At 39.5% G+C, this 137175-nt stretch overlaps 8 protein-coding genes across 18 annotated transcripts; 7 read left to right on the top strand and 1 right to left on the bottom strand.

The window, feature by feature from the left end:
- The first annotated feature begins 15418 nt into the window (after window positions 1–15418).
- Window positions 15419–23745, top strand: ube2d4 (ubiquitin-conjugating enzyme E2D 4 (putative)). Its single transcript, XM_047381894.1, has 7 exons — window positions 15419–15712; window positions 18413–18476; window positions 18664–18695; window positions 18787–18864; window positions 18955–19060; window positions 20750–20843; window positions 21270–23745. The coding sequence occupies exons 1-7, from the start codon at window positions 15689–15691 to the stop codon at window positions 21313–21315; spliced, it is 444 nt and encodes a 147-aa protein (XP_047237850.1). The 5' UTR covers window positions 15419–15688; the 3' UTR covers window positions 21316–23745.
- Window positions 23746–25051: 1306 nt separating this feature from the next.
- dbnlb (drebrin-like b) lies at window positions 25052–45288 on the top strand. 4 transcript variants are annotated; one of them, XM_047381930.1, is made up of 15 exons: window positions 25052–25234; window positions 29533–29588; window positions 29796–29908; window positions 29995–30069; window positions 34080–34229; window positions 35313–35390; window positions 35701–35852; window positions 35933–35987; window positions 36882–36953; window positions 37174–37297; window positions 37564–37686; window positions 39104–39178; window positions 39354–39412; window positions 39500–39587; window positions 44097–45288. In XM_047381930.1, the coding sequence occupies exons 1-15, from the start codon at window positions 25152–25154 to the stop codon at window positions 44231–44233; spliced, it is 1440 nt and encodes a 479-aa protein (XP_047237886.1). In that variant the 5' UTR covers window positions 25052–25151; the 3' UTR covers window positions 44234–45288. The 4 variants fall into 4 exon arrangements, with proteins under 4 accessions (XP_047237886.1, XP_047237887.1, XP_047237889.1 ...); XM_047381931.1 differs by lacking the exon at window positions 39104–39178; XM_047381932.1 differs by lacking the exon at window positions 37564–37686 and having other exon boundaries at window positions 25053–25234.
- Window positions 45289–48056: 2768 nt separating this feature from the next.
- On the top strand, window positions 48057–57077 carry arid5a (AT rich interactive domain 5A (MRF1-like)). Its single transcript, XM_047380375.1, has 7 exons — window positions 48057–48140; window positions 49379–49449; window positions 53211–53379; window positions 53452–53504; window positions 54895–54992; window positions 55079–55238; window positions 55336–57077. Exons 1-7 carry the CDS (start codon window positions 48137–48139, stop codon window positions 56548–56550), a joined length of 1770 nt encoding a protein of 589 aa, XP_047236331.1. The 5' UTR covers window positions 48057–48136; the 3' UTR covers window positions 56551–57077.
- Window positions 57078–67630: 10553 nt separating this feature from the next.
- Window positions 67631–72081, top strand: gins4 (GINS complex subunit 4 (Sld5 homolog)). The gene is made up of 8 exons (XM_047381777.1): window positions 67631–67916; window positions 68054–68140; window positions 69215–69328; window positions 69398–69495; window positions 69570–69658; window positions 69799–69889; window positions 69994–70100; window positions 71226–72081. Exons 1-7 carry the CDS (start codon window positions 67818–67820, stop codon window positions 70088–70090), a joined length of 675 nt encoding a protein of 224 aa, XP_047237733.1. The 5' UTR covers window positions 67631–67817; the 3' UTR covers window positions 70091–70100; window positions 71226–72081.
- A 2093-nt stretch (window positions 72082–74174) lies between these two features.
- On the top strand, window positions 74175–76972 carry ppp1r3c2b (protein phosphatase 1 regulatory subunit 3C2, duplicate b). Of its 5 annotated transcripts, none has more exons than XM_047380547.1 (3): window positions 74175–75595; window positions 75735–75799; window positions 75917–76972. In XM_047380547.1, exon 3 carries the CDS (start codon window positions 76003–76005, stop codon window positions 76849–76851), a length of 849 nt encoding a protein of 282 aa, XP_047236503.1. In that variant the 5' UTR covers window positions 74175–75595; window positions 75735–75799; window positions 75917–76002; the 3' UTR covers window positions 76852–76972. The 5 variants fall into 5 exon arrangements, with proteins under 5 accessions (XP_047236503.1, XP_047236502.1, XP_047236501.1 ...); XM_047380546.1 differs by having other exon boundaries at window positions 74180–75595; window positions 75735–75753; window positions 75993–76972; XM_047380545.1 differs by having other exon boundaries at window positions 74181–75645; window positions 75735–75753; window positions 75993–76972.
- Window positions 76973–82401: 5429 nt separating this feature from the next.
- LOC124877298 (phytanoyl-CoA hydroxylase-interacting protein) lies at window positions 82402–95963 on the bottom strand. 2 transcript variants are annotated; one of them, XM_047380396.1, is made up of 6 exons: window positions 95807–95963; window positions 95420–95545; window positions 85976–86152; window positions 83926–84100; window positions 83250–83367; window positions 82402–83165 (listed from the first exon to the last, which is right to left on the bottom strand). In XM_047380396.1, the coding sequence occupies exons 3-6, from the start codon at window positions 86150–86152 to the stop codon at window positions 82619–82621; spliced, it is 1017 nt and encodes a 338-aa protein (XP_047236352.1). In that variant the 5' UTR covers window positions 95420–95545; window positions 95807–95963; the 3' UTR covers window positions 82402–82618. The 2 variants fall into 2 exon arrangements, with proteins under 2 accessions (XP_047236352.1, XP_047236351.1); XM_047380395.1 differs by lacking the exons at window positions 95420–95545; window positions 95807–95963 and adding an exon at window positions 89752–89973.
- A 9385-nt stretch (window positions 95964–105348) lies between these two features.
- Window positions 105349–114271, top strand: polr3d (polymerase (RNA) III (DNA directed) polypeptide D). 2 transcript variants are annotated; one of them, XM_047381901.1, is made up of 9 exons: window positions 105349–105529; window positions 110494–110649; window positions 112019–112062; window positions 112163–112317; window positions 112403–112527; window positions 112605–112761; window positions 113476–113723; window positions 113804–113956; window positions 114057–114271. In XM_047381901.1, exons 2-9 carry the CDS (start codon window positions 110500–110502, stop codon window positions 114171–114173), a joined length of 1149 nt encoding a protein of 382 aa, XP_047237857.1. In that variant the 5' UTR covers window positions 105349–105529; window positions 110494–110499; the 3' UTR covers window positions 114174–114271. The 2 variants fall into 2 exon arrangements, with proteins under 2 accessions (XP_047237857.1, XP_047237856.1); XM_047381900.1 differs by having other exon boundaries at window positions 105351–105525.
- Window positions 114272–115236: 965 nt separating this feature from the next.
- LOC124878119 (glycerol-3-phosphate acyltransferase 4) lies at window positions 115237–134012 on the top strand. 2 transcript variants are annotated; one of them, XM_047381935.1, is made up of 14 exons: window positions 115237–115449; window positions 116107–116484; window positions 116595–116698; window positions 121829–121898; window positions 122011–122311; window positions 124622–124696; window positions 124777–124866; window positions 128840–128933; window positions 129066–129181; window positions 129329–129384; window positions 129472–129557; window positions 129666–129794; window positions 130289–130368; window positions 132680–134012. In XM_047381935.1, coding segments are annotated over exons 2-14 (1311 nt in total). In that variant the 5' UTR covers window positions 115237–115449; window positions 116107–116483; the 3' UTR covers window positions 132789–134012. The 2 variants fall into 2 exon arrangements, with proteins under 2 accessions (XP_047237891.1, XP_047237890.1); XM_047381934.1 differs by having other exon boundaries at window positions 115238–115449; window positions 116107–116698.
- The last annotated feature ends 3163 nt before the right edge of the window (window positions 134013–137175 follow it).

Below are 137175 nucleotides of genomic sequence, written 5' to 3'. Positions count from 1 at the left end.
GGTTAAATTCACAGTAACACTTTTATTGCCATGAGGCGCATAAGCATTGCAGCCACGGGCCAACTTATGCATGTCTTTCATCCAGTCCTCCAGCGTGCTCTGAAAACAAACCATCCAGAGATTCTCAAACCATTTCCAGCTGTCACATCCCTGCACCGTTCTTATGCCAAACCCGATCCGACAGGGCCAGGCAAGGTGAGGGTCGGGCCTCGAGGAAGATTCATAACATGTAACCTAAACTTGGAGCATTATTTTCATAATTGCCTCTGGTTGAAAAATGAAGATCTCCATGTGCTGCGCCTTTTGTCTCTCATATTACCTTTGACACTTTCTCATCGTACAAAAAACTCTATAAGTATTTATTCCAACAATAATAGGGCTATGAATACTGAAATACCACAATTCTATAAAGATAGACTACAGCTACTAATTGCATAACTTGAATTATCTGCTCTAGTATTTCCGAGTATTTCTGTTTCACACTTGCTTAACATTTTTAGATTTAGCTTTTTAAAAATTGTACACTAATTAACTGAACAATTAGCTTAACAAGTAGTCCTAATGCAGGTTTACTAATTTTACTGCTCTCCATTATAGACATAAACCCATAAAAAGTAACAGGTATATTCATTTTTGGTTTTCTCTAGTAAAGGAACACAAAGTCGCAGAGGTTTTTCACTGTTTTGCTAATTTAACCTCCAGGAAGAGTTTAGTGAGTCAGGATATTTAGTCACACAGTCTGCTTGACAAACAGCCTGCAGTTGTTGATCATCAAGATGATATACATCAGTGACATTTTAGCTTACTATCTTGATTTTGTTCTACTGTAAACCCTTTTTGGTCTTAACTGACTTAATAGTTTGATTTATTGTCATCGCTAGTAGTTTTATCTCAGAGCTTGCTTAAATTTAGGCAATAAAATTACTTGTGTTTTTTGGACAAAACCTTTAGTTAAAACAGGCACTTTAAAATGCTGGAAAAACTTCCTGGCAGAAAGCCCTAAAGCCAAACCTCTCTAATGTGCAACACGTCCACTCAGAGTCCTCCTATTCTGTCAAAGGATAATGCCAAAAATACAAATTCTGTGGGTGAATATGTACAGTCTGACAAGGTTTTTGACACTGAAAGCTCCCTGGTTTGTGTTTGCAGGTGAAGTTGTTGAAGGGAGACAAACGTGTAGACTGCATTAATAACAAACGGAAACTTTCTTTATGGATTTCTTTAAAAATGACCTTTTAACTTTATGACTTTATTATTTATGTATTTTCTTGCTTACTAACTAAACTACTTACTAAGTTACTAAACTGCTGACTTGTCTACTTTTCTTACTTACAGTCATACTTACAAACTTACTTTATGCTAAAACATAAAACATAACATAAACATAAAAACAAACTAACGTGAACTTCTTTCCCTTCTTTCATTTTACTTATAGACCAATTTATTGTTCTATGTGTATATTTTATTAACTTTCTAACTTACTTACTCATTCATTCATTCACTCACTCACATATTTGTGTTTTAATGGTCATTCTTTCTTGCTAGCTTATTAACATACCAACAAGCCAACTTGTGACTAGCTCTCTTTGGTGCTCTCTTTCATTTTATAGATTTGAAAACTGACTCAGAGTTCATCTGTTCAGCCGTGTTTCTCTTCCAGATGAAGCCACGAAAGGAGCAACTACTAGCATTAACTTTTTACTTTTCTTCAACATAGTTGTACCTATTGATCAGTCTTCTGTGTATTTTGTTTTGTTTTTGTTTTTATCTATCTTTTCAAACTCCCAGTCGGTAATGGCTGATGGCGCACAGAGCCTGGTTCTGCTGGTGTTGGGTTTTCCTTTCCATTGTTGCTATATGCATGCTTAGTAAGAGGGATTGCTGCAAAGTCAACGACACGATGCAAGCAATGTTCACTGTCACTACTTGCGACTCCAGGAGCGGTGATTGCTGCAAGTCCGGGACTCAACCCAATGTGCTGGGTTTCCTTAGAAAGAAAACTCTTTACCCATTTTGAATTATAAACTGAACGTGACTGCATTGTTGCATAATGTTACATAAACGAGAATGTATGTACTTGACGTGGAATCTGTATGACTTGACTTTTTTTGTGCCTTGAGACAACATGTTGTGAATTGGCGGTATATAAATAAACTGAATTGAATTCAATACTTTTTATTTTATTACTTTCTTTGTTACTTGCTTTCTTGCTAACCAACTAAAATACTAACTAAATACCAAAACTGCTAACTTACACGCTTTTTTTCTTACAAGCTAAGTAACTCCATACATAACTAACTTGCTTTCTTATTTACTAACTAACAAAATAATTAGTTCACCTACTAACTACTTTCTGAGCCTCCTACTAAATTAATTTGCTTGCTTATTTACTAACTACCTCAGTTTCTTACTAATTTATTCACTTAATTACTAAACTTATGACTAAGGTACTCTTAAATAAATTACCACGATAAATGGTAAATGGTAGAGCACTTGTATAACGCTTTATCAAGTCTGTGGACCCCAAAGCGCTTTACACTACAATCAGTAATCCACTCATTCATACACTGACAGTGGTAGGCTGCATTGCAGCTGGGCTGCCATACAATTGGCACCACTGGGCCCTCTGACTACCATCAGCAGACAAGGCGGGTGAAGTGTCTTGCCTAAGGACACAACGACTGAGACGAATGGAGTAGCAACCCACCGGTTACAAGGTGAACCGAGACGAACCCACACCACCCGAGCCACCATCGCCCCTTACCACCTAGCCATAATTAATTTGTACTTTCTTTAGTTTTTGCTAACTAACTAACCAACTACTTTCTAAATTAACTTATTTTCAAACTTACTTCTTGCCAACACACTTGGATGATTACTTACTAACTACATTACTGTCTTACTAACATGCAGACGAATCTGCAACACAATATTTAAATGGCTAACATACTTTCTTACTTACTAAAATATTTACAAATAATTTTTTTAGTCTATAAATAACTAACTACAGGTATTTTTTTTAAACTTTTTTTATGTGTCACTAACTAACTACTTACTTATTTCTTACTTGATTACTTAAGTTTTTCTTTATTTCTTCCTTATTGATGTACTGCTATTTTTTTTTTCTTGCTTATGTACTTATTTTGAAAAAGTTTTTATAAATAAAAAAGGCTGACAGTCTAATTGTCTTTCTTGCTTTCCAAAATCCAAGCTGGGTGATGTGTCGAAGAGCCACACCACAATCTGGGAAGGCTGCTGCAGGGCGTATGGCTGGTAATCAATCTCGTATGTGCTGATCCTCAGATAGAAGAAGAAATTGTAACGAATTCAAAAGAAAATTAATGAAATGCTTTAAAATGCCTCCAGAAGCTGATTTTTTTACTTCGAAAGTACACAGGGTTGCTTAATGAATTAAAATCAATATTACTGACCAATAAAACAGTGTCTGATTCTTAGTCTGGTTTGGTGCAAACAAGTGTTTCATTCTTTTTGCAAACATAAGTAATAGATTTATATCACTTTTTACTGAAGGGGTTTAAGGGCCTTTTAACTTTGCTTTGCTGTAAATAGCAAAGGTAAGTTTCACTTCTGCATCTTCAGGAGTTGTGATTATCATTGATACCTAAGAGAATGTGTTATAAAAAAAATATTTTATCTGTGATTTTATACAATAAATATGTCAAAAAGTACAAACATGACCAAGATGGGCCTTGTTGTTGTGAGATGCTTTATTTTGCAAGACATGGCAAGGGTTTAAAAAATAATCAACAGAAGTGCAAAGCAATATGGAGGACCGATCCTGACAAAATTAAAAAGGAAAAGCAGAAATATGTATATTTTGTTTTTCCTTTTCCTTAGACATGCGTTTTCATCAAGAAATGTATATATTTTCTTTTTCCTTTTCTTTAGATATGCGTATTCATCAAGAAATGTGTATATTTTCCTTTTCCTTACACATGCCTTTGTTCTTTTTACATTTCCTCGTCTCTCTTTTTCCTTTAACGTATGCATTTCTCCTTCATTATGCAAATGAGGAGGGCTGCCTTCTTCTCTCCAGCTCCTCTACTATTGATCAATAAACAGGAAAGCGAGGATCCATGTGCAGGCCGAGGTTGTGTCCCAATTCAGGGGCTGGATCCTTCCAAGTCCGTAATTGTGGGCCGATTACGTCACAGCGCGGCGCGGAAGGTCTGTCAAATGCAGCAGACAAATGTGTGCTTCTTTTGCCTGATTTGAAGGATGGGTTGTTGTGAGTATCCTTCGCGGCCCATCTTTTCCCATGATTCATTGCGGCTCGAAGTGGTTTGGTCAAGCAGGGGCAGCCATGGCGGACCACAGTGGCTGTGAGTAAACTGGAGTTTCAAAAACTCCTATCTTTCTAACTTTCATAAATATCCATCCAGTGATTAACATACTTCTTTCGGTTTAGGACAATTCTGGAAAAGATGGTCCAACAGGGGACGGTCACCCCCTTGCAGGCCAAAAAAAAGTGGGACAATATGAAAAAGAAATAGAAAGTATGTTCAGAAGTTCTCATGTCACACACAAATAAAAAATATTTCTAAAACTCTTATTGGTTTCTCTAGTTAGTCAACTCTTTTTTTCTTCCTCCTAACTTTAGGATTGCAAGTATCCAGGGTCAGGAGAGGGAGTCAGTGAAAAGCCCACTGCTGCTACTTGGCCCTGGTTTGTCCTTATGGATGAGGTGTTGGGACAGAGGTCTTCCACAACACCTCCTGTCCTGATTGCCTCCATCCCTGAGGACACTCCAGGGCCAAGCGGAGCGGTGGGCAACCAGATGGAGAAGGAAGACAGAGAGCCAGCAGGAAGGGGTCAGAAAAGAAAGAGGGACAGATATGATGGAGTTAATCAGGGAGGACATGAGGGCACAGAGAATGGACAGACTGTTTTCCAAAGAATGGAACCAAAATAAGGTGCTAGACAATAAATAAATAAATAAATATGTTTTGTTCAGATAGTTTCTTAAAGTTTTAAGCTGTTCTAATAAATTTCAAAATAGTTTTTGTCACTAATGTATTTTATTTCCATTTGACCTAACAATAAAACTTAATTTAAATTTGTAAACACAAAGTTTATTTTGAAAATTACAAATAGCATTTTAAACAGAATGTGGGGAAAAAAGGACATTCAAACAGATCAAGATTACAAGACACAAAAGGCTTAAAATAAAACTATGTACAAGTATTTACAATGGTGACAGCAGGATCAACCCGAGTGACCGGTTCCTGGAACACCTCTTCAACAGAACAAAAAGGCAGATGTCTTTCTGAACAGAAAGTCTCTGGCGGTGTGGCTAAACCTCTCGCAAGGTCAGAGACTTGGATGGGATGCTGCAACTGAGACCTGTGGTTTGTCTTTCTGGATGGTGAGCGAAGCATCACACAGGTGGTCACAGATGCCTCTCTCCACTGTCCACGTAATCATCCATTAAGTGGGTTTAAAGGGCTGGCTGGACCACATCACGAAGATGTAATCAGAAATAAGCAGAATTAGAAGATGGTGCACACAAAATATTACAATTAGTTATACCCCTCAAAAATTTATCACATCTGTAATATTATACTTGCCTGCATACAGTAGTCATGTTCTGGTGGTGTATATATATATATATATATATATATATATATATAAATAAATAAAGGGAACACTTAAACAACACAATATATCTCCAAGTGAATCAAACTTCTGTGAAATCAAACTGTCCACTTAGGAAGCAACACTGATTGACAATCAATTTCACAGCTGTTGTCCAAATGGAATAGACAACAGGGGGGAATCTTTGGCGATTAGCAAGACACACTCAATAAAGGAGTGGTTCTACAGGTGGGGACCACAGACCATTTCTCTGTATCTATGCTTTCTGGATGAAGTTTTGGTCACTTTTGAATGTTGGTGGTGCTTTCACACTCATGGTAGCATGAGACGGACTCTACAACCCACACAAGTGGCTCAGGTAGTGCAGCTCATCCAGGATGGCACATCAATGCGAGCTGTGGCAAGAAGGTTTGCTGTGTCTGTCAGCGTAGTGTCTAGAACCTGGAAGCGCTACCAGGAGACAGACCAGTACACCAAGAGACGTGGAGGAGGCCGTAGGAGGGCAACAACCCAGCAGCAGGACCGCTACCTCTGCCTTTGTGGAAGGAGGAACAGGAGGAGCACTGCCTGAGCCCTGCAAAATGACCTCCAGCAGGCCACAGATGTGCATGTGTCTGCACAAACGATTAGAAACCGACTCCATGAGGCTGGTATGAGGGCCCGACGTCCACAAATGGGGGTTGTGCTCACAGCCCAACACCGTGCAGGACGCTTGGCATTTGCCAGAGAACACCATGGCAAATTCATCACTGGCACCCTGTGCTCTTCACAGATGAAAGCAGGTTCACACTGAGCACATGTGACAGACGTGTGGAGACACAGTGGAGAGCGATCTGCTGCCTGCAACATCCTTCAGCATGACCGGTTTGGCAGTGGGTCAGTAATGGTGTGGAGTGGCATTTCTTTGGAGGGCCGCACGGCCCTCCATGTGCTCGCCAGAGGTAGCCTGACTGCCATTAGGTACCGAGATGAGATCCTCAGACCCCTTGTGAGACCATAAGCTGGTGCGGTTGACCCTGGGTTCCTCCTAATGCAGGACAATGCTAGACCTCATGTGGCTGGAGTGTGTCAGCAGTTCCTTCAAGATGAAGACATTGAAGCTATGGACTGGCCCGCCCGTTCCCCAGACCTGAATCCGATTGAGAACATCTGGGACATCATGTCTCGCTTCATCCACCAACGTCACGTTGCACCACAGACTGTCCAGGAGTTGGTGGATGCTTTAGTCCAGGTCTGGGAGGAGATCCCTCAGGAGACCATCCACCGTCTCATCAGGAGCATGCCCAGGCGTTGTAGGGAGGTCATACAGACACGTGGAGGCCACACAAAATACTGAGCCTCATTTTGACTTGTTTTAATGACATTACATTAAAGTTGGATCAGCCTGTAGTGTGTTTTTCCTCTTTAATTTTGTGTGTGACTCCAAATCCAGGCCTCCATTGGTTAATAAATTTGATTTCCATTGATGATTTTTGTGTGATTTTGTTGTCAGCACATTCAACTTTGTACAGAACAAAGTATTCAATGAGAATATTTCATTCATTCAGATCTAGGATGTGTTATTTGAGTATTCCCTTTATTTTTTAGAGAACACCTGCCAATCAGCAAAAATTCTGGCCCTCAAAGACCTGTTAGACCACCTCTAAAAAGTCCACCTCCACTCCACTTATTATTCTAAATTAGAAGCACATGTTTGAGGTCGTTAGCTGCATAAAGACACCTGTTGGCCCATCTTCTCCAGAATTGTCCTAAACAAGCAAAAGGAAAGATGGAAAACCAAAAGAAGTATGTTAATCACTGGATGGATATTTATGAAAGTTAGAAAGATAGGAGTTTTTTAAACTGGACAGAAACTGACTGCAAAGAATGTTGTTATTGTACCTCCAAGCCACAGTTGCTGAGTTTCTAGCTCCAGTAAAAAGGTGGTCATTCTCACCCCTGAGCTTAATAAACTGGCCCGTCTGCTCCTTTGTACCTAAACAAAAAAAACAATAATCTTCCTTAATATCAGTGTAAAAAAAGCCTTTTTTAATTTTACATTTGTCTTAATTTGCAGAACATAATATATTTCTATGCAAATGCCTAAAACAAGCTCTTTCAAACTTTTCACTTCTTTACTGAGATTTGCTTGCGTTTGAAAGTGTATTTCTCTTCAGCTGTACCTGGAATCACAAATTATAATGCTAGCTGAATTATAAATACACTTTTTAAAACACATAGCACATTTTTTCATCAAAAATGAATATTTAAAAGCTTATTTATTCTCAATCACACTCTCCAGCGATACGGTAAGATTACATAAAATTGTCCATTTATTCAGGTTAACTTTAATATCACCTGTAATGTCAAATCAACTTACATGAACAAATGACAATACATTAAAATAATACTAACATAAACTGTTAGAAATCACTTGGGTTTAACATTCACTGTGATGACTGCCAGCGGGAGCTCAGTGCCGACAGTCCGGCGAGGCAAGCCGGCAGTTACTATCGGATCGGAAAACTCCGAACACGTCGGAGCACGTTTGAAATTAAGCGATGTCTTAATAAATCAAGCCGATTTTTCACGTCTACACAGTTATATTCCCACACTAAAAACATTGTAAAAGTTCATTTGTGACACAGAAAGTGTAATTTTTCACAGTTTATTCACATTTTGCCACTGTGGTCCGCCATGGCTGCCCCTGCTTGACCAAACCGCTTCGACCCGCAATGAATCATGGGAAAAGATGGACCGCGAAGGATACTCACAACAACCCATCCTTCAAATCGGGCAAAAGAAGGACACATTTGTCTGCCGCATTTGACAGACCTTACGCCGTGACGTAATCGGCCCACAAGTACGGACTTGGAAGGATGCAGCCCCTGAATTGGGACACACCCTCGGCCTGCACATGCATCCTCCTCCTTCCTGTTTATTGACCAATAGTAGAGGAGCTGGAGAGAAGAAGGCAGCCCTCCTCATTTGCATAATGAAGGAGAAATGCATACGTTAAAGAAAAAAGAGAGACGAGGAAATGTAAAAAGAACAAAGGCATGTCTAAAAAGAAAAGGAAAATATATATATTTCTGCTTTTATTTTTAATTTTGTCAGGATCAGTCCTCCATAAAGCAAGAGTCTGGAACGTCATCTGGAATTGCTGTATGTTCAAAACTCCAGTTAGCTCTGTTAAACAGATAAATTTCTTTGATTTTCCAGGGAGTACAGGAATCTACTCATCCTGTTCTTTCAGGTCAACGAGGCACAGGACAAGTTGGACGTCCCTTAACCTGCTACTCAAACGTCTCAAAAATCTTAGAAAACAAAGCCCGCATTACATGGCATATGAATAAGACATTTTCAGGTCCATCTGTGGCTAAAGCATATCACGGTGTAAACTGTATATACAGTACAACCTTCTCTTTCCAGATCACTTTAATTCCATGAGTTTGGCTCGTAGATTAGATTTGATTGCTTTCTGCAGGAAAGCATGCAGACCATCCTTCGAGGATATTCAGAGAATAAATAAGGAACAGAGCTCTAAACATGAACTGAGGAAGGTCAGGATGTTTAGTATGACACAGTCAGTCAAAGCTTTGGTCTGATTTCTTTTCCTGAAACTCTTGATAATGACTTGGATGAAAGACGATGTGACAAGATGCAGTTTCAGCGTTTTGATTTTTTTTATTGGGAGCTTGTGTGTGTGTGTGTGTGTGTGTGTCAGTCATTCTTTATCAGCCCTCACTATCCAACCTCTTACCTCCCCTTTTGGGCCTTTAGGAGCATCCTGTGACCTCTGATCTCTTGGACAATAGAGGCCAGGACGTTTCCCAGTGAGCGCTGATGGAGCCAACAACAGGAACATGAGGGGTGCTCCTGGGAAACAAACTGTTTATTGTGCAGCAGGATGGACAGCCCCCCACCGCCCATGCCCCAGTCACTTACTTTCTCACACAATCACAGACACTAACCACGCACCTCTGCATAATAAAATCCTGTCATACAACAGGTGGCAGCTTTAAAACCTGAACCATGCTGCAGCAGATGTGCTCAAATGTCTCATATTTTCTGAAGGAAGTAAGCGCATGTGTGAGGGCTTGTTTCTGGCTGTAACACAAGTACTAGCAGAAAAATAACAAGGATATTCTGCTTTCACCTAACACCCACACTAATACTTTTTGCATCATTTATCATTGAGTTATGCTCCTTCTATCCCTGCGTACACGTTGTCCCAGCTACCTCTGTCTTCTTTTTCTGCAGTAAATCATGAACTGAAATTTAGTAAAAACTTTAATTTTACAAAAATCTACCTAGCCCTTTGTTGCTGCTACCAGTGCCTGTCTGTGTCAGAGGAAATCCTTCCTTTGTCTCTTAAGGAAGCTCAGCAAACTGGAAAAACCTGAATTTATCATCAGAGCACAAACAGCTGGAAAACATTTGATTAGGGAGAATCAACGCAAAATGTATTAGTCAACATTTCACACTAGTTATTACCTACGCTCTGGAGACTACTCAGTGCAAGAACAGAGCAGTAAAACAGTTTCCAGAGCTGTCAATCACCTCACCAGAAGTGTGTTGCAACCCAGAGACACCAAGTGCCCCAGGGATTTCTCTGTAAGTGCTTAACCCCAGAAGGATTACCGCTGCTTTCTGACTCTATGTGTGGTTTGGCCTGTGCTCCACATGATGTGCATCTGATGAGGGTGGATCTGATGGGATTGGAGCAGGGGACTGGATCTGATTTCAGACTTCTTTTTGGCTTTCATTAAATAATGATAATCAATTGTCAATGAAAGAGAATGCAATTTGGAGACAGACTCCCTAACTGAGACTTACTGGCTCTCAAGTGAGCGACAGGAAAAATATATTCTTAGAGTGAAAAGCAAGTGTTTACATTAATTAAACTCAACATATTTATTGAAAATGCACATGGTTATGCAAGTTATACCACAACTTTCCACATTCAGTTTCATTTTCCTATTTCTGACTCAAGATTTTACTCAAATATGTTTTCCGTGGGCAAAAACATTGGTATATTAAAAAAAAATTATTATTGAAAGATGCTCCTAACAATCCCTATTCAACCAATTTCAACAAACATCTTGTAATTTTTGTCTTACCTTTTTAAGATGAGAACATTATGAAACATAGTAAACCATGGCTCCCTTCTACTCTGGGATTTAAATATGAAGTGGCACAGGGCCCATTTCTCTCAACCACTCTTGATAATGGGAAAGGCAAGAAAACATATCATCCCAGTAAGGTAGATTTGTCAGTAAACACCTACAAAGAAAATAGTTTCTCACCAAACTTGCTCATATCTTCAGTCAGAGCAATAATTTAAAAGTTTAAATCAACTAGGGCTGCAAGAAACTAGGCTGGACAAGAACCTATTCACAGCAAGGAGGTGTAGGATGGTAATGAGATAAAACTAAAGCCATCCAAAGCTCTCAGTTAGTGAATTACAGCAAATTTTTCAGTATAAGATTATGCTACATTAAAAGATTTATTTTTTTTTTACACACAAGCTCAGTCAGATTGGATAGAGAGCATCTGTAAAAGGTATTTGTTCAAGTCTAGACAAAAACTCCAAACCAAGTTTATGTCTGAACTTTGACCCAGCCATTTTAACTTCATTGTGGTTAGATTCAAATGGTAGCTCTTGCTGTATGCTTAACTCCCTCCTAACTGAAATTATATAAGTGTCATAATTTCAATTTGGTGGTGGACCAGAGGTGCAGGACGAGCAGAGAGAGCTGGTGAGATGATCACTCTTTAATGAGGTGAGCCAACTTACAAGTGCCGGTGCAGGCTTAACAGGAGATCCAGGTAACAAAGTTCATGAAAAAAGTGCTGGTTTCTGGATCGCAGCACAAACTTCAACGAAGCTAAGCAAGACAGGCTAAATAAGACGTAACAACACCGCATGGAACAAAGGACAAAGACGAACTTAAATACAGATGAAGGTGGACATGAAACAATAGGGCAGGTAATCAGGGAAAACAGACACAGGTGTGGATCAGGCATGCAGGAAGACAGAGGGGCAGGTGAACCGTATTAGGCAGGGACGAGAACATGAGGAGCCAGACAAGGCAAACTGTAAACAATCCCAAGGAAAACAAAACACAGATCTGAGAATAAAACTAATAAAACAGAACCTAGAACAACTAACAAATAAGGTACCAAAAACAAGGACTGAAGAAATAAGTCACACTAGAAACAGAAAACACCTTACTAAACGTAAACAAATACCTAACCAAAACCACACACTGTGACAATAAGATTATCTAAAAAGTATAATTTTATGCCTTCAAACAATTTCCCAATTATATAGTTTTCATGCTTGTATATGTGCTTGTTGCACTGTTTTTAAAGTGCTTATAAATAAAGTTGGTTTGGCTCAATTACTTAAAGATTGTTCATTTGAGAATAGCATTGAGTACAGCAATACAACAGATCGAGATGTATTTGTTTAGTGTCTAAATTAGCTAAATTAGGCATAAATGGGCATAACTTTTAACAACATCTGTGAGAACCTCTTGTAATTAAAACTGAATCCCTTGCATGCTTGTAAAAGCCATTTAATAAGCACATCTTTGAATCTATAAATGTTTATACGGTTACATCACACTAACCCTGTAAGCAAACAAAAACACTTACAAAAATAAAAGCTTTCAGACATGTAGTGGTTCGTTTGATGTCATAGAGAAAGCGACCCAAAAACTGTTAGTATTTACTTTTAATATCTGATTACACTTTTAAATGTACCTATAATAAAAGATACAAGAGCAAAGATAAACACTTAAGGAAAAATTCAGAAACTTTCTAGGTCAGAGGCCACCTTAACACTGACAAGCAAAATCAAATCACAGCTAAGGAAATGAGCCATGAACTTCTGATTGCTCCATACATAATGACCCTTTTTTCCAGTTGCACAGCTCAAGAATTATTTGATTGTGCAGAGTGCTGACTTCACTGCAAACATGTGCATTGCTTGCACATATTGCCTGTGTGTATAATCAAATCAAGACCACTGATACAAGGAGTGAACAAATATCTCTTAGTACGCAGGAACAATGGATCTTTGTTCTGTAAGAGAGCCTTCAGAAAGCTAATAGACTGACCGAAGGTAGGACACCTCTAGAGACTGTGAGCTCAAGCTTGTGCTCCCCATTAATTGGTTGTGCTTTTATTGGATAATTTAGACATAAGCAGGAGCAATTTAAGTTAATTTTGAAAATGACAGCAAGCATATGTGCTTTGTCATGGCAACCATGGGAAAAAAGTGCTATTGAAGGGGAATGTGCAGGGGCACAGACACAGCTTTAGCATGATTTCCACAGTGAGTAGAATGTTTACAGTTTAACTTTCATGTAACCAAAAAGAAAGATCGCAGGAATCTGCTGAGTCTAAGAAAACATATAACCTCATAAAGTCCCTCCTCTGACACATTCACACTATGGGTAAGTAAAACCTAAGCATCTGGGCACTGATAGGAAATCCCCCTTCATTTCAGTGATGTTTTGTCTTAAGGAAACAAACAATATTAAATATTTTCTGGAAATGTTACACGGCAGCATGCTAAACTCTGCTGCAGAAATCCCTGCTGTTTCTGGCAGCTACAAGCCCTGTTGGTTTAAAACAAGCAATAGAAAGGAAAGAGTTACAATTTAGGATTTCAGGAGGAACTACAGTAGGGCGACCCTGGGAGGCTTTGTGAACTGAGGCTTAAAGACAACAAAGCGTGGGCTTGACTTTGTCCGAAAACCGCATGCTGATAAATGGCCTCTCCAAGTAGACAAACTGAGAACACAAGGCCCCTGCTGCACAAGACCCAAACTGCTACCTCTGCTGCTCACTGAATCTGATTACTGGCAGGCCCCGAGGACAGGCAGGTCATTGAGAGCACGGAGATGAGCAAACAATAAGATATTATCTGAAGGAATCTTCAGTTTTCTAAAGGAAAACGGTCCCTCTCAGTGTCACATTGACGATAGGATCATCAACCCGACACTGAATCAGCCATTTAAGAAGAATGAACACTACGTCCCATTCATGCACACTCTCTAAAATAATGAGAGGTCCTTTTTCACCCTTGTTTAAGACATATAAAGAGGAACTCATGCAGCTCTGCGGGACAAGGCCGTGCAGAAACCGGAGCATGCAGCTGACTCAGATGAATATGCCTTTACAGTGATTGGGTGTTAAATGAATAAGTTTTTTTTCTTTATACGCATGAAAATAATACACCCGTTTGACTTCATTGTTTCTGATCCATTGTCATGCACATCTCCACTTTAAAAAAAAATAATCTGAAAACAAGCATTCTCCAAAAATGAGGCAAGCAGTTCTAGGTTTATGAATAAATATAATTTTATAAGTTTATAAGTTTGCAAAAGCACTTTTTAATTTAAAGATGAACTTAGTGATACATCAAGCTGGTTGTCATTTCTGTAATTTTGGTCTTTTCAGACAGTGACATCTTGTGGACACCTGGCTTCGATGAATGCTGTACGTCTCAGCACATGCAAACAAGAAACCTCTCCAAGATGATTTCAGGTGACAAGAATCACCTGAAATCATCTGAAAGAAGGTTAAAAGAGTTTTAAAATGATACCATCATCATGCATGTAGATTAAACATTATGACTGCTACGGCTAATGAAATTCTGTGCTTGTTTATATTCCACTATATAACACTGAAACCGGTTGTGACAAATCAATTAATCATTTCTAGAAAATAGAATGGACCTGAAAAAAGTTCAGCTGTCCCACCAAAGTTTTCTTGACATTTTCCTCCTTACAGATTTCTTTTGTTTTTGCTTTTTTGTCACACTTAAATTTTTCAGATCACCAAACAAATTTTTATATTTGACAAATATTGACAACCTGAGTAAATACAGACAAGTCGTTATTTCATTAAGATTGGGTAACACAAGGTATTAGGGCGTGCAGTGAAGACAGTCGATAATAATTCGAGGAAATGTGAGAACTTAGTGACAAAAACTGGACATTTAAAAAAAAAAAATGTTTTCTGAAAACACAACACTGGCTTCTAAGAGGCCGACAGAAACACTGAATGAATTACAGTAATTCCAAACAAGCACTGGCTGTGTTTTACATGTCACGACAATCTGCTGTACCTTTGATATATTTTTCCTGGTCTAGCGTTTCAAGACAGATGTCTTTTCTATCAAACAAAAATCTCACCCCTTGCTAGAATCTTCTAAAACCTTGAGATAGATCATGTTACAGTTTAAAAGAACCAAACTGGAACTTTTGGCCCATGATTACAAAGTATTGTTTTTGCATGGAAACAGCATTGCATTTCACCAAAAGAATACAATCCACAGTGAAACATGGTCTGGGGTCACTTTTCTTCTGATGAAACTGGGGGTTTTGTCAAGGTGGATGAACTTATGAACCGTTCCAAATACCTGTCACTTTTAGCCCGAGAATGGCTTTAGTAGTGAAAAGTAATGTTTTTTAAGTGGCTTAGCCAGGACTCTAAACTAAATCTTACAGAACATTACATTTGGTATCACCTAAGGCTGGTTTTGGAGAAGAGAGGTACCTTACAATGAAAGAGTAGAGTGGGCAAACATTACCAAGTTAAGGTTGGCAGAAAGACTGAATGTCGAAATTCAGTCAAAAGGTGGTTCAACAATGTTATGGTTTAAGGGTGTGCAAACTTATGCAATATATTAGCAGTACTGTGTGTACAAAGTACAAAGCAGTAATGTGTGTGTGTGTGTGTGTGTGTGTGTATATAGATAGATAGATAAGACACACATTGCTGCTTTGTACTCTAATGACATAGGTCTCGCGATACTAACTTAGCACGAAGAGGAGTGAGAGACAGCTAAAATATCTGGGTTGTTTTGTTGCTGTCTGAAGTAAGAGCGACAAAAAAAGAGACACGGTTTATCGCACTGGTTGTGCTACATCCCAAACCTGCCGTATCTCAGACCTGTTTTGTTTACTGCATGCAGAGTTGAATTCATCAGTACGCAGCCACAGAATCCTAATTGTATGTCTGAGGTGCTAACTGTTAGCTGACAGGCTACCTAGCATAGCCAGCCGCTGAAGCAATGGCGTTGAAAAGAATTCAGAAGGTGAGTGTATATTTGCTTTTAGTACCACCCAAATGTTGTTGTGGGTGTTTTTTTATTTTATGGTCGCTAGCTGTTTAAAGATAGTGTCTTGCTGTAACATTTCTAACGGTGAAATTTGTCCTCACTGTTGGGTTTTTGGTGCTCTTTTTCAAAAATAATTCAAAGACAAAGGCGAGTTGACCACCGCTGGCCCAGTTGGTGCATTGCTACAGTGATGTTGGCTCACAGTTACCCATCAAAGCGCTCCTTCAACACTGCTGCTTATTTGGGTGAAATGTCTGTCATATTTTTTTTAAACTTGAAGTACCCTGTCCTTCTGTTAGGGTAAAAGTAGTTAACACGTCGGTTCGCTTTTATCGGTACCGTAATGAAGTGGGGACGGAGGGTTGACTGCTTGCCGTGGCAAAAATTTCCTAATAATTTCCTGTGTTTTCAGTCGACAGAATCCTTTTAGTTTGTCTCTAACAGTTAGTGGCTGATGTATTTACTCGCTGAATGACAGCTGCACGGCGGTTGCCAAATTTGAACTCAACAGTCAGTGTTGCCATATATGGAGTGGCAAATGGGCCACTGGAGCAGGCTATGGTGTGTATTTATATAATGGGCCTCCTTTCAAATGACGTTAAATAACAGGATTGATTTCTATTTAGGAGTCTAGTGTTTTGATGTCTGTTGATTGCCATTATATGTTTGATCTTTATGTTTGCTTGTTAGTTTGGATTTGCGGAAATAAACATGAGTTAAAGAGGTTTATTTATTATTATTATTTTTATGATTAGATCAGATTTCTTTAATTTTCTCTCTGTATAACTTATTTGTTCCTATTTATTTTGTATTCCTTATATTTGAGATACAATGGATAATTTGAACTAATTTGACACCTTTTGCCATATTTCATAAAGAAGATGTTTAAGTTAGACATGTATATCAAAACAAAACAAAAAACTTTCTGGAAAGAGCAATAAACTACCATTTTAAATGATACCAAGATCATGTGTGTAGGTTAAAAATAAAAAAAAAGTTACACTTTTTTTAAAAACCCAAATCGTTGTGGTAATTTATGTCTCAATTTACATGGAAACCTGTGACCAGTTCAGACAAAAATGACCAAAACATTGCTTAATAAATCAAAACACATAATGTCAATAAACATTCAGTAGTCTTTAATTAATGTTTAGCTTTGTTAGTGATTTAAAAGTTCAGCTAATTGACTTGTAAAAATCTTAAAGCTAAAATGTCACATTTGTGAGAAATATTTGGTTACTTTCTAAGTTGTAACACTAAGAAACCAAACCTTGCACAGGGTAATTAGCCACACGTTTACATAACACAAGCTGTTGATTTTTTTTTGTGTAAATGTACTTCAAAGTATTAACTATCAGATTATTAACTTGATTTAAATAGATTTTACTCATCTTCAGGTTTTGTTGGACCAAAATATCAACAATAAGCGAGTGGTATGTTGCTATCAGGAATAGAAAAAATAAGTAAGCAATGATATTCTGGGTGTGTTGACTTTACGTTATTTCTGTGAATTCTTCATTCCAATGGGAAACTCCACTCTACAATAATAAATAAAACACTGTAGTGTATAATTTAAAAAGTCCAACAATTGGAGCCAAAAAACGTTATAATGCCACAGACTCACTGATAGTTAGTTAGGTAGGACTATAACATACAAACATTACTATAATAATAAAAACACTGTTGCCTAAATCTGAACGCTAACCAACCTAAATAAATTCTAAATTTAATTAAAATTTCCTGTAGCTAAGAAATAATTTTAAATAATCAAATTATTTCATAATTTTTAATATTATTGTCACGAGTTAGATGCATATCCAAACACCATTGCGCCACTGTGAGAACATTGTTTAACCCAAATTAAAAATTATTGGCACCTATAGCCAATCACTTGGTGAAACAGAGTCTGTCTGATACTTGAATTTTCCTACAGCACGTTATTGCAGTTCACACCTAATATGTGCACAGATTTTCTTTTTCCTATTGCATTCAGATGCGACCCATAATTTAAACCAAACAATGCTTTAGTCGTCAAGACACGGCACACATTTATGCGTGTTTAACAATATATTTTGTGCATATTAACAAAAAGTTCCTTCAAATTTTGCAGATAAGATTGAAAACAAATGGCAGTTTCATGATGCATATATAAAACAACCTTTGAACAAGCTTAAAATCCGTTTGGTCTTTTTTAGTATATTTTCTCAAATGTAGTAAATTGTAGGCCTGTAATCCGGTATTGGTGTTGAATCAGGCTTTGTAACAACTACCTTGCAAAATGTTAAAATTTTATACATTTTTACAAATATTTCCACGCAGCACGGATATTGAGATGGTCCAGCTGCGATAATTATTTTCTGCATGTATACTACATTGTGGTTTGACTGATGCTGTAAAAAATACTTCAGTTGTGACCTTGACCCATGGAGATCGGTTGGAAATATCTGCAACTTTGCATTCACAGTAAAAGCTGCTCCTATGTCGTATGAACTAGATTTGATTTAAAGCAAACAGGAAAATATTATTTTATTATTTATTTCTGTTATGGCGATAGCAGTTAAATCCTGAGCTGCAAAAGGTTGTTTAATAGACTCCAAGTTTGGTTGTGAAGCCTAATGAAAATGTATTTGAATGGTTCTGAACATTGAAGGCTAAATATCTGTGTCTTTCCTTCAGGAACTGTCCGACCTGCAGAGAGACCCTCCTGCTCAGTGTTCTGCTGGACCAGTCGGAGATGACTGTAAGTATCTTGTTATGGACGTTTGCCTAAACATATTATTAATACCAGGACCAGCTGGCTGGATCTCAATTAGACATTCCTTGTTGGACAAAATAAATATTTTCAGTTGTGTGTTTTAAAGTTTATATCAACACCCTCAGAAAACTTGTTAAATCAAGAGAATTTCTTTTTTTTTCTTCTGTAACAGTGTTTCATTGGCAGGCAACAATAATGGGTCCAGTAAGTACATCTTTGTCCAACTTTCAGCTGAAATAGGAAACAATATATAATTTAAAAGTATTTTAACTTGTTTGTATTTTTATGCCACCAGAGTGACAGTCCATACCAGAGTGGAGTGTTTTTCCTCACCATTCACTTCCCAACAGATTATCCCTTCAAACCACCAAAGGTAAGAGTTGTTTTATACGTCATATCCTTCCAGTTGCTGGTAGAGCATTCATGGTTATGGACTGCTGTTTTATTCCATATTTTGACACAGGTGGCGTTCACTACAAAAATATACCACCCTAACATCAACAGCAATGGAAGTATTTGTCTGGACATCCTGAGGTCACAATGGTCTCCTGCACTCACAGTGTCAAAAGGTAAATACTGTAGTCCGTTTGAAATAAAATTACCATTAAAACCACATTTAGCAATGCTGGTTTTTAAAACGTTCCTTTATTTATCTTCCATCAAACGGATCATTTCAGATGTGTTTGCAGCAGACACAAGCTAAAAGAAGCAAAAGTAAGGCAGGGATATTTAAAGCAACAAAAAGCACCAAGTCTTACACGTGGCTGGATAAATAATCGTGATATTATGTTTTTATTATTTTACCCACCCCTAAAGAAAACATTTGACTTTTGATTGTCCCTGAATGCAAGGTGCCTTGTTTTTCGGCCATTTACAAGTTATTTTAGCCTGGTGTGTTGATGTAGAAGTCTACAAAGTCACTCATTTGACATTACACCTATTTGTTATTGCTTTAAATGTAGTATTCAAAATGCATTGACCAAGTAGATATTTTTTGACATATTCATCTTGCAAAAGAAAACACAGTTAAATTTGGAATTGTGGTCTTTGCGTTTCTTTTTAGTTACTGTATTTTGTGAGGATATTTGTGTGTGTGTGAGAGAATATTTCAACCATTTCCTAAATTGCATAATATGACATTGTCTTTAAAAAAGACTTAAAAAAACAGAGACAGATTAGTTATTGCCAAACCCTCTACATATGAAGTTGTTTTTTTTTACCTGGCACCTGGGCCCCATACTACTATTAAGCCGGTTCAAAACATGAGTTTTCTTTCAGAGGCATCTCTATTGGAGGATTCACTGTGAAACAATCTGATGTTATTGATGCATTGTTCCGATTTTGGTATTTCTAACCATATTCTGCTTTCTGCTGTTTTGTGGGCAACGATCTGTGCCCTCAGATCACAGAAGCTAAGGCAGCTACAGTCCTAGTGAAGGAGGACCCTTTTGATGTCATTGAATGTAATTATGTAAAAGTCTCGGTTTTGGACTAAAATGCACACAGCTGACTGACAGGGTAAAATAGAAGAATATAGGAATGTGATTCCAGGAGAATAACGTTCCAGATTGGAATGACCTTAGCCGTAACATGACCTTAGCACTAAAATTGAAGATTGTGCTTAAGTTGTACTCGGAAGCAGGTTATCAACTCAGAAAATCAACCTAGGGGTAGTAACTCTGGATATGTTTACACTTATGTAAAACAGACAGAATTCAGAATTTGAATCTGAGGACAAATCACAATGGAGAGGAAGGAAGGACATCACAAAGCAGGATAGGTTTTCAGCATTACTTACCATAATGACAGACCCTGGTGAGAAATGAATCAATCTTGTGAACTTGGAAATTCCAAACTGAACCTGAATAATTAGAATACCTTTATTGGGTCCCCTTAGGGAAATTTTTCTTGCAGCCCAGTGGAAAACATAGAAAACATAACAGACACAGTCACTCTACAACATTACAAGTAACGATACAACTTGGAATGACACAACCAATTACCTCAATAAACCACAAGTCATACGTCACAGTACATGTCCCTGTTTAGAAACCATTCTAGTTTCCCCAGAAATCCTAAGCTTTAGCTGCATTTGTCAGGTTTCATTTTATATCTGGATCATTATCAGTAATAAAATAACATTTTCTTATATGTGGTAATTTTTGGTAAAGATCTGGTTTAAATACCCTTTTCTTTCTCTTGTTGACAGTCATTGAATTTATTCTCTAATTTTAATCTTTTGATTTATTTCTCAACAGTATTATTGTCTATCTGCTCCCTTCTTTGTGATCCAAATCCGGATGACCCCCTGGTTCCAGAGATTGCTCATACATACAAAGCTGACAGGGAAAAGTGAGTGCTAACACCACCACACACCAGCACAGGCGCCTGTCTGATACAGTTGGACACTTAAAACAAAATCAGATAATATTGCTACACCAAGTGTTTTCAAAGAAAGAGCGACCCGGTTCCCATTGTTGTTGCTGAGAACAGTCTACAAACAAATTCTAGAGAAAAATATAAAACAAACCCAGTTTATGTTTTTCATTCACAATTGCTTCCAGATCCTTTTTCTTCTACTACGATGTAACTTTTAACAAAATATTGCATGTTTAGTTTCCGTTGAAAATTTCACAATAAAATATTTTTTGCATTTTGAATAAAAATCAATAAACTATAAATTTTTTTTGGCCTCTTCAGCAAAAGGTTTGATCACCACTGGTTCAAAATATATCCAGCATACAACTTAAAACTCATCTAAGCTGTTTGTTTTTACAGGTACAACAAACTAGCAAGAGAATGGACACAGAAGTATGCAATGTGAGAACACCAGGAAGATTAATAATTCAAATGAGAACAAAAGAACCCACAAAGGATTTGTTATTTGATACAAATGAACAATGGAGATGAGGGAAACGAAGAGTTAAAAACAAAACAGCCCACATTTTGAGAAGGAAGTGATCCAATGCGGTACAGCGACACTTGGCTTTCAGTGTGCTGAGTTGCTACAATGTTCTGTCCTTCATTACTGGTATAGATCGGCAGAGCAGGACCTGGCGGCCTACTTAAAGCACTCCCATATGGAATACTGGAATTTCTTCACAGTCCCTGATGCCACACTCAGACTGTAAACTGGTAGTGGTATGTTGTGATTATAATTGTTGCTGTTCATACACTTCATTTTGATTGTCATATTATTGTTCAGCAGAGATGCAAACTGTTCGATCTAGGATCATTTCAGAGGTACTTAATGCACCCGACTGGATTTCTTCGAATTTCTGTACTTTCATGTATTTTGGTGGCCTTTCTGTGTTAAACTGTTGAGTGTGTGTGTGCAATTGAGACAGAATGTTTCTTGAAGAACACAAAATGGCACAGCAGATAATCTGTTGGCAATAACTGTCTCTACCCCCCAAAACAATGTGAAATGCATGAAAAATGATTCGTCTCAATTGCCCTCTGTAACTGAAAAGCAGAAAGTGTTTTACAGTTTTTAAGACACTGGAGAGCTACAGTTTTAGAGCCAGCAGACTTAGAGTCTGTGCTCTGGGATCCCATGGGCTGGATTTTCATTCCCCTATTCTTTCACATGTTGTTAGTACACTTCTATACTATAAAAAATAACCACCAATCACTGATATATTCATCGTGCAAAACAGTACTACTGTCATTTTGTGTTATGTAGCTACAAACATGGCTAGCCCTTCACATAAAGCTTCGCTGTGCTCCACCTTGTCGGTACAGTTACTCAGGTATCTAACCAAGTTATCAGACTTGACAAGCATTGACCCATTGTATTAGCTGCCCTCGATGTACAGTGCTCATCTCTATTCACCTTACATAAAAAGAAGCCAATTCTTTCTGAGGAGGCATTGTGTTGCGCACAAATAAATGGTGTGGAAGAAGTACTGTCATCCTTGCTTTCCCTCTGCAGGACTTTTGATATTGTTCATTGAACAACACCAGGATTTCAAGAGTCTTCAGATGTCATAATGAGACCTAGACACTACTGTTTTACTGTAATAAAAGGGCCCTACTCTTTCAGGCGGCATCCCTTGTATTGGAGAGAGGTTTGTGCAAAACTTTGCCATTTTAAATTGTGAGCATTTAGTTATTTGAGATGTTAATTATGATGACACTATAATTTGCGTTAACAGGTGATTTGAAACTTTGTTTTTTCTTTTTCATGTTCATGTGGGGGTCTGCAAAATGTTTTGGAATTAACTGACAGTAAAGCATTTTGTCTGGGTAATACATTTGTGACTATTTTTGAAAGCTTTTAGCTTTAGGCTTATTTTTATCTTTGTGTCACAGAAACTGAACGTGGTTGTGATATGTCACAATGTCTATTTTTATTATATATATATATATATATATATATATATATATATATACTCCATTGCGACTGCCTGGAAAGGCAGACGGGAAAAGTTGTGATTGTGTGTCAGTATGCTGGTGCTGCCAATATTAGGGGAAATGTTTTTTCTGCTATTGAGGCATTATTGAATTTGTTTAACAAGGAAGGGGCTTATTTAGACATAACTGATTGTAGAAGCTTTGTAGAATTAACACTGAATTAGGCATGTAACATAGATTTTATTAGCTGCTGTTATAGAAACCAGTTAAAACAAATCCTAAAAAATACTTCCTAAAGTGTTAAAAATGTATTCTCTATTTGCAGTGAAAGGCTTAGCTGCACAATCCAGTTACGCTATAAATTCAGTTGTTCAAGCGCAGTCATCTATTTCCATGCTCCAGCTGTACTGCTGAATTCACCCTCGATTATAAAAATGACTGATGCTACATTTCATTTATTTGTCCGATGTGCTCCGTAGAATTTTTATAGGGAGCTTGGCATGCTTTGCACTCTGGAGAACCTTCTCTCAGCCATTTGCCAGATATCAGGGATTTTGTTACATTTTATCTGCCTAACACCTCAAACTAAAACATTTTTAGCCTTAACCCTCATTTTTATAAATTTGGAGGATGTGTCAGTAACTGTAAATTAGCTGTCAGGACTTTAAACTCCAAATTGGGTTGTTCATCTTGGTAAAAGACACGAGAACCCGCTTGAACAGTACTAATGTTGTGGCTGTGTCGGAACGCAGAACCTGTCCTCACGCATCTGAAAATTTTTAGTAAAATATACTTCAACTGCCACCACGAACCTACATGTCTACATAGTAAAAAAAAAAAGATAACTAATGACATTGTTATAACATGAAAATAAAGCTGTCTTGGATTACTACTGTCAGTTGTGGTTTGTGTATTTATATGATGCTGGAAAAATAAGCTATAGCAGGAGGTATAAATAAATAAATGTAACATGTCACATAAAAACATCCTGTGTGTAGTGTGTTACAAGCCACAGAAGAAAGTTCAAACATGTGGAAGAAGGTCTTCAGATGGGAGAATTATTTATTTTTTTACCTACGTGCAGGACTGGGTGGCAGAACACCAAGACCTTCTGTATAGTGAAACATTGTGGTGGCAGCATCATGCTGTGTGGAGGTTTTTCTTCAGCAGTCCCTGCTGGATGGAGCAATCCATGAAGAAAAGATGTTAGAGGGTGCAAAATACTTAAGGTATGTGCAGAGTTTCACCTTCCAGGCAGACAATGACACTAAACATGCAACCAGTTAAATTGGAACTGTTTAGATGAAAGACCCATGGCTCCTAGGGGTCTCCACAGAGGTGCCTAATAACTTTGGCTAATAATGACGTAGAACTGAAAAGAGTTCTTAAACTTTACCATAAACCTTTTTTATTGGAGGTATTTATGTATTTTTCCCCAGTGTGTAGGTTTTGCTATTCTTGACCAATATTATGTAGGAGCAAGGACAAAAAAGACAATTTGAACAGTAAAGGTTGTCGACCTCTGATTAGATCACAGTGTATTCATATGTTAGAACGGCCCAATCAAAGTCAACACCGAAAACCAGTTGAGAACTGGAAACTGCCAGTTAACCTGACTGAGCTTGATCTATTGTGCAGGGAACAATGGGAAAATTATGAAATTTCTAAAGGTCTGAAATTTGTAGAGACTAACTACAGCAGAGTGATTTTACAGTATTGACTCAAAGGGCTGTATATAAATACTTTCCACATTTGTTTTGTATGCTTGTGTTTGTGTTACTTTCTGTTGGTTTACCACACAAAAGCCAGTGAAGTTTGTAGTTAAAAAATTAAATATTGAAATAAAAATATAAGGGTGTGAATACTTTTGCAAGACACTGTAGGTCCTCCATGACACTTTTCAAGAAATTGCCTTAAATATTTTGTCCGTATTTAGAGGACCATTGATCACCTTTTAGTGACGCACATTGGGGGGTACGTTTGATAAATACGTTCCTACACGAAGTTTTTAACGGTGCAGACCTGCAAATAATTAAAGATAGAAATATTCGTGCACAAATCAGTCCCCTTGGTAAACAAACTGGTGCTTCTTACAAAGATTAGAACATAGCATTACAATCTTACACTGTCGTGTGTAAATGTATGGTAGAGCCCCGCCATCCGGGTGTCGCGGAGCCTTATATGGAGGACACTCTGGGCGAATGTAGCTTCCTCGCAGATGAATGTAAGCATCGTTGCCACTCCTCCTGTAGGAAGGGTGAAGCCCGCAGAGATCAAGCCGGCTAGCTGAACTCGGCTAAAACTATGGCTGTAAACCTCAGTAAAAATGGACCTGCATTAACAGCTGCCTATAAAGAAGTGGTAGATGAAAAATCCGACACGAACTGGTAAGGGGCACCATCTTTAAAGCGGCGTTAGCTGTGCAGAAGAGGGCTGGTTAGCATCCAATGTTGCTAGCTTTGACTCAGTCGTCAAATAAGTTGCCTTATATTGGATAAACTTACACGGCATCTTAAAATCAGTTAGGATAAAACTGTTGGACATTATGATAATAATAACCTCAAAATATGTCAGAGTTCTTCTCATGGGAGAATAATAATTTATTGCTAGTAAATGTTTAGAGGTTGGAATATGCTAACATAAAAATAGCTGTTAATTAGCTAAAAAATTGAGTGAGCGATGTTCCTTCATGTGTATTTGTAACGTGTTAAATGATCTCATGAAGTAAATGAGCTAAAACTCGCGCATATTTGAGCCACTTCCTGGGGAGATGGATGTTAAACATGACCGAGAGGCAAATTCAGGGACTTCCTCTTTCAGATAATAAACCTTACAGCAATGCCTCTTAATAGAGACCTGTTGGTGACAGCTGCGGTGTTTAACTGTGACCTCAATTAATTAATCCAAAGAAGAAATTGCTCTGGGATCTCTCGTTGGCTCGGTCCTCACTCTAAATATATGTTCTGAATGTTTCCGTGTGTTCATTTTTGACTTTTTACAGCCCTCTTTCACTTATTCAGGAACTTAGTTTTGTTCCCCTGACGTTGCGCTGACAGGGTAAAGCAACAAGAGAATAAAGACCTGACTTTGTATCGGCTCATTTCAGAGAGATAGACAATTGGAAACAACTGTAAGAGTAAGTAGAGTGCCCTTTACAAATAGGAAGCAAGTTTATTTCAGTTAAAACTAGAAACGCACTGATCAGGCTTTCCCCTGGTTTTATTTGACCTGCTGGCTACCACTCACAGCCGATCCGTTTCTGTCTTTTTGGTGCATCTCCAGTTAAAACCTGACAGATACGTGATCACAGAGCTCCCATTGCATCTGTGTTACAGGTTAATCTGCAAAATGTAAAACATGTGAACAAAAGATTAAGAAGCCTTTTTACTGTGTCATAAGACATCCAAGGCTTAACATTCCTTGCAATATTGCACTTAAAATTAATTACTATCATTTATCTACGTCTGTAGTCATGGAGATAGTATTTATATTTACTGCCTCTATGTTTTTTCTTATGAAATCTCCTCCTCAACTTCATGTGGGGTTTCACTCTTTGATAGTTAAAAAGCAAGTTTTTGCATAAATATAGTAAATTAACAAAAAAACTGTTTTGATCCACCAATTTTAGCATGATATAGTGTTTTAAAAGCAAATTAAATTACAGTGGCTTTCAAAAGTATTCATCTCTTTTGGCTTTTTATCTATTTTGTTATTTTCCAACTTGTAATTTAAATGTTTATCTTATATTATGTGATGGATCTGCACAAAATTGTCAAAGTTGGTGAAGTGGAATGAGAAAAATATATACAATACAAGAACTGCAAAAAACTTTACCTAAAAGGCATGTGGGCAAATCCCCAAATGTATGGATGAAGATGCTTTGGTCAGATGAGACTAAAACTGAACTTTTTGGCCACCAAGGAAACGCTATGTCGTGCACAAATACAATACATCCCGTCACCCCAAGAACACCATCCACACAGGGAAACATAGTGGTGGCAGCATCATGCTGTGGGGATGTGTTCCAGCAGCAGGGACAGGGAAACTGGACCGAGTCGAGGTAAAGATGGATGGTGCTTAATACAGTAATATTCTTGAGCAAGACAGTTAGCCTGTGTTTTGAGAATAGGGTGGAAGTTCACCTTCCAGCCGGACGATGACCGGAACCCTCCTGCAAAAGCAACACCTTAAGGGGGTTTAAGAGGTTTAAGGGGAAACATTTAAATTTGTTGGGGTGACCTAGTCAAAGTCAGCGACAACAATCCAACAGGAAGGAGCTGGAGCAGTTTTGTCTTGAGGAAACAGCAAAAATCCCAGCGGCAAGATGTGGCAAGCTCATAGAGACTTATTCAAAGCGACCTGCAGCTATAATTGCCACAAATGGTGACTCTACAAAGTACTGACTATAGGGGGATGAACAGTTATGCATGTTGAAGCTTTCTGTTTTTTTGACGTATTTATAAACAAATAATACACCTTCAAAATTGCTGGCATGTTCAGTAAATTAATGGTACAAACTTTCAAACAGTCATTTTCTACCGCTTATTCCATAGTGGGTCACGGGGGAGCTGGTGCCTATCTCCAGCAGTCTATGGGCGAGAGGCAGGGTACACCCTGGACAGATCGCCAGTCCATCGCAAGGCAACAAACAAACAACCACACACACACTCATTCACCTAAGGGCAATTTTAGAGTTAACAATTAACCTAACAGGCATGTTTTTGGACTGTGGGAGGAAGCCAGAGTACCCGGTGAGAACCCACGCATGCATGGGGAGAACATGCAAACTCCATGCAGAAAAACCCCCGGCTGGGAATCGAACCCAGGACCTTCTTGCTGCAAGGCAACAGTGCTACCAACTGCACCACCGAGCAGCCACTTTAAAACAATCCATTTTAATTCCTGGTTGTGAGGCAACAAAACCCGAAAAATGCCAAAGGCGGGGAGGGATGAATACTTTTGCATCCATGACAGATCTTAAGTGTCATGGATGATTAAATAGGTTTAGGAAACATTGTTGAGTGAGAGAAATGCTATACAGGTCCTTCTCAAAATATTAGCATATTGTGATAAAGTTCATTATTTTCCATAATGTCATGATGAAAATTTAACATTTATATATTTTAGATTCATTGCACACTAACTGAAATATTTCAGGTCTTTTATTGTCTTAATACAGATGATTTTGGCATACAGCTCATGAAAACCCAAAATTCCTATCTCACAAAATTAGCATATTTCATCCGACCAATAAAAGAAAAGCGTTTTTAATACAAAAAACGTCAACCTTCAAATAATCATGTACAGTTATGCACTCAATACTTGGTCGGGAATCCTTTTGCAGAAATGACTGCTTCAATGCGGCGTGGCATGGAGGCAATCAGTCTGTGGCACTGCTGAGGTCTTATGGAGGCCCAGGATGCTTCGATAGCGGCCTTTAGCTCATCCAGAGTGTTGGGTCTTGAGTCTCTCAATGTTCTCTTCACAATATCCCACAGATTCTCTATGGGGTTCAGGTCAGGAGAGTTGGCAGGCCAATTGAGCACAGTGATACCATGGTCAGTAAACCATTTACCAGTGGTTTTGGCACTGTGAGCAGGTGCCAGGTCGTGCTGAAAAATGAAATCTTCATCTCCATAAAGCTTTTCAGCAGATGGAAGCATGAAGTGCTCCAAAATCTCCTGATAGCTAGCTGCATTGACCCTGCCCTTGATAAAACACAGTGGACCAACACCAGCAGCTGACACGGCACCCCAGACCATCACTGACTGTGGGTACTTGACACTGGACTTCTGGCATTTTGGCATTTCCTTCTCCCCAGTCTTCCTCCAGACTCTGGCACCTTGATTTCCGAATGACATGCAGAATTTGCTTTCATCCGAAAAAAGTACTTTGGACCACTGAGCAACAGTCCATTGCTGCTTCTCTGTAGCCCAGGTCAGGCACTTCTGCCGCTGTTTCTGGTTCAAAAGTGGCTTGACCTGGGGAATGCGGCACCTGTAGCCCATTTCCTGCACACGCCTGTGCACGGTGGCTCTGGATGTTTCTACTCCAGACTCAGTCCACTGCTTCCGCAGGTCCCCCAAGGTCTGGAATCGGCCCTTCTCCACAATCTTCCTCAGGGTCCGGTCACCTCTTCTCGTTGTGCAGCGTTTTCTGCCACACTTTTTCCTTCCCACAGACTTCCCACTGAGGTGCCTTGATACAGCACTCTGGGAACAGCCTATTCGTTCAGAAATTTCTTTCTGTGTCTTACCCTCTTGCTTGAGGGTGTCAATAGTGGCCTTCTGGACAGCAGTCAGGTCGGCAGTCTTACCCATGATTGGGGTTTTGAGTGATGAACCAGGCTGGGAGTTTTAAAGGCCTCAGGAATCTTTTGCAGGTGTTTAGAGTTAACTTGTTGATTCAGATGTTTAGGTTCATAGCTCGTTTAGAGACCCTTTTAATGATATGCTAATTTTGTGAGATAGGAATTTTGGGTTTTCATGAGCTGTATGCCAAAATCATCCGTATTAAGACAATAAAAGACCTGAAATATTTCAGTTAGTGTGCAATGAATCTGAAATATATGAATGTTAAATTTTCATCATGACATTATGGAAAATAATGAACTTTATCACAATATGCTAATATTTTGAGAAGAACCTGTATGTCAACAACGACTTTAACTTGGTGTTTTCTGCAGGACCCTGTTCACCTACGAGGGAAACAGTAATGACATCCGCCTGGCAGAAAAAGGAGGTAAATAACCCAGTTGTTTTTATAATATTATCAAATGTGTGTAGGAATGTCACCATCAGTATACAGTTGTAGTGCTTAAATATGAACACAGAAGAACCGCTAGCCTTTGCTTTTTAAAGCCAGATGTTTGCAGCAGGGAAAATATGCCCGGAGTTACTCAACAGACCACAGAAACCATTGAATTCTTCCACAATGTTTGTGTATCAGATGGAGGATTGGAGGAGCTGGTTGAGGAGCTTAACAGTGGAAAAGTGATGTACGCCTTCTGCCGCGTCCAGGATCCCAATTCTGGCCTGCCTAAATATGTTCTAATCAACTGGGTCAGTGCTGCAGTGTGCGTTTGAGCATTTAATCATGCTTTAAGTAGTCACAGCGGGTTAACTTTCTATAATGCTTTATGTTACAGACTGGAGAGGGTGTAAAAGACGCCAGGAAGGGATTATGTGCAAATCATGTCAGCGCCATAGCCAATTTCCTTAAGGTAACATTGAATGTTTAAGGCAGCTTGAAATATGCATTTTGATGGCGTTTTTAAAGTGAAAAGCAATGTATAACAGTATGGTGGATTGTGTATGGAGGAAAAGAAGACCATTTATTTTTGCTCATGCAAAATGTCGGCAGAGTTACAAAGCCAGGAGTCTTCCCAGGTTGTCATTCTGTCTGGGTTAAGGCACAGGCCCTGCGCTGTCGAAGCATCTAGTTTACAGGCAGCTGCTTCGACCTTTCAGGGTTCCTATGGAGACTGGAAAAGTCTGAGATCTGATTCAAATATTTCATAAGTTTAGATATTTTTGAAAAAGAAAAAAGGTAGATGGAAAAATATTTGTTTATTCCCTGTTGTATTGTCTGTATGATAAATATATGAAGTGTTCAGTTTTAATAATTGTTCTAAAAAATGAATCAAGGATCTAAAGACCCACAAAGAAGTCATTCTGAGATGGAAATATGCTAATGGACTTTAATGAAAAAACTTTTTTTGCTACTCATCAATGCATTAAAACCAGTAACTCCCACATTAACCAGCAGTATGTACTATAATGCACTGTTTTCATTTTAAAAAATATCGATCAACTTTAATAAAAATCACCAGCTCAGACATGCCAGGAAACAACTTCTTAGTGCTTGTTGGTATAATTGCTATGTTATAGTTGCACATAGTTATCAGGATGTTAGCCATCTGCCCTCCTAGCCTTTTTACGCCTTTAAAAATAGAAGGGTTAAAAAACTGATTCATATGCTGGTTGTTTGTACCTAAACAGGAAGGAGTTTTTTTACTGTAAGAATCAGAATCAGGCCAAGATAGTGTGCATAAACGAAGAATCTGACTTTGGTTTCAAGCGCTCACAGCATACAGTTATTAAGTATAAATATATAAACCTTAGAGTAAATAAAAATAAGGATCAGTGGAGCAGTATGTATGTGTGTATACAGCCATTTGTTTTAGCTTAATGACTGTGGCTCATATTTTCATCATGGCCTGCATAGTTTTGCTGGAAGTGAAACACGGAAGCAATAGCTTCTTTGTGCTTTCTATCTTTAACCAAACACAACACACAGGGCTGTCGTCAAGACAGAATGAACTATAATAATTTTGTTGTGTGTGTATGTGGTGCAAAAGTGGTATAGAGCATATGATTGATCAGAATAGCAAAGAGCATTTAGGTTTAGCCTATTTGTTTCTCAATACAGATGTACACTGCCTGTCCAAAAAAAAAGTCACAACTTGGATTTAACTAGGCAAATAGGTATGACCCTTCTATTGGATAATTACTGCATGGGGGATTATGTTTGAGCTGGCAACAGGTTATTTAACCCCAACTGGTACAATGAGTTGCTTCTAATTTCTTAAATAACCATGTCGAAAACCATGTCCTGTGGTCGTGGAAAATATGTCAGTCTGTTTCAGAAGGGTCAAATCATTGGCATGCATCAAGAAGAGAAAACATCTAAGGAGATTGCAGAAACTACTAAAATTGGGTTAAAAACTGTCCAACACATTATTAAAAACTGGAAGGATAGTGGGGAGCCATCGTTTTCGAAGAAGAAACGTGGCCAGAAAAAAATCCTGAATGATCGGCGATCACTTAAACGTTGGTGAAATTAAATCGAAGAAAAACAATATTAGAACTCCGGGCTATGTTTAATAGTGACAGTAAGAGCATTTCCACACGCACAATTTGAAGGGAATTCAAGGGATTGGGACTAAACAGCTGTGTAGCCTTAAGAAAACCACTAATCAGGGAGGCTAACCGGGAAAAAAATGCTTCAGTTTGCTAGGGAGCATATAGATTAGACTCTGGACCTATGGTCTGATGAGTCCAGATTTACCCTGTTCCAGAGTGATGGGCGCATCAGGGTAAGAAGAGAGGTAGGTGAAGTGATGCACCCATCATGCCTAGTGCCTACTGTTCAAGCCTGTGGGGGCAGGGCTATGATCTGGGGTTGCTGCAGTTGGTCAGGTCTGGGTTCAGCAACAGTATGTGTTCAAAGAATGAGGTCAGCTGACTACCTGAATATACTGAATGACCAGGATATTTCATCAATGGATTTTTTCTTCCCTGATGACACGGGCATATTCCAAGATGACCATGCCAGGGTTCATCGGACTCAAATTGTGAAAGAGTAGTTCAGGGAGCATATGACATCATTCTCACACATGGATTGGCCACCATAGAGTCCAGACCTTAACCCCATTGAGAATCTTTGGGATGTGCTGGAGAAGGTTTTGCACAGCTGTCAGACTTTACCATCATCAATGCAAGATCTTGGTGAAAAATGAATGCAACACTGGGTGGAAATAAATCTTGTGACATTGCAGAAGCTTATTGAATGCGTGCCGTAATCAAAGCTAAAGGCGGTCCAATGAAATATTAGCCACAGTGGGTTGCGTTCAGGCAGAAGCTCTTCTGCTTCATCTCAGAGAGTTGATGAAGAAGTTTCTTTCACAAGATCAGTGAAACCTTTTTGGGTCTTGGCTGTTGAATGAAACTTTGTGCTTTTTAACATATGGGTATTTCGAGCTGTCGGTAATCGCATGTTGTTGTTTTTTTTAGCTGTGTGACTCTGTAGTTGATCTCAATTGTTTACAAATTTATTATTTCATAACCTTTTTAAAATTTGATTAAACAAATTCAACCATGCTCCTGACAAATCATCAGGATTGACTATTTTCATTAAGGTTTGTATAAAAACAAAAAGTATGACCAAATTTTCCAAATGACGATAAACAAGAAGGACCATTACATCACTGCATCTGGTTCTAATGGTGAAAGCAGCTTAGCTGCAATGCTATGCACTGCTTGCTTTATTTAACATGCACTTCTGATGCTAGAAGTTGCAGTGTCTAAAAAGTATATGGTTTTAATGATTCAGCACTTCGGAAAAGTATTCACACCCCTTGAAGTTTTTCACAGTACATCCATGAACCTTAATGTCTTATGTGATAGACCTACACAAAGCACCACTTACTTTGTAAAGATACAAGGTTTTCAAAAATATTTTTACAAAAAAAAATCTAAAAAGGGCAGCATGCACTATTTGGCCTTCCTGAGTCAACACTTTATGAAATATAGTTTCATTTCAGTTACATCTGCAAATCCTTTGGGGATTGTCTTCGCCTCCATTACACATCTAGAGACTGAAAGGTTTGCCCGTTCTTCGCAAAATCCCTCAGTCTCAGTCGGATTGGATAGAGAGTGTCTGTAAACTTTTAACTTTTCCTGTCTTGCCACAGATTCTCAATTGGATTTACCTTGGACTGGGGTATTTTAACACATGATTATTCTTTGATATAATCCATACCATTGTAGTTCTGGCTGTATGCTTGGAGTCCTCCTGCTGGAAGGTGAACCTCGATCCCAGTCTCAAGTCTTTTATAGCTTCTAACAGGTTTTCTTCTAGAATGTCCCTGTGTTTAGCTCCAACCATGTTTCCATTAGCCGTTACTAGTTTCCTTGTTTCTTTCCTTGTCCCACAACATGATGCTTCCACTATCATGGGTATGTTGTTTTTAGAGTTCTCCTTTGTGTAAATTAATAAACTGTTTACCAATTAGGGGACTTCAGAAGGCATTTGATTTAGTGGTCTCAGAGTTGAGGAAGCTGAATACGAATGTATGCCACAGGTTTGAGAGCTATATGTCTTTTTCCTTCTATTTCAAAATTATGCACTACTATGTTGGTCTTTCACATAAAATCCAAATAAAACACATTGAATTTTGGTGTTTTATGAGTAATTTTACAAGGCCATCAGCCATCACCTCATTGTGAATAATGCTGCCGTTGGATGCGTGCTTTTCCATCTAATACTGTTGTCTGAATTGATAGTGGTGATAATTAAACAATCGAAAGAGTGTAGTTCTTATTTTCATGGTGGCTGACAGATTGATCTGATTGCTGTTAACAGCAGCATTTTTACTGGGTGGTGCATTCAAGGACTAACTTTAAAATGCGGTTGTGTGCTGAAGGAAAGTTTTCTCTCCTGTTCCTTCAGGGAGCCCATGTCACCATCAATGCCAGAGCAGATGAGGATGTGGAACCTGAGGCGATCATGCAGAAGGTGGCCAAAGCTTCAGGAGCTAACTACAGCTTCCACAAAGAAGCCTCCAGTCGTTTTCAGGACAGCGGTCCTCAGGGGCCTGTGGTATGCTCTATCTTTAACAAACTGATAAGTGGTTGAAAGATCCAGGGATGGACCGATATGAAGATTTGGGCTGATATCAAAACCTGATATTAATACTGTTACCTGGAACCGTTACTATTTTTAGTATCTGCTTGCTGCGGTTCCAGCCCAGCGGACCCGTGCTGAAAACGTGACATTAGAAGACTGATTAGGTCGGGGGGCGGCGTCACTAGTCACAGCATATTATATATTAACTAAGATCTTCAACTGTTAAATTGTTGTACGCTGGGCTTATTGTGTATATGACCACTACAGCAAGCGAGCTTTAGGTAGCGTCGGTCTACCCTCACATCTTCTAGTTCGTACTCCTTAATTTGATACCCCTCCATGGTTTCCCTCTCTCTCCTGTACTTATCCAGAGTGTTTCATTTTGTTGCCTGCATCCATCCTCTGGCTCTTCTTTCATACTGAGTGTGAGAAAAGCTAGAGACCAAGCAGCAGGTCCTCCATTGTTGTTGTTTGTGTCACTGCAAATGACATCGCCTTAACTTTTCGGACTGTGGGGCCGCCTTGCTGTTGACGATCCTGTCCACATTAAGATGGTGCTCAATTGTAATGGAAAACGAACCAAACCAGGTAGACCCAACTCAACCCGAGTAGAGTTGGTACTAATGGAAAACTTCCCACAATCCTTCATCACTGTCGGTCACATGCCCACTAACCCTAACCCAACCCCCTCCCAGAACAAATACACACCAACAAGATGGAAACAAACGATTAATATCAGCCCAGTTTTACTTATGGAACCATTACCGATATGTTAAAAAATTATGATGTATATCGTGTATCCCTAAAAAGATCTTTACTCAGTTCTTTAATACTTGGAGGGCTCTATGAATACACACAGTCAGCAATAAAAAAATATTTGTTAAATGGTTTTGCATACCTAAATTTTGCCAGTTTGAACTGGCAGTCTGAACTGGTCCATAAAACAAAATATTCTAAATTTTTTTTAATGAAACTTGGTGTCTGGCTTAACTGACTCTTTACATCATTATAGATTTTCTATTTGTCCTAGTAGTATATGTTCTTGTCTTTCCACAGGGTTCAGTTTACCAGAAAACCAACGCTATGTCAGAAATCAGGAAGACCAATAAAGACACCTTCTGGGCACAGGCAGAGGTACATCAGTTGTTATAAAAAACATTTCATTGGAGGGCTGTGGAGGTTCACTCTGACCTCAGATGGTTGGTTTCTCTGACCTCAACAGAGGAACATCAGTCTGAATCTGCTTGGTTCGCACAACGCAAACATATTGCTTGGGGAAAAAAAATAGTGCCATGATAAATTTCCATTTGTGTCTAAAAGGAAGTGATAAATATGTTAAACTCTGTTGGAACTGCTGTAGGTTTTTATAGGACACTTTTCTCCTGTTTCTAATCATGTGGAATTTCAGATCGATTCTGATCTTGCTGGTCTGTTTGGTTTTTAGAAAGAAGAGGAGAGACGTCGCCAGGAGGAGCGTCGCAGGGCTGAGGAGGAGCGTCAAAAGCTGGAAAGGGAGAGGAAGGACAGAGAGACCAAGGAGGCAGTGCTGAGGGAGAATAGGGACAAGGAGAGAGCTTCTCAAATTGATCAGCAAAAGTAGGTAGTGTGTGCGCTGGTTACGACTGGTTCATAACAGCATCCATTAACAGGATCATCCTCCTTTTCCTGTTTGTTAGGAAATATCAGCAGCAGCAGGAGGCTGAAAGCAAAGAGCACGAAAAACAACGCTGGGTGAGTGTCTCACTCTGACTGCTGATCAAATGACACTGTGAGTAAATGGTTTTCAGTTCTTCAGATGGCTGACAGAGACATGAACAACAGATGCAGATTTGTCTGGGGTTTTTGGTATGCACCTGCTGGGCATTTCACTGCTTCCCCAGTTTATACCATTTTGTAGTTTTGGTTGTTTTCTACCTGAGCTGTTTGGGCAGGAAATTGGTGCCATCTACTGCAGGATGTTTTGGACTAACAATTCAGCAGTTTGTATGAGGCAGTGGAACATTTTGCACCCGCTTGGGTAACTAATGGTTAAACACTTGGCTATGTTCTACTCGTCATGTACTGTAGTAAATGTGGAGTCGACATGTGCAATGGGGATCAAAACCAAAGTTAATGGGGAAAAATGTGTAATAGCAAGTTTTCAGAAAATAATCTGAATTTATATTAGACTGACTGAGATTTTGCCTTTTCTGCCTCAGGTCAAAAATTAAAAAATCTGTTTGTTAAATGGATCAGAACTATTTTATTGTAATAGAAGTCTGGCAAACATCCATAGGTGGGGATGATCTTGCAAGTCCTTCCTTTTATCTTTGTTTCAAAGCTACTACCACAGTCACAACCCTCGTGTTTTCTTGGACATTTTAGTCTTTAGTAAAAAAAAGAAAATCAGCATCTGTACCGGCATGGAAAATTTGGAGCTCTGCATCTCCAATTTATTCAACTAATTTCTACAAAGAGAAAAACTGATGGGATTTCTAGCACATGGAGGCTATTAGTTTGTTTATGGGTGCGAAAAAGGAACATTTGGGTACAATGCGGTGGTATGATTTGGTGAAGGCAGTGTTGCTGCAGACATGTCCTGTGAAAGTCAGAAAGTTGTGCCAAATTTTATATCAACATTATCAGGAGGACCAACAGCAGAAGGATGCAGCTCAAGCGAAAGCAGTCAGGAGAGGTGAATCTGTGGAAAAAGCCAATGTGAGTTTTCCTTCCCCAAAAAAAACCTGCACATTTTCTTTTTATTTCTCTCTTCTTTAAAGCTCAGAGTGGCTCCTTTTTCCAAGTTTGGTCTGCAATACATATTTCTAAAGATTGTAACTAATTACCTTGTCTTTATCACAATCGCTTATCTACAATTTGATCAGTATTTTAGGTGTTTTGTAGTCTTTTTCTATGTTTTTCTGTCTGTTTTTCATAGGACGCAGCTTCGCTCATCTCTCAGCGTGCTGTGAACCCCAGAGAGATGTTCAAGCAGAGGGAGCGAGGAATAACGCCCAGTGACTCAGACGCGCCCTCTGCTGCCCCTGATAGCCCTCAGCCAGGTATTGCCCCAGCATAAACAATAACCGCTTGCTTTAATTGCCACAGCCTATTTTTCTTAGCTAGCTGTCAGGGAATGGTGGGTGCGAATGTAATCCCTGTTTCTCAAAGCCGTCTTTTTTTTCATTGTCAAAGCTCTTCTTCAGAGGGTCTGATTGCGTCATGATCATAACCGTGTCTTTTCCCCTGCTGAGTCTGTCTCCTGCTTGTTTTCTCTCTCATCCGTTTGTGGGCATGTCTTGGGGGTCTGTTTGTTTCGTCTGCTCAGGGCGACTTCAAAGCCCTTTTCTGTCTAAGCAAGTGTACGAATCTGAGCGAGCCAGCTCCCCTCCTCGCCAAGCTTCTCCTTCTCCTGTGGCAGCAGGGGCCACCTCGGTTGTTCGTGCCACAGGTCTGTGCTTAACACACACACAAACACAAACACACATATAGATACAGGAAGAATGAAACACACTAGTATTATCAACCCAAATCATACCAAAACTAATTGCAAAACAAACAGTTATATAAAGTCTCAGATGTTAGTTTCAGAAACTGAACGCACACCCACTGCTTATGATTGATTTCTTACTTAGAACCGACCTCCTGAGTAAAATATTTCCATCAAATGGCTTTCTTTGAAAATAATACCAGGTTTGCCTAGTTGTTAGAAAAGTGTGGCATTTGTATTCAGCCCCCTTTACTCTGATACTAAACAACACCCAGTGCAGCCAGTTGAATTCATAAGTCAACTTTAGTGTATACAGTCCAGTCTGTGTGTAGTTTAACCTCAGTATAAATCCATCTGTTCTATGAAGGCCTCAGATGTCTGTTAAATAACATTAGAGAACAAATAGCATCATGAAGACTGGCATAGAGTTAGAAACAATATCTCCAGCTTTGAACATTTCAGAGCTTTGTTCAGTCCATCATCTGAAAATGTAAAGAGGAAATTAAAATTGCAAATCTTCCAATACATGGTTGTCTAGGTTGACAGGACAGGCAAGGAGAAGCATTAATCAGAGAGGAATCCAGGAGGAAACCTTTTTTGGATGTTGCAAAAGACTAGACTGGGGTGGAGATTCATACAGCCAGATCAATAGTGGAATGGTTCAAATCAAAGCATACTTGCATGTTAAAATGGCTTTAAAGAGTCCAGAACCAAATCCAACCGAGAATCTGCAGCAAGATCGCTCTCCATCCAATCTGACAGAGTTGGAGTTTTTTGCAAAGAAAGGGAAACAATATTTTCATCTAGATGTGCAAAACTGGTGGAGACATATCCCAAAGGACTTGCAGCTGTTATGACAATGAAATGGGATTCTACAAAGTATTAACTTGTATGGGCTGAATACAATGGCACATCACACCTTTCAGATTTTTATTGGGAATAAATGTTGGAAAACATCAATGTTTAAAGATTCTTCCTGATATGAGAATGTGCTGCAATGATCTACAAATAGACAAGCTTCAAAAAATATTTATTTTATGATGAGGGAGAGTTTAAAATAGTCAATGAGTTACAGCCAAAAATGGTAAACGGCTGGGGTGACACATGTTCTGGCTTTTACAGACTCAGTGTTTCATTTGTCATTTATGTCTGTCATCTCCCTCATATTTCTCATAAGGGTAATTTTCATTCTTTGTCACGCTTGCACTCAGCTCATTCTGCAGATTCTCTATTTTTTTTGTTGCTGTCTTTTGCCAACGAAAACCTTATGAAGGTTCTTATCAGTGGGTCTGGTGGTGGTGGTGCTGAGCCTGTGCAGACTGGTGAATGTGTGCCACTGTGTACATGCATGTCTGTGCTTGTGTTTTGGGTGCTAAAGAACCGGATTTGAATGATGAGCAGTCCACATTTGAGAATGATGAGCAGGAGACTCCTCCCAAGGAACAAAAGAAAGGTGGGGTTTTTCATTTCCCATCATCTTAAACCTTCATATATCCGTTTTCTGACACTCCCATCTATTTAAACAACAAAAAAGCCTTTTATTCCCTTTGGTTGTTTGTGCTGCCACCTACTGGCAGATGACCGGCTCTAACCGCACCGTCGTACTCACAGTACCTCATTTTTTTCAGAGGAGGCACCATCTGCTAACACAAATGTTGAAGAAACACCTTATCAAGAGCCTGCCCAGGTGGGTGGTCTTTTCACTAAAGCAAGACACTTTTCACCTACGACATTCCTGAATCTGCTACATGAATTGAGGTCATTTCTCTTGCAGGTGGAGGAGAGTAACTCCTACGAAATGACTGTAGAGGAAACATCAGACAAAGGCATCTGTGCCAGAGCATTGTATGACTATCAGGCTGGTGAGTTGTCACAATGCAGCATAAAAAGATTGATTATGTCTGTACCAGTTGATCAATGACTGGGGGTTGTCATCAAAACAGGCTGTTAGGATAAAAAAATAATAAACAATATACTTTACCACAGCAGAAAATGTATTCAGCATAGGCTGGTATAAATACTGTGGTTCAAGGTGTTTTACAAAACCGTAAAAGTAAGACATGTTACATGATCCAAGCGCTTTAAAACACAAAAACATGCGTTCTTCCTGTTACTTTATTTTAGTAACATTATTACAGGTATAAAAATGTTATCTATAACCTTGATTTATTTTTTGAGATTTTGATTAAGACTTGAGCAAAAATATAAAACAAACCTGCTGTAAAACAAGATGCTTATTGCGCAGAATGTTTGATTTTTTTATTTTGCTCTTCTACTTTTTAGAGTTATGTAAGCAAAACAGGTTGATATTAGCTGGTCACTTGGGCTATCTGCTCTGATAATCAGCATTACTGACATACTGCTCCTAGTTTGTTTAAAAACAGTTTTCCCTTAATGAGAGTGTTTAATGGACTACATTTAATGGTGTTTTTGCCACCAGAAAAATTTCTAAACACCTGATTGTGTCTTTCTTGAAAGAAGGCAGGGCCCATCAACCAATGGAGGTGAGGCTGCATTTTCTCTAGCTTCTTTGTAAAAGGGTTTTATTCTGTATAAACCGTACTACAGAAAACTGTAGCATCTTTTTAAATCTTGGAATAACTTGACACCTGCGACCCGCCCAACTGTAATTCAAACGTAAAACAACTTTTCTCTATTTTTCTCTCAAGATAAATGAATCAGCTGTTTCAGTAAGGCACATAAAAAACGTATTAGCCACAAACCTCTTGTTGCATCACTGTGTTATGGTTTACGCTGAACTTAAATGTAATTTAATTCAAGCTTAGAAACAGAATCACGAGGATAAATTCAGCAAATTAAAACTAGTACTGGTCTTTAAGCAGCTACAGTGGTTAATGCTCTTCACTCTGTGAGGTCAAGCAGCAGAAATAATGCGACAAATTGGTCAACTGAACAGGATTTTTTTCATTACTGATTCTTTATAACCTATTTATAATTAAAATGTGTAGAAATTATTGAAGCAACTTCTTAACGAACGATAGCACTCTCAACATTAATATCTTCTGCTGAATTTTCATTTACATATAAGATAAGATCATAATAGGACTAAACCTAAAATAACCCCAATTAATATTCGTTATAGTGTAACAACAACATTTCAGTTTTGAATCATCAGGCCCTTTCCCACAAGCACCGTTTCCAGTGACTTTACATGAAGCTCCCTCTGCTGCTATAATTTAATATTGTCAGTAATATGTTAACTTCCAAAAAAAAAAGCAGGTTAGTAATTGTGTAGCATTAACTAAGCTGTGCATATATAGTTCATGTAAACTACAAAACTGTAACTTAGACTGTTGATACTGCAAAGAGGAGAACATGAAGCTATAATTCATGTGTTACTGTGGAAATAAAGATGGGGAAAAATATATACCATCCTTTGGATAAAATAAATCTAGACTAATCCAGCTGGGAGAGCTGGCCAAGTCTAACTAAAATTAATTGTATTTAAGTGTATTTATTGAACATTAATGTGTTGCCTAAGAAGCATTAACTTTTGTTTATAAATGAAACGAATATTTCTGACAACCTTTGAGTTTGGGTCATTTTCCCCATGGTGTGTCGCAGAGGATGATCAGCTGAAATACCTGACAGAGTTTATGGGGTGTCACAGATTGTGTCCTTCAATAATGTTTGTATTTCTTAATATTTCACATCTCTGCTACTGGAGCACAAAAAAACCTCACAGGTAAAATACGGTAGGATCGAGCGCAGACAGCCGCCTTCTCTGAGTTTTAAAAAGCCATTTTGTGCTCTGTTGACAAATATTTCTGAATGCTTAAACAGACCCATTCTCCGTATAAGGCAAATATGGTACCATTTACTGTATTATTGTGGCAGTAATAGTACTAAAATCCAGATGTTTATATTTGCAGACTTCCAAATAGTGTGACTTAGGATTGTTACTTTAACTGTTTGGACCATTGTTCCAATTAGTCTTTCCTGGAGATCATTATTAAATGCTGCGTTTATGCTTCAACATGTGATTGAAAACCATTGTTGCAGTTAACAGCAGCACTGCTTGATGTAAAAGCTGTTAAGATATAGCCTGACTAATAGTGGGCAGCTAAAAGTAATATTTATGTTTAAGTCTGTGTTTTTTGAAGTCCATCAGTGTTGGAGCTGGTGTGAACCAGAGGAGAAATGATGTCGACTTAACTGCTGCTAGATGTTAGGAAATGATGTGTATGACTAGTGGTTATTCAGCTCTATGTTCTGATTCGTTACTCTGACTGTTTCCCCAGCATTTTATTCCCCTGCCACAGTCAAGGAAAACAATCATTTCTGTGCCAAATCTTATTTCCTTCCTAATTTTATTTAGTGACTGACATTTGTTTGCCCTGTTAGGAATTGAGGATATGAATTGCAGCTCTGTGGTATCTGCTGTAACTATTTTATCTAGGGTGGCCTCCCCCGGTTTTCTTTTAACATCTGCATTAGGCATGGTTCAGGTTGCTTTTATTTAAATCAGTAAAGCAGCAGTTATCCTCAGTGCTACTGAACTGATGATGATAAGGCAGAGCCTGCCGTTGGCTCCTTTACCAGACATGCTGCTTGTAATTGGTCCAACTGTAGTTTTAAGACTGATGTTTCTTTATATGTCCACATCTTGTAAGCAAGGAAAAAGGAAAAAGTGTAGCTATCTTTTTTCAGCCAGATGACCAGCAGTGTGCAGCATAGTCCCCATTATGTCCCACTGTTTCGTCTTTAGACTTTTTTTCGAACAGGCCCTGAAATGATGCGGAAGATGCTTAAATTGTACTAGTTTAATTGACGCTGCTGTAAACATTTTAAAGTTGTAACAGGAGCTTTTATAAATAACACAACAATGGGGTAAGAACGCTGTCAAAAACAATGTGTATGCAAACACGGAAATGTGTGCATATTAGTCAATAGTTGTGCATAAGTAAAATCCAAAAGAGTTATTGTATATTTTCTCTATAAGAATACAAAATAAAATGTTACAGCTTCAAGAAATTACAAACACAAAGTTCAAGTTTACAGTTGTGGTTTATTCTTTATGAATACAATATGCTATAACAGTTTGTGAATACGATTTATTTTCTATGAGAATACGAATTTACATCAGCCACTTGGTGTCACGTGATCTCAGGCTCAGAATATAGTGGGTGGAGCTATTCAATGATGTACAGTAGGTGGCAGTATGCACCTCTGAATTTGCTAGAAACCGCCAGCAGAAGAAGAGAAGAAGAAGCAGCAGCACTAGCGCCAAGATGACGGACCAAGAAACTACGGTACAAAGCCAGGTAATGTTAAAAAGTTTATATATGTCTTCATGTCGTTAATATATGCTCTTGGTCCGTCATCTTGGCGCTGGTGCTGCTGCTTCTTCTTCTCTTCTTCTGCTGGCGGTTCGCAACAAATTCAGAGGTGAATACTGCCACCTACTGTACATCATTGTATAACTCCACCCACTACATTCTGAGCCTGAGATCACGTGACATCAAGTCACTGATGTAAATTCGTATTCTCAAAGAAAAGAAATCGTATTCACAAACTGTTTTGTGTTTGTAATTTCTGGAAGCTGTAACATTTTATTTTGTATTCTTATAGAGAAAATATACAATACCTCTTTTGGATTTTACTTATGCACAACTAATATGCACACGTTTCCGTCTTTACATACACGTTGTTTTTGACAGCGTTCTTACCCCATACACAACAAGCTATTTTGAATTCAAACATGTTTCCAAGAAGTGAAGGGCAAATTTTCTCAGACTGGGTGACCGCTCTGTTGCATCACTTCTTCTTTCAGTTGCATGTTGTAGGTGTCTGGGAGCTGAAGAGACAATAGGAGCTGGTTATCAGAAAAAGTGTTTGACTCTTCTTGCAGAGTCAGGCTGTTGTTTTTGTGTTCAGTGTTCTGTCTTGCTGAGCAGCATATGCTGCACTAAATCCCATACTAACCAGAGGCGATTTAGTGACAACCGTAACCTGGACCTAAATGCAGCCAAGGCAAAGGAGATACTTGTGGCCTTTTGGAGATCCCAACGTATGCATTTGTTTGTAATGTTGATTCTCGACTTTACGTTAAATTGTATATATGTTATTTTATATTGTTTTATATCCTTATTTTTAATTTATCACGCTGCTACAGAGAAGTGCTAACCTGTTTTTCATTGTTCTTGTAACAAACCTATTCATGCATTACTGTCCAGCATTAATGCAGTTTTTCTGTATGTGCAGGAGATGCGAGCCATATGCTTACTAATGTCCCCTATAACGTTAGAGACTGCTTTCTGGACTGGGCTGATTACACATAGTATACAATACCTGCAAAACCACAGTGTTACCTCTGCTCATGCTGACACGCTACTCCTCTGGTCTTTCAGCCGACGACACAGAGATCTCTTTCGACCCAGACGAAATAATCACCGGAATCGAAATGATCGACGAAGGCTGGTGGCGAGGATTTGGTCCAGATGGGCACTTCGGGATGTTCCCGGCAAATTACGTGGAGCTCATGTAGCCCAGCGGATCAGCAGGGTTGATCTCAGAGGACTTTTGCAGTAAAAATCGACACACAGCAAAGTCAGTGCTCACACACTCTAGATCAGACTGAAAATGAACAAAACGAGTCTCCACATCCCGGACCAATGAGCAACCTGCCTTTATTTCAAGAACACAGTTCAATTTAATTATTGATGCTGTAAGCAGCCGATGGCATAGTTTATGGATTTGTGAAGACCCATAGACCTGCCCTCGAGAAAAGAAGTGTATTTATTTGTCAATGTGATGCAGTACAACATCGATTTTTAGGTCTTAATTTCAGGTACAAGCATAAATAATGACACTTCTAGTTCACATTCCTTTGAAAGTTGCTTCAGTTTGATTTTGGGTATATTTGATGTAGCTGTAGCATTTTTTTTCTACATGATACGGCCTAATTTTTATGCCTTGTTTTTGCCTTCTTATACCGGCAGACTGAATCATCCTTTTTTTATCCTGTGTATTTTTTTCTTGTTTGTTTATTTTTCTGACAGTGGTGGAAGTGAATATTTAAACCCAACAAATGATGTTTGCGGTGCTCTGACTTGTTGATTTCAGTAGGGTCAGTGCACAAAACTGTTAAGTTCCCTTTTTTTTTTCAACTGTGAGTAAATAGCAGTTTTCATTTCAAGTCCTTCCTCATTTCTGGCCGCATAATTTCAACATGTGTAACTTTTCAGGGAAAAGCTGGAGAAGAACATAAAAGTCAGCATTTATTTCTGCTTTCATGGATCCTCAATGGGCTGAAGTTGAATTTGAGTGCACAACAGATGGTAATGTGCCATTAAAAAGGGTTGCGAGTGCAATGGTTAGTGTCATTTTCATCAAAAACATTTCATCATGCTTTACAACAGACTATATGCAAATCCATTCTGTTTTTAATCATGCAAAAAAAAAAAGCTTCGATGTCAGTTGATTTAAAAAAAAATCCATTGATCATGCATAGAAAAGGGCATTGTGTTGATGCTTTATTCATGTTTGGTTTTTCACTGTAATGTAATGCAGAGATTCTTGATAATAAAAGAAGTAACCAAGTTCTGCTAGTTTTTTATTTGTTTTTATTGGTAAAACCCAGATCAGTAAAAGAAAAGTTTGAAATATAGAAAAGCTAAAGGGATTTTCAGAGGTTTAACAGGAACTCAGATGTATGAACAGTCTGAGTATTTTCTCTACCGTCCGTTTCCTGGAATGAGGTAACAGTTGGGGAATTCACCTCTAAACGCTTAGGTTTCAATTTCATGCGAACATCAGATTTTACCTATCTGCTTTAACATCTGTGTGTTAAATAGTGCAGATAAAGGAAATAAAAATGTACAGATAAACAGTAAATATTGCCATATTCCACAAAAAGCTCCAGCTTGCATCCTACCTTCTAGGGTATATCTGGCGTTTCTTTCAAGACTTTTCTGTTTTGTTTTCCTTGTGTGACCCTTTAAATTTATAGTTAATCTAAGCTTCCATCTGATTCCTTCTGAAACTTTCCACTAATGTAAACTGTTAACTTGGCATGAAATTATTCCGCTTAAAGTATTTTCAGAATAAAATTCCACTCGTGCACCTACACAATTTAGAAACTATGAACAACAAACAGAAACATCACCTCCCACAAAGATGAGATCTTGATAATTCAGTGCACATCTGTAACAATTTAATGATCTTCTGCATTATTACAGATATCCACTGAATTACAGATGTCATCTTTGAACCTTGTTCACATCCAAGACTAGAATGTACTAGTTAAAACCTTTGCAGGTCATGCCCAGTAAACTGAGTCAACCTCAGGTTGGAAACCTGTGCATTTAAAATCACAATATTCAGTCCACATGTGCTCATTTAGATCCTTCTGCCCTCACCTCAACCTATGTTTTATGTTACTGAGAGTCTGAAATGAATGGCTGGGGGATTTTCTCAGTCTTACAGCCTCTGTTTTTGCTCATCAGCTCCACATTTGTTGTCGGCTGAAGAACGGTGAGAATTTCTCACGAGTTTTGCAAAAACATTTTGACGCAATTACAAAGAATTAAGTTCTTGAACAGAGGCTCGCATGTGATCTAAGTAAAAAATAATCACAGCTTCACCACACATTTTCATGTAACTCCTGAGTTATTACTATAATTGCCTTTGTTTGATGTTTTATCGAGTTGTTTTCACTTTTTTTATATATATATTAAGAAATGTAATTAATTGAATCTCTAAGGGCACCAGGTAACAAGGCAAAGAACTGGGTTTTGCCTCAGTAAATAAACCCAACATGTAGGTAAGTAAAAGTTGTGAGACTGCTGAGTGGAAGCTGCATGCATTAAAAACCTTAAATTTTTAAGGAAGAGAGATGTTTCTACTTCTTTAAAACACTTTCTACTGACTATTGACTGTTGATATTGGTTAAGGATAAAATGTCAAGACAACCCAGAAGCAGCTGTTTTCCACTTGAGATGAGCAGAAATATTTTTTTTAGTGCTGCTGAATATAAATTACAGGGTGTCGTCTTCAGAGTTGACGCTGCTGGAAAGCATGAAGTTAGTTTGAAAGAAAGAAGCTGTTTCCAAGAAGACTGCAGACGTTGTGCAGCATTTGAAAAATAATCATGTTTTAGATTTTGGATGTTATTTTCCCTCCATTTTCCTCAGGCCATCTCACACTGCAGATGTCGTGATTCAGAAGAGTCAACAGGCAACACCCGACTATCCACGTTTCCTCCGCATGTTTTTGATCTCTTCGAAAAGGGGGATGCCCTTCCATCTGGTGCGGATAGAGATTGACATTTTGAAGAGATTAACATTTAAAATGTCAAAATAAGCTAAATAATCTGCAAACCTAATGCTTGGAGGGGAAAAAAGGGGTTTTGAAGAAAAATAATATTAAGTTTGATAGCAAATTGTACTTCTGCTGGCATGAATACTCTCCTAAAGTACATTTGAATTTAAGTTCACAGACACTTCATATTATTTCTCTTTCACAGCTTTTTGACTATTTTAAGTGTTTTATTGTCTACTAAGAAAGCAGAATGTGCAGTTTCCCAGTTTCATCCCTCCTATTCGACGTAAGCATAAAGTACTTCATTAAACACTAAATTCAGCCTATGTGTGATTATTAACACTGATGTGCTGTGCCAGAAAATGTGTTGCTGACTGGCTTCCTTTATTTATAATATAGAAATACATATTTGTTTTAATAAATATCCAGGAAATGTCACACTGACATGTAGAAGCCTTCAGACCTTTATTTGGACATCGGTTGAGAGCTGCTTTCACTTCCTCAAATTCAGACAATTTTGCTGAATTTGAGTCCAGCCTATATGTGCTTATAATAATAGGCTTGGTTTTTTCCTATTAAGAAGGATATGTTTCCATGTATCAGTAAGGTCATTTTAAGATTACTTAGTTATATTTTCTATTTCAATTCCTTTTAGTCCAAAAATGGAGGGGAAAAAAAGAAATCTCCTAAATTACTTGTTTTCATTCATAGGAATGTGCACACAATTTGAAATTATTTTACAATTTTATGTAAGGATTACACCAAAGACAACGACCACAGTTTAGGATTCCTTAAAGCTAAAGCACTTTATTGCTTTTATAGCTTATTATACCAAAAAATAGTTCAGACATAAAACAAGTCTGCTGTTTACCAATAATTTAACACAGCTGCACTTTTCAGTCTGAATATCAGAGGATGACATGGTGAGAACTGATACTGTGAGACTTGGTATGAAAAAAAGAAAAGAAAACTCAGTTTCCCAGCCTCATTTGCTGTCATGGCATCAGTCAACCAATGAAACTGTCCCGCGAAGACATCTTCCTATTTGGTGGTGTGAAGTTGAAGAGGCTGTCGCATGAATTACTGTCACAAACACAGCGAGCCAAAGACTTGAAGACAGCTTCTGGAAATGGGTGAGTACTAACTCGATCATTGTTTACAGCACAGATACTGTTTATATTTGTGGATTATTTTTCAAATATTATGTTAAATAGTGTAAGAGTAGTTCAGTATTATGTGATTTTGAATTTGTCAAATAGTAGCAGTTCAAAGTACAATATATATGAAATGAACAATATACGAAAAAGATACATCAAGGCAGGTTTTATTCTACTACATTTCACTTGTTTTTTTAATAAATATGTTGAATTTAGAAAGCCACATTGCTCTATAGAGCAATCTGCACTTTCAAGAAAATTTCTTTATATAAAAGTGATCCAGAAGTAGTAAAACTGTCTGATTACAATCATTTTAACAGTACACGTCTAGTTAAAATCTGACTACAAGTTAGTCATTTAATTCAGCAAGTTGTGAAATGTTTTATTAAAAATATGTCTTCATCACGTAAAATGGGGAAGTTAGAGGCTACTGAAAGCAGAATTAAATGTTTTGGCCACAAGCACAGGAAACCAGTGATCTCAAAAGAGAAGCATATTAGTTTTGCCCCTGAAAAAAAATATCACTGTGGGTGAACGGCTCACAATGTGTCAAGATAGTAGCTGACAAAGAAGGACATCTCTTTCTCAGAAGTTCATGTCGCCCCCCAGCCTGAGATTTCTTTTCTTTAAGAGTTTGCGTTTCATTTTCCCCTAAAATGGGAGTGACCCAGGATACGTCTGTAGGGAGGCAACCGCGTTCTCAGAGACAACAATCTAATTTGTGGAAGACAGAATTGCCTCATATGAGATAATGTACAGCATTATTTGTTTTTACTCTCATAACCGAAATAGAGAGTCCATGGGGTTAACTATACTCTTATGCATTTGTATATTATTTGAGAGAATGTCTCTTTTTCCAGATACTGTAGTTCTTAGTTACAATATCATACAGTGCAACAAAGAAGCGGTTGTGTTCTTGAGCAGGAAGTGGTTTTGCAACCTGTGGTTTTATATCACACTCCGTCAACAATGTGCTCTACAGATTACTTCTTGTGTGTGTGTTTGTGTGTTGATCCATCACCTGACCATTGACGCACAAATTGCACAAAGCTGATTTTGGATTTTCTCAAAATAAAGTGCTTACTTTGAATTCAGATTCACACAATTAGCTGACTTCTTCTTCTTTTGTGTTTGTGTGTGTGTGTGTGTGTGTGTGTGTGTGTGTGTGTGTGTGTGTGTGTGTGTGTGTGTGTGTGTGTGTGTGTGTGATGAAGCTGAAGAGGACCAGAGTGAGGCACCACAACAAACAGCTGGCAGTGATGAAGACAAGGCGAGAGCGAAACAGGTACCAGGAATAAATACAAAAAAAAAAACTGTCAGTTGGTCCTCTGGGCAGTTTACTGCAGTTAATTCGTCACTACAGACCTCACTGCTCAGAATGTGTTATCTGTTGTGTTTTCATTTCCCCTTTTTGCTCGATTTAAGACACGACAGAGCATTTTGAAGGGCTGATTGTGTGTGTGTGTGTGTGTGTGTGTGTGTGTGTGTGTGTGTGTGTGTGTGTGTGTGTCTGTATACAGTTGTTTAATCTTTTTTGAGTGATTGTGAAATGAGTAACAAGGAACAGGCTTCTGCTTTGTATTCTAAGAAGGATCAACACAAAAGAGAGAGAGACAGAAAAAAAGAGCAGACATCTCACACAATACAATATTTTATTGCGCATAAAGAAACTCAACGCCACTATTCTGGTAACTGAAGTGAGAGGTACAATATGAGAAGCACAAATTAGCTCATCAAATTTCCAAGGCCGACTTCAGTTTAAAGCCTGGCGGTTTCTGCGGTGACTTCTGCCCTCCAGATAGCATCAATCCTGAACGCCACACAGTCATTGCGAGAATCGCATCTAAAACACACTGACATCATCACCCACACAGCTTTCCAAAAAATTTCATCAGTGAAAATCAAGCGAATGTTTCACAATGATATTCTCTCTGTGGTGTGGACTGAGAGCTGCAGAAGAAACGGTGAGAGGGGGCTACAGTGTGTGGCTCATAGCGCAGACATTTCCTGTTGGCAACCGTCAATGCATAAACCTGAAACTTTTGTGAATCAGATCGAGAAAAACAATGGCTGAAAGTAAGCAGGCCCTTTGTGACTGTAGGTGAATTTCACCCAGGTTTTTAATCAGATTTTTGTGGTGCTGAAAAAGTATCTTCTCCGTAGATCAATTTACTTTGAAAGCCAAAGTGGCCTATAAAATCTCCATTTCCATTTTCACAACATGTATGGTGTGGAATCAGATCATGCAGAGGTTCACAAAAACTGTGGAAAGTCAGAGCTGCTCCCGGTTAGCTGGGAACGCCAGCGTTGGCCACTGCTCTGTGACTCAGTCGGGACTGTCTTAGTTAGAGCTCTGCACCTTCACTATTACTCACTCTAGAGGTTTGCTTCTCGGAACCAGGAACCACATAGAGGAACTCGATTCAATATGAAACCGCCTCTCGCTGTTTTGTTGTACAATGAGCGCCGCAGAAATAGCAGCTTCTGGGCCTGATGAGTCAAAGTCAAATATTGACATCCAACCTACCGAAATTTGATCAAGGAGGCAGCAATGTGAAATTTTGCATTTGAATATATAGCGTGAACTTTTCAAAACTTTAGATTTCACTTCAGCAGTTAAGTGACTATGATGGTATGTGTGGTTGGGAGACAGAAGCCATTATAGTCTGTTTGTATGCTCTATAGAGATTGGTAAAAATGTCAGCTTGTTTTTCCATTTGTTAAGTGGTAACTATAGGCATTCTGGTATCCAAGTATACAGCGGTTTTAAAAAGTTGCGATTTTAAAATTTCTGGTATAATTTCTACAGTTTAAAATCCTTTTAATGAAAGAGTGTTGCAGCATTGCTCCACCCCTACTTCTTACTGCACACTGCTGGTTATCTGGGTGAGAGAAAACAGTAACATTATTTCCCTCAAAATAACCACAAATTTTTCCTTTTATGAATTCTTTAGGCTGAGAAAAACACAGACAGTGGTGGCATTAAAAACAAAAACGCTCCTGTCTCCCTACTGCGTTTTTGCTGTGCATTTCAGTGCCTTCCTGCACATTTAACTCTGTAGCACACATAATTTGATCAGCTATACCAAGTTGCCACAGATTTTTTGGGCATGTCGAAACATTCCGCAGCATGTTTGCCAAAGCTAGAGCATTTACGCAACCACTATTTGAATATCGCAGCCATGACCCTATAATAATAAAACTTAATCGCATGCAACAAGATTCCTAAAAAAGAAAAGATGTCACGTGATGTCACTTCGCATACCTGATCCTAATGCAGCAGAACACTGTGAATTTCAAACATTTGATCCTAGTATATATATATATGCAGATAGCTTGATTTTCCACAAAATATGCCTCATTTCCATAGGTTATGGCCTGCGTAAAAAATGTTTTTTTAAATGCCAACATACATGGCAAAATTCGAAACGGCCACCAATCGCTCTTTTTAAGCTAACACTGAAACTTCAGTTGGCAAGTTAAGAGCAGCATATGTTCAGCAGCAGACTGGCTACCTGGGCAGACAGCCTGACTAATTGACCAACTAAGATAAACTTGTTATACTTGTGTTACTCTGTAAAGAGCAGAAGCTACAATTAAGGTACACTTATTAAGCTGTTCCACCCATGGCACTAAAGCTCAGTGGATCATGTTTCATATTATGATACTCTCCATTAGAAGCTCTCAACAGATTTTTTTTAAATGCTTCCAAAGAGAAAAGACAAATCATGCATCTATATATTAAGAGGTTTAGAGAAAAACACACAAGGCTGTGTGGAGATGTCACAAGGAGTGGGTGGCTTAGTGGTTGCTGACAAGAAACTAAACCTCAAAGGAGAAGAACCAAGTCGAGCTGACTTTACCGTATATAGGAGCAGAATTTAGAGAGTCCGCTGGAATTTCTTGCAATCGAGCACGTTCTAATTATTCTTTCATGTCAGCAACTGTTGGCCCTGATGCTTCTCTAAAACCAGAACCAGCGTTTATGTGATCAAACACGTAAGCTGAATGTTAGTCACACGTGGTTGGAATTTTCTAAAAAATATGTTTTGATCTTCCACTACAATCATGTTTAATCAGGCTTTGGGATCTTTATCATGCTAGAAACACTAAGAGTGTGTTTCTTCTGTTATATGTTTAAACAATCACATAAGCACAAATTCATAAAGATTGGGTGTTTTTCTCTCATACAAAAATCAAATGTCATAGCCACCAAACTAATTAGAGAAAAGGTAAGCCTCAAGGAAAATGATGCAACATTTAGACAAAAGGAGGCAGAATGGCATTACAGAGCCTTACAAAAACCATAAACGTCTTGAGATAAAACCAATGAGGTCAGACTTTAAAGGTAATCATTAAAATAGTATTAAGGTACATCTATTTAATATTTGGTGTTTGTGAGTTGTTTTTCTTTCGATTTAATTTTGATGTAATGTTTGGTATATTATAACCATTAGGGCTTTTTTTCTTGTTTGATTTGAATCTTCACCCTGGTTCAATGGGCCACCGCTGTTTTGGCCTGTCTGTTGCAAAAGATATTAAAGTTGTCATACTAGTTTGGGATATAAAAAAGAAGAAGTAACTAAACGCTACAATCAACCCAAATTCAACTGATGTTACAAAACCTATTACAATCTTTGTTTAACATCTGGCCTGCAACAAATAATGTTTATTTTACAACCCTTATATTCTTTTGGCAAAAGCTTGTTTTTTAAAGTGCCATTCGTGTTACCGTTGACTGACAGCTCTAGACCAAAAACCCCACAAGTCTGCAGCTTTCTCTCCAGACAGGATGTGTAGCGGTTATCTATTGAAAGTAGCGGTAAAACCCTACTCTCTGATTTTGATGTTTCATTTCAACATTTGTGTGTTTTGAGATGACTCCTCTTTGTCATCTATAATATGATGCATTCAACTGTAAACCAAGTTCCTACACAATGCAGTCATCAACGTCATGTATACATACATATATATGACAATATATATGCATATAATATATATATATATGGAGAGAGATATATATGTGTTGTGTTTTTTTTCCACCAGGCCTCTCCCTGTGTCATTGAAATTCACGACTCTACAACTGAATGTGAGGAAGAAACGAGGTCCAGTAAGATGCCAATGGAGGAAAAAGTATTCATAGCACGTTTGCACTCATTTATGAAAGATAAAGGTACACCCATAGAAAGGATCCCACATCTTGGCTTTAAACAGAGTAAGTGGATCTTCATTATCAAGAACGTTACATTAAAATGTTTTGGTTCTCATGTGTTTTTTCCACTTCTAGTTGATCTCTGGATGATCTACAAAGCTGTAGTGAAACTTGGAGGATATGAATCGGTGAGTCATTTTTCCACTTATTTGTTCTTTAAGGGCTCAGTGTTAACTGATTTGTGCTGGAAAGTAATTAACCTGTCAGGTTATAACGCTAAAACGTGGTCACCGTAACACCACACTGGGGGACAGTGAGTCTGCTGAGCTCTCAGAATATTATGTTCTTTTTGATGTTGCCACTTTCGGATGAATACCGAGAGTGAAACTCGTATTTCAGTGGAACCAAACTGGGTTAGAGTTGACCACCAACGCGTTGTTACTGGGACGTGAACACAACAATTGAGGCTGCTCACAAGCTGAAAAAATATGTGTTGTTTCATGAAAGTAAAGCAACTGACATGGCTTTTGAAGGGTGGCCAGCCACTACCTTCCTGTAAGACATTTTTAAAATAGCTCTGAAAGCAAGTATGCCACCACTCAAACACAGGATGCACAATTAAAGTACTATGTTACAAAATGCTGGTACAGTTGGAAATGATAACTAGGCTAAATCTGAGAGCAATTCTTTTGTTTACTCTAAAAGATTGCATCTCTTTAAAGGACAGTTCAGAATTCTGATGAAAGAGTCTAGTAAAAGGGTACAAGCAGTTAACATTTTACCTATAGTGGATAACTCTCTGGCATATTCTTTACCTAAACATCCAAATTAGTTGGCCCAGTAGACGTCTGAGATCTTTAAGTTGTTACTATCTTTGTATTGGGCAGTTTGTACAGAGAAACCAATAATTACAACACAGGAAATAGATGAAGGAGGCTGTACAGAAGAGGATTATATTGGTGTTTCCAAAGAAAGTAACTGTCTCATATAAAAGTAAAGCAGCATAGAAAGTTAACAATATTATTATTTTGTATGTCTTACTTTTCAGTCAGCTTTATTTTCCATAAGGCAATTTCTCTGATTGGAATCACTTTTGATCACTTTAGATGGAAAATCAATAGTGGTGCAGCATCTCATGCCACAAAATGAAATTATGCTGGGTCCAACTCATCTAAATGTACGATAAATAAAGACGCTGAGAAAGTTTTCTGCTGCCGGTCAGATATTAAGTGCTTATAACCTTACTTCCAAAATTCAGAACTATGCCTTTACTGAATTCACCTAAAAATATTGTTCATATTTCTTTATGATCTTGCTGGTTTTGCAATAAAACATGATGCATGCTTGTTATGCTATTTGTCATAAGCTGTGCTAAAGTAGTGTATATTATAGGGTGGAACCACAATTAAAATAAGCTGCAAAATGGTCTAAAAAAAGTGGTTATCATCATGGTGGCCATCTTGGACCAGTCTTTTTCACTATTCAGTATTTGCATGTTGATGATACAAAATAAATGTGCAAATCTTTTCCCTGTAAAAACTGAGTGGACTTAAACTTCCTCAATGTGCTGAACATCAGGTGACTACTGGACGTCTTTGGAAGAGGGTCTACGATGAGCTTGGAGGAAGCCCAGGTAGTACCAGCGCTGCTACTTGCACTCGGAGACACTATGAGAGGTGAGTGGAAATCATTCAAGTGGAAAAATAAATCCCAAAATCTAAAGAGATGTTTGTAAAAATGAGATCGATTGGCTGTATGACAGGTTGGTGCTGCCATTCGAGAGACACATAAAAGGAGAGGATGACAAACCTCTGCCTCCAAGCAAACCACGGAAGCCATACAAAAGAAATCAGGAGAGTAAAGTGAACAAGGCTGATGGAAAGAGGAAGAGGAGTCATTCTGAAAGAGAAATGGATTCTGAGGTAACAACGGACAACACTAAATAAAATAAAATAAAATAAAATAAAATAAAAAAAGTCTACATTTGAGTAACAAAATGTTTCCTGTCTTATCTTGAAGTTACTCGCTCAGAGAAGTCCAGATGCAGTCTGCCAAAGTGAAACAACAATGAATCCTCACTTTGCCCTCTGGCCTTCTAGATCTGACAGATGCCACCCGGAGCGCTCTCAACCAAACAGAACCGCAGGAGATTTCTGCACGCCTGTCAATGGCCACATCCTGCAGGTTTCTGCATCCAGCAGTTGGGTTGCTCATCTACACTCTACAACTGGAGAAGTCATCTCTCCTCTTGAGAAGAAGAAGCGAATGGCTCAGGCCAGCCTTAATGTGCCGCTGAGATCCCAGAGAGAGGATAAGGAAAGGCCTTCAGTTATCCACTGCTCCCTATCTCCGACCCGGGCTTCTTCCAGCAGGAACTGCAATTCTTCTGAAGGTTCTCCCTTGCCCGTATCCTCCTCCTCTTCACGCAGTCCTTCCCCTCTTTCTGTTTCTTCAGAAGAATCTCCAGCAGGGAGTGAGGACAAACCCAGACACAGCTCAACGTCGGCCGAGAATTGTTTGAGCACAGCAAAAATACAAGAGGACAACAAGCCTGTGAGCTGCAATCAGACGGCTACAAATACTTCGGCACAAAAACAGGATGTGTCTCAAATTAGCTCCGAAGCGCAAGCTACTGATTCTCTAAAAAGCCAAATAAAAGACTCCGCCTGGGAGCCTTATCGCAAAGGAACCGGCAAATATTTAAACTCATCCCCCTCCTTCTCAACTTCTGCCTCTAGCTTCAACAAAGTTATCCCCAAATCAGTGCAGCTGCTGCGGCCTGCTCCCATTCGGCCAACTTACAAATTTCTCCAGAGCAGGTTTCTCCAGATGGACAACACTCTGACTTGCACTAAGAAGCTGGGTGGTGTGGCCCCGTGGCCTTATCATCCAGAGAAGAGAGACAGACCAAGGACAGTGCAGCAGAAAGCTCCTCCCACTCAGCAGGGATTTTCTCAGTCCACCACCACTGTGCCGGCGTTGTGCATCATGTCCAATTACGACAAATCAGCGAGAGACACTCGGCACCAGCAACCAGTGCACCCAGCGCTGCTTCACCACAGAATGAGACTCCCTCACTCCCAGCAAATGTATCATCCTATGCCAGTAGGTCCAGGTCACTCTACTATCTTTGGTCCTGCTGTTTTCCCCTATCCTTACTCCATTCCTCTGTTAAGTCCCCAAGTTGGATACCCACTATCTGCCATGAATCAATTTTATCCCCGCAAGCTTTGAGGAGGATAATTAAATTTTTTAGAGTGGCTTTCAAATGAGTTTCAGAGGAAAGGAAATCGGGGCTCGGAGATACCTAGATGAGTTTTTAAAAACCGTCGGTCAAACAGCTAGAAAGGCAACATTTCTCTACAGCTGCTATACTGAGGCCAGTTGAAAGTAACCTGTATCATGTAAATGTTAAAAACTGTATTATTTTTCATTCTGTCTTGTTTCCCCAGAACGTTCTACTTTGTTCAAATAAATCCAAATAAAAATCATAATTTCTGGGAAATTCACACATCCAGATAGGTTTAGAATTTTAAATGGTCAGTTTTACCTCATTAATCTTTAATTGCACAGTTTCACTTCTTATTCTTAAAAGAAAGCAGTCCTGCTGTTGTTTTTAGTACTGTATTGTTGTAAACTGTTCAGATGCTGGTTTGTACATTCTCTGTGTTAAATATTTTTTTAGAAAATGCATTGGATTTGCTGTCATTCAAATGTATTTAAAAAGAAAATGAAAAGAAATAAACAATAATCTTTATAAATTTTTTCTTCTCTATATGCTCATTTCCTGTCTGGTTGCTGTTAATAAAGGCCATTAGTGCTGAAAAAAATCTTTAACAAAAAGGTAATTAAAAAATATGTATTTAGTTATTAACGGATTCTTTTTATCCAGCTTTTAATGGGACAGATTTATGTATTGTTGCTGCTGCAGATTGTGTTTCTGCTGACAAGCTTTCACTCTGAGCCTTTGTCTCTGTTGATCTGCTGTACAAAGCATTAGGGTGTCTTCGCTGCCCTGCAGGGCTGATGCAGCGCAGAGCTCAGAACTGCTGTGGTCTGTGACGCTGAACGTCAGTGCTGTGGCGTGGCTGCAAGCTTGTCGGTGGTGAAAAAAACTAAGAATTCTTAGGCAAGAGCAATGAGGAGGAAATAGAAAGAGGAAATCACATAAATGAGATTATGCAGCAAGCCACAATGTGGTCTGAAACAGCTGGAACTAGTGAAGCAGATAATAGAAATTATTGTAAATGTAAAGTAAATTAGATATATTGAATTTTATATTTTTGGACTGAGGATTACTAAACATTTAAAGTGTGTTCAGGACTGTATAATGGTGGGACAACTAATTACAAATGTAATGTCATTGTTAAATATTCATTCATTTTCTATATCGCTTATTTCACAGTGGGTCACGGGGGAGCTGGCGCCCATCTCCAGCAGACTACAGGCGAGAGGCAGGGTACATCTTCGACATGTCATCAATCCATCGCAGGGCAACACAGAGACATACAGGACAAACAACCAAGCACACACTTATTCACACCTAAGGGCAATTTAGAGAGACCAGTTTACCAAACAGTCATGTTTTTGGATTGTAGGAGAAAGCTGGAGTACCCAGTGAGAACCCACGCATCCACAGGGAGAACATGCAAACTCATAAAACCCAGGACCTTCTTGCTGCAAGGCAACAGTGCTACCATCTGCGCCACTGTGCAGATGACTTGTAGGAATAAAATACCGTACTTTATTTATATTCCTTCTGTCTTCAAAACACCTACCTATTTACTGTTGCATTTCTGCTATTGTATAAATTGGGTGTGGGCATCAAGGGCAATAAGAGTCCAACTGATTTTCCAAATACAAGGTTGACATGCAGTGTATAAATGAATGGTGCCTGGAATTTTAACAACCACGTATTTATTAAGGTCAGAGAGTGCCTTTGAATGTTGACGCAGTGACAAATATGTGAATGACAATTAGCTATTTAAAAATGTGCGTATTTTTAAAGTAATTCCATAACCCATGCATTCCTATCGCACAGCACTGAATTCCCATAAAATTTGTTTTGTTTTCATTTTGTTTTAAGATTAACATCTTAAATCTCTGATTAAAAAAAGGTTTTATTTTATATTTTGTTGCCCTGTGATAGACTGGCGACCTGTCTTTATTCAACCTGTCATCTGCCTTACGACCACACCAGCTCCATCTATCAGCCCTAAATCCCTGTCCTCTCCCCTGGGACCCAGCAAGGAGAAGCAGGGAAAGATTAAAAAAAATGGATGTTTCATATGATAAATAGCTTTCTCTGACTCAAGCTTTCAATTACAGTGATTTGCAAAACAATTCATACTCATTTTACTTCTTCACGTTACATCCGCAAACCTCTATTTATTTTATAAGCCAAATAGTCACATTGAATGTGAAGCTGTGAAAATACAATTTCAAGTATTGCCACAAATTACTGATAGGAATAAAGTCTGGATTTGCCTGGGTCATTCTAACACTCATAACTTTTGATCTACACCATTTTAATACAGCTTTGGCTTTTTGTTTAGAGCCATAGTCCTGCTGGAGGCTGAATCTCTGCCCCAAGTCTCAAGTCTTTTGCAGATTTTCTTCATGTATTGCTCTGTTTTTAGCTCCATCTATCTTCCAGTGAACTCCACCCAGCTTTTCTGTCCCTGCTGCAGAAAACCATTCCCACATCATGATGTTGCCACCACACTGTGTCACCATGGGGATGGTGTGTTCAAGGTCATGTGCAGCATTAGTTTTCTGCCACTGTAAACGTTTTGCCAGATTTTCATTTTAGACGTATCTGAGTACTTTCTTCCACATATTTGTAGTGTACCCCACATTGCTTGTTGCAAACTCTAAACTTGACAAGATATTGCAATTGCTCTCCACTTGCAGCTTTTCCATACAGGTGTTGGAGAAGTGCTTGTCAATAGGTTCTTCCACCATAGCTGTGGATTCTCCAGCTATACCATGGTCCCCTTGACTGCTTCTGGAATGAGTGCTGTTGTGGAATTTTCTTATCAAAGTGGGTAGAAGTTGACTCATAACAAGAGAAAATACGGACTTTGTCTTTATAAGTTTTATTCAAAGGCATTCAGCGTTTGAATGACTCTGTCACCGAGCAAGTCAGTTGAAACAGAGCCCCGATCAACATTTACACACAGTATTTATACCAGAACATGACAGTGTTATCTCAATTTCAAAGAGTCTGTGTTTTATGACCCTAGACCCTTCTCGGGTTCAGAGGTGAGAAGGTTACCTAGGAACAACCATCTACTCTCCCCGAGGCATCACCGTAACAAATGTCCTTAACCATTAAACTTCTGATAATGGCTTTTACAGCTTCCTCCTCTAACACAGATGTTCACTGGAGTGAGGTAAACTAAAGGTCATACACTGTGGAATGCTTACTGCAAGAATTTCCATCACAGTGCCCTCCTTCTGATTACAAGATAATCACAACTAAAGGAAAATTCTTCAAAACCATCACCCCTCTCAGCTAACAGATAATCCAAAGCCATTCTAGTTTGCAAATAACATACTCCAGACCAAGTAGCAGGCAGATACAGATATAATCTATTTCCACACATCCAACCCATGTTCTGAGGACATGAGTACCCATCACATAAAGGAAAAGGAACAAAAACCCTGGTTAATTTACCAGCCTGGCCATACAATTAACCTCCATCCGGTATCTTACCATGGCTGTAAGATTAAGAGTTAACACAAAGGGATCTGGAGCCAAAGATTCTGAAATAGTATAAGGATCAGTTCTGATAGGACATGACTCAAATTTATGTCTGTTGATTAAAGCACATAAAACACATATAATAGCTTTGCAACCTACTGTCTTCCCAAGGAAATAAGGTGTACTTTCCTCCTGTGTAATACAAATATCTGGATCTTTAACCGGATTTCTATTACCCCGAATTCTATAAAGAGTTTCTGTAGACGCACATGTTAAATTAATCTCACTAGGAAATCTACTAACATTTCTGCTTTCCCGTACAGTATAATTCCTCACAGTTTGATGCATCAGTTGCCACCAAACATTATCAGTATGATCATAGTAGTCAGAAAAGTGATGAATCTCTCTTCGAATTCGCTGATGAGTATTATTAGTCAGATTAACCACACATTGTCTTTGCTGTACCTTTCCCAAAATGAACACAAGAGTTATAAAAATACTTGCAATACCAATCATTAGCATCAGAACAAACCATCTTCCATATAGCTGCATTGTGACCTTGAAGTGGAATGTCCTTTCTTCTGGTACTGAAAGCAAACAGTTTTTTCCAAAGAATACAAATCATAAACACAACTTAAAAAACAAAAAAAAAACAAAAATTCTGCTGTCTCTCCTGAGTGGCTTCAAGCTGCCTGGTACCAGTCTGGTACAGGTGGGCGGTCGTAGGAAGCTCCTCTAGAAATATATTTAGAAACAGGAACTCTAACCTGCTGGAAGTTAAGCTTCCATAGTCCAACTAAACAACGGTGGAAATGAACACATTCAAATTTGTAATAATACCATAATGATAGATATTAAGCAATAAACATAAAAGTTAGATAAAAGCATCCGAGATTTCCTCCTCAGAGTCAGTCTCGCTGTCAAAGTGGGAGAAAAGAATTTGGCTGACCCTTGCTCTCCAGGCAAAGGAGCGCCTAGTAGCCACCAAATGTTAAGAAATTAAGGAGAATAAGCATCATGGCGCATGTTTGACTGTCTCTCTGTTGCAGACGTTGCCAGTCCATCATCCAGAGAAAGGTTATGTGCAATGTGTAGAGGTCTTCCCTGCATGTTTCCCATGTGTCTCTCACTGTGGTGTGTGTGCAGTGAGGCAAATGACCTTATGATTTCTAACTTTCAAGCAATGCGATGGCCTTAAGTAGATTCTGAAATAACGTTGCACTGCCCAAGAGATTATTGTGCCCTTGTAAGAACAGTGTTCTTCAACCACCTCTTCAATCACTCGCCAGTGATCAGCTTACAGTTCTTTGTCTTGTGGTGGTCCGCTGTCCTCACACCTTTCAAGCTGTGGATGATCCAGTTGGAAGATGACTTGTGTCCTGGAAGCCAGATGAAGCTGGAGGAGCTGGAGCTTTCCTGCAGCTTTCCTGGGTGTCTAGTAGGATCTGATATGGGCCAATCCAGCCCTGGATTCCTGTGTTTTCTCCTAAATTCTCTGACCAGAATCCAGTCGCCAGGAATAAAGGACTGGAGGGTGGAAGTGGCTGTTTCTGGTAATGCAGCCTTCACTGTCTGTGAAACTTGAGAAAACACAGTGGACAGGTTTTGACAGTAAAACAACATCCTATCTTCACGCAAAGATGTGGAAGAAAATTATCTTGGCAATATCCCCATGTCCAAAATAGGAGACCTGCCACACAGCACTTCAAAAGGACTGAGATTTGCCTGTGTCCTTTGTCTCAATCTCATATAAGTGAGAACAGAGCCTTCACAACACTTGGCTAATTTTCAATTCAAAGTCCCATTCTCAAACCTAAGTGCTTAACTACATGAACTTCATCAAAACATCCAACAAAATCAAAAGAATTGATCTTCAGACTTCACCTGATATACTAGCAGTGACCATCAGCTAAATATTCTGAATATCAAAAATGTGACATGATGTTTGAGGAAGGTCTGATTACAGGTCAATATTTCATAGTTTCAGTATACCCACAAAGAATTTCAAAAATGGTCTAATCTGTGGAGATATAAAATTTCACAAAAGAATCAACACCATAATTTCAGAGAGGTTTTCCGAATGTGGTCTTAGGGAGCTATGCACCATTTATATAACAAAGTACAACGTTTCTCTCGCATTGTCACTAAGTCCTCACTGCAGGTATGAGCTACCCTTTTTTCCCATGAGTGCTAAAACTTTTGGAACCCCATGTTACTTTATTCTGACATTCCCCTCTTCTGGCGCAGGGTCCAACCCATGCGACAATCCAGCAAAAAGTTTGTACAAAAATGTTCTAGTAACCAAGATCACATTACATAGAACCAAAGAAATGAATTCTGACATAACTATGTGTCACTATGAATTTAACGAAAGCAACATAAAGAAAATCCAGATGTTTTTAACTGCAATTCAGTTCCATTAACAACTAAACACAAACTTTAATTATTCAGTTCATCAATGTCTCACTCAGAAATTAGTCACATATCATCCTGATTTGTCTTGTATGAAGATGAGTATTAGATTAATGGACATCTAATGTAATTCAGATGCATAAACCCTACAAATTTGAATCTAATAAATAATTCCCACCAAGTATAAAGTCATAACTCAGATTCTTTATCAAAAATATATTCCTTACTTTTGCATATCTTGAACTGTCAGCTAGCTTAATGGTACCAGGGAAACTTTCAATCTAATAAATCACCAATGATTCTGTATGCAAAACTAATTCTTCAAATTAGTTTAAACTATTTCATTAACCTTTTAATAATAAAACACATAAATCTAAAAGTCATGCTACATCCTTAATTATTATACAAAAAAACATGTTTTTAAGGCGACAATCACTACAAGCATTTTGATTCTATTGTCTCTTAAACAGTGTTAAAACTCAGGAAGGGAGGTGCTGAGCGTTACCATGACAACAAAGGCGTGAACCAACCTGGTAGGTGGGCGGAGAACTTCTGATTGGCAGCCTATGGGCGGGACCCACAGTTTCTACATTCCAACCCATCTTAGTGAACTTTAAACTACAAAACTGTTAACATGCACCTACCTCAGAAACAAGCTGCTTCTTAACTCTCCTGAAAACTCAAAGTTTAATCAATCTAGGATTTAGAAACATTATTCTAAACATGGATTATTGTCATGCAACATATATAACAAACATTCATTCCAACAAACACAAAGACAAAACATAAAAGACAAACAAATTACCAAATTTGAAGCTTCAAGAATTCAAAGAAATTTTTAACAATCTCTTTTCAGAATATGTTTTCTCAACCATATCTTTTAATGCTATAATTGATCAATGTTGTTATGACAATCTTCAGGATCCTTTTTTTAAAAATGAGTGCACATAGTCCAAAAAATCTCAAAGTATTTAGAAGCACAGCAACAGTTTTCTCTTAAATGAATCCAAATTTACTGACGCTGAAACCTTGTGCTAATTCTTTGTACTGTAACTCTATAATAACTACAATCCTGAGAGTTATTGTTATAGTTCTCTTTTTGTTTGGCTCAATTTGATCGCAGCTGCATTGTAGAATTTCAAGTTAAATGCAAAGAAGTATTTTTAATTTAATTCAATTCAAATTCAAAGATACTTTATTGATCCCCGAGGGGAAATTAGAAAAGTTGGCATTGACATTTTCATGTTATACCCGAACTAAACAAAACTGCAGTGTTTGACTTAATCAGAAATTAAGATAAGAAGCTTGTCTCCAAACTAGACTTTTTCCCACATAGTGTTTCAAAAAGAACAAACCTCATTTTCTTTAATTTGGGCTATTTAAATTTTGAGAGTTGGGGAGAACTTATTACTAGAACCCCTCTTTTACAATCCAAATGCCTACTGCAAGAATTTCCATCACAGTGCCCTCCTTCCCCAGCGTGTCAGTTTATGTCAAGTCAAGTCAAGTTTATTTATATAGCGCTTTTCAGCAACAAGGCACTCAAGGCACTGTACATAAGGAAAAACATTACAATTATACAGAAAATCAAATAACAGAGGTAATTTAAAATAAAATAAAAATAAAGAGAATAGAATAGAATGATTGATAAGAAAATGAAAGGAAAATTGGACTGAAAACTTTACTATAATGTTTAGATGATATAGTCAAAGGCCACTCTAAACAAATACGTTTTTAATCTTGATTTAAAGCAACTTAGGGTTTTGGCGCTTTTACAGTTTTCTGGCAGTTTATTCCAGATTAGTGGAGCATAAGAACTAAAAGCTGCTTCTCCATGTTTGGTTCTGGTTCTGGGTATGCAGAGTAGATTTGAGCCAGAAGACCTGATAGGTCTTGGTGGTTGATATACTGACAACAAGTCTGTAATGTATTTTGGTGCTAAGCCATTCAGTGATTTATAGACTAAGAGAAGTATTTTAAAGTCTATTCTCTGAGCTACAGGGAGCCAGTGTAAGGACTTTAGAACCAGGGTGATGTGCTCCACTTTTTTAGTTCTAGTGAGGACGCGGGCAGCAGCGTTCTGGATCAACTGCAGCTGTCTGATACACTTTTTAGGCAGACCTGTGAAGACACCGTTGCAGTAATCAATTCTACTAAAGATGAACACATGAATTAGTTTTTCAAGGTCCTGCTGAGACATTAGTCCTTTAATCCTGGAGATGTTCTTTAGGTGATAGAAGGCCGACCTTGTTACTGTCTTCATGTGCCTCTGAAGGTTCAGGTCTGAGTCCATCACTACACCCAGGTTTTGAGCCTGACTGGTGGTTTCTAGCTGTATTAAATGAAGCTGTGTGCTAACTTTTAAACGCTCTTCCTTTGGTCCAAAGATTATTACTTCAGTTTTGTTTTGATTCAGCTGAAGAAAATTTTGGCCCATCCATGCATTGATTTTTTCTAAGCATTTACCCAGCGCTTAAATGGGTTCATAGTCACCTGGTGACATCGTAACGTATAGCTGTGTGTCGTCTGCATAGTCCTGATAACTTACGTTGTTGTTTATTAAAATCTGAGTTAGGGGAAGCATGTAGATATTGAATAGAAGGGGCCCTATGGATTCTTGGGGAATGCCACATATGATTTTTGTGGTCTCTGATGTATAGTTATCTACTGACACAAAAAAGTCCCTGTCCTTCAAGTAGGATTTGAACCAATTTAGTGCTGTACCAGAAAGGCCGACCCAGTTTTCCAGGCGCTCTAATAAAATGGAGTGATCAACAATATCGAATGCTGCACTAAGGTCCAATAATACCAGCACTGTGGTTCTTCCACAGTCTGCATTTATACGGATGTCATTGAACACCTTGACAAGAGCAGTCTCTGCACTGTGGTGAGCAGGAAGCCTGACTGGAAGACATCGAAGCGGTTGGTCGTTGTTAGGAAGTTGTTTAACTGCTGAAACAGCTTTTTCAAAAATCTTACTGATGAAGGGGAGGCTTGATATAGGCCTGTAGTTCTGTAGTAGCAGCTGGTCCAAGTTGCTCTTTTTCAATAGAGGTTTGATAATTGCTGTTTTTAGGGCCTGGGGGAAAACCTCTGACAAAAGGGACGTGTTTATTATTTGTGTTAAATCAGATGTTATTACAGGCAAAGCTTTCTTAAGGAAAGCTGTGGGTAAAACATCGAGACGGCAGGAAGAAGAGCTTAGTTGGTGTACGATTTCTTCTAAGATTTTGCAGTTTATTTGGTGAAATTGGGAAATTTTGTCAAAATCAGTTCTAGTTGGAGACAACTTTGGTCCTGGAGTTGATGTGGATGTGCTGACTGCTCCTCTGATCTTTTGGGTTTTTTCAGTGAAGAATTTAGCAAATTCATTGCAGGCCCTGGTAGAGTGGAGTTCAGATGCTACAGTTACAGGAGGGTTTGTTAACCTGTCGACCGTGGCAAATAATGCACGAGCATTGTTAATGTTTTTGATGATGATCTCAGAGAAGAAAGATTCCCTTGCATTTTTCAGTTGTAGGTTATATCTGTATAGTCTCTCTTTATAGATAATATAGTGAACCTGGAGTCCAGTCTTTCGCCACCTGCGTTCAGCTTTTTGACGCTCCTTTTTTTCCACTTCTGACTGGTGGAGCACTTCTCCATGGAGACATTTTCTTCCCAGAAACGACTTTCACTTTAATTGGAGCAATTGAATCAATGATGTCCGAGATTTTAGAATGAAAGTTATCTACCAGCTCATCTACAGTGTTACAGGGCAAAGTGGAGGTAGAAGAGTAAATCTGGTTAAAGGTTTCAGCAGCACCGTCCTTAAAGATGCGTTTTCTTATAATGTCGCTTTGACTGAACCATTGGAGATGATGCTTTCAAAAATAACAGAAAAGTGGTCAGATAGGGCAACATCAATTACAGACACCTTGGAAATGTTTAGACCCTTAGTGATGATCAAGTCCAAAATATGTCCCTGTTTGTGCGTTTGCTGTTTAACATGTTGAGTCAAACCAACATTTCTAACAGTGTCACATAGATCTATTGCACGTCTGTCTTCAGGATTGTCCATGTGAATGTTGAAGTCTCCCACAATAATTAAACAGTCATAATCAACACATATCGCAGATAAAAGCTCATCAAAATCACTGAAAAAGTTTGTTTTGGACTTAGGATGCCTGTAAATATTCAAGAACATGGTTCGGACCGGGCTCTTTACCTGGAGAGCCAAATATTCAAAAGAGTCAAATTTGCCCAGAAATACTTTTTTACACTCTAATAAATCTTTAAACAAAGTGGCCACCCCTCCACCTTTTCTTTGCTGTCTGCTCTCACAAAGAAAATGGTAGTTCGGAGACGTCGACTCTATCAGAATGGGAGCTTCATTAAATTCATGTAACCATGTTTCTGTTAAAAACATAACATCAAGATCGTGGTCAGTAATGAAATCAATGATTAAAAATGATTTTCCTGACAGAGATCTAATGTTCAGTATAGCCAGTTTATATGACTTAGTTGCTGATATTAACTCTGTGTCTGGTTGTACCTGACAGTTTATGGCTTTTTTTGATTGTTTATTACTGTCTCTTATCCTTTTGGCTTTGTTCTTTCTGTCACGTATAAGCACAGAGATTTTACAACTATGTGGACAGGCAGCCAGGTCTTTGGTTTGCAGTTGTACCATACTCTTTAAATGTTAGATGATAGATACAACAGTGGTCTGTGAGAGGTGTAAGGCTTTCAAAAAATGTATATCTGAAACCTCCTCCGTGGTTGAAGATATGCACCCCATGCTTCGCAGGGTTTTATTTGTATCCCTTACCTTCATCAACACAGATGAAGGTAAGGGATGTGCTGGTTTGTGTTGGTCTATCTCTTAAATTCGAAACAAAATACGTACATCCTAATAAAATGTGAAAACGTTCAAGGAGTGTGAAGACTTTTGCAAAGCACTGTATGTGCAAGGGTAAGTAGACAAACTGTGTTCCCCGAGTTAATATTTCAGGCAGATTTGCTTTGAGTTCTGATAATACGAGTACTCCAGCATCATAAATTCGGGCAGATAGAGCAACCATTATAAACCTTGACACCGTGTTTAGAAACTGAAGGATTTTATTTGATATCCAGTTTGTCAGCTGTACATATTAAACTCAGCTTGCAAGTAGGCTTGCCTTACAGGCAAAATCCGGGGATTAAAAGCAGAATTAACTCTCGCGAGAAGAGCCTCAGTGGCGCGAATACACAAGAGGGTTTTTCCTGTAGCTGTTTGTCCTCTCTCCTTAGCATATTTGCCTTGAACGTTTTTTTTTTCCTAATCTTTGGAAACGGATATTAGCATCTACAGAATATTTAACAGTGATTAGTCTTCAGGTGGCCGACTTTTTAAAACGAAACAATGTCGGACGCGTTGTCTGAAGACGGCAGCGACATCAACCAAGATGACAGCCAGGAGGATGTTATGACTCCGGCGGAGCTAATCGCCAAACTAGAAGAGGTGAGCCGCTAACGATGTAACAGCACTGTTTACAGTCACATACAGGACTTTAAAACCTCCACGTTGCTTTGTTACTCTCTCTCTCTGGTTCTGTTAGCGCTGGCTTCACGATGTTGCTACGTGTTTATGTTTCTCAGGCGTGGCTGAATGAGAAGTTTTCCCCGGAGCTGCTGGAGAACAAGTCAGAGGTGGTGGAGTGTGTGATGGAGCAGCTGACTCATATGGTAAGTACCAGGGGAATACCTGTTAGCTGCGTCTACTCTTTCAGCTGACGTAGGGAGATGACTGTGTACAAGCGATGAAAGGTGAAGCAAACTGGAAAAAAAGGATAACCTGTGCTGAAAAGTCCTGCAGAGTAAAGTTATTATGGCAGGCGTCCTGTAAAGCAGTGGTACCCAGGTTGGGATATTTCACTCTATGTGTACTGCACTTATTTGAGTTTAACTTACTCATATGAGTGAGAAAAAATTAATATATTTTTTGAGCTTTACTTGTAATATACATAAAGCTAAAAGTTATGCAAAAATAAGATTACCTCCAAAGTGTAATTAGAAAGTAATCAATTAAAAAAATCAGCACTTTAACGAGTGAATGAGTACGGGAAGCAACCGGCAGTAGGATGTATGCTATAATTATGCGGTTTGCAAACCCTCTATAAAATTTAACATTAACTTGCTTGAAAGTGCTTCAAACATTTGAAGATACGAACATCTGACTGGCACTCTCCCCTCTGGATATTTATGCAACGTGTGCATGCTAACCTGTTTGTAAGATGACTGTAGTTAGTTGGTACAGAGCGTTGTAGAGTAAGCTTTAAACAAAGTCTCCAACTGAACATCAGCTAGACTTATCTGCAGCAGTATTTGCCTGAGCATAGAGCTTACAACATTGTTTGCATATATGATCATCATTTATTTGATCAGTCATAAAACAACCAGGGTATTTTTTTCCTTTTTATAAACCTCAAAAATAAAGTTAAGTTTAAATATGGGAAAATGTAGCCATTTGTCCTGCTTGGTTCTACATATCAGACTCTTACTGGAATTATTGTATACCTTTTTGCACACCATATTTAATACACATATTAGGAAGCTGCAGTAACGAGCACTACTTGAGCTGAAGAGCAACTAGGCCATCTGCATACGTGAGATGGTTTATCAGGGTTTCACCTAGCATACATCCAGTGTTACAGGTTCTCAGCTGCATGGATAGCATCAGTGTGCCGAGATCTATTTTCATATTTTCTAAAGTATCTGTTAACGTAATGCTTGATGAAGCTGTGACTTTTCCTCCAACAGGAAGCTAATCTGCAGCGAGTGAAGAAGGGCGATGCCAAGGCAGGCTTCCACCGGATGGAGATAGACAGGATTCGTTACGTCCTCAGCAGCTACCTACGATCTCGTCTTCAGAAGGTCAGTTAAACGGGGCGAAAGTTGCCGTCATCTCTGTTTGTGTCTGATCTTGGTGCTGTCTGTGCTCAGATCGAGAAGTTCTTCCCTCATGTCTTGGAGAGAGAAAAGTCTCGAGCTGAGGGACAGCCGTCTCTGCTTTCTCCGGAGGAGTTTGCCTTTGCCAAAGAGTGAGTGCCATAAGGTAGCCTGGTTTATATTACAAGATTCCTGATTAAAAATAACAGGTTCACGTTGCGTCCAGGTATTATGCAAACACAGAAACCTACCTGAAGGCTGTAGCGCTGAAACGCATGCCTCCAAACCTGCAGACTGTGGATATGCTCAAAGCAGGTAAAATGACAATATCTCCCTTCATTCTGAATGAGCCCTGATCAGCACAGTGCTATTATTAAATATTGGTTGATAATGGCATATATTATAATCTGTTTAGTGAACGCCAGCTTTAATCCTTTGTTGTTTTGTAACCCCAGTGCCTGAGCCCTGCCTGGACTCCTTTGTGTTTCTGCGGGTGAAGGAGCGGCAAGAAAATATGTTGATTGATCCTGAAACAGAAGAACAGAAGTAAAGGTCTTTCTTCATGTATCGTCATTCAGTTAGGCTTCCAGCAGGTGTCGCTGTTGCCTCCCCGCTTTCTCTGTAGAAATGTTTTTTGTTTTTTATTTCAGAGACTTTGTTGTGGATCTTGAAGAGGGCTCCCAGCACCTGATGCGGTATCGCACTATAGCGCCACTGGTTTTAAGTGGAGCCGTGCAGTTAATCTGAACTCTCACAGGTAAGTAGGAAGCAATGCGCCCCATGCCAACCTTCAGCATCGACCCTCTGTACGGTTTCTGCAGCTTTACATAAGACTCTGATCCCGAGGAAATCTGGATTTATTTAAAGTTCAGGATTCGACAGCAGAAAAAATGTCTGTTTACATTACAGTTCCTTACAAAAGTATTCATACCCGACGTGAACTTTTTTTTTTTTCACATTGTAGCCAGACATTTCAATGTATTTTATGTGAGAGAGTTTTCAGTCGTCGTCCTGCTGGAAGGTAAACCTCCGTCCCAGTCTCAAGTCTGTTCAGGTTTTCTTCCAGGACAGCCTGTATTCACCTCCAACCATCTTCCTGTCAGCTCTAACCAGCTTCCCTGTTCCTGCTGAAGAAAAGCATTCCCCGCAGCGTGACACTGCCACTACCATATATCAGCAGAGACATAGTGTCTTCGGGGTAATGTTAGACTTCTGCCACAGATAGCGTATGGAGCATTGTTTCAGTACACTATATGTGTCCACATCATGCTTTATTGGACTCCTATTGGCTTCCTTTCAATATTTGCTTTGCGAGCTGAACAGTGGACAATCAACAGTTGTCTTCTCTACAGATTCCCCATCTTAGCTGTGGATCTCTGCAGCTTTGTCTTGATAGGTTTGCAATTGCTCCAAACTCTAAACAGTCCTTTGTGAGATGTTCAAAGCTCGAGATGTTGTTTTATAACCCAACCCTACTTTAACTTTCTCTGCAGCTTCATCCCTGACTTATCTTCCTTGTTCCTTGGTCTTCATGACGCTGTTTGTTTAATAATGTTCTCTAGGAGGCGTTTCAGATTTGCCAGATTGCCCATGTTTGATTTTTCTTCATCAATCCATCCATCCATCCATCCATCCATTGTGTTCTGCTTATCTGAGACTGGATTGAGGCACTTAAAGTCCCAATAAAATACAGTGAAGTTAGTGGCTGTAATGTGATGAAATATGAAAAAGTTAAAGGGATTCGAATACTTTTGCAAGGCACTTTATATGAACCTTTTACTTAACTAGTTTTACGTCATAATTCATTTTTATGTTTTAGATCTCTTGTTTTGGACCTGAAGATCATTTGCTGTGTTTTTTTTTTTGTGGCCCTGTGAAACAGAAAGGACAAATCAGGAAATGTAAACCCGCTCCTCAGTGCTGCCCGGAGAGAGGAGTAACTTCTGTCATACAAATACAGATGTGTTCGTGACACGACGGCCTCAAGAAACGGCGCAGAAGGAAGACTGCATGAATCCTGTTCAGGGCGGCTTTTCGCAGGGCTGTGATGTTATTTTTGGATTATTTTAATTATGAGAACTGAATTGTGCTTATGTCTTAGGATAGTTGTCTTGCATACACCAGAATGTTTTCTGCCATGTTATCACATTCTTTCTTCATCGCTGAATCAGTATGACTCATCATCATTATTATTGGACCTGTTCTCCGCTGCTCAATAACAGGATGCCTTCTGTGACCTGAAGGGGAAATTTTCAATTCACTTGGCATCACAGTTCCTGTCATTCTGTGTGTTCTTGTGGAGAACGGTTGTTTTCTAGCAGACTCGGTTTGATTCACTCTCACTCATGCTTCTGTATGTTCTGCTTAAATTGAAATTCTGCAAATCTTCACGCAACGCATGTTAACGTCATCTTGAAAATATACATTTGTGCAATCTACACGTTTCATCTTCAGCCGAATAAACATCGTCTTCTGTGAGCTGTAATCACTAAGGCAGCATTGTTACGTAAAAGCAACAGAGGGTGCAATCAGTGCTCATTGTTTGCCCTCACTCCTAATTGCTCAGCAGTGGGAAGCGATAAAGAACTGAGACAGTGGATTTATGAAAGCAGAGCTGTGTGTCAGCATGCCGTCATATTGAGCTGCACTTCTCATTCCACTACTGCACCTCTGTGATGTGTTGCAAAATTATACGTTGTTTTCAAAGCTATTAACAAATAAAAAATCTGGTGTGTGTATTTGTGTTCAGCTCATCCTTACTTAAAAGCTCCAAATAAAATCCAGTAAAAACAATTATCTGAATTTTAACAATTTAGGATGTTTTTTTTTTTTTTTGCACTGTATAGTTTAATCCCTGTATAAATCCAGCTGTTCTCTAGAAGCTTCTGAGGACTCAGAGAACATTGGTGAAGAAACATCATGTGGGCCGAGGCATACAACAGATCGGGAAGAAAGCTGTGGAGATGTTTAAAGCAGAGTCTGGTTCTTAAACACTGTCCTAAACTTTGTAACATGTAGATTAATCAATTATTTGAAGAGTTTGAAGCCTACCAAGACCAGGCCGTCTACCTAAACCGACAGGACGAGCTAGATGAAAACTAATCTCAGAAGCAGACGAGACCAATGGTAACTGGAGGAGCTGTAGGGCTCCACAACTCGGGAGAATTTGTACAGACGACAATTATTAGACATGTACTCCACAAAATGGCCTTTATGACAGTGGTGGGAAAAAAAGCCATTGAAAGAAGGTGCTCTTGTCAGGGTCCAAAATCAAACTTCTAGACCCACTTCCAAACCAAACTGTTTTGGAAAGGTAACACTGCATCACTCTGAACACACCATCCTCACTGTGAAGCATGGTGGTGGCAGAATCAAGCTGTGGGGGTTTTCTTTCAACAGGGACTGGGAAAGTGGTCAGAGGCAATGAGAATGCAGTTGGTGTAAATTACGGTGAAATCTTGGAAGAAAATTTAGAGGCTGCATAAGACTGAGCCAGAGGTTTACTTTTCGCTGGACAGTGACCCTAAAGATATAGCAAGAATTACAATGCAATGATTTAGACTGGTGGGGTCTTATGTCAGTTTTCAAGGGCAGTTGTCCTCCATCTTTAGACTTGTCCCTGCTCTAACATACCTGAATAAAATGGCTGAATTACCTAATCAACATGTTGTCAAGTTCTACAGAGGCCAGTTAATGAACTATTCATTTTATTCACATCAGCTGAACCAGAGATAGATTAAACACCTGCTGGACGGTTGCCCTTGAAGACTGACTTTGGGCACTGCTTGTTTTGATTAAAGCATATATCAAGTGTTGGAGTGGCCCAGTCAAAGTTCAGCCCCTAAATCCAATACAGAATCTTTAGGAAAAACAAATTTTTAATAAATTCCAAATTTTTACAAAGCTAATTAAAACCTTTATAGTTCTCAATCAACTGCCCGGTTTAAAGAGTGTTTTCTTATTGGAACTAAAACAGGGTTGTGTAGTCAAATATTTTTGGGGTCATGTCAAATGCTGAAAGTTGCATCAATTCTGGCTGCCAAGTACATCTCTGTTACTCTACGTGTAGGACGTGCATCATAAAAGTGTTGCTTGCTGAGACTTGTTGGTAATTTGGCCTTCCTCAGTGTCACACATGCTTTGTGGGACAAGCCAGGTGCCAACTAGGAGAGGGTTGACTGGAAGCTCTGGCCTCCATGGGGATTGGTGTCGACTGACAGGTCTGAGAATAGAGCCCAGCATGACTGGGATAGTTTCCACAAAGCAGAATAAAACCACATTGAGCAGAGCTTAATAAGCACCATAGACACTGGAAAGTTCAGGCCTAAAGAGATAACGCAGAGATCAGCTTCATCAAATTTTGTCACAGTTTGTTTTGCCATAAAAGCAGAATACAAAACATGAAATATTTCAACTTTTTTGTTTGGTTTAAAGCATCCTTATTGGATGCTTTAAACAAAAGTTGACAGTTTCACTATTAAAAACTGAATTTCCTGGCAATTATTTCATTTACATTTTTTAAGGCTAAATGTGCAAAATGTAAGCAAAATGTAATGCCTCAAAGCCTAATACAAGAAAAAACTGTCAGAAAGTTCAGATTTGTAAAGATGAACTCGGTTTATTAGAAACATAACGGTTTTTTGAAACATTTTCAGTTTTGCAAATGATACTTCTTTCCATTCATTTGATTTTTTTTTCAGAAAGAGTATGTTTGTGAATTATGTTTAGCCACAACTGATAAAAAAAAAAAATCAGGTTTTAGCAGAAAACTTTAAGAGGCAGAGTTCACACAAATACTTGAATCAAAAATGACATTATAGGCTTAAATGATTCATAACTATTAGACCAGTAGTTAACAGTAGTTAACTAGTCCAATTGTCATGTCCTTTAAAATAACAAATGCATTACATACATTTTTAAATTGAAAATAATTTTAAAATTGTTTTTTCAGCTCCACCTTATTGTGGATTTGCGGTACTGGACACGTGACGTCACCCAAGCCCGAATGAGAGACACCAAGCTGTCCTCCAGTAGGCCCACAACCTGCAGGGGGAACCATGACGGACCAGTGCAAAGAGGATTGTGCAGTGGTCAAAGGCAGAGACCTCAACGACCCGATGCTTAAACTGGCTCTAGGGACGTGGAATGTCACCTCGCTGGGGGGGAATGAGTCTGAGCTTGTTTGGGAGGTTGAGAGATATCGGCTAGAAATAGTCGGGCTCACCTCCACGCACAGCTTGGGCTCTGGAACGCAGCTCCTTGTCTTGTGATGGGTGAGAGGGTTCCTGCACCTTCGCGTCAGAGAAAGGTCTCTGACTGTTGTTTCGGCTTAAGGGCCAAGCGGCGGTGCGGAGTACCCATCCCCCTTCTTGGCATCCCTGTCGGGGGTGCTGGACGGTGCTCCTCTCAGGGACTCCGTCATTCTGTTGGGGGACTTCAACGCCCATGTAGGAAACAACAGCGACACCTGGAGGGGTTTGATTGGGAGGAATGGCCTCCGCAATTTGAACCTGGGTAGTGTTTTATTACTGGATCTGTGCTAATCACAGATTGTCCATAACAAACAACATGTTCAAGCATGAGGGTGTTCATCAGTGCACTTGGCACCAGGACTCCCTAGGCCGGAGGTTGGTGGTTGAATTTTTTTAGTCAGGTCTTCAGACCTTCGATCGCATGAGGGGCTGAGCTGTCCACCGATCACCACCTGGTGAAATGCAGGCCTCCATCACCTAGTGGCTTGTGGGACTCCTTAGATAGCTGACGTGTACCATGAGGACAAGCATGCCACAGCCCGCAAAACTCCTGAGAAGAGTTCGGTATGGAGAAAGAGAGGGAAGCAGTGCTTCACCAACACTGTTTACAATGGAGGTGGGGAGCGGCTGACCCTCGACGGGGGATATTATAGCGTTGTGGAAGCAGCAGTTCAAGGGTCTCCTCAATCCTGCTCTGGTGGAAGCAGAGACTGGGGACCCAGAGTTGGACTTGTTTGGTGACTTCAGCCTGGGTGTCCTGTTTTAGCAGCAAAACAGAGACCAACACACCATATGGAGGGTGATAATAATGATACTCCGGACCTGTGTAAATATTACAACAAAAACCTCTTGGTTGGTCCTGATTGGCCAGGATACTGAACTGGGCGTAGTCTTCTCTGCTGTCTTGTGTGAGCTGGTAAAAATAGGACTCGTCCCCTGACCGTCCTACAGACAGAGGGATAACTTAGGCTGTATTCCAGCCTCCTGATCATAGGCGCCAGTAAGTGGGGGCACATTTTAACTTTTGTTTGAGCTGTGGTTATGTTGCAGGTATCTTCTTTTCTTTTTGTATGAAGAGTTCAAACAAAAATGTAAATGCACATCTGCAGTAATAGTGACATATTTATGCTTTTTCTTAGACACAGGTCAACCCTTGAGGTAAACATCACCGTCACGCTGCCAGCATGGAAATGTCCTGTCCGCTGTAAGTGTGCTGTTCTTCTGCTGCTGTTGGCTCTTTTCTCTTGCTCTGCTGCTTCAAAGTGAAATATAATGATCGCATTATCTCTGATCTTATGGTGTGCTCATTCATGGCTCTTAGGAAGAAACTCCAAATCACACTTTTAATCACACCTCTAGGCCAACTTTATTAAACTTCCCTGTTTATTTCTTGCAAGTGTGCTGTCAATGGCTGGCCTGGGCTCCATGGCCCACTCAGCCGGACTTGTGGAGATTGCAGTGCGGCTGTGCTTGAACCAGCGTGCACAGTTGTGTCCTCATGTGTGGGTTCCCATCCTGAAGCCTCAGCGGCCATGCATCCGCCCCCCAGCAACAGATCAGCTGCCCGTCGACGTCACGGGCCATCTGAGCCACCTCTTCTCGCCTTTCTTAAGTGATCTGGATGATGATGATGACGATGTTTTGATCCCGATCAAGAAAAAGCATGTGGTATTTGCAGACTCGCTGGGTTTCTCCCTGACGGCTGTGCGTGTGTTTTCCCAAGAGGAGGATCAGCGTGACCTCGGCCCACTGCCCTCTCTGCAGGGTTTAGGGAGCATGACGGGGGACGGATACAGCTGCACTGTCAGCACCTGCTGCCCGGGGACACGGCTCAAGCTGGGCTTCCTGCAGCCCTCGCTGGACTTCCAGGCCTTCCGAGCTAAGCTGGCCGAGAGCATGGTCACCCTGGAGAACTGCAGCGTAAGCGAACAGGCCCTGCAAGGCAGCGCACGAGTCAGAAACCTCAGCTTCCAGAAGAATGTGCGCGTGCGCATCACCTTTGACTCCTGGCACAGCTACAGGGACGTCCCCTGCAGGTACCAGCAGAAGCGCTTCGGAGGACCCCAGACCGATATCTTTGAATTCGACATAGCCATCCCTAAAGTGCTGGATGCCAAGAGAAAGATAGAGTTCTGTTTAATGTATCTGCCTGCAGGGCACAGTGAGATATTCTGGGACAATAACAACGGAGAGAATTACAGCATTTTAGTTTGTGTGAGCTCACATCTCTGCCACGGGAAGAGCGAAAGGGCATGATTTACTCTTTTTATCAAATATCCATCTGATAATGTACTTTTTTAGCTCTAAAGTTAATCTTTTGTGTTATTTTTACCATATGGAATTCTTTGTTTAAATAAATCTCCTCTTCCATTTCTCACATGCTGTTGACTTTCTCTCCACGTTCTTCTGTCCCATCTCACATTTTGGCCTCTGGTCTCATGAATTACTGTTGTGTAACAGTGGAGGGATCCCTTTCACTGCAGGCATTACTAGTATTCGCACAAAGGTCAAAGATTACTGGGCCGCCACACACAGACGCCTCAAGCTAATCTTAAATTAGCTCTGTTTTCAGGCTGTCAGGAATTTTGTAACTTCCACTTTACTTCTGAGCCACAACCCAGTCCTAACTCTTATATTATGTCATGTGGGAGTTTTAATTTGGAGTCAGTGTCAAAAGTGTCAGAAATGTTTAGACATTTGGATATTTTAAGAATGTTTTGGAAGCCCTGGCAGCAATGTTGCCAAAAAGGAATCTCTAGAAATCATGTAAAAATTATTTCGGTATGTGTTCTTTCCTGTTTCTGATAAATGGTAACATTCGTTGCCCAACAACTTGGGCAATGAATGAGAAAAACAGCAAAATCATAAAGACACTTGAAGAAAGTGTCAGCAAGTACAGATGTTGGTGCCGCTAGTAAATTTGTGTAAAAGCCTCAAAATAAATAATAAATAAATATTTAGAGAAATCCAACCATTAATTTGTGCATATTTATTCAGTAGAGGAGAAAAATTTCACATTAAGAAATTATTGTTTTTAACCAAATCAATGATGCCTTAAAAGTGAATGTAATTGAGAACATTATTAATTATTTTCTATGTACTTTAAATTCTCTAGCGTTTCTAGGAACTTACACTGTTATTAGTAATTGCTGTCTTTTTATCAGCCTGTGGTATGAATATAATGTGCCACAGAGGTACATTATACACTCCTCAAAAAAATAAAGGGAACACTCAAATAACACATCCTAGATCTGAATGAATGAAATATTCTCATTGAATACTTTGTTCTGTAGAAAGTTGAATGTGCTGACAACAAAATCACACAAAAATCATCAATGGAAATCAAATTTATTAACCAATGGAGGCCTGGATTTGGAGTCACACACAAAATTAAAGAGGAAAAACACACTACAGGCTGATCCAACTTTAATGTAATGTCCTTAAAACAAGTCAAAATGAGGCTCAGTATTGTGTGTGGCCTCCACGTGTCTGTATGACCTCCCTACAACGCCTGGGCATGCTCCTGATGAGACGATGGATGGTCTCCTGAGGGATCTCCTCCCAGACCTGGACTAAAACATCCACCAACTCCTGGACAGTCTGTGGTGCAACGGGACGTTGGTGGATGGAGCGAGACATGATGTCCCAGATGTGCTCAATCGGATTCAGGTCTGAGGAACGGGCGGGCCGGTCTATAGCTTCAATGTCTTCATCTTGCAGGAACTGCTGACACACTCCAGCCACATGAAGTCTAGCATTGTCCTGCATTAGGAGGAACCCAGGGCCAACCGCACCAGCATATGGTCTCACAAGGGGTCTGAGAATCTCATCTCGGTACCTAATGGCAGTCAGGCTACCTCTGGCGAGCACATGGAGGGTGGTGCGGCCCTCCAAAGAAATGCCACTCCACACCATTACTGACCCACTGTCAAACCGGTCATGCTGAAGGATGTTGCAGGCAGCAGATCGCTCTCCACGGTGTCTCCAGACTCTGTCACGTCTGTCACATGTGCTCAGTGGGAACCTGCTTTCATCTGTGAAGAGCACAGGGCGCCAGTGGCGAATTTGTCATTCCTGATGTTCTCTGGCAAATGCCAAGCATCCTGCACGGTGTTGGGCTGTGAGCACAACCCCCATTTGTGGATGTCGGGCCCTCATACCATCCTCATGGAGTCAGTTTCTAACCATTTGTGCAGACACATGCACATTTGTGGCCTGCTGGAGGTCATTTTGCAGGGCTCTGGCAGTGCTCCTCCTGTTCCTCCTTGCACAAAGGTGGAGGTAGCGGTCCTGCTGCTGGGTTGTTGCCCTCCTACGGCCTCCTTCACGTCTCCTGGTGTACTGGCCGGTCTCCTGGTAGCACCTCTAGGCTCTGGACACTACGCTGACAGACACAGCAAACCTTCTTGCCACAGCTCACATTGATGTGCCATCCTGGATGAGCTGCACTACCTGATCCACTTGTGTAGGTTGTAGAGTCCGTCTCATGCTACCATGAGTGTGAAAGCACCACCAACATTCAATAGTGACCAAAACATCAGCCAGAAAGCATAGGTACTGAGAAGTGGTCTGTGGTCCCCACCTGCAGAACCACTCCTTTATTGAGTGTGTCTTGCTAATCACCAAAGATTTCCCCCTGTTGTCTATTCCATTTGTACAACAGGATGTGAAATTGATTGTCAATCAGTGTTGCTTCCTAAGTGGACAGTTTGATTTCACAGAAGTTTGATTTACTTGGAGTTATATTGTGTTAAGTGTTCCCTTTATTTTTTTGAGCAGTGTATTTTTTGGCCACTGGCAACAAGGCAGGAGGAGGATTCATTTTTATCTTGCCTCTAAACACAGTGAGGGGGATGTTAAAGGAAGTTAAAAAAAATGCCCAAAAAGATATAAACAATATATGCAAAACAAATTGTGCTCATTTGGCCTTGATTTGATGACCTGTTCTGGAAATAGGTGGCAAAACCCTCCTCCATAATCCATTTCTGACGATATCAGGATATGCAACGTCTGTGTGCTGGTGAGTGCTGAGTCGGTGCAGTGAAAAGAAGAGAGAGGGTTACACACAATGACTAAAGGAAAGACAGATGAAAGAAATTCTGTTTAGTTGGGATAACCAAGCCTGAATGAGCTTGGTTAAAATTTGATTACATTGTTTTTTTTATAGTATTTTTCTTTAATCTCCCAGCAAGATAGTTTTTCTAATTGGTTACAGCTCAGTTCAGAAGTCCAAGTCAAAGGATCATCTAGATACTCTGAGGTAAGCGCCAGGAGAGAGACCGCCAGCCGGTCTCAGGGTGACATTCCCGACCGTACAGCTGTGTGTCGAGGTATTCCCCATTGGCGGCTTCAGAGAGACGAGAGTATGGAATCTGCACATTCTGAGGTCCAAACTCCATTCTCAAAGAGAGGTGACAGCAGTCTGAAATCGGACCAAACAAGGTCCTTCTTAGCAGCAGTTCAGGGTGATCAGAGGTGGTGGACCAAAGGTGGCTCACTTAGAGATCATTCCTCTATTTATTTAGAAAATTTTAATTATTTGCCAAAGATCTTGACTTCACCTAACAGAGAGAAAGACAATTTGATAAAGTTAAATTGTTAATCAACAAAGATAATCTAAATGCTCATTCTCAATTACCCTTAAGATTTCATATTTGTGTTTATATCTTGTTTCTTATCTAAATTAATAGTTGCATTATTTTAATATGATTAATAATAACTTAATTAGTGATTCTTTTAGTCCCTGGATCCAATTTAATCATTCAGTTTCCAATTGAAATGTTAAGAATAATTTGTAAGAATAACTATAATTCTGTAATACTTTCCTCTCATTCCTTTCCTAAAGTGTGCAACTTAGGTTCCCGGACCAAGAGAATTTACTCTTTAGAAATACAGATTTTTGATCATTCGTGACTAAGAAAAATGTATTTTATTAAGACTGTTATGAATTTTTAATCTATAAATATAACTGCGTAGTCAATCCGTTGCTACAGAGAATGCCCCGTTTATAAGGCTAATCACCACTCTACAGGTCCTTCTCAAAATATTAGCATATTGTGATAAAGTTCATTATTTTCCATAATGTCATGATGAAAATTTAACGTTCATATATTTTAGATTCATTGAACACTAACTGAAATATTTCAGGTCTTTTATTGTCTTAATACGGATGATTTTGGCATACAGCTCATGAAAACCCAAAATTCCTATCTCACAAAATTAGCATATCATTAAAAGGGTCTCTAAACGAGCTATGAACCTAATCATCTGAATCAACGAGTTAACTCTAAACACCTGCAAAAGATTCCTGAGGCCTTTAAAACTCCCATCCTGGTTCATCACTCAAAACCCCAATCATGGGTAAGACTGCCGACCTGACTGCTGTCCAGAAGGCCACTATTGACACCCTCAAGCAAGACGGTAAGACACAGAAAGAAATTTCTGAACAAATAGGCTGTTCCCAGAGTGCTGTATCAAGGCACCTCAGTGGGAAGTCTGTGGGAAGGAAAAAGTGTGGCAGAAAACGCTGCACAACGAGAAGAGGTGACCGGACCCTGAGGAAGATTGTGGAGAAGGGCCGATTCCAGACCTTGGGGGACCTGCGGAAGCAGTGGACTGAGTCTGGAGTAGAAACATCCAGAGCCACCGTGCACAGGCGTGTGCAGGAAATGGGTTACAGGTGCCGCATTCCCCAGGTCAAGCCACTTTTGAACCAGAAACAGCGGCAGAAGCGCCTGACCTGGGCTACAGAGAAGCAGCACTGGACTGTTGCTCAGTGGTCCAAAGTACTTTTGTCGGATGAAAGCAAATTCTGCATGTCATTCGGAAATCAAGGTGCTAGAGTCTGGAGGAAGACTGGGGAGAAGGAAATGTAAGAATGCCAGAAGTCCAGTGTCAAGTACCCACAGTCAGTGATGGTCTGGGGTGCCGTGTCAGCTGCTGGTGTTGGTCCACTGTGTTTTATCAAGGGCAGGGTCAATGCAGCTAGCTATCAGGAGATTTTGGAGCACTTCATGCTTCCATCTGCTGAAAAGCTTTATGGAGATAAAGATTTCATTTTTCAGCACGACCTGGCACCTGCTCACAGTGCCAAAACCACTGGTAAATGGTTTACTGACCATGGTATCACTGTGCTCAATTGGCCTGCCAACTCTCCTGACCTGAACCCCATAGAGAATCTGTGGGATATTGTGAAGAGAACATTGAGAGACTCAAGACCCAACACTCTGGATGAGCTAAAGGCCGCTATCGAAGCATCCTGGGCCTCCATAAGACTTCAGCAGTGCCACAGGCTGATTGCCTCCATGCCACGCCACATTGAAGCAGTCATTTCTGCCAAAGGATTCCCGACCAAGTATTGAGTGCAAAACTGTACATGATTATTTGAAGGTTGACGTTTTTTGTATTAAAAACACTTTTCTTTTATTAGTCGGATGAAATATGCTAATTTTGTGAGATAGGAATTTTGGGTTTTCATGAGCTGTATGCCAAAATCATCCGTATTAAGACAATAAAAGACCTGAAATATTTCAGTTAGTGTGCAATGAATCTAAAATATATAAATGTTAAATTTTCATCCTGACATTATGGAAAATAATGAACTTTATCACAATATACTAATATTTTGAGAAGGACCAGTACTGGCAGAGAGAGAATGCCAAGAATTCATGGAAAGAATTGTGCAATATGTTTTTTTTTTTGTCTGAAACTAGAATTTGAACTTGAAAGACAGTAACCTAAAGTTCATGGAGCAAATGACAAAACAGAAACATAATCAGGGTGGGGGAATACATAAAGACACCTAAAGAGAATGTATAGAGATCTGTATTACACATTATCCAAGGAGGCAAAAAAATACACTCTTCTACTTTGGGTAGGATGGGAGGTGGGAAGCACCTTCAACATATTCCATGAGATGTTTTTTTCCACCATGCTCTGACTAGCCCATAATTAGCTCTGTTGTTTTGTCCAGTTATGGGTCTTTTTGCAATGCAGACTCAAAATCAACTTATCAGGCCATCCTTCAGCGCCCCACGCTGATATTGCACACTTTGCAGCTTGGATCTTTCTTGGCATTGGCTGTGGTCAGACTCATGAGCTGGTGGTGCCCACTGATCTGCTCCACGCTTCCCTGATCTAAATTAACTGGCTCTGTGAAAAGCACCTCCATGATCACATCACTGGCATGGCAATACACAGGCTCCTCTCCCTGCCTCTGGGAGGCAGTGCAGGTCAAAAAGGGGTTGGAGGCCAAGTCCAGCCTTGGGAGACGCGTGCGACAGAAGTTGTCTCCCTCTGTGCCAACAGGTGCAAGCACCAGCACCACGTAGTGATATGCTGTGTACATGCAGTAAAAGTCTGCAAAGTACAAGCTGATGTTTGGGTTCAGCAGGTGTCCAGCAGGAATTTGGAATCTGAGAGGGCCATACGGAGAGTCTCTGGGAGGAAGCCCCGTGTCGAACTCTGTGTTGCAGCTGAAGAAGACTCCATGGAGTTTGCCATTGATTGGAGAGCCATGACTCCCGCTGCTGTCTTTTAGGGCTGGACGCATCAGTCCCCCACATTCCCTCCTAATTCAAGATATAGAGAGATAATGAGGATTTATTTTGATTGATGTAAGCAATCAGATCAAATAGAAGGATAACAGCTCCAACCTGACATAGTCAAAGTATTCTGGATGCTGGTTGCGATAAAACACAGAGAATCTCAGCAGTCGTCCTGCAGAATCATTGGCCTTGTCAAGAAGCTGCTGAAGGTGTTCCATGGCGTAGTCTGCAAAAATGTAAAGAGAAAAATCATGTCTGCTATGCCGATGCTGCAAATATATAGATTTCCCCCGAAAGTATTCACACCTCTTGAATGTTTTCAAATTTTTTCAGGTTATAACCACAAACATCTATATAATTTAATCCGATTTTATGCATTAGACCGACACAAGTTGCAAAGGAAAATGAATGATGCATAGTTTTCAGGGAATCTCTGGTAAGGTTTGGCGAATTGATGTTTACAGGTGCTCTCAATCCATTTGGCAGAGCCAGACCTGTTTTAAAAAAAATACTGTGCAAGAATGTCAGTTTCTAGATGTGGAAAGCTTGTAGACAAAAACTAAAAGTCTACAAAACAAAAGGCTTTCAGAATTGCATTGTAAAAAATTTTAAAAAGCCTTTATATTGGTCTTTCCAAAACAATTCTAATAAAATACACTGTTTGTGGTTGTAATGTGACAACGTTTTTAAAAAAAGGTCAGAGGGTATGAATACTTTTTCCCTTATCTTTCTTTGTTCCAGACTTCTAAAACGTGCTTATTTCTTGGTATGAGACAAGTTTTACCTCCAGTGCAGAACTCCACCACTGGGCTCCACTCTGACACCAGGTAGTCACCGTCTGGCTGCCGGACAGCTGTTTGAACAGCAACACAGTACTCTGTCCGCGGGCTGAGGAACCAATGTCCTCTCACCGCCATGGGGAGAGAGACAGCCTTGGCCACTAGCTTGGTTGGGACATCCTGAAGATCACCAGAGAGGAGACGTCAGGTGCAAAATACAAGGTCACAGGTTAATGGGTGATTAAATGTTTTCAAAGGAAGTGAATTATAGTTGGAATTGGTAAATCAATCATTTTTCTGCATAAACATTCCCTTGTTAGAATTATGTTTCATCTCAAGCCATAGCTGCTGCAACTAGGATACATATTATCAAATCAGCAGCTTTGTTTTGGCCAGGGCCTCTAAGCAGTACAGCTAATTACTGGCTCAGCGGCCCACATATCCATGGAAACATCTCTTGTTTGTGCCACTTCAACGATAGATGTCAGAGAGGGAACATAACCTCGTTCTTGAAACATCCCTCTCATTCCCATCCCTGCTTTGATTGCTCACTTTTTCAGTTGGTGAATGCAGGTTGGAGCAATAAGACATAATCACTGTCAGGGTTTTACAGCTGCAAGAAAGGGAGACTGGGATTGTTTTTATCTCATTCAGGTTTTATGCGCACATGGATCTTATTTGATTCTTTTGTGTTGGCATTAAATGAAACTGATAGCAGAAACACAAGAAGAGTAAAGAACAGTGTCAGTGGTGGTTTGTTGAAAGGTCTCCGCTTCTGTAGCTCTACTCCTCCCTCAGCTCTTTTTTGTGTTGGCACAAATAAAATGATTATATTCATCTCAGGCTGTGTTTTAAAAAATCTCTCTGCAGTATACAACAGTTTAGCTCAGCTAAGTATTTTAAGTAAGTATTTTATACATATATTGAACTAGAGATGATCAATTGCAGTCCAGCTCTCAAACACAACACCAGAGTAGCCCTTTAATTTAGCCCCAAATTGTAAACTGCGAATTAGATTCCAACTTATCCAAGCATCATTAACCACTTGGCCAATAGCCCTATATTTTCTACAGTGCTTATACTGTGCACCATACATAAGAAGTTCACTCCCCATTGACTGAATCTGTTAGAAAACTTGCATCAGATGCAACCACAGATAAATTTTCCTTTGATTGCATGTGTTGTCCCCAACACCATGCCGCCCCCAACACCATGCCGCCCTGGGCAGTGAGGCATATCTCCCATATCGAAAAACAACGCTGAACATAAACAGGATAATAAAGCCAAGAGGGAGTGAAAGGTTGCCTAAAAAAAGAGAATTATCTCGTAGGTTTACACCAAAAGAGTTAACACATGCATGGGGCTTGATGTTGACCAAAACCCCCTTCTTTTCAAGTTAGCTTGTTAGCATGCTAACAATTGTTAATTACATAGAGCCCAAAGTGTAGCCAGTGTTAACAAGAATTATGACTGCCTGGAGGTTCGCTTAAATTAAACACTTCTGTGTTTATTTGTAAAATATATGAAAGAAATGTGCTATGCAGGGTGCAGACAGGTGTGCAGATCTACAGACTGCAGATGGTTATGAGCTGTTAGCTTAATTAAAAACATATTTCATTAACAGCTTGGTATTAATATTCTGACACATAAACAGTTATTTTTATTTCTAATTTATGAATTAATTTAAATTTTCTTGCTTCATGTGAACCTATAAAGTGCATTGGATGTAATTAGGTTTAAACGTGCTTGCTGCTGCAGCTGAATTTGTCAGCTTTAGTTCCCTTTAAAAGGAAACAATGCACAACTGAGTCACAAGCCTGCAGCTGTTAACTGGAAACATTTTGCTTTTTTGCCTGTATTGGAAGTGACTGGAAGGGCACGGCCACTTTGTGTTAATTTTCAAATCTCACCAAATGCAGAATACCAAGAAGTAATCAAACCCATGTGCTAAACAGACTGATTTTAGCCGGTTTGAATGTGGACACGGTGTTAATGGAGAATAGAATGAGCAGCTGCCCTGCAGGTAGTGGATGACATAACGTAGCGGTTTCAGACCCTGTGTTTGAAGCGGTTTGGATGCTTGTTCTCTTTGCGGCTCAGGTCGATGAAGAAATGCGTTGCTCTTGCCGTGTCCTCTGGAGGCATATTCCACATGATGCGGAAAGAGTCACAGGTCACCTCACAGATCTGGATGTTGCAAGGAGTGGCAAGAGGGGCATCCATTTCTGTCATCTGCCATTAGATTAGGAGATAAAAATGCAGTTAGGCTGATCCAAACTCAGACTGTGATAGCAATGCCTTGATCTGTGCAGAATCTGCTTAAACAGTGTCACTAAAGTCAGCTCTGAGCAGCTGAGGAAAGCATCTCGGATGAACACATTTCAGACAAAATTTAATTAGACTCTCATTTAGGGATTTGTGTGGGAGCTTTTTATTCACAGTGAACGTTTTTCCACTCCACCTCCCATTTCTTGCCCTTAACTGACATTTCCAGTTATTACACAACTCACTACGCTCCCAGCAGAGTGAGTAGCCTCTATTTTGCCTGTGCATTTCATAATCCACCTACAGCAGTCTCCAGGCAACCACACATCAGCAGCCTCCCTCAGTTTCTCCTGTGATTCTCAAGGAAGGAGTCACAAACAAGCCCCTGTTCTGCACGTGTCAGCAGGAGCTAAAACTGCAAGAAACTTATTAAACATTTCTACCTCACTGCTGCACAAAATGGCTGAGCAAGTGAAGGAAAAGAATCATCTTTATTGACCTTTATTTATCTTTATTCTTAATTTAGCATCATAAACTAAAAATATATAAACTTTAGATGAAAAAAATAAGGATAACAGAGCAGTATGTACATGTATGTGTGTGTATAGCCATTGTTTTATATAAAGAAAAAAGAAAGGCAGGTTTGAGTAGTGAAAATATGCTCGTTTTGTGTTCATTACAGAGACAGTCTGGGGAAAGAAACTGATGTCAGCTTGTCTTTTCCTGACTCTTCACATGTGCAGGTCGTGGATGGAGGGAAGGTCAGCCCAGATGATCCTCTCTGCAGACCTGATTGTTTGTTTCAGTCTGGACCTTTGCTTTGAGAATAAGCCAAACCACACAGCGACGGATATATACAGGACAGACTGCTTCATATTGGCAAAACAGCAGCAAGTGATGTATGATCATATCTTTCTCGCTGCCTGTTTGATTCAGGTGGCTGCACACATCCCAGAGCACTGAACTTGGCTCAGTCTGCTGGTCAGCCTGTGTTTGTTTCATTAGCTGCTGCCTTCTCGCCTCTTAACTGATGGGAAGACTCTTCAGTGGATGCACTTCAGCTGAGTTTTCCCCAGAGGCATTCACTCTTCTGTAGTTTTCCAGTAACACTCAGCCATCTGGAATTTTGCAATCTTCTTTTACAATAAAGCTGGCTACAGTGCCTTGAAGTATGTATTTTATAATGTGATAAACAAAGGTACAGCAGAAAAAATGTAAAATGGAGAATGCTATTAAGTTAACAAAATCAGTGCAATTGGTATTTGCATCCCCTGAATCAATGCTCTACTTTGTAGATCCATCTTTTGCTGCAATTATAGCTGCACGTCATTTTGGGTATATTTTTCTATCAGCTTCTGAAGTTAAAATGTTGCCAATGCCCATTCTCTGCAAAATAGCTCAAGCTTCATCCACTGATTCGAATCCTTTCATTGCAGCTCTGGCTGAATGTTTAGGGTCTATGTTCTGCTGGAAGGTAAATCTAAGACCCAGTCTTTTCTAGCATCTGAAGGTTTTATTTTCATCCAGGGTTGCCCTGTGTATGACTCTGTCCATTTTTCCATCGATTCTGAAAAGCTTCTATGTCTTTGCTGAAGCTGAACATCCCCACAGCATGTTGCTGCCACCACCGTTTTCACTAAGAAGATGGTGAGTTTGGAGTTATGTGCAGTATAAGAATGCAGACACACTTAGCGGTTTACATACAGGTAAAGAAGTTCAGTTTTGTTCTCGTCTGACCAGGGCACCTTCTTCCACATGTTGGCTGTGTCCCTTATATTGTGACAAACTGACTTATTATGACTATGGCAGTTTTCATACTACTCTTCCATAAATGCTAGATTTATGGAGAACATAGCTGCAGCTGCTCCAGAGTTACCAAGGGTCTCTTGGTCGCTTCTCTGATTTATCCTCTCATTTCTAGGTCAGTCACTTTAGGTGGAGGGCCATGTTATAGTAGGTTCGCAGGTGTGCCATCCTCTACATTTTTGGTGGTTTGAACAGTGTTCTGTGAAATCTTTAAAGCTTGGGATGATGTTTTATAACCTAACAATGCTTTAAACGTATCCGTCTGCTGTGTTCCTCGGTCTTCATGATGCTTTTATTTACACATATTGTCTAACAAAGTTCTGAAACCATCACAGAACAGCTGGATTTATGGTGAGATCAAACTTCTGGACTGTATTATTTACTAATTATGTGACTTCTGAAGGCAATTAGTTGCACTGGATTTTATTTAGGGACATCAGATTCAAGGCTGCTGAATACAAATGAATGGCACACTTTCCTGCTTCACAATTATGCACAACTTTGAGTTGGTCTGTTACATAAAATCCCAGTAAAATGTACCGAAAGGCGTTAATCATGTTTAAATTCCAGCATCTCCACAACACAAAAGTGCTCTCTTATTAAACGCACACGCACAAAGAACATATGCTAATTCAAAGATGTTGCTAAAAATAACATGCAGCTTTTGCTGTCTGCACGATGCGATAAAAGCGTGTAGTGGAGTCATGTTTTTGACCGCTGGGTTTGATAAGGTGCTCTGCAGTCAGGATGATGGACATGCTGCAGATGCTCATAAAGCCTTTGAACTGTGAAATTTGTGAGGTAACTCGTTCACAGGCAAACCTTGCAGAAAGGAGGGATGCATCACGTGTGTCTCCATGCGTCTGCTTTCCAGCTGCTTGCTCTCCTTTCTAACCATGGAGCCTTTTCAGTGACAGAAACTGGGACAGGGAGAGAGATTCTCACAGGACCGGTCATCAAAGCTCTACGCTTCTCCTCGTACGCTACTTTTGGATCAAAACGTGTGAGCACAGTTCAGACATAGGTCTTAATATCATTCACACGCTTCCACTGCATGGCCTCATTTGAAAATCAGTGTTTCGTGAAGAAATCTGAGCCCATTATCTCTACTTTAATAGACAGCTGCTCCAAACACAACAGCTGGCTCTGACTGATAATCACAATGGGTTTTCACATCACGAATCATCATTTATCCACAAATGCATACATTGGATTGCTCATCCCTGACTAAAACACACAGCACAGCAATCATGCACATTAAAATATGAACAAATAAGGTATATTTTTGTGCCAAACGTAATGTTTTGTTGCATTTCCTAGTCAAACTAAATCAGTTTTTTTATTGAACCAAATGGAGCATCACTCAGTTTGAAATCCTGTCCTTTAAATAGAGTGAAGCTGTAAAATAATATCTCATGTGACAAAAAATATAAAGCGTGGTTCCTCTGCACAATTTAAATTAAATATGTGAATGATGATAGTCTTATTACAATAAGTAATCAGTGCAGGCACATAAAACCCCTTCCTTGTCCTGTAACCGCATTAACGATTACACAAAGTGCACATGCATCAGTATGTTGCTAAAATAAAATGCTATTAGCTATTTCCATCTAGTTACATGTCAAATATTCCTTTACAGACACACAGAAAAGAAGTCGAAAAACCAAGTTATTAGTTACTTGAACAGAGCAACGCTGCAGATATAATTTCTGGGCATTTAAAATGACCAATAAGCAGAATAGTTTAAGAGCATGCCTTACTCGTATGAGGTTCGAATTTATGATGGGAGATGTTTCCAACGTAAGAGTGCCGTCTCCTTTTTTTGCTTTCTACTTTCCTCCACTGAAGCTGCTGCTGACGTCTCCCCAAGGAAAACTGATTAGGAGGTGAAACAATCGCACACACAGGCTCCTTTCTCCTTCTGCTCCCGACTGTTTCTCTCCTAGTGTCACACAAACAGCCTAACCCCCACCACCACCTCCCTTCCATTCCTCCATCCCCTCCTCCCTATCTCATTTCTCCTGTGATCTCTGCATGGTGTTTACTTTGACTCCTGTGCAGTTGTACAGACACCGTATGCAACCCCCCCCCCCCACCAAAAAAAATGGTGAAAACTGAAACATGGCCACAGCAGAGGGCATGCAGTGTCAACCTCGTCAGCATCACGGTTTCACCGGCCAACAACACACAGCACGTCACTCGGGAGTAAATCTGTCCTGAGGTGCAGAATCTGCACACACACTCACTCCAATGTAATCTGCACACTTAGCTTCATCACTAAATGTCAACTCTCAAATATGGTGACATTATGGGCACTGGAAGTGTAAATGAGAGATAAGTCATGTTTTACATGCTCTGTTAGCAAATTCAGAAGAGGTTAAGCTCTGATTTCCATCGAAACGATGTTCCGGTGGATTACAGAGAGCGCCATCAAGACCTAAAAAATATACATGTGCCAACTGTTGTGCCATATGGACTAACTCCACAGGGCTTCTACCCCCACATCCTATCCGGGGGCGAGGGATGCCACTGTATAAGTCCCAAGTAAGCAGATTTTCACTGGCATCATTTTTCAGGGAAATCAAAATTATTATGTTTGCTTCATTTGCATTAAAGAAATCTTTTTTAGATTAATATGATAATCTGCTGTTGAAACAATAGATACAAACATAGCATAAAGACAATATAACAATATAGGCCAGACTCTCAGTGAGGTAGCAGTCCTCTGTAGAGGACACATCATATTCATAATTTAAAAAAATGACCATGATACATTTCCTTTATTTCACACACTATGAGCAGTATTGAAAAGCTTCATTTAGTATCAGGCAAGCAGAGATAACTGATAGCCTCACAGTGTAATTACGCTGCAGTCATCCATCATTAGTCACAGCATGACAATGCTGTCCCAGTAACCCTCCGTGCTACAAAAGCAAGTGGATTATTTCCTTCATATGGAATCATTTGGAATCATTTCTTTTCATTGACATTTTCTTGAAGCCTATTGAAGTTTATGTAACAAAAATAGTTATTTATAGTGATCCATGTGAGATGGTGCTTACTGTGCTGATTTTGCTTTGTTTGTGCCATTTAGTTTTCCCTAATTATTGCTGGTATGTATATATTTTAGCAGGGGCAGCTGCAGAAGGTTTTGTAAGGTCGGACCTCGTGTTGGCCACTAGTCTCAGGGTGGGTGAGCAGATTATCTGAGGTTTGTTGCTTATGCTGAACATGAAATTTAGGATTTGTTTTAAACAACCTAATAATCTGTTGGTTCATGTTTAAAGATCATGTGATTCTATATGTTAGTAAATAATTTTTTAACCCCTTAATATATTAAGGGGATTTCAAATGGTAGTGAAATATCCTTTTTTTTTTTTGGCTAAAACAAAAATTTCTGACAGTTTGAATACTAGTTAAACAGTTGGACACACCCTTGTCACTCGATGGCTTTTCCTTATTTCTATTACTTTCTGCATTGCAATTACATACTGAAAACATCAAAACTATGAAGCAAAATTATATAGAATTATAATATATATAGAATTATAGTATATTGCAACAATTGTGAAATATATATATAGTATTTTCATGAATACTACACGATTTAAAGGGAATAATAAAAAGACAAAAATGATTCATTTCATTCATTTCGAACGTTTTCACTGCTCTGAGCATGCGCAATGATTATTCCCACAGAGCGAAAATTTTAATTCATTTGAACATTTGATTCTCTGTGAAGACTGCTGTACACTGCAGCAGTGTTGATCACAGAATGGACCCGTTTGCAGTCTATCGTCACCTGCATTTTTTTCTGGAAAAGGGAACCTTTTCAAATCATGTTTTTGTTTTTATTCCAGGAAGAAAATAAAGCGGAAGTCTCCACAAGAGGGAGACGTACCTCTTATGGAGACATCAGAGGGCGCATTGACAGCGTAAATGCGTTACAGTTCAATCAGTGTCTAATTTAAAACATTTTCTACTCAAATATATTTTTCGAACAACTTGAGAAGCGAACCCGCCAGATTATTGTACCGTTTACCAAACCGCAGAATAGAGATGGTGTAATCTTTGGTGGATGTTCTTATATTTTCTTAAGCTGTTTCTCTTCAGACAGCATTGCTAATGCTTGAAACAAATCTGTATTATTTATTTGAATGCATAAGGGCTCAGGGACAATGTGAAAGGAAAAAAAACATTATTTTTATTTTGTAAAAGGCAAGGTGAACCCTGCACTTTTCTGCAAGTAACTCAGTCGTGTGACACAGACGCCACCTTATGGTCAAACCAGTGGGGAGAAAAAATCTTGTTCAGCCACTGCTCTAGTCGTTCTGGAGGTGTAGCCATCTGTTTTAATAGATGTCCTGGAAAGGTTTTCACCTCCAAAGTTGATTGGCACAGTCACTGGATGACAGCTGTGGTAAATGTCGAAGGATATTAAGCAAACAGTAAACCATCAGGACCCCCTTCAGTTTGCTTATCGCTGTGGAGTTGGAGTTGAAGATGCCATCATACACCTGCTTCAACAAACCCACTGTCATCTGGACAAAACCAGCAGCACTGTGAGGATCATGTTCTTTGATTTCTCCAGTGCATTTAATACAATCCAACCTGATTTGCTTTGTCAGAAACTCCAGAAGACTCAGGTGGAGGCCTCAACAATCTCCTGGATCAAAGACTACCTGACAAACAGACCACAGTTTGTGAGACTGAAGGGTTGTGAGTCTAACCAGGTAGTCAGCAGCACAGGAGCACCACAGGGGACTGTACTCTCACCATTTCTTTTCACTCTGGACACCTCAGACTTCCAGTATAAGACAGACTTCTGTCATCTGCAGAAATACTGCGATGATTCTGCAGTCGTGGGGTGGATCAGAGATGGACAAGAAGCTGAGTACAGGAAGGTGGTGGACCGCTTTGTGGCATGGTGTAGAAACAATCATCTCATGTTGAACGTGACTAAAACAAAGGAGATGATTGTAGATTTTAAGAGAAACAGGAATAAGTCAAAAACTATTTCTATCATGGGAGAAGAAGTGGAGGTGGTGGAGGAGTATAAATACCTCGGTGTTCACCTGGACAACAGACTAGAGTGGAGATGCAACTGTGAAGCATATCTTCTATAAGTCTGTTGTGGAAAGTGTGATCTCTTCTACCATCATCTGCTGGGGAAGCAGCATCAGAGCCAGGGACTTAAAAAAGCTCAACAAGCTGATAAAGAAGGCTGGCTCTGTTCTGGGGACTCCTCTGGAACCTCTGGAGATCATTGTGGAAAGACAGATTCTTCATAAAATGAAGAACATTATGGAGAACCCTGAGCATTCTCTTCATGAGACTGTCCTACAACAACATAGTGTCTTCAGTCAGAGGCTTCTTCAGATCTGCTGTAAGACGGAGTGCTACAGGAGATCCTTCCTGCCCACAGCCATCAACATCTACAACGGCTCTTTGAGGAAACCTTCATAATATGAGCTATAACAACATTTAATTTCCCTGTGGGATTAATAAAGTATTTTTGAATTAAAATGAATATTTTGTCATACCGTGCAATGTTAATGGGTTTGCGAACACTAATCAAAATAACTTGTTAAAGTGATGTTATTTCTGAATAAAAGGTCATTTTGGTAGGTGGTTATAACCTGACCACAGATGACTGGCTAGTCAGATGTCCCTCTAGATGCCCTAATCAAAGCTTGAATCTTACTTTATTTCAATGTATAGATTCCAATGATCTTGCAGATATATGGAGAGGCAACATTCCTGGTGCTCATCAGTTCACATGGCTCAAGTCCAACAGTAGCATCAAATCTAGAATTATGGTAAGTATGGTATGGTATGGGCAATTTATGGTGTTGTGGGCTTCTGGGCCCAGATATATAAGAAGCCTTTCATGATTAACCCCGGTCATCCATACATTTTCAACAAGGAGGGGCCTGAGAATATGCTTCCCCAGGAGAGAAAAATGAAAAATAGCCCTTTAAATGATAGATTCTGATACATTTTGAGGATGTAAATGGACAACATTCAGACAGGATATGGACAAAGCCAATGTGAGTCTATACAGAAGATTCTTTGGGCAGAGCCCCAGGCTTTAGGGTCCTCTGAGCTGTTTGATCCGTGGGCCCGGTAGACAAGTTCATCAATCCATCCCTGCTTTTAACTAGTCACTTCACTACCTGTCTATTGCTCTTAGTGTTCACAACAACAGCTACTAAAGCTGTAAAATCTCCAGAAGTAATTCACTTTCTATTGGCAAGGGCAACAAAAGTGACTAAAATGATGGTAAAACCTTTATTTGAAGGGGATGACATAAGGGTGTCATGAACCTGTCGAAACATGACATGAATCATGAATATGTATCATGAACATTAATGACAATTTCAATGGTCATGACTGTTGTCATTGTCATTTGGCTTTTGTAATGTCTGCATTCCAAACAGTCCAAGCCTTTACATTTTCATCATAAAATCGGACCAGTACATTTAAAACTTCTATCCACACCATTGTCCGTGGCTTCATCGATGATGAGTGAAAACATGTCACTGTTTAGCTTTTCTGATAGAGTTCTTTAAAACTCTGGTGAGGTACCATGTGTGATTACTTTTGCCCCTTTTCCACTGGCTTGATTTGCAAGTGTTTCCATTACAGTTTTTTCCGTACTGGTACCTAGTTTTTTGGTCCCTGCTCCTGAGCAAAAATAATGAAATGTCAATCTTCCTAAAATTGTGCAGCCTTAAAAGCAGATGTTCTGTGAAGGACTCGTAGTCTTGTTGTAGAGCATTAGTAAACGAACAGCATGAACAATTCCCCAGTCCATCACAGGGCAACACAGAGACACACAGGGCAGACAGCCATGCCCACACACACGTTTACCTAAGAGCGATTAAGAGAGACCAATTAATCTAGCAGTCATTTTTTTGTATGAAAATTCATAAAATTCATGAAAAAAAAGTATGACACAACTGCATACCTACCAAGTGAATAGTCTAAGTACTGTACTTTTTGAGTTGGAGCAGATTAAAGATGCTTCAGGTAATGAAAAATTAGGTGGAATTGCCCTTCAACTGTTTCCCGAATTGGAAGCTGCAATGTCATAATTACAAGATCTTTTCTCGTAATTACTGGATAAGATGTCATCATTATGACATCTATTCTCCTCATTATGAGAAAAGATGTCTGGTTTTTATTTGGTGAATGCAATGAGCTTCAGTAGATAGAGGAAAAAGACACAAAAAACTGAAAACACTCATACAGAACATGAAAGCAGGTTATAAAATCAAGCAATAACAAACAACAAAGTTTTTAGCTGCTTTATTAAAGACTGGTTTGCTTGCTTGGTAAGTAACAGCTTTATTTATTTATGTGATCAAGATAAAATCAAAGCAGGTTTATTTTTAAAACATGTCAACCGTGAGGATTTCCACTTACTGCATCCTGATTCTCTCTGCTTCTCGCTGAAAGTGTACAACTTTCTGCCTGTCTTACCCGTCATCCTCATGTCTTACCGGCCAGACAAGACGTAGTAGCCTGGTGGTCACAAGACTCTTCTTCCGGCTAAATTCATTAAAAAATAACGAAACACAAGAGCTTACCGTGAATATAGCAGCTTTTCCATTATAGTTTGTTTACATGATGACGAATAGCTGAAATTCTTTTCTTTTTTTTTCAAATGACAGTATCTATCCTTGTTTTGCTAACATTTGTTTTAGCACTCACAAACAAACTCTATTCAGTTTAGCATATCTGTCATTGTCTATTAACCAACAGTGTTCATTTTTAAGAAAATAAGATAAGAAACAGCTCTTTAAATTGTACCATGGGCAGTTTGTCTTGGCGTCATGCGGTTGCTATGGTGGCCATGTTTAAGAGAAAATAAACAAGTACCGTCAACACATATGCGGATGCGCAAACAGAATTACTTCCGGGAGGGCAGATTCTATTAGATTTTTTGGGGTGCGATCTTTTTGTATTTCAATGTAATTGTATAAATAGTACATAGTTTAAAGGGAATAACAAAAATACAGACTAAAATGGTTCAATCGCTTTTTGATAGACGTTTCGACTGCTCTGAGCGTGCGCAATGATTACGTCACACAGAGCGGGAATTTAAATTCGTTTGAATATTTCATGGAAAAGGGAACGTTTGTTTTTTTAAAGGATGTGGAATTTTTTTTAATTACAGATTCATATACAGTACAATAAGGCACATTTCACCGCAAAACAAAGTGCAGTCCTGATACGATGACCTGAGCAAAAAAGAACCAATTCCGTTTTAAAATATAAAAACAATTATATATTGTATAAATAGTGAAAATAAAATCCTTACCATTACAAAAGGACAAAAATGTTTTAAATTAAATCATTAATATATTGGTATAATGGTATAATGATAGGGCTTATATGTTGTGACCACGACTAAACACTTTCTTAAATAAGACTAATGCACTTAAAAAATGTTGAAAAGGGGGCTGAATTTTAAGAAACGGCACATATTATTAAAAAAATTAGCCAGAAGGATTAAATTGTCATTACTATACTTTGATGCTTCACCCCTGTTAGAAGACTGTTGTGGAATTTTCTTATCAAAGTGGGTAGAAGTTGACTCTTAACAAGAGAAAATCCGGACTTTGTCTTCATAAGTTTTATTCAAAGGCATTCAGCGTTTGAATGACTCTGTCACTGAGGTTAGTCAGTTAAGCAGAGCCCCGATCAACATTTACACACAGTATTTATACCAGAACATGACAGTGTTATCTCAACTTCAGAGAGTCTGTGTTTTATGACCCCAGACCCTTCTCGGGTTCAGAGGTGACAAAGTTATCTAGGAACCCATCTGTCCTTCCCGAGACATCATCCTAACTGTGGGTTTTAACCATTAAACTTCTGATAATGGCTTTTACAGCTTCCTCCCCTAACACAGATGCTCAGAGGAGTGAGGTAACCCAAAGGTCATACACTTTAGAATGCTTACTGCAAGAATTTCCATCACAAAGACCAACTTTTATCATATCAAAATTTAAGTGGAATAGATTTCTTAAACAAGATCAAGTTTTGACATTGCAATGAAAAAGGTGTTCTGCCCCTCAGTATCACTTGACAGAATCACCACTACATGGCAACATCCTTCTCACATCCCCCTCCACAGACAAATGTAATCCCTGGAGTTATTGTCTGCCCATTATCCAAGCAAAACACAATATGTCAGATGTGCTTAGGTTGATGTGTAAGTGTATTCTCGTTCGTTCGTTCGTCGTCTTCCGCTTATCCAGGACCGGGTCGCGGGGGCAGCAGACTCAGCAGAGACGCCCAGACGTCCCTCTCTCCAGACACCTCCTCCAGCTCCTCCAGGGGGAGCCCAAGGCGTTCCCAGGCCAGCCGAGAGACATAGTCCCTCCAGCGTGTCCTGGGCAGTCCCCTGGGCCTCCTCCCGGTGGGACGTGCCTGGAACACCTCCCGAGGAAGGCGTCCAGGAGGCATCCGGTATAGATGCCCGAGCCACCTCAACTGGCTCCTCTCGATGTGGAGGAGCAGCGGCTCTACTCCGAGCTCCTCCCGGATGGCCGAGCTCCTCACCCTATCTCTAAGGGAGTGCCCGGCCACCCTACGGAGGAAGCTCATTTCAGCCGCTTGTATCCGTGATCTCGTTCTTTCGGTCATGACCCAAAGTTCATGGCCATAGGTGAGGGTAGGAACGTAGACCGACCAGTAAATTGAGAGCTTTGCTTTTCGGCTCAGCTCTCTCTTCACCACAATGGACCGGCACAGCGCCCCCATTACTGTGGCAGCCGCACCGATCCGTCTGTCGATCTCCCGCTCCATTCTTCCCTCACTCGTGAACAAGACCCCGAGATACTTAAACTCCTCCACTTGAGGCAGGAATCCCCTCCAACCTGAAGAGGACAAGCCACCCTTTTCCGGTCGAGTACCATGGCCTCGGACTTGGAGGAGCTGATCCTCATCCCAGCCGCTTCACACTCGGCTGCGAACCGCCACAGCGCATGCTGTAGGTCTTGGCTAGAGGGGGCCAGCAGGACCACGTCATCCGCAAAAAGAAGAGACGAAATCCACTGGTCCCCAAACCAGACCCCCTCCGGCCCTTGGCTGCGTCTGGAAATCCTGTCCATAAAAGTTATCTATTCTTTGAATAGATAATCAGATTTTTTCTTAAATTAAGGAAAACTAAGTCAATCCTGTAAGTGCTTCTCAAAGCAACCGTTAAAATGTACCTAGATTTGGCATCCTGTGGATGTTTAGGACTTAAGTCTTTAAGGTTCTAGGTGTTTGTACAGATTAACCTGTTGTTTGGGATTGGTCCAGTTTATCCATAAAGTCTTGTCTGATTCTAAATATGCCGGTAGGAATCTACAAGAACTACACTGAAAGTTAAGACTCCCAGACCCAGATGTTATGTAATTACACAAAAACTTAAAACAGGAACTACAGCAGACTTAACAGACTTCTGTTTGATGACAAGTTGAACTTAGACTTACACAAAGACTATGGATCACTTGCTGAACAAACAGCAGCATCAAGTAAGAGTCATCTAAATTCATAAATGACTCAAACGAGTCCACCAACAAAATCTGCAGATTTTTATCTCCTAATGAGCCTGACAAACATGACTTGAAAAGAAAATTTTAAACTCTGAAGTCTGAACAGCGGTAGCTCGTGCAGATGTTCCCCCACTTCAAATTGGATTGGAGGTAAATTAAAGTTTGCAGCTGAATGTGTGTTGCTCATTCTGGGAACACCCACCGAGCATGGACCACAAGTTTATGAAGCCAAGGGAAGACGCTTAATATGTCAATAAGGACATAGAGAATACATGCTGCAGGGTTTGAATAGTGGCAGTGGGAAACAGCGGAAAACCTTTTGGGAGCTGGTGCCAAAATCTCTGGCAGCCTGGTGCATGTTTTTGAACTTTGTGTGGAACTAGCGAAATAAAAGGGCGTGAATCAGAACCTAGTCATAAAGCAGCTGTCCGAGACATTCAATTACACAGTTTCTCACCAGAGTTTTAAAGAACTCTATTTGAAAAGCTAAAGAGTGACAGGTTTTCACTTTGGTATATATGGCATCTTCTAAAAAATATTTTCTGTCATTTTTTTCATTTTGTAAGGATATAGCGTCTACAAATGCCGCCTTGGTTGTATTGTCAGCCATCATTATCAAAGCTGGTTGAAGTTCAGACGTTACCAGTTATGGATGTGCTTCTGCCAGAGGTAAATCATGGAACTTTTTTGACATATTTTGTATTAATACTGTTGTCAGTCTTTATCTCGTGGTTAGTGTCTTGGTACCAGAACCATGATGGACTATTATGTCTAAATGAAGGATGTCCTTTGTTCACCTCATGAAACAGGCAACAGTCTGTGTTCTCAATGCTGTCAACAAAGTGTCCTTGGAGAGAGAGCCAAAGAAATATATAAATGTGAAGCAGAGTATGACTTAAGGTATGTTAAACACCTGAGGAGAGTGTGAATACAACTTGTACATATGCATATTTATTTGTACAGGGGTTGGACAATGAAACTGAAACACCTGTCATTTTAGTGTGGGAGGTTTCATGGCTAAATTGGACCAGCCTGGTAGCCAGTCTTCATTGATTGCACATTGCACCAGTAAGAGCAGAGTGTGAAGGTTCAATTAGCAGGGTAAGAGCACAGTTTTGCTCAAAATATTGAAATGCACACAACATTATGGGTGACATACCAGAGTTCAAAAGAGGACAAATTGTTGGTGCACGTCTTGCTGGCGCATCTGTGACCAAGACAGCAAGTCTTTGTGATGTATCAAGAGCCACGGTATCCAGGGTAATGTCAGCATACCACCAAGAAGGACAAACCACATCCAACAGGATTAACTGTGGACGCAAGAGGAAGCTGTCTGAAAGGGATGTTCGGGTGCTAACCCGGATTGTATCCAAAAAACATAAAACCACGGCTGCCCAAATCACAGCAGAATTAAATATGCACCTCAACTCTCCTGTTTCCACCAGAACTGTCCGTCGGGAGCTCCGCAGGGTCAATATACACGGCCGGGCTGCTATAGCCAAACTTTTGGTCACTCATGCCAATGCCAAACGTTGGTTTCAATGGTGCAAGGAGCGCAAATCTTGGGCTGTGGTCAACGTGAAACATGTATTGTTCTCTGATGAGTCCACCTTTACTGTTTTCCCCACATCCGGGAGAGTTACGGTGTGGAGAAGCCCCAAAGAAGCATGCCACCCAGACAGTTGCATGCCCAGAGTGAAGCATAGGGGTGGATCAGTGATGGTTTGAGCTGCCATATCATGGCATTCCCTTGGCCCAATACTTGTGCTAGATGGGTGCGTCACTGCCAAGGACTACCGAACCATTATTGAGGACCATGTGCATCCAATGGTTCAAACATTGTATCCTGAAGGCGGTGCCGTGTATCAGGATGTCAATGCACCAATACACACAGCAAGACTGGTGAAAGATTGGTTTGATGAACATGAAAGTGAAGTTGAACATCTCCCATGGCCTGCACAGTCACCAGATCTAAATATTATTGAGCCACTTTGGGGTGTTTTGGAGGAGCGAGTCAGGAAACGTTTTCCTCCACCAGTATCACGTAGTAACCTGGCCACTATCTTGCAAGAATGGCTTAAAATCCCTCTGACCACTGTGCAGGACTTGTATATGTCATTCTCAACATGAATTGACACTGTATTGGCCGCAAAAGGAGGCCCTACACCATACTAATAAATTATTGTGGTCTAAAACCAGGTGTTTCAGTTTCATTGTCCAACCCCTGTACATAGACACATATACATATTTTTGGCACTAATGGAACCCCATATATTTCTGTTTATTAGTTACTTTGCCCATGCTCTGTCTTTGTATTTGTTTCACCTGCCTTCTTGTCACACCTGTTCTTTGATTCCCTGATTACCTGGCCCTCCCTCTGTATATTAGTTGTTTTTGTTCCATTGTGCTTTGTTGGTTCCTTGCATTACAACTCGCTCACACTCGCTACCCTCGTCCATGCCGTGATCCTGCAGTGTTCAGCCTTGTTAATTTTGGATTCCACTCTGGTCAGTACCTGCACTGTGTTTTTGTTACGTTTTTGATACTTTGAATAAAGTTCTGGATTCCACAATGCTGCTGCCAAGCTCTTGTCTGCACTTTGGTCCAACCCCAAACCACACCGTGACAGTACTTATATAGGCCTTTTCTAGTTTTTTCAACCACTCAAAGTGCTTGTACAGTACAAGTCATCATCCACCCTTTCACACACACACACTTGTGCCAGGCACTTTTATGCAGGGTCACAACCAGCTCAGGGGAACCTACTAACCTACTGTAAGCCCATTTGCTCCGACATTCACACTCAGATGCACAGCATCAGGGGCAACTTGGGGTTCAGTGTCTTGCCCAAGAAGAATTAGACATGTGGACAGGAGGAGCCAGGAATCGAACCAGCTTCTTGAGCCACAGCCGCCCATTTGGATGTTTACATCACAAGTAAGGACACACCAAACAGAACAGTCACAGTCTTTCTGGCAAGTAAGAAAACATTTAAAGAGCATAAGTTGCTTATAGGTTTAGCAATTTTGCAAAGTGTCTGACTCACTGGAAATAAAAAGCTAATGATTCTACAAGATGTATATTTGATTCTTTTGGGATTTATAGGTCTAATGGAAATCAGTTTCAATAAAGTACATATGGATTCCCATACATTACTTCACTCCTGTAGGGATTGACTGAGGCTCTTTCATGATTCACACAATACCAGTTGGAACTTTATTTTTCTTTTCATCTACAATTAAAACCGTTTGGATTTCTATTAATTATGAAATCTAAAACATGACATTGTGTGTTATCTGTGCCAGTGTGTCTCTTACCTTATTTGAACAGATTACTGTCAACATTTACTAATAATTTGAGGTATTTTTAATATATACTCTTGTTATAAATTACAACTGTAAATCTGCCCCAAGTATTTTTGAAATCAACAGTAAAAACCTTTTTGTTTGCATTGCGATTTATTAATCCTAGGTGTATTTTATTTTTGGTGGTTTTATTTATTTTACTGTATCTTAATTTGTTTACTAGCCTGTTTTTATTTATTTTACAGGGACATCTCAAAAAAGTAGAATATTGCATACAAGTGCTATATTTTTTGCCAGTTAGAAAGTGAAACTCATATTATATAGAATCATTATACATAGAGTGATATATTCCAAGCCTTTGTTTCTTGTAATGTTAATGGTTAAAGCTTACAGGTAAAGAAAAGCCAAAATTCAGTGTCTCAGAAAATTAGAATAGTTCATTATTGGACACTCAAGATTCAAGATTCTTTGTCATTGTGTCACCATAATGGAATTTAGCTGAGACCCTGCTCAAAAGATACACATCTAGGTTTACAAAATGTAAAAACACTTATAGAAAAAGAGACTACACTGCCTGGCCAAAAAAAGGCACCACCAAAAAAAAAAAAAAGGTCACACACTCTAATATTTTGTTGGACCGCATTTAGCTTCGATTATGGCAGCATTCGCTGTAGCATTGTTTCGATAAGCTTCTGCAATGTCACAGGTTTTATTTCCACCCAGTGTTGCATTCATTTTTCACCAAGATCTTGCATTGATGATGGCAGAGTCTGACCGCTGCACAAAGCCTTCTCCAGCACATCTCAAAGATGGGGTTAAGGTCTGGACTCTATGGTGGCCAATCCATTTGTGAGAATGATGCTCCCTGAACTACTCTTTCACAATTCGAGCCCGATGAACCCTGGCATTGTCATCTTGGAATATGCCTTTGACATCAGGGAAGAAAAAATCCATTAATGGAATAACCTGGTCATTCAGTATATTCAGGTAGTCAGCTGACCTCATTCTTTGAACACATACTGTTGCTGAACCCAGACCTGACCAACTGCAGCAACCCAAGATCATAGCCCTGCCCCCACAGGCTTGAACAGTAGGCACTAGGCATGATGGGTGCATCACTTCACCTACCTCTCTTCTTACCCTGATGCGCCCATCACTCTGGAACAGGGTCAATTCAATTCAATTCAAAGATACTTTATTGATCCCCGAGGGGAAATTAGAAGTGCTGGACTTATCAGACCATATGACCGTCTTCCAGTGCTCCAGAGTCCAATCTTTATGCTAGCAAATTGAAGCCTTTATTTCTGGTTAGCCTCACTGATTAGTGGTTTTCTTAGGGTTACGCAGCTGTTCAGTCCCAATCCCTTGAGTCACCTTTGCATTGTGCGTGTGGAAATGCTCTTACTGTCACTATTAAACATAGCCCGGAGTTCTAATATTTTTTTTCTTTGATTAGATTTCACCAAATCTTTAAGTGATCGCCAATCACGATCATTTAGGATTTCTTTTCTGGCCACATTTTTTCCTCAAAGACGATGGGTCCCCACTATCCTTCCAGTTTTTAATAATGCGTTGGACAGTTCTTAACCCAATTTTAGTAGTTTCTGAAATCTCCTTAGATGTTTTCTCTGCTTGAGGCATGCCAATGATTTGACCCTTCTGAAACAGACTGACATCTTTTCCATGACCACAGGATGTCTTTCGACAAGGTTGTTTAAGAAATTAGAAACAATTCATTGCACCAGTTGGGGTTAAATAACTTGTTGCCAGCTCAAACATGCAGTAATTATCCAATAGAAGGGTTGTACCTATTTGCTTAGTTAAATCCAGGTGGCTACTTTTTTTTTTGGACAGGCAGTGTATGTACATGGAACGTGGCATGTAGTATTTAGTATTTACATAAAGTCCAGCTTGCATTTAAACAGTCTGGGTCTCATGGTGTTACACCCTAATCAGCTAATTGACTCAAAACACCTGCAAAGGTTTCCTGAGCCAATAAACGGTCTCTCACTCTGGGTCATAGGCTATACAATCATGGGGAAGACTGCTCACTGGACAAATGTCCAGAAGACAATCATCAACCCTCTTCACAAGGAAAGGAAACCACAAAAGGTCATTGCTGGAGAAGCTGGTTGTTCACTGAGATCAGTATCTAAGCATATTAACAGAAAATTGAGTCAAGGACAATTTCTCAAAAGCCACAATACATAGATGAATACTAGACATGGGCTACAAATGTCGCATTCCTCCTGAACCAGAGACGATGTCAGAAAAGTCTTACCTAAGGGCTAAGGAGAAAAGTTTGCTTCTAAGGAGAAAAATTGCTTGAAGTCCAGCGTGAAGTTTGCACAGTCAGTGATGGTTTGGGGTGCCATGTCATCTGCTGGTGTTGGTCCACTGTGTTTTCTGAAGTCCACAGTCAATGCAACCATGTAAATGGAAATTTTAGAGCCTTTCATGCTTCTCGATGCTGACAAGCTGTATGGGAATGATTTTATTTTCCAGCAGTACTTGGCACCTGCACAGACTACTAAAGGTACCAAAAGATAAAGGTACCAAAAGCAGACTGTACTTCTTGAGGAAGCTTAGGTCCTTTGGTGTTTGCAGCAAGATGCTGCATATCTTCTATAAGTCTGTTGTGGAAAGTGTGATCTCTTCTGCCATCATCTGCTGGGGAAGCAGCATCAGAGCCAGGGACTTAAAAAAGCTCAACAAGCTGATAAAGAAGGCTGGCTCTGTTCTGGGGACTCCTCTGGAACCTCTGGAGATCATTGTGGAAAGACGGATTCTTCATAAAATGAAGAACATTATGGAGAACCCTGAGCATCCTCTTCATGAGACTGTCCTACAACAACAGAGTGTCTTCAGTCAGAGGCTTCTTCAGATCTGCTGTAAGACGGAGCGCTACAGGAGATCCTTCCTGCCCACAGCCATCAGCATCTACAACGGCTCTTTGAGGAAACCTTCATAATATGAGCTATAACAACATTTAATTTCCCTTTGGGATTAATAAAGTATTTTTGAATTGAATTTGAATTGAATTGAAAAGCTGGTTAACTGACCATTGTGTTCCTGTTTTCCATTGGCCAGCAAACTCCACTGACCTGAATCTATGGGCTGTTGCCAATAATAAGATGAGGGACACCAGACCCAACACAGAAGTTTGGGTTTTCTTTCCCTGTATGCCAAAATAATCTAAATTACAAGGAATTAAAGCTTAAAATATTTTACTCTATGTGGAATGAGTCCCTATAAAATAACCATTTGACTTTCTGAAATTACACTTTTAGGCAACATTAATTTTTTTTTAGATGTACCTGTGTGTTATCTTTTATTTTTATCTCTATGTAAACCTGTTAACAGCCGTGTGCATTGTTTGTTTTTAAAAATTGCTTCCTCGGCCACCGTAGCTCACATGGGCGTGTTTTGTAGTGTGGGCGTGATTTTTGTGGGGGCGTGGTCTGCTGTGTCCGCGGCTGCAGCTGGGTGTTATTGGATAGTGACAGTGACACGCAGCTAGGAGCTCCATAAACTCGGAAGAACTACGCGGTGGTGTCATGGCGCCGTGGGTGATGTCAGAGCTCGGCAGCAAACTGCTCTAGCTGCTGTGCAACAACCTCAGATGGATTTCATGCTGTGAATTATTATCCAAGAAGGATCTCAGAGGGATAACAAAGCAAGTAACCGAACAAAACCGGAACATCTATTGTATCTGATTTGTGACGTCCAGTAAACTAAAGTGCTGGGTTAATGTGCCTCTCTTGTGTTGTAATTTGGCCACGTGTTAGTGATTTTTGTTGTTTATTACATTAACAAATGCATTATGACGTGTGTAAATAAGTCATCACGTACAAGGAGCAACGTTCGTAGTTACAGAAAAACAACGGGCAAAAATAGGCAATTAAGTAGGGCGATTTATTTAGTGGAAGTAATTATCAGATTCATGATTACTTGTAAGTCTTGTCTTAAATTGGATTTAATTTTCAAACTGCTTTATAAGTTTACATCTACTACTGGACCATTGAAAAGACATTACTAATTACTTAGTCGATCAGACAGCTGCAGTTGATCCAGATCGCTGCTGCCCACGTCCTCACTAGAACTAAGAAAGTGGAGCACATCAGTCCGGTTCTAAAGTCCCTACACTGGCTCCCTGTAGCTCTGAGAATAGACTTTAAAATATTTCTGTTAGTCTATAAATCACTGAATGGCTTAGCGCCAAAATACATTACAGACTTGTTGTCAGTGTATCAACCACCCAGACCTCTCAGGTCTTCTGGCTCAAATCTACTCTGCAGAACCAGAACCAAACATGGAGAAGCAGCTTTTAGTTCTTATGCTCCACTAATCTGGAATAAACTGCCAGAAAACTGTAAAAGTGCCGAAACCCTAAATTGCTTTAAATCAAGATTAAAAACGTATTTGTTTAGAGTGGCCTTTGACTGTGCCATCTAGGCATGATTAGTTGTGTTTTCAGTCCAATTTTCCTTTCATTTTCTTGTCCATCATTCTATTCTCTTTATTTTATTTAACTTTTTTAAATTACCTCAGTTGCTTGATTTTATCATTTGATTTGTTTTTCTGTGTCTGTATCTGTGTTTATTTGCTTTGTGATTGTATTGTAATTGTATGTACAGCGCTTTGAGTGTCTCGTTGCTGAAAAGCGCTACAGGTCCTTCTCAAATAATTAGCATATTGTGATAAAGTTCATTATTTTTCATAATGTCATAATGAAAATTTAACATTCATATATTTTAGATTCATTGCACACTAACTGAAATATTTCAGGTCTTTCATTGTCTTAATACGGATGATTTTGGCATACAGCTCATGAAAACCCAAAATTCCTATCTCACAAAATTAGCATATTATTAAAAGGGTCTCTAAACGAGCTATGAACCTAATCATCTGAATCAACGAGTTAACTCTAAACACCTGCAAAAGATTCCTGAGGCCTTTAAAACTCCCAGCCTGGTTCATCACTCCAAACCCCAATCATGGGTAAGACTGCCGACCTGACTGCTGTCCAGAAGGCCACTATTGACACCCTCAAGCAAGAGGGTAAGAAACAGAAAGACATTTCTGAACGAATAGGCTGTTCCCAGAGTGCTGTATCAAGGCACCTCAGTGGGAAGTCTGTGGGAAGGAAAAGGTGTGGCAGAAAACGCTGCACAACGAGAAGAGGTGACCGGACCCTGAGGAAGATTGTGGAGAAGGGCCGATTCCAGACCTCGGGGGACCTGCGGAAGCAGTGGACTGAGTCTGGAGTAGAAACATCCAGAGCCACCGTGCACAGGCGTGTGCAGGAAATGGGCTACAGGTGCCGCATTTCCCGGACCTGGGCTACAGAGAAGCAGCACTGGACTGTTGCTCAGTGGTCCAAAGTACTTTTTTCGGATGAAAGCAAATTCTGCATGTCATTCGGAAATCAAGGTGCCAGAGTCTGGAGGAAGACTGGGGAGAAGGAAATGCCAAAATGCCAGAAGTCCAGTGTCAAGTACCCACAGTCAGTGATGGTGTGGGGTGCCGTGTCAGCTGCTGGTGTTGGTCCACTGTGTTTTATCAAGGGCAGGGTCAATGCAGCTAGCTATCAGGAGATTTTGGAGCACTTCATGCTTCCATCTGCTGAAAAGCTTTATGGAGATGAAGATTTCGTTTTTCAGCACGACCTGGCACCTGCTCACAGTGCCAAAACCACTGGTAAATGGTTTACTGACCATGGTATCACTGTGCTCAATTGGCCTGCCAACTCTCCTGACCTGAACCCCATAGAGAATCTGTGGGATATTGTGAAGAGAACGTTGAGAGACTCAAGACCCAACACTCTGGATGAGCTAAAGGCCGCTATCGAAGCATCCTGGGCCTCCATAAGACCTCAGCAGTGCCACAGGCTGATTGCCTCCATGCCACGCCGCATTGAAGCAGTCATTTCTGCAAAAGGATTCCCGACCAAGTATTGAGTGCATAACTGTACATGATTATTTGAAGGTTGACGTTGTTTGTATTAAAAACACTTTTCTTTTATTGGTCGGATGAAATATGCTAATTTTGTGAGATAGGAATTTTGGGTTTTCATGAGCTGTATGCCAAAATCATCCGTATTAAGACAATAAAAGACCTGAAATATTTCAGTTAGTGTGCAATGAATCTAAAATATATGAATGTTAAATTTTCATCATGACATTATGGAAAATAATGAACTTTATCACAATATGCTAATATTTTGAGAAGTACCTGTATATAAATAAACTTACCTTACCTTACCTTACTTGGAATATACAGGTCCTTCTCAAAAAATTAGCATATTGTGATAAAGTTCATTATTTTCTATAATGTAATGATGAAAATTTAACATTCATATATTTTAGATTCATTGCACACTAACTGAAATATTTCAGGTCTTTCATTGTCTTAATATGGATGATTTTGGCATACAGCTCATGAAAACCCAAAATTCCTATCTCACAAAATTTGCATATTTCATCCGACCAATAAAAGAAAAGTGTTTTTAATACAAAAAACGTCAACCTTCAAATAATCATGTACAGTTATGCACTCAATACTTGATCGGGAATCCTTTTGCAGAAATAACTGCTTCAATGCGGCGTGGCATGGAGGCAATCAGCCTGTGGCACTGCTGAGGTCTTATGGAGGCCCAGGATGCTTCAATAGCGGCCTTTAGCTCATCCAGAGTGTTGGGTCTTGAGTCTCTCAACGTTCTCTTCACAATATCCCACAGATTCTCTATGGGGTTCAGGTCAGGAGAGTTGGCAGGCCAATTGAGCACAGTGATACCATGGTCAGTAAACCATTTACCAGTGGTTTTGGCACTGTGAGCAGGTGCCAGGTCGTGCTGAAAAATGAAATCTTCATCTCCATAAAGCTTTTCAGCAGATGGAAGCATGAAGTGCTCCAAAATCTCCTGATAGCTAGCTGCATTGACCCTGCCCTTGATAAAACACAGTGGACCAACACCAGCAGCTGACACGGCACCCCAGACCATCACAGACTGTGGGTACTTGACACTGGACTTTTGGCATTTTGGCATTTCCTTCTCCCCAGTCTTCCTCCAGACTCTGGCACCTTGATTTCCGAATGACATGCAGAATTTGCTTTCATCCGAAAAAAGTACTTTGGACCACTGAGCAACAGTCCAGTGCTGCTTCTCTGTAGCCCAGGACTGGGGAATGTGGCACCTGTAGCCCATTTCCTGCACATGCCTGTGCACGGTGGCTCTGGATGTTTCTACTCCAGACTCAGTCCACTGCTTCCGCAGGTCCCCCAAGGTCTGGAATCGGCCCTTCTCCACAATCTTCCTCAGGGTCCGGTCACCTCTTCTCGTTGTGCAGCGTTTTCTGCCACACTTTTTCCTTCCCACAGACTTCCCACTGAGGTGCCTTGATACAGCACTCTGGGAACAACCTATTCGTTCAGAAATTTCTTTCTGTGTCTTACCCTCTTGCTTGAGGGTGTCAATAGTGGCCTTCTGGACAGCAGTCAGGTCGGCAGTCTTACCCATGATTGGGGTTTGGAGTGATGAACCAGGCTGGGAGTTTTAAAGGCCTCAGGAATCTTTTGCAGGTGTTTAGAGTTAACTCGTTGATTCAGATGATTAGGTTCATAGCTCGTTTAGAGACCCTTTTAATGATATGCTAATTTTGTGAGATAGGAATTTTGGGTTTTCATGAGCTGTATGCCAAAATCATCCGTATTAAGACAATGAAAGACCTGAAATATTTCAGTTAGTGTGCAATGAATCTAAAATATATGAATGTTAAATTTTCATCATGACATTATGGAAAATAATTAACTTTATCACAATATGCTAATTTTTTGAGAAGTACCTGTACATCAGCAGGCATTATGGAACCAAAAGAAAGTAAAAAAAATATCATTGTCTAGTCTGTATTTTACAGACATTTGTACAATCTAAAAAAAACTTTTACAGAGTAAAACCAAAACTTCAGAAAATTAAACATATTTTCAAAAAAATGTCATAAAATACCCACAAAAATAGCCTAGAAGACGAAGTACACCATTCAGAAAATCTTTAGTTAATCCATTGAAATTTGAAACCAGTTATGTGGTGGTAAAGTTGAAGGCAACTTGTTTAAACTGGTAAGAAGAAAGAAACTGAACTGGGTGGTGTCTCTCTCCTTGTTCAACACTTTACTCACTAAAGGCGCAATATTAAGGACTACCTCGTGCATGTCTATTTAGTACTTTTCAAACTTAATTTCACCTTCACTATTTAACTGTGTATATTTCTTGTTTTGTTCTGACCTGCATATTTTACTGATTTCTATTTATGGTTAGATTTAGTTTTGTATGTAATACTTAGCTTTCTTTTGACTTAAGTATTAGGCATCATAATTGGGACCTGAGTCCGGATTTCGTACCTTAACATGTAAATGTGAGCTTGAATCCTAAAGCCTTGAATCCTTCTTCACGCTGGGCACTCATCTTGCAGTAATCAGGAAGCTGCTTCTTTTCATGGCAGCATTTAGTGGGTTCTAGCTCATGTTCGTCTTCAGAACGTAGCAACAATTACAGATGTAACTTTTAAAAAATGAAGGTTGCATCTCTCTCTTATTGTTGGTATTAACAAACATACAGGGTTTTTATCAGTTATGTTTCCCCACAGTTCAGGATGGCAGACTCAGGTGACCGAAGTGGTCAGAAGACTCCAGCTCCTGGAAGCGTAGGACCACTGATGGGTCGTCGACCATCAGCAGGCATCACTCCTGGCCGGCTCCCCTCGGTGCGATCCAGAGACCTGACGCTAGGAGGAGTAAAGAAGGTAATTTACTGTATATACTGTTTGGAAGGCACGATTTAACGGACCAATGGGAGGAAACCTAACTGGAGATACACTTATCAAAATTTTGTAGTTGATTTCCGATCTCTAGTTTTTGCAAAGTTTTAACCTGCAAATACAGATTTATTTAAATTAAGAAGAGTATTAAATATTTATTTCTAGTTTTATTTCTTTATTGATCAGGAGAAGCAACATCACACTTCATGATTGAAAGGTTTGCTGTAAGAAAGAGGTTTACTATAACTTTAAAGTAAGAACAAAATGATTAATGCTTAGCCTCTTATACTAGCTGTTCATGCTGCAAGTGTTACTAAAAAATCAGTTTTATGTGTTTTTCTAGACCTAGACTTTGAGTTAAGGCTGGCGACATATCCATGTCCAACATGTTACATAACAGACATAGGTTAAAAGCTCAAAATGTTAAAACAGAACACCTTTGCTGTACTTCATTCAGCCTTAACAGTACCTGCTAAAAATCCTGCTCTCTCTCGCAGCCTGACATGCCTTGACCTGTCTCAGAAAACACAGTTAGCTTTCTAAATACCTTCTTTTATCTCTGTGCTTCCTCTGACCTAACTAGAACCTCGTGGATAATGAAAGTAGCTAACTTTAAGTCAATTATCATCCGACCTGGTAGGACATAGGGTTCGGTGCATTTAATGATCGAAAAAAGGTCTAATTTTTAAGTTTCCAAACAGCCGGTCCCCCGTGAGAGACTTTGCCGATCTGCTAACCAGGCGCTTTCTATGTGCATCTTTAATTTTGATATAACTCGGGCAATATAAGGCTCACCTTTTTATATTTTAATATAGAAAAACTTTTAAAAGATGCATTATTATGGTAATGCTGGCTCAATGTATGTTCTTACTGCCTGCTATTTGAGCGAAAGTAGCTCATAGTGCTTGTTGGAATCTATACAACAAAAGGAGACATTGTGGGCTATGAGCATGCAGGGTCTCCAAGGACATATTGCTGATGCAATAATGGATGGAAGTAGTTGAAATTCACACTAGTCCAGATATTGGTGAAGTTCACAACATCTTATTCACTAAAGGCATTTTACAACTAAAAAAATAAATTAAATCTATACTTGTTGCTGTTATTATTATTATTATAACTGTTATTATCTATGCAGTTCTAGTAAAAGTCCTAGAAAAAAAAAGCTCTCTAATACTATGATCTCCGGCATTTCCTCCAGTTTGGCTGTGAATACACTGAAATTAAAGCTGGGAATTTTCTGTTTTATGACAATGTGATTTAACTGTATGGTAACTTAAATATACTTGAAAGAAGGTGATTAACAGTATACTTATGAGTATCTAATCTCTAAAATGTTTGTGTTTTTTTTTAGAAAACCTTTACCCCCAACATCATTGGCCGAAAAGCTAAAGAAGAGTGAGTTTGTAGGAGCCTTAAAATAACAAAAAAAGGCTTTGAGTGTGTCTATGATTGTTTATGTGATTTCTTGACGATAATCTGTGCTGTATAACAACAGACCAAAGGTCGAAGGTGTGCCGCGGCGAGAGCGGAGGGATGGAGATCGAGGTCGGGGCCCACGAGAAAGGGGCAGGGGCCGCGGTCGTGCTGAGGTGATCCAGTCTCACTCTATCTTCGAGCAGGGACCTGCAGAGATGATGATGAAAAGAAGAGGTGGGGCTCAAGCTGAAGAAGCAGCTACTAATGAATTCATGCTTAGGTGTTTCATTTTGGTGTAAATGAACCCCATCACACACAGGTGGCTACGAGAGTGAAAGAGACGCTCCGAGCGTGGGACCCTCACCCATCATCAATATTAAGAAGGAGAAGAGGGAGACTGAAGAGGAAACCAAAGAGATCCTGCGCAAACTGGAACGAGAAAACGTGAGTCCTCTAGTTGTCAAACATCCATTTGTGTAACTCTGTGAATCTTAGTTTCCTCATTTATTTCCCTCATTTAGTTCATAGATGACCCTTTCCTGAGGAGTGAGCAGAGGAGCTGCCCTGTTCAGCTTCCCCTGGCTGTGTCAGGGTGGGGATTCAAGGAGGAATTTAACAGTGCAGCTGTTAAATTAGAAAAGACAGACCCAGATGAACCCATGGAGCCTTCAGTTGAAGGTAGTTGCAAAAGTATTCATACCTGTTTTAATGTTTTCTCATTTTTAACTTGAATGCACTTCTATGTGACAGACCAACATGGGTGGTTAATGACGGTGAACTCAAAGTAAAATTATACATGGTTTTCCATTTCTGTCTGAAAGTTGTGGCAGGCATATATATGTATTCAGCCCCTTCCAACTGTGTGTAATTTAAATTCATCATAAATCTAGGGATAAAGTTGTGAAGAGGTCTGAATCAGAGTTTGGTTAGTAATATTTCAAGCTTCGAACATCTCACAGCACTTTGTTCAATCCATCATCCAAAAAGAGTATTGCACCTCCCAATCTCACAGGCTTGACAAGAAGAGCATTAATCAAAAAGGCAGCCAAGAGGCCCCTGGTAACTCTGGAGGAGCTGCGAAGATTCACAACAAAGTTGATTTTAAAAGCAAAGCAAGGAAAGGCTTTGCGGTCAGAGTAGACCAAATTCTAACGTTTGAACCTCGTCGCAAAACCCTGAGTTTGGTGGGTGTGTAATACTGCATACCTACTTTGAAACATGGTGGTAGCCGCATCATGCTGTGAGGATGCTTATCTTCAGCAGGGATTAATAAGTAGGTCAATATAGGCCATTTTAGAGGGAAACCTGATTGAAGGTGCAAAATACTTGAGACTGAAGTAGAGTAAGCATTATATCTGTATAAATAAAGATTTTGTCTCAACATGTCTACAGTGAAACAAGAGCCAGAGGAAGTGGAGATAAAAAAGACTGAAGGCACTTTCAGACCTCCTCCTCTCCCTGAGCCTGAAGTACTTCCTGACCTGCTGCACAGATGGAGTCTGAGCAAAGGGGAGGAGCTATTTTTCATTCAAATGCCCGACTCGCTGCCCGGCCAGCCTCCCACCAAGGAGCACAAGCCCATAAAAACCGAGGTGCAGTCAGAGGACGGGCAGTCTGTGCTTCTGAAGACAGAGTCACAGGTAGATAAAGCAGGTGGTGGCATGTTAATTTATGATTGTGTGTGGATTATATGTGTAATCATTTAATGTATTTACTACAGGAAGAGGAAGCTGAAGACAATAGCTGCAATCTGAAGGATCTGAGGGAGGGCATTGTTGGAAAGATGCTGGTGCGGAAGTCCGGCCGGGTGCAGCTCATACTGGGACAAGTGACCCTTGATGTGTCTCTAGGAACATCGTGCTCTTTCCTTCAGGCATGATATCTTCTATATCAGCATTAATCTCATTTGAGAGTATGTATATAAATATACAATCAGTTTTAACCATTTTCTTCTCTACTGCCTGTCTTTTCAGGAGCTGGTCTCTGTTCAAGCAGCAGAAAAAACGGGAAACCTGACAGTATTAGGGAATGTCAGACACAAAATGGTCTGCTCTCCAGACTTTGAGACTCTGCTGGAGAACAGGACATGATACTCGTTCAGGCAGAGGGTACCTCTGGCACGTTAGATGCACTTGTATTTAGTAACAATACATGACCCCAGGTTTAAATAAAGTATGCTAATGATTGATTGCCTTTTTGTTTTTTCTGAGTTGGTATAAGTGCATTGATATACACCAACTATGATTATGTTAGGTTTTTTTTCCATAATGAATATGATAGTTGGGGGTTCAAGGCTTGTTGCTGTTTTTGTAAAATTACTAGCCAAAGCTGTACATGGATATAAATGTGTGAATAAAAACCAGGTATCCCTGTTCCAGTAAATCAAATCCTTTCAAAGACTGGTTCACCCAAATTACAGAAATACTTTCAGCATATTTGTTTTTCCAGATTTTTTAAAATTTCTGCACCTCAGCAGTTTGGGGTTTTCATTAACTGTAACCTATATTTATTAAATTAACAGAAATGCATGCTCTAAAATATATCACTCTACAGAGCCCGCGAGGGGATGGGAGGGGGGGATTTTTTTATTTTGCGTCCCCACTCAATAAATTTGCGTTCGCTCGCAAAAGTTGTTAATCACCTTGAGAAAGCTGTGCATTTTGGAACAGCAGCAAATAAAGTGTCACAGATGTGGTTTCATGCAGTATTATTGTCCAGAGTTCAGCAGTTTGACAGCATGTGGATAATAACTGTCTTTAAGTCTGATTAAAGATCCTTTTATTTAAGGCCGATTTCAAAATAAAACTCCATAAATCTCAAAAACGGGTCTCCCACAAAGTATTGCGAGATAACACAAAGTCTATTGCGTGAGAACGCAAAACGTATAGTGCGGGGACACAAAAGTAAAAAATTCCCCCATGTCCCCTCGCGGGCTCCGTATCACTGCACGTAACAAATATATAAGATTGTTTTTTTATCAACCAATGAGATTTCAATAATACTCTAATGTATCAACATACTGCACACCTTTATATTCTATTTTATTTTTATTGGAATATTTTTAATAATGTATTACTTTCTTTATTTGTTGAATTAGGACACTTTTGGACCTCCAGAAACGCTGCCCAGATTTTACATAAAGTGTGTCCACAGTACCTCGTTTTGACCACCAGATGGCGCTGCAGATCATTCTGTTCGGGGTTTGTTTGGAGCCGGTCTGGTCTTAACGGAAGGCTCCTTCCTCTGGTCGCCCGCTGTTCGTTCGTCTTATTCGGCGGGTGGAGTTTGGCGGCGGTCAGGGAGACAAAGACAGGGCTGGACGGGGGAAGTCGTGCTGGGTCGTCGCTAGATGTGCTTTGACTTAAGGTTGGTCAGACAGAACCACCTTTTAGTTCCACCTATTTATTTCACAGTGGGGTTATTAATACAGTGGACGTCATGCAGTTGTATTAAATCCTCTGAAAGGTTGGCTCAGCACTCTCTACGGAGGGATGAGAGCGGGCTAACTGTTAGCGCCCTGGCTACAAGCTAACTTCAGCATTGGTAATAATTTACGAGTGGCTTCCGGAAGTTATTTTAACTCCGTAGCAGTGACGTATACCGTTATTATAGGTAGGGATGTGTAAGTCTGGTTTATCAAAGTGAAGAGACAGCGGCTGTGAGTTAACTGTGGCTGTGAGTCGGTATATGGACCCTCCCGTTAGCCGTCGTGCTTGATCATGAATGCATGATGATGGAGGGCCTCCCTACAACCAACGTTATCTCCTCACTGCAGCCAGTAACAGAAACATTTGATTATATCATCTGGTCCATCACAGAAAATACATACATGGTTGTAAACATTACCCGAGGACACTGGCGTGTGTCTCTTCTAGGAGTTACCCGAAGCTAACCGGTATTTGAGATGTGTACACAAGAAGTGACACGTTGTCTGTGTTGCATTATTAAATTACACTTCAGTCGGAAAAGGACGTAACTCTGTTGCGCAGACTGTGCTGATGGTTTGTTTGTACATCTTTGCAGGTTGACACCCAGCTGCTGAGTCCCCGGATCTCCACCGGACAAGGGAACCACCTGCAGAGCTCACTTGTTTTTATTACAGTATTTACTTCTCTATCGTCAGCGGGAATTTATAACAAAGGACATCTGCAGGAGGGACTGGACTTGTTTTCCTTCTTTTTACTTGACATTGAACTCATCCCAGTTTTCAATACACCAAAAAAAAAAATAATGCCCTAAGAGGCAGCGTGAAGATGTTTGGTTGTTTTTGTGTAGATGTTTCAGCAGGTGTCTGGAGAAGCTCTATTCTCTGGTGATCTCAATGAAGCTTTTTTCGTGACAAATCCCCAACAGGGCCACTTGGGTCCAGACTGTGGAGACCTGTACCTACAGGAACTCAAAGTAATTTAAAGTATTTATTGGAATATTAGCCCATTCTTGCTTCAGGATGGACCTCTTCTTCAACCCTTTTGATAATCTGCTGTGCATCCTACTGGGCATTTCCTTTACAGTGTGGTTCACCCTGCTGCTGGTATTCATTATTGTCCCGGCCATTTTTGGTGTATCATTTGGCATCAGGCGTCTTTATATGAAGACTTTGTTGAAGATATTTGAGGTAAGAGCTTGCTGCCTTTTGATTTACTTTTGTTTGTCAAGAAATCCTAGTGTTTATTTGCAGTTAAGTGACGCAGCAGTCATAAATGACGAGAAGTGCTCCGCACACACAAAACTAATTTACTTAAAGGCTTTCTGCTGAATTGGCCAAATTCTAACTTTGCTCCATTTGCCAATCGTTCGGTTTTTGCAGGATATAGATATTGAGTTCTTGTTTTGAATACAGATAAATGTAAAAAATTAAGGATGCAATGCACAGAAATTTTCAGCCCTGATTTTTGTTAACATTGGACCTACCAATCATAGTCCATTCTGATACTTTTTTCTCATTTCAGGAGATGAAAAAAATCTTTCCAGGTATATGTTTTACTGTGCAGTCTTTACGAGACAGAATACAGCTCACTATTTCTTGTTTGTAAAAGTGCGCCATATCTCAAAATATAAAAATGTCCTTTCTTCAAATTTCTCTGTCCAGCATAATATTAGAGAGAATGTACTGCTCTGTGTTAGATTGTTAAACCATTAAGTCTTTCATTGCAACTCTACAGGAGCCTTAAGCAGGGTTTCTGAAAAATGGTCTATATTGGGAGCAGAGGTGACGTCACACTGTGTGTGTCGGACCGAGCAGTTAGTGTTACACAGCTCTGCAGTGACCCAGGGCTTCACTATCCTTTCAAATCAAAGGCAAAATAAGTACAGATATGAATTGTTTTAACTTAGCATCTTATGTTCAGGGTTCCTACGCAGGTTAAAAGCACGGGATTTTATTTGACCGTAATCCAGGTCTGGACAGGTACAACCAATAATGCTCAGTAAATGCAGTGGTTTTTACAATGATTTATATATAAATGACATTCTTTATATTTGATTTGCATTATCACTCCTGACTGAATGTACACTGACTCGAAAAAAATAAAACAAAAAAACAATCAAGAAAAATAGTGCTAAACCAGTCTGAAAACCAGAAGCTAGTTTCAGCCCTGTGGGTTTTTTTTGTGTGATTTGTAGAACCTTAAAATAAGGCAACTTTTTAAACAGTTCAAGTTGAATAGTTTGTGCTCAAATATCCAGGATTCTATAAATATGTTTAAAAAAATAAATTTGAGCCTGTAAAGGTCATTGGCACAAACAGTGCTGTTAGCATCATTCCTGTGTGTATTTCCTGTAGAGTTTTAGACCGTTAACCACAACACTTCCAGAAGATTGCCAACATTTCCTAATCCAGGATGATCAGTGGCGGGCAGAATGGGCCTCCTCACAAAATAATAAAACTGAGCATATTTGTTGTAATGTTCTGCTTCCTGTTAACTGAATGAACAGCCAACATACCTCCATAGAAAGTAGTTTATTCTCTAGAAGCTCGTTCACCTTCCTCTGACTTTATTTTAAACACATCACTGTAGGGCGGCAACTAACGATTATTTGGCTAATTGATTAATCTGTTGACCAAGTTTTTAATTAACCAATTAATAATCAGATAGCAAAAGGTGCTTAATACAAGATTTTTTTTACAGAATGTGAATCAAGTGAAGTTAAACGACGCCACTTGAGTTCTAGATATATTTACAGACGGAGGGTTTTTCGTCTTAAATCGAAAATGTATATTTTTATGTACAGTTTTGTCTTAATTACAGCTCTGAGCGGGTTGTTCTTTCGGCAAATGGCATGTTTTAAAGTCTGTATACTCCAGTTAATAATTATTAGATTGCTAAATTAGTTGAAGCTTATTTCAATAATCGATTAATCACGTTTTATTGTTTCAGCCCTACATCGCTGATACTGAAAATAACTTAATCCCTCAGTAACAACCTCCACACCAAAGAGTGTTGTCAACACAGCCTATTAACACTTGGTATGATGCGTTCACTGATAGGAAAATGAACCATACATCGCTGATCAAGGTGATTTCTCTACTCATCTCTTGTAAACATATGCAATTGATCCCATTGTTGTAGATATTAGGAAAAATATTTCAGGCAATCAAATCCAACATGTGCTCAGCTCAAGCAATCGGATGCTTGCTTTATGTTTGTGTTTAGGTCCAACCAGCGGCTGTTGCATTAACTGGCTGATACAGATTAACAGCAGCCTACAAGGTATTCGTCTGCGGTTATGTAACCGGGGAAACTTGTGCTGCAGATCCTGTCTTTAACTGTAAGGTGGCTCCGATGCTTACTTCTTTCTCCCAGTTAACAGTTTGATTTGGCGAATATGTCGTTTTATGTATGACCTGCTCGGCTGTGCTGTAACATGACCTGTAAAGCAGTCGGCACTTTCATCATGTGCCTCTGAGAGCAGAACCTGTGCCAGAAATAAAGAAATGATCCGCTGGGACAGTTAAGAGATGTTCCCAGCTTCTGATTTCAGATGCTGACTCAAATGTGATTCTGAGGGAAAAATGGTTAAAAGGGCAAATGCAGTAGAAAGGGTTTTGAACGTCAGTCAGTCATTTTCTACCGCTTATTCCATAGTGGGTCGCAGGGGAGCTGGTGCCTATCTCCAGCAGTCTATGGGCGAGAGGCAGGGTTCACCCTGGACAGGTTGCCAGTCCATCGCAGGGTTCTGAATGTCTTTTGGTCTAATTTTCTCAATTAAATAGGTTTGGTATTTTATGCTCCATTTTCTCTAAATCACCAGTCGCTTCTTTCCATTTAAGATTCATGGTCTTAGTACAAGCTTGTAATGTTAAGCAGGGTTTAAATGGTCAACCAATACATCATTATAAAGAACTACAGTGCTTTTATTCTGTGTACATACCAAAAATTCAATAATACATGTATTTCACACCGCTATAAATGTCGAGATGCAGAGGATTGCGATGTTTGTTTGTTGTAATTGGGTCAAACGCCTTTGCCATGTTGTGACGTAATGAGAATAAACAAACATAGCTGAGTACACCGAAGTGGAAGAAGTTTAAAGCGATCTCAGTGAAAATTTCACAGATTTATCGACTGATTAAGAAGAGATCTGGTTCCAACGAAGTACTGCAACTCTGTTTATTTGAACAGTATCATTCAGGTAACGATGATGACTCGCTGGGGTGATTAGAACACCCGGCCGCCCCGCAACGTTCTGGCATTTCTTCCATCGGATACCAGAAAAGTGATGATATGGAAGAAAAACAGCTTGTGAACATTGACAGCACAATGAACAGCTGAGAGGAAACTAGCCTCGTCACGTCATATCCTGAACAGAGGCGCGCCGCAGCATATTGCCTTAGCTCAGCATAGCGCTAAATTTGAATTCACTTTGAAATGCTTTTCCTCTGAATTAACATTCAATTTTAACAGAACCAACTATGTGAATGAAATGCGGAAAATGTATACTCAATATTTACGCATAGTTCCAACACCTTGTCACGGTTACTTTAAAGACCTTGGTGTTTTCTTTTTTTTTTTTTTTTTACATGCAGCCTTTCTGCCACATGTTAAGGTGGACTCATTAAGCTGATCGGTTTCTACTCACACTAACAATCCCTCCTGTGCACCAAGGCTGCATTTTTAAAGGACGAACCAATAACTTGTCGCAACACATTTTAAAGGTAGCTCCAACAGAGAGCAACAGGTATGCTTTATTGGCCAAGACTCTGTGGCAACTCTAGATGATTAGTTCTTGCACATGGAATAGCTCAGACTTAAAAGCAGTTTTTTATATTTGAATTCATTCACAAATGTCAGTAAATATCTTTATTTATAATAAAGGAAACAAACTTCCTTAGAATTTCCTGTTTTCCACAGGCCCAAACCCCTGAGCCCAGCTTTATTGTACTAAACTGTACTCAGACACAGGCAGCTTCCATGCAGTGTCGGGTTTTTCACTATGTTTGACTCCTGCCCACACATTGAACCTATATGCTGCGTTAGTGTCGTGTTCGATTGTTGGCTTAATAAAACTCAGGGAGTGAACCCCAGTCCATACTTTACTGATCTTTTTCTGCTTGCCTTTCGGCTTTTGGACCCGAATCCTAAAATGCAGCATGTTATACTAACTGCCGAAACTTTTGTTTTACTCTAAACATTTATCTTTTAGGGGGGAAAAACTGTCAGAAAATGAATTGTGTTTTTTAAATTTAAATATATGATTAGTCTGCTGCTAAAGCTGTATTTGTTTAGAACAACAGTCGGTTCAGAACCAGTTTACCTTTGATTCAGTAAATAAATCCTTCACAATAGAGATGCTTGATGTTGGGAAATTAAATTGTTCCAACCATTCTCTGGCACGTTTAGCATCTTGTGCATCATCATCCGTATCGGATGGGAACGTTTACAGCAGCAACAGGCTGGATATCTTCATTGCATGCAAAGCGTGTATTCATGACCAACAAATATTGAATTTTAAATGTTCATTTGCTTTTTAATTAATTTGCACACTTGTATTGCGATGACATCGTGCAGCCCTGATTTAGAAGTCTGTGTAGCGTTAAAAACTGTCAGTTTGTCATTTAAAAAAATAAAAGCAGTTTATTTTTTATTTCCATGGTTAAGATTTTCTATTTACCATCATCAGAGGCCAGACATCTGAAGGGCTGGATGCTCCCTGGGAGGCATAAAATTTTAGGAGTTCAGAACCCCTGGTCTAGACAGAAATATTAAGTTAATAATAATACATTAATATATATCTAATCAGCTGCTTCATTACTGGATTTACATTTACATTTGGTAGTTGTGGAAATATAGTGTGCAACGATGTCAGTTTTTCAATTATCAATTAAATTTTTCCAAAGAAAATATCATGCTACTTCATTAATTCGTGTGTTTTACTATCATTTTTCTTTTGTTTTATAATTGTGTAACTTTGTCAGCTTTTTCCATGTTGTCTTAGACTAGGTCCTATTTGGAAAAGAGGTTTTTAATCTCATAAAGGAGTAAAAGCATGAAATATTGTCCATCCATTCCCGGTGACCTCATATATTCATGTAACACTTGTATAACTCAAGTGGGAAGTATTATCATAAAAGAATGTGAAAGATTGCAACACAGTAAAATAAATCCATGCAGTGATAATTTCAGTATGCTTTTTTAACTCTGTGTGTCTTCAGTATATTTTAATCTAAATGCAAATGTTTTTTTGTATTATCTAATCCTGTGGAATACTCTGGAGCTTTGATGAACCTGTGCTCTACTTTTTCTAGTGGGCCACACTTAGGATAGAGAGGGGAGCCAAAGAAAAAAATCACCACCTGTACAAACCTTACTCAAATGGTAAGATATGACCGTTGTTGTCTTTTTTTATTATTTGGTTTGCTTTGGAAATGTGTGTTTAGTAGCTGGGTTTGTTCCAGAGGGTTGTTGACGTCTGCCTGTCTTGCTGTAGCTATAATCGCTAAGGATCCCACCTCCTTGGAAGAGGAGATCAAGGAGATCCGGCGGAGCGGCAGCAACAAAGACCTGGACTCTGCCTCGGAGTTTGAGATGTCCGACATCTTCTACTTTGCTCGGCGAGGGGTGGAGAGCATCATGGACGATGAAGTGACCAAGCGGTTTTCTGCTGAAGAGCTGGAGTCCTGGAATCTGCTGACTCGCAGCAACAACAACTTTCATTATATCAGCCTGAGGCTGACCATCCTCTGGGGGCTGGGCCTCGTGATCCGCTACGGTATCCTGCTGCCTCTCAGGTACAGGGTGTACTTCTAATATATCGCTATAACGTCCCCATTTACGAATCCTTGTAATATATGCCAATATTTCGCTTCACTGTTCAATCTCTATTTATGGCAGCAATGTTTATAGTGATGTAGCAAAAATTCAAAACAAATACTAATAACAAATATTTATTATTAGTAACTCTTAATTAATCAAAGTAGGGGTTTTTAACCTGATATTGCTGTAACAGTTTATATATTTATAGTTTTCTGCTTCTCACCAAATCATAATGGAAAAACAAATTGCAATGGAAAAACACGTCAAATGAATTTGGTTAAAAGAGAAAACGGACAACAACAATAGACATAAAATAACACATAGCTCAGTGTGCTGCAAATTATTTGATCTAACCGCTTCTTCAAGTTGTCCCCTCTACCAGCATCTCATTGGAAGGAAAGATAAAGAAGTTATTGAAAAATAATTAACTTACATTTTGTTGGGGTTTTGTTGTAATAATAATACAAGACACTACATGCCCGAGATGTTTTTAGGTTGCCTTTTATAGATAAAAAAAAAAAAAAAGCATCCAGCCTTGTCAGATTGTACATTTGTTTTAGTGCGTATCGAGGATTTTTGATGTACACTTTGTTTTGCACAAACTTGTGGCTTTGTTTGTACCGTAAACACAAATATGCTGGATTTTGTGCTGCATGGTTTCGCTCATTTAACTTGAAAGAGTAAAAGCTTGTCTACACTTGCTTACTCCGTGCAGGGTCGCGGGCAGTCAGACTATGTTTATATGTAATTCAGTGTGTTATTTAGCGGTGGAGAACAGGAAAGGTTGAAGGAACATCAGGCGTGATCCAGATGGGGCAAACTCTGCCTGCAGATACAGCTTGTTGGACTTATTTGAGTTCAGTAATTACGACGTCATCATGTTGATAAAGCAGTGTGACACTTTATCACATTATCATATAGAAGACTTCATTGATGTGGATGCTATGATATTAAACAGCACTAATATTAGTGAAATAAAGGAATCCAATGATTATGTACATCTGAGTTAACAATCTTGCTTCTATTAGAATAAAGTTTCTGAGCTACGGAGACTATGAGCTGAGAATAAATCAGGAACGTAACCTCATCAATAAGATGTTAAGCCTCAGATCCAGGGATTAGTCCTTTTCCTTTCAAGATGCACTGCTCTGTGAACACCCTTAATATTCCTGTCTAAAACTGAAACTATATTAACAAATTCACCTGACTGAATAACAGATGTCATCAATATCTTAGCAGCTGACCGAGCCTAAACTATTACTGTAACAACATTGCACCACTGCATGTGATCAGGACCGGTTCTGAAAGCCATCATCAGCATGGCTGCTTCTTTTAATTATGCTAGTTATATGTTTCTGAGTCTGAAGTATTACAGATGGACTGATCAGGCTTTTCCAGCCCAGTATCAATTACTGGTTTTCCTGGAGGTCTGACCTCCTAATTCCAGTTTTGGTTAAGATTTTTTTCTGCGATTTATAACACAGAGATACTGTGCTGCAGGGTCTTTGATAGAGGTGGTGGTTTAGAATCTAGTAGAAAAGGAAGGGATTCCACGATTATTCACATTTATGCATCAAAGCTTATATCCTTTACCTTTATCAGATTTATTATCAAAAGGTGCTTCAAATGTTAATAGTTTATTTGTTTATAGAGCCACATAGTTCTCAGTTCTGATGCATTTCATGAATAGGTTAAAAACAATCATATTTTTCAATGTTTGAGTTGCTAATTGACCTCTAGGTGGTTATTTGGTCTGTCTATATTAAAAGCATATAACCCTGTTATCTGACAGCCTTTCTGCTAACTCTGATTGGTCACACATTGATAAAATAAGCACCTTGATAATGACAGCAGAGAACCGTATGTGTCCACATTGGATATAGGCTGAGAGTGCTCCAAAGTGGCTGTAAATGTTTACACAATGTAAGTGAAAGATATGGAGCTCATGTTAAGGATTCACAGGAACAGTGAGTCAGGGTTCAGCATGTCTGGCTCGTTTCCAGTTGTCAGTGGGGAGACAAATCAGGCCACTGCTGCTCCGATGGACGTCATTCCAATCTTCTGTGTGGTTATAATAGATCCTCTCTTTCAGGCCTTGTTCAGTGAAATCTTGCTTGCTAGTGGTGGGAAACCTTTCATTTTAATCAGTACCTTCTCCATCCCTGGGTGATTGGTTCATCCAGATTAAGTCAACCTGTATTAAGTCAACATTTTAAGCATTCCTGGCTTCGTGGTGGCTCTGTTTTCCTAAAAGACTCATGTGACTGTGGCTGTCTCTCCACCAGGGTAACCCTCGCCTTCACTGGTGTAGGCCTCCTTGTGTTCCTCACCTCTGTAATCGGGCGTCTGCCAAATGGAAGGTGAGATGGACTACATCAGTTTAGTTTAAATTCATGGCATGATGAGCTGTGAGTGTTATTGTGCTTTATGTTTTTTACAGGATGAAGAACCTACTCAGTGAGAAAGTACATCTGATGTGCTACAGAATATGTGTCAGAGCGTTGACTGCCATTATAACCTATCATGACAGGTAAACGACCTGTTTGTTTTTTCCAAATAAAATGGCTCTCAACAGTGTGGACAGGCCAGGTTTTTGTGATGTAAGAAATGACACTTGGATAGATCATTTGAAAACCTTTTCCACATATAATGTGAGATGTATCCTGTACAACTCCACTGAAAAACAAACCTGTTGGAAGAAAAAAAAAGGACAAATGTGCAATAATTCAATTACAAAGGTGTGCATACCTTTAAAATAATAAATTCCTAAAGCAGCTATTGATTTAATTATATCATTCAGTCTTCTGTCATAGGAGTCTTTCAGTAACACACATCTTGACTTGATATTTACTCACTCCACCTTGCAAAACTTCCTCAAATCCATCAGATTGTGAGGACATCTCTTGTCCACAGCCCTCTTCAGGAGACCCCATGGGCTTTCCAAACCCAGTGTTCATCTGTTTCTGTCACCCTCTTACTTCACTGTAGGTATTGTGTTATTTTGGTGATGCTCGTTGTTTTTGCGTCAAACCTGCCTAATGAAATTTTACTTTCAGCGGACCGGAACACATTCATTAACGTGATTTTAGGAAGTAGAAAACATCCTTGTTAGAAATTCTTGCAGCTCTCTTAGTGTAGTTGGCAGCCTCCTTTTAATAGTTTTTGCCTTGGAGAAAGGTCCAGGTTTTATAATGTCCTTATGGTCCCAGATATTAATGACTGTCTTTATTGTTTTGTGGTGTATAAATAGTGCTGTAGAGTTTTTGTAGCCTTCTCCTGACTGATGCTTTTGTACAATGAGATCTATCGGATCCTTTGTAACCTTTCTGCAAACTGGCCGATTTGGGGTAAAAAAAAGAAGCTGAACTTTATTTTTTTGTTAATCAGATTTAATATAATTGATGGCACGTGGGAACTCAAGAAGCCTGAAAGATGAAAAGGAATCAGAAGGTGTTTGAGCAAGGTATACATTTATGTGTAAAACCGGGTTATTGCAAATTTGTTTCATATTTTGTCTCCTAACAGATTTAGCAGAATGTCAGATTATATGTAGAAATGACTTTAAAATGGTTTATCACAGTCTGATTTTTTTTACATCACAAGAATCTGGTAATTTAACAGGTCCACATTTGAAAGCAGCTAAAAAGGTTACTGATACTTTTTTCAGTAAGCATTTGATAAAACCTGTAGGCAACTAAACGAAGCAATCATACATGTTTAGATGTACAGAAGTCATGTTTTCATCCCTGAACTTCCATTCCCCGGAACTTATTTACCTGCAGCTCAAATCTCTCCTGGACTGCATGTCTTGTGTTCATTTCCAGCGCCGTGCAGAACCTCGCTCTCTATGTAAATCCTGTCCGCTAATTCTTTTAGCTACTGCCTGCATGATTGTGGCTGCTTCAAACATAACTAATAAAACCAAAACAAGTCTGAAAACGCCTTTATTATCAGATATAAATAAAACAAAATACAAGAACCTTTTCACTCTACGACTTGTGTAAAATTGTGATGATATATAACTGTAGCTCGGGTTTAAATAGGCATGACTGAATCTCATTCAGTCAGTCAAAATGATATTTCCTGCTTTATTTGCAGCAATCCAAATGAGAAGTAAATCCCACGTAAAATAAAGAAAAACACCCTGAGGCTGCAACCATCTGTCCTGACTCAGCAATGCTCAAGCAGCAGCACTATACTCCTTGCAGTAATAGTGTCTTGTTCTGCTAACCCAATGCAAAAGGTGGTTTCAATCCAGACTGCTCTAATTTGTGGTACCATGACTCTGGAACATCCTACCAAATGCTATCAGGGCAGCCTAATTGGCACTCCTTAACTGTTCTACTTGCACTGTGTTCATATTTAATAGACTTAGTACTTAATGCTTGTGCCAGGCTTCCTGTGGTGCTTGACTTGTTTCTTCCCTCTACATGAAATGGGTAGATTGCTACACACCGCTGTGAAGTTTTTGGGCTCTTTCATATTTTTTCTCTTTTAGCTTCTTTGTGAAACTTAAATGTTTCTGATAGTCAAACAGATAACTTGAGTAGATGATTTTATTTATCAAAAGGGAACCTGGCCACATGTGAGAAAGTAATTGCTCCCATTGTTAATTATTGAATTAATGGTGATTAACCACCATTTTTTGGAAACCAGAGTTCAACTGACACATCCAGACCTGACTACTGTTAGACCTGTAAAATGGTAAAATTGCTTAAATGGAACCTGTCTGGCAACTAAATGATACTGCAAAGCAACACATCAGTAAAATAAATTGAATGATAAGAAACAGTCATCGGCATCTATTATCTCGGAAAGGGCCGCAGTGCAATTTCTAAAGCTTTGGAACGCCGGTGAACCACAAAGAGAGCCATGATTCACAAAGGGAGAACATGGAATAGTGGTGAATGTTCCCGGGACTGGATGTTCTACCAAAATGACTCAGTGTTTCAACAAGTGATGCAAGACAGGACAAAGGAGCCCAGTTCATTCAGAAAAAGAACATCATACCAATACTTAAACGTGGTAGTGGAAGTGTGATGGTCTGGCGCTGCTCTACTGCTTTAGGACCTTAATGGCTTGCTGTAATTAACGGAACAATGAATTCTGCTCTGTAGTAGAAAATCCTCCAGAAGAATGCCCTGCTATTTGACTGTAACCTTAAGGTTTTTCAGCAGGAGAGTGGTCCAAAACAGACCAGCAAACCCATGTCTAGTTAGACTGGCTTAGTCAAAGTCTGGACTTTGGACTGAGATGCTGTGCTATGACCTTAAACAGGCTGTTCACAGAATTAAATTAGATTTATTCTGCAAAGAAGAGTGGGCCAGGATTTCTCCAAAGAGATGATACTAGTTGTCACAAATGCTTGTTGCTGACCAAGGGTGGCAGAATCAGTTGTCAGATTTACGGCACAATTACTTTTTCACATTGGAAATATTCTTTTCTTTTAATGAATGAAATCATCATTTGTAAAATGTATTGAAGAAGTTCTCGGGGGGAGATACTTTTAATGCCATTGTTTTCAAAATACTGCAAATTTTAACATAAACTGAATGTGAAAGTGTCATTGGTTAGTTTAAATCCACAAATGGAAAGCAACCTTTTTTCCCAAATTTGAGCCACAGCAGACCTCTGCTATGATCTAATTGCTGTTGAGCTACGATCAGATTAATGTGATCCCCCTTGAGTATAGGAAGGAATGCAGACGTGCCTGAAGCAAAAGCCACTTTGAGGCCCAGACAAAGGCCAAAAATGCTCCCGAAGTGTTTCTAAAACACAAATAAAAAGTGCATTCAGACAGAGAGCTGCTGCCTGTGTAAATGCCATTCTGCTGAACAGATTACATGCAGGTGTTATTTGTTTCAAAGTGAGGGGCACATTGTACTTAAACTGTAGGTGTGATCATCTGTGAGGAACATGAAACAAAAGGTAGAAGTTTATCTACATTATAGCACATGTAACAGGATGTGGAGGAAGCTGATGCTTTGAATGCTCGCTGATGAACTGTGGCCTATAACAGCTGGTCTGTTTTGTGGGTAAGGGCGTTGCAGGCTTGACTGCAAGAGTTAAGATTCATTAATAATCTCTCTTTCTTGTCCCATTTAGAAATTAAATTGAGCTATTGTTATTGATTAAGGTTTTATGATACATTATGCAAAAGCTGGCCTGTTTTTTGTGACTTCTCAGGATAGCTTCCTTTCAGTCCCAGCCTGTTTGAATTTATTCCTCCTCAGTGGGGTGCTAAAAATAATCAGCTGACATAGAAAGTTGTTGCTCTGTCTCTATTTAAGATTGTAACTTTATCTCTGGAATGTGCGTATGTTCAGGTCCAGCATGCACATCATAGGCTGCTTTGTCTCATGAAGATGAGGCCCAAAGCCTACTCACATCCTGTCCTAATTTCCTCGTTGGAGTGGTTTTACACTTCACACTTGTATCAATTGATTATTGAAAAAAACCCTGTCTTAATGCAGTGTTTTACAATGTTTTCTGTACTTTTCTAGTGAGAATAAACCCAAAAATGGAGGCATCTGTGTCGCTAACCATACTTCACCGATTGATGTTATCATCCTGGCCAGCGACGGCTGCTACGCCATGGTAATTATCCTGGCTATTCACAGGAAGTTTGGAACAAATACCTTGATACTAATTTCTGTTCTAACTGCAGCTGCCAGCAGAAGCAACAGTCCTGCCCGAAATAGATGCTAAATAGATGCTTTTTGTTGTCAGGTTGGCCAAATTCACGGTGGACTGATGGGGGTCATTCAGCGATCCATGGTCAAGGCCTGTCCACACATTTGGTTTGAGCGCTCTGAAGTAAAAGACCGACACCTAGTGGCCAAACGGTAGTATTTCAGTGTTTCTGTTATACTGTTTACTTTAAGCAACATTTATTCAGTCAATCTGACCTAATGATTTCTAGATAAAAAACTTGAAAATCTTCTGTCTTCAGAACATTTTTAACAATAAGATTCATGCTTCTTGTATTGCAGGTTGAGCGACCATTTACAAGATAAATCTAAGCTGCCTATTCTCATTTTTCCAGAAGGTGAGCTTTTACAGTGAATGAACTGTGTTGCATATCTAAAGTCCTGTAGGTTTCTTTAAAACGTTTGTCTTCATCTCAAACTCGCAGGTACCTGCATAAACAACACTTCAGTCATGATGTTCAAGAAGGGCAGTTTTGATATCGGCGCCACTGTCTACCCTGTGGCCATTAAGGTATCGCTTCCTGCTCTTGTTTATTTTTTAATTTAATGCATCAAAATGCTTTTTTTTCTATATTTTGAAAGCAAGTATGGATTTATATTTCTGATGTGTTCCTCGCAGTATGATCCACGGTTTGGTGATGCCTTCTGGAACAGCAGCAAGTTTGGAATGGTCAACTACCTTCTCCGTATGATGAGCAGCTGGGCCATCGTCTGCAGCGTGTGGTACCTTCCTCCCATGTCAAGAGAGGTTCGACTCGACATTACCTTACTGGCTTTCAACAAATGTGGTTGCATTATCCTTAAATTATTTTAATCCCTGCGAACTAAATTTTAAAAATATTAGTTTTACAAATTTTACTTGCAGATTTCGTTTTTATAGCAATAAAGATATAGATAAGCTAGGTTAATTTTTTTTTTTTTTTTTTTCAGTTGTATCTATTTGATATTAGATTTTTATTTCTAGACATTTTCATTGTGCAAAAAGCTTGGTGCTTCAACCTAAGATAAAGGGATATCTGTGGCAGTAGACACGGTTTTAGTGCATATTCTGGTGCTGTTCTTTGTCTTCCTGTGTCATTGTACTGTTATCATGGCGGCTGTGTACCACAAAGAATAGTTTCTAGGTTTTTGTTTGAATGTAAATGTTTCTCATTGAGCTTCAGCGAGGAAGCTTTGTGTTTGAACAGAGCTTCATGGCCATTAGTTTAACAGCACAGTATTTACATATGTGCTCCCCCACAGGACGGGGAGGACGCCGTACAGTTTGCCAATCGTGTGAAAGCAGCCATAGCCAGGAAGGGTGGACTAGTTGACCTCCTGTGGTAAGAAACCATTTTCACACACATCCAGGAAAATAATAATTTTTTTAAAAACAATTCCAAGAACCATTTTGTTTTGATGTCTGTTGTCCCCCTCTAAAAGTCCAGTTTAAAAGCCTTTGTTAATACTAATGTTAATACAAGTTAATGCAGTGTTTAAAATGTATTTATCAACAGAGTCCAAACACTGGCACACTGTTTAGATCATCCATTGAATAAAACTTTACCTTCACATCTACGCATGGGTCAGTATGTGATTCTGACAGTATGAGCTTCACTAGTAATACTACTGTATCGCAGTATTTACACATGGTTAAGGCATACATGTAAAACATGATCTGATTGCTTTTATTTAAACCGTAAAGTAAACTACTACTTTTTGATCATTTTGCAGGCCTGGAACGGCTTGTGAAAAAGAAAATTCAGCATTAAAAATTGTTTTCTTTTTTTAGATTTTTACTGGTCTTTAATTTAAGGGACAAAAATCTTATAATGCTTTTTATTACTTTGAAAAGAGATGGTGTGAAAATAGTGATTGCTGCACTACCTTTTGAAAACTTCAAAAAGCTAAACAGTTGAACGATATTTTTCTTTCCATTATATTATTTCATAACATTAAGTTTAAACAGTTCATAAAACATGTATTTCTAAGCTATAAAAATGACTATTGCACTTAAATAAAAACCCTCTGAACATTTAGTCAACACCTAAATTTTCTCCTACAGGTAGATCTAAAAAAAATTCGAATAGTGTGAAAATGTTTTTGTCACTTGTTTTGAAATGTTAAACTAATATTATATAGATTCATTATACATAGAGTGAAATATTTCAAGGGTTTATTTCTTGTAATTTTGATGATCATGGCTTTAAGATAATAAAAGCCCAATATTCAGTGTCTTAGAAGACTAGAATATTATTAGTTTAAATATTGGAAACTCATGGTGTCACACCCTAATCAGCTAATTAAACTGAAAACACTTGCAAAGGTTTCCTGGCCTCTAAATGGTCTCTAGGTCTGGGTCAGAAGGTGACACAATCATTGGGAAGACTGCTGACGGGTCAGATGTCCGGAAGACAGTCATCGACACCCTTCACAAGGAGGGGAAGCCACAAAAGGTCATTGCTAACCACCAGCTTCTTTAGGAGACACAGCTGAGTGCTGTATCCAAGCACATTTGTAGAAAGGTGAGTGGAAGGAAAAAGTGTGGTTGGAAAACATGCAGAAGCAACCAGGGATAACCTCAGTCTTGAGAGCATTGCCAAGCAAAATCTATTTAAGAATATGTGGAAGTTTCACATGGAGTGGACTGAGGCTGGAGTTAGCGCTTCAAGAGCCGCTACAAAGAATCCATATATGGGCTACCAGCGTCTTACCTAGGCTAAGGATAAAAATAACTGGACTGTTGCTCAGTGAATCAAAGTCCTCTTTTCAGATTAAAGTAAAGTCTGCGCTTCATTTGGAAATGAAGGTCTCAGAGTCTGGAGGAACAATGGAGGGGCACAGAATCCATGTTCCTTGAAGTCCAGTGTGAGGTTTCCATAGTCAGTGATGGTCCACAGCCAATGCAGCCATCAACCAGGACATCGTAGAGCACTTATGCTCCCTTTTGCCTACAAACGTTATGGAGATGCTGATTTTATATTCCAGCAGGACATGGCACCTGCCGAGACTGCCAAAGGTACCAAAAACAGGTTCAATGACCATGGTGTTACTGTTCTTGACTGGTCAGCAAACTGGTCTGACCCGAACCCCATAGAAAATCTGTGGCCACCTGGGCTTCCATTACACCTGAGCAGAATCACAGGCTGATCGCCTCCATGCCACCCGCACTGATGCAGAAATTCTTACAAAAGGAGCCCCAACCAAGTATTAAGGGCATGGAAATGAACGTAGTTTTCAGAAGCTTGACGTTTCCGTTTAAACTATGTTTCTATTGATCTTATGTAATTTAAAAACTTTTTTAGACACTTACTTTAGTTTTTTTATCTGTAATTCATAACATTAAAAGAAGTAATGACTTATATTTCACATCTGTATGATGAATCTATATGATACATGATGCATTTTTAGATATACGTGTATGTTTATTTTCCTAATTATTCTTTAAGGCCATAGATGCTGAAGTTCTTTTAAATACAAACAACAAACCATGGCTTCTCATGTAAACATGTCTACATTACTTTGAAAAGGCAATGTAGACAAGGCACCTAATGATCTGTTTTAGGTACTCATTTCATGTCATTAGATTATGTCTAATCTGATCTGCAGAATTATCCCATACATTACCGTAATTGCACTTTGATTATTTTGCAGGGATGGAGGTTTAAAGCGAGAGAAGGTAAAAGATACCTTTAAAGAAGAGCAGCAAAAGCTGTATAGCAAAATGCTCGTAGGCACCCAAGAGGACCGCAGCCGCTCCTGAGGGTCCTTCATGGAGGTGGACTGACTCAGAGACTGTTCTGGGCATCCCTGATGAGGCCGACAGTCAGCAGTGATCCTTCACAGGTGGAACCGCTGGACTGGATTGTTCCTTTCTTGATGTCAGCAGTACTCCATTTGGCTTCTTCAGTCACTGCCTCAGCCTGGCATGTTAAGTTGCATCACTGTTGTGGGGATTCGGCCCCCTCGTTGGAAAAGCTTGATAAAAGCCTCGCTCGCATTAGAAAAGAAAGACTTGGCACAAAGTGAAAGCTTTCCTTTGTGTCTGTCTATTGAGGGGAAACAAATGGTAGTCTATATTTGTCTTTGTTTTCCTGCCAGAATGTATTTTTTAAAAGCTTGATTATCTCACCTGGAGTTGAAGTTACAGAGGGAATGTAGAAATGAGATGTAGATTAAATCTAGTTTATTTTAATCATAAAACCTGAGGCTGAGTTGTTTTTTTCATAAATGGTAGTACCTCCACTATAGGGCAAAATGCCAAACTTTGTTACATTTCAGATATTTGTATGTGCTTTTTCCAGGAGGAGGAAAGAACAAATCTTGTATGCGAAGATTATTTTGCAATACAACTTGTATCAACATGTGGTTTCATTTGGGCAGAAAAGCTCTTTTGTGTGTTTTCCATGGAATGTGAGCGAACTCACAATATGAAGTGGAAACTGTGCACCTACAGTTTCTGTTATGCAGGCATATTGATTTTTATGCAGATACTCCTCTTCAAGTTAACGCTGCAACATGACTGGAGTAAGGGAGCGCACAGTCGTTTCATGAAGCTTTTGGTTTTATAGTTGTGCCTTAAAGGCTCATGGCACCAAGGTAACGGCATAGGATAAATGCCCATGACAAAAACATGGCTGTAAGTAACAATCACCTGATTCTTGTTTAAATACACTTCCAAACAGACCTGATTTTGTGCAGTTTCTGTATTACCTCATTTGTTTTAAGCAAAAGCCAAAAGCTTTTGTCTGTATCTTCCTCTAAATAAAGATATTTTTTCAACCTAGCAACCTCATGGAGGTCTTTAGAAGGGACTGCAGCTGTAGCTGGTGCTTTGCATTAGGCTGGGAGGGGTGGCAACATGGGTACAGCCTGTTACGGGTATCTCCCTGAAACATTGATCTTGTTAGTTTGGTGTTATCAGGGGCAGCCATTTAGAGCCTGTCAAATCAGTTCATTGAAATAAATGTTTAAGAATGGGACTCAACTCTTGACTTGTGGGTTGCTTTCTTTTTTTTTTTTAAAGGTCCTTCCTTACATCTGAACAATCTGCAAAGAGCTATTCAACATGTTGCATCAAAAACATCAACCTGAGACCATGGACACTTGAAAATGTGAATAATCAAGTTTATTAAATCAGCTGAGGCACTAAATGAAGGAGAACATGTTTGCATTCTTCAGTACATCACTGAGCAGTGATGAGGATAATGTCTCATGAAAGGTGGGTCATTAACTGTAATGGTTGATAAGCCACTTACTAGTTACGCATTAAAAATAAACATTTTTAGTAGTCTCAAATCAATAAAAATAGTTCTTACTAAAAATTGAATTGTCAGCCTAAATTGCACACTTGATTAAAGATTCAAAGGAAGAAATAAAAGTATTTCTACTCAGATCACAATATTAGTGAGTTTGAAACAACCATTCAATTCATGTCTAGTTGCTAAGATAATTAAATATTCTACCTATTAGTAATCACACTTATATTTCACTGATTAAGTACACAGCACAAACAAACATGAAAGGTATTTACCGAAAGAGAAATCGTGAAGGAAGCTTAGAAAGACTTGATGAACTCAATGAATTGAAATTTTAAAAACCTTTAGGAGAAAGTTTGGGAGGGGAAGATAAGTTAATCTGAAGAGGTCCGTCAGGTCCTGATGCCAGAAAAACAGCTTAATCATAGGTCAGGACAGAGAGTACCTCAGGTTGGATAAGACGCTGTTCACTGTCTAGGAAGCAACAAGGCGTCCGATCCTGCTTCTGTTTGCTCTTTCTTTCTCTTAGTTGCTAAGGAGCATTAGCCTTGTGCTCATAGCTGCTGTCCACCCAGAGGGGATAGACCAAGCCTCAAAAGCTGTTTGAACCAAACTGTAAGCAATTAAAGAATATTGCAGTGATTGCAATCCAATTTTAGCTAAAATGATCCAGGCTTGGTTACACTGATTGGGTACAACGTCTGGTTCTGTTTCAGTTCCACTGACTCACTTTACACTGACTCAGCACAAAGAGTTCACAGAGGTTGCCCCATCCTGACGTTATTAGGTGCCACTGCAGAGGAGTACTTAACCACATGTTTTCAGAATACGTTATCATAATGAAAGAAGATAAAATGATGATTGTTCTTCTTTCCAGCCCTTTTTTTTGCTTGCCTGCTCTGAGAGACGACTCCATAACAAAGCCGATAAGAATATCACCATCTGGAGCGGTCTATTCAACGTCTACTACAAGTACTCCATCCGCAAAGGAAACACAGCAATTCATTCATGTTCAGTAGCTATATTAATCAAAAATTCATTTATTTCAGTAATTTGGTTTAAAAAGTGAGGTTCGTATTTTGTATTCATTCAACACACAGAGCAATATATTTAGTGTTTATTATTTTTGATGATTATGGTTTACATGTAAGTAAAACCCAAGATTTTGTTTCTCTGAAAATTGGAATATAACATAAGACAAATTTTCGTGCAGAAATGTCTGGTACTGTACAGTACAGAGATGGCATAGAAAAACAGTCCAGTCCCTTTTCTCCCTAGCCCAAGTTGATGCTTCTGACATCTGTGGTTTATGAGTAGGTCAACATAAGGAATGCAACAGTTGCAATTCCTGTTCTAGGTAGGTCAATAAGTGGTGGCTCTTGAAGGTTTAACTCCTTCTGCCATCCACGTCTTGTGGATTTAACAATTGCTTAGGCAAACTATTTTACCGTGCTTTTTCCTTCCACTCAACTTTCCATTAATATGCTTGGACACAGCATTCAGTAAACTCTCCACCTTATTTGGCAATGACCTTTTGCTGGTTACACTCCTGGTGGACGTCAGTCACTGATTGTCAGGTTCAGCAGTTTTCCCCATGACTGTGTAGGCCATTTCTGTTTTAAAAACATTTTTAATTGGTCTTTAATTGGCATTTACCTCCCAAGGCACAATTACAACTTTATCTTTATTATGGGGCTTTTAGTTCCTGAATATCTAATATAAGTTCTCCTTTCTTTGGATGTGTGGTCTATCTGTAATCCAGGCCTGTCCGAAATGGAATAAACCACCTTCGCTGGTTTTGTTAACAAACCAGTTCTGCATATAGCAGTGTTGTTCTTTAGCATCTTTGTTGCAACTGTTTCAAATAGATCTGTTGATGTTGATAAATTAAGCACACAGTACTTGGAGGAGGTGAGAGGAAGCAGGAATAGGAGCTCAAAAGGTTCATTGTGTAACTCCTGCCATGGTTTACAGCTCAGTGACAGCACTATGGAGAGACAGAGTCAAGCACCCAGCAGCCTTTGTTTTATGGGCTTTTTCTCCAGACCACTGGATGGCACAGATCCATTTACTTCACAGGAGTGTTTTATAGCTCTACTGACTCCAACGGATGCAGCTGTAGTAAAGCGGGTTTTCCACGTTGTGATAATCTGAGCCTGTAGGAGTACTAGGAAATTCAAATTGTTTTATGTTCACACAAAACTTACTCGTGACCTTAGAAAAGGATAAGATTCTCAAGAACCAATCAAACAGAACCTCCTGTCACAAAAGTTAAGATGTTTCTTGTAGAGATAAAAGATCTCAGAAAATGACTTCCTGTTTACTGGCAGTCACATTGTGTGTAGTATGTACTGTAGCCAGTTTATAATGCTTCCAGGTGTTTTTAACATCCTCTAGTATAATATTTGTTGTAATTATTGGTGAAAGTCATTTAAAAAAGGCAAAGTAAAATTAATTCTTATGTTGTCGAGCAGGCAGCTTAAGACGTTTTGTGATGGCCGACAGACTTATTGTGCTATAAAAAAGTTCACCCTCTTTTAGTTCTATAGCTTTGTGTCTTAGTGCATTTTAAATGAAAAATTATAAAACTTTCATCTCAAACCACAAGACTTCTTTACAAAGATGTCCCCAAAGTGCAGCCCATACCTTCAAGATATTCTAGAGTCAAATATGAGGCCAAATACAGCATGCAATAGGAAATGATCCAGAGAATGGCAGCAGCATACACCAGAATAGCTGTTAATGAAAAGAGTCAAGTTGAAAAGAAACAACAGCAGGTCAAGTCCAAACTTGCTGAGCCTCTTAATGTATTAGTAGTGTATTTTACTAAGAACTTGTGCAATTGACCAATGAAACGCAGAGCATAATTGTAAAGAGAAAGGAAATTTTTTT

This window comes from Girardinichthys multiradiatus, chromosome 12, assembly GCF_021462225.1.
Source record: "Girardinichthys multiradiatus isolate DD_20200921_A chromosome 12, DD_fGirMul_XY1, whole genome shotgun sequence".
NCBI classification, from domain to species: domain Eukaryota; kingdom Metazoa; phylum Chordata; class Actinopteri; order Cyprinodontiformes; family Goodeidae; genus Girardinichthys; species Girardinichthys multiradiatus.
This window is presented reverse-complemented; position numbering and strand designations above follow the sequence as displayed.

Bases quoted from the DNA above. Each gene is read 5' to 3' on its own strand.
- ube2d4 (XM_047381894.1), top strand. From the start codon at position 15,689: ATGGCGTTGAAAAGAATTCAGAAG. The intron at 18,477-18,663 runs GTAAGTATCTTG...CTTCTGTAACAG, and splicing joins TGGACCAGTCGGAGATGACT to TGTTTCATTGGCAGGCAACA. The intron at 18,696-18,786 runs GTAAGTACATCT...TTATGCCACCAG, and splicing joins AGGCAACAATAATGGGTCCA to AGTGACAGTCCATACCAGAG.
- arid5a (XM_047380375.1), top strand. The intron at 53,505-54,894 runs GTGAGTCATTTT...GCTGAACATCAG, and splicing joins AACTTGGAGGATATGAATCG to GTGACTACTGGACGTCTTTG. The intron at 55,239-55,335 runs GTAACAACGGAC...CTTATCTTGAAG, and splicing joins AAAGAGAAATGGATTCTGAG to TTACTCGCTCAGAGAAGTCC.
- LOC124878119 (XM_047381934.1), top strand. From the start codon at position 116,531: ATGGACCTCTTCTTCAACCCTTTTGATAATCTGCTGTGCATCCTACTG. The intron at 124,697-124,776 runs GTGAGATGGACT...TGTTTTTTACAG, and splicing joins GGGCGTCTGCCAAATGGAAG to GATGAAGAACCTACTCAGTG. The intron at 129,795-130,288 runs GTTCGACTCGAC...GCTCCCCCACAG, and splicing joins TTCCTCCCATGTCAAGAGAG to GACGGGGAGGACGCCGTACA.
- gins4 (XM_047381777.1), top strand. From the start codon at position 67,818: ATGTCGGACGCGTTGTCTGAAGACGGCAGCGACATCAACCAAGATGAC. The intron at 68,141-69,214 runs GTAAGTACCAGG...TTCCTCCAACAG, and splicing joins TGGAGCAGCTGACTCATATG to GAAGCTAATCTGCAGCGAGT. The intron at 69,890-69,993 runs GTAAAGGTCTTT...TTTTTATTTCAG, and splicing joins CCTGAAACAGAAGAACAGAA to AGACTTTGTTGTGGATCTTG.
- polr3d (XM_047381901.1), top strand. From the start codon at position 110,500: ATGGCAGACTCAGGTGACCGAAGTGGTCAGAAGACTCCAGCTCCTGGA. The intron at 112,318-112,402 runs GTGGGGCTCAAG...CATCACACACAG, and splicing joins GATGATGATGAAAAGAAGAG to GTGGCTACGAGAGTGAAAGA. The intron at 113,724-113,803 runs GTAGATAAAGCA...TATTTACTACAG, and splicing joins TTCTGAAGACAGAGTCACAG to GAAGAGGAAGCTGAAGACAA.
- ppp1r3c2b (XM_047380544.1), top strand. From the start codon at position 75,780: ATGGAAATGTCCTGTCCGCT. The intron at 75,800-75,992 runs GTAAGTGTGCTG...ATTTCTTGCAAG, and splicing joins ATGGAAATGTCCTGTCCGCT to TGTGCTGTCAATGGCTGGCC.
- dbnlb (XM_047381930.1), top strand. From the start codon at position 25,152: ATGGCTGTAAACCTCAGTAAAAATGGACCTGCATTAACAGCTGCCTAT. The intron at 29,909-29,994 runs GTCAGTGCTGCA...TTTATGTTACAG, and splicing joins AATATGTTCTAATCAACTGG to ACTGGAGAGGGTGTAAAAGA. The intron at 34,230-35,312 runs GTATGCTCTATC...GTCTTTCCACAG, and splicing joins GCGGTCCTCAGGGGCCTGTG to GGTTCAGTTTACCAGAAAAC.
- LOC124877298 (XM_047380396.1), bottom strand. From the start codon at position 86,152: ATGACAGAAATGGATGCCCCTCTTGCCACTCCTTGCAACATCCAGATC. The intron at 84,101-85,975 runs GTCTGAAACCGC...GGTGATCTTCAG, and splicing joins CAAACCGCTTCAAACACAGG to GATGTCCCAACCAAGCTAGT. The intron at 83,166-83,249 runs GTTGGAGCTGTT...ATCTTGAATTAG, and splicing joins GAATACTTTGACTATGTCAG to GAGGGAATGTGGGGGACTGA.